The sequence below is a fragment of the Melampsora larici-populina genome (genome assembly GCF_000204055.1).
Source record: "Melampsora larici-populina 98AG31 unplaced genomic scaffold MELLAscaffold_55, whole genome shotgun sequence".
NCBI lineage: Eukaryota > Fungi > Basidiomycota > Pucciniomycetes > Pucciniales > Melampsoraceae > Melampsora > Melampsora laricis-populina.
In genome coordinates this window covers 170,139-313,167 of record NW_006768819.1, presented here as the reverse complement: position 1 = coordinate 313,167, position 143,029 = coordinate 170,139, and the positions used below count along the sequence as shown (strand labels likewise).

The following is a 143,029-nucleotide window of genomic DNA, read 5'->3' as shown; positions in this document are numbered from 1 at the left end:
CAAAATTTGGGATGTGGACTTCCGGGCACATGCCCGGCTACGTGTCCAGAAGTCCAGATCCCAATTTTACAGCCAAAATTTGGGATCTGGACTTGTGGGCACATGCCCGGGCACGTGCCCAGCTTTCTACTTTGTATCCTCTAAAAGACCTTCTTTTGCTTGTCAATAGTCACACTTCTGGCATGCTGGTGCAATGGCATGCAATAGCTCAGCACTGTCACATAGTATATCAACACTACGAGAATTTCATTCAATTGGTGTTTTTTGATCAAACTGACTACATAGCTTTCACACAAGATGCCTGGACCTTGCCTAATCACCACGGATTCTTAGGACTTACTAGCCATTTCATCACCAAAGACTGGAAACTTATGGACGTAGTGATTGGAATGCCACACATTGAGGTGAGGAGTTTTTTTTCTTCGTTCTCTTTCTTTCTTACCTCTTCAAAGTTTGTCTCACAGATTGCTGACTAAAGTCAATATTCTTGTTTCTAGGTGCTCATGATGCCGATGACTTTGCTGAGATCATTATGAAGTATATGTTGGAGAACTCGTGTTCTTGAGGACTGTTTTCAAAACCATCAAGGCTATTCAAGATGTCAAAATTCAAAACAATGTTTCATAATTCTCAAAACTCAATAGATCAAAATCTTCTGGACGAATTGGGTTGTGTTAAAAGCACACAAAGGATTAGAGACGCATGGTGTAGTTAAGAGTGAAGATGTTTGCAGAAGAAAGCTTCCGCATTCGGATTTATTAGGGGTAGTGCTGTTCAGTTGTGTTAGACGAGGTGTTTCCGTATTTGTGTCTGTGCTCATGTTGTTGCTGCTGTTTTCTATCTTATTAATCTCTCTTCCCTCTGCCGAAAGAATCTTTTTCCCCATCGAGGAATAAGATTCTAAAGGTAAGAGTACATTTTTTTCTATCTCTACTATTTACCATTATAAGTCTTTTAAATTGAACCTTGCTGAACTGCGGTGTTCTAATCATCTCAATTTTCTTTTCTATTCACATTCTCTTTTCTATTAGTTTTTCTTTACATCTTCCTCATCAACCTTTATAGGTTAGTCTCGAGCTTAGAGCTCGTAGTTGTTCTTACCCGTGTCTCGTCAACACTTGGTTAAAGGTGTTTGTTTTATACCTTCTTAAAGGTTGTCCACGTTTGTTCGTATCTAGCTTAGAGTCTGGTCGAACCCATTTTCTTACATGGTAGCGGGAGTACGATTGTCACCTCACCGATTTTTAACGTACTCTGATTTATGTCATCAAGTCTCATCGATAACAATCTCGAGGACTCAGATCTAACTGATACCGAATCAAACACATCCAATCAAACTGCACGACAAGAACTCAGTCTTGAAAACATTTCTGTCGAAAACCCACAATCCACGATTCCTGAGAAGATGTCCTCAGAAGAACCTGTATCAGTCTTCGGTAATGCTCTTCAGCGGTATGGTCAACAACTGACAAATGCGCTTAGCAAATTCAAAGTGACCGATGATCTAGAAGATGGTAATTATGCCAACTGGAATCAGTCTATCTTTGATAATCTAGAAACACTAGAACTACATCATTATGTCAAGGTCAAAGACTATTCTGACACCGAACTGTCTAAAGACAAAGTGATGAAGACCAAGAAAGTTATCGTCAGCTACATCTTAAACCGCTTGGACAAGGCAAATCATAGTCAAGCTATTAATCATCTTACTGATCCTGAGGATCCCAACTCTATCGTCCATGATCCTTACTCTTTGTGGTCTTTCTTAAAAGACCGACATTATCTCATCAATGCCCAACGCTTGGCTTCGATTTCCAAGTCCTTAAGTACAATCACGATCTCGCGAGGTGATAGCTTGTCTGGCTACTTGGACAAATTCGAAAACTTGTTCATTGAATTCACTCGGTATGGAGGAAAAATGGACGACATTCAGTCGGCCATTCGACTTATCGATTCCATTGATCGACTCTCCGAATCGACAGTTGAATTCATTCATTCGACTGTGAAACCTCTTACTCGGAAAGATGTTGTGAAGTATCTGCGCGATTACGACATGCGTCATAACTTTTCAACTGAGGCCACTAGAGAGGCTAGACACACTGAGATGTCCGCCAACGCCGTCAATCGAAGTCGACGTTTTGAATGCACTGAATCGGTGTGTAAAGGACCACACCCAGCCGACAAATGCTGGTCAAAACCCCAAAACTTTAAGGAACGGGATGAGTTCCTTGCTCGAAGACGGGCTAGTCGAAATGGAGGAAATCAAAGATCTACTCAATTCTCTGGAAACCGATCTTCAAATCAACCTGTGAGAGGTATGAGAAAAGTTGGTACTCCTTCAGCAAATTCAGTAACTCAATCTCTAGAAATCCTATCTCTTCATGCAAGTTTCGAAGTCATCTCTCTGGATGATTCTCCCTCTGCAAATCACTCTACCTCTGACTCGTCTGGAACGGTTTGGGCTCTCCATGATACTGGAGCTACGAATCATATGTTCAATTCCCGCTCTCTCTTTGTTGCCAACAGTCTTAAGCCTGTTGATGATCCAAACCGTCGAATCAAACTCGCCGGAGGAGATGCTACTCTAGCTGTAGAAGGCGTGGGAAAGGTTCATCTAAAAGCTGGAGATGGATCAGTTTTCGAACTTACAGATTGTCTCTTAGTCCCTGACCTCAGCAAGAACCTTATCGCCGGAGGAGTGCTTAAGAAGAAAGGAGTTCGAGAATCTTTTGACCCCACTGATCCCACCTGTTTTGCGCTAGTCAAAGATGGTCTGGCACTCTTCAACGGAATCATTCTTGAAAACGGACTCATGAACGTCGTCATTGAACCTGTAAGCCCTCTGGCTGTATCTGTCTCGTCGCCTCAAGAAACTTCAGCTCACTCCTGTTCATCAATTCTGCATCGTCGTCTAGGCCACATAAGCAACTCCTATCTTGATAAAATGGTTCAGCATGGTAGCTTAGACAGAATTGTAACTAAAGTGGAGGATCTGGCTGCGTGTGATGTTTGCTCAATTTCTAAAAATACCAAACTACCTTTCAACCACTCTCGTCCTCGTGCCTCTAAATTTCTTGAAAATGTACACGTAGACATTAGTGGTATTAATCGTGTGAAAGGATTGTCAAATGAATCATATTATATTCTATTCTGTGATGACTACTCAAGTTACAGACACATTTTTGGGCTCGTTGACAGATCAAAATCAGAAGTTTTCCGTATTTTTAAAAATTACATTGCATTGACTGAACGCCAAACTGGCTGTAAGATCAAACAGTTTACTATGGATCGAGGGGGTGAATTCCTCAACAACTTGTTAGGTCCTGAGTTGGAATCTCTCGGCATTACCCTTCACTTAACTGCTGGACATACACCTGAACAGAATGGTGTGGCAGAACGGGGAAACCGTACTATCATCACTAAAGCTAGATGTATGATGCTTGAAAGTAATCTCCCTCAATCCTTCTGGTACTTGGCGTGTTCGGCCGCTGTGTTTCTAACAAACCGTTGCATTACCAAGGCTGTTAAAGATTTTCGCACACCGTTTGAAGTATGGCATTTTCGAAAACCTAGCATAGCTCATCTGAAGATATTTGGTTGTCAAGCATTTAGACTTATCAGAAAAGAACTCCGTCAAACCAAATACACTCCGGTCGCTCATCCCGGTGTACTTGTTGGTTTTGATTCAGATAACTTCAACTTTCATGTCTACGACGTTAAGGACAGAAAGATCTACGTTACTCCTCATGTCACTTTCAATGAAGAAGTGTTTCCTTTTTCCTCAGAGGTGTCAAACGCTAGCCCAGAAGATGGTCGTGTAAGATCATTCTATTTTGATAATGATAATTTGCTTCTTGAACCAGTGGTTGAAACACACCACGATACCGGTCATGATGGCTCTGATGAAATAGAAGATCGAAACATGAATCAAAACTCTGTTGAAAATGATCCTCCTAATCAAATCGACACTGCTGAAAGTAATCCGAACAATCCTTCGGTCTCACCTCAAACGACTAAAACACCAGTAGTTACTCGTAGCTCCACTCGAAATTCCAAACGGGTGGACTACAAAGGAATGTGCAACACCGCAATTCTCGACTCGGCTGAATTTCAATCTTATTTTTTGTGTTTTCCGCGTGAATGCTACGCTGTCTCAAATGCATTGCCTGATCCCAAGTCGTACAAGAAAGCCATGTTGACGGGTGACTCCCTCAACTGGCGAAACGCTTGCGACAAAGAGATGGGCTCTCTTCTTAAGAAGGACGTCTGGACCTTGGTTGACCGACCCACTAATAAATGTATAATCAGAGGAATGTGGATCTTTCGTCAAAAGACCAACGCCGACGGTACTTTGAAGTTCAAAGCAAGATTTGTGGCGCTAGGCAATACTCAAGTAGAAGGCATTGATTATGGCGAAACCTTTGCGCCTACAGGAAAACCCACGTCTTTTCGTCTCCTTGTAGCTATGGCTGCCATTCACGGGTGGGACATCCATCAAATGGATGCTGCTACCGCATTTTTAAATGGGATTCTCGAAGAAGAGATCTATATTGAGCAGCCTGAAGGGTATGTTGTGCCTGGTCAAGAAGACAAAGTTCTTAAACTCAACAAATCACTCTACGGACTCAAACAATCACCAAAGATATGGCAGGATGACGTCCAAGCATATCTTGTTAGCATTGGGTTCATTCAATGTCAGATAGATCACTGCATCTACATCAGATGCGACAAAGCTCTTCAAAAATTCACCGCTGTTTACGTTCATGTTGACGACATGGCTATCACGGGCAATGATGCTCTTCATTTCAAGGAGGAAATATCCGCTAAGTGGGAAATGGAAGATTTAGGTTTGGCTCAAGTTGTTGTTGGAATTGAAATCACTCGTGTCAATTCATATTCATATTCACTCTCTCAAAGAAGATTCGCTGAAACCATCCTTGACCGGTTCAACATGACCGATGTTAAACCTGCATCCACTCCATTAACGCCAAATTTAAAACTGTACCGATCAACAGACGAAGAAGCTGAAAGTTTTTCTGTCATGAATTTGAGCTACCGAAGTGCAGTCGGATCGCTAATGTATCTATCTCAATGTACACGACCTGACTTGGCTCATTCTGTGGGTGTGCTCTCTCAACATCTCGATTGACCTGCAATTCAACACTGGAATGCAGCTCTTCAAGTCTTTAGATATTTGAAAGGAACAGTTGGTCTAGGTATAACTTACAACGGAAAAATATCAACTAGAGTGTCTGGTCAAAAGAGTTTTAGTCTTCCAATCTCTCACTGTGATGCTGATTGGGCCGGGGATAAATCAACTCGACGCTCAACCACAGGCTACATATTCACTCTGGCTGGAGGGGCTCTGTCGTGGAAAAGTCGATTGCAACCAACCGTGGCCTTGTCGTCAACTGAGGCTGAATATCGTGCTGTAACTGAGGCAGGTCAAGAACTGCTCTGGCTTTGTAGGATGATGGAAGCATTTGACTGTCATGATTCAAACCCCACTATTCTTCACAGCGACAATCTAGGAGCTATTCATCTAACTAGTAAATCCACATTTCATGGACGAACAAAGCACATAGAAATCCATCATCATTGGATACGTGAGGTAGTTAAAAGCAATCAAATTAAACTTCAACATTGTTCAACTGATGAGATGGTGGCTGATCTTCTAACAAAAGCTTTAGGAAAACAACAATTCATAAAACTTAGAAGCAAATTAGGTTTAATTTTAACTTAGCCTCAATGGTCTTGAGGGGGTGTGTTGGAGAACTCGTGTTCTTGAGGACTGTTTTCAAAACCATCAAGGCTATTCAAGATGTCAAAATTCAAAACAATGTTTCATAATTCTCAAAACTCAATAGATCAAAATCTTCTGGACGAATTGGGTTGTGTTAAAAGCACACAAAGGATTAGAGACGCATGGTGTAGTTAAGAGTGAAGATGTTTGCAGAAGAAAGCTTCCGCATTCGGATTTATTAGGGGTAGTGCTGTTCAGTTGTGTTAGACGAGGTGTTTCCGTATTTGTGTCTGTGCTCATGTTGTTGCTGCTGTTTTCTATCTTATTAATCTCTCTTCCCTCTGCCAAAAGAATCTTTTTCCCCATCGAGGAATAAGATTCTAAAGGTAAGAGTACATTTTTTTCTATCTCTACTATTTACCATTATAAGTCTTTTAAATTGAACCTTGCTGAACTGCGGTGTTCTAATCATCTCAATTTTCTTTTCTATTAGTTTTTCTTTACATCTTCCTCATCAACCTTTATAGGTTAGTCTCGAGCTTAGAGCTCGTAGTTGTTCTTACCCGTGTCTCGTCAACACTTGGTTAAAGGTGTTTGTTTTATACCTTCTTAAAGGTTAGTCTCGAGCTTAGAGCTCGTAGTTGTTCTTACCCGTGTCTCGTCAACACTTGGTTAAAGGTGTTTGTTTTATACCTTCTTAAAGGTTGTCCACGTTTGTTCGTATCTAGCTTAGAGTCTGGTCGAACCCATTTTCTTACAGTATATACGCCAATTCAATTTGGGCTCGAAGATATCTGGCATGACGGCTGATAATGCCAGTGTCAATGGAAAGATAGCCCAATTACTTTCTCAAGAACCCGACATTTACTTTACCAAAGATCAATTTTTAGGATGCTGTGCGCATGTGATCAATTCGGCCGCCAAGCAAGGTCTCAAACTGTTTGGAGACGACATGTTTGAAGACTCCAAACCCCTACCTCCACTGTTAATTGATCTTGTGGACTCTCCTGACAATGCTTCTCTTAATTTGAAAACGATCTATGGCCGCATACACGGTCTGGCTATGTACACTCAAAAAACTCCTCAACACAGTCAGAACTTTGCCAATATAATAGCTCTAGTTTGTGATCTTCATGAAAACAAGCCAAAGGCGAAAACGAGATAAACCTTGAAGATCAGGAAAAAAACAATGAAGATATAGAATCAAAATTATACAAGGATGCTTACAATTTCTTCCAACATCGCACACCTTGCAACTCCAATGAGGAAGCCCCCAGTGGATTTCAAAGTGCTAACCCTAATTGTGTCAACAGGCTGATGGTTGATGTTCCAACCCATTGGAACTCCTTATACTACATGCTTAAGCAAGTGCTTTGCCTGAAAGAAGCCTGTGTGCAGTATTCTGAACGTCAAACCCCAAAGTTTTCTCTCTTGAATTTAGAATGGGGCTATGCAGAGCAGATGTGTGATTTTCTCAAACCACTCAGAAAATCTACTGATATGTTATGTCAGAGGAAATATCCTACTATGCACGAGGTTATTCCTATTTACACAGTGGTTATTGGGGGTTTGATGACGGTACAGTGATTTCTTTATCATCCATCAATCAATACAGATAATATTTTAAACTGACAATTATTCATTATTTCTAACTGCAGGTCAAGGAGAAGTATGACCACAATCAGCTTATACCAGCTGTGAATGATATGTTGACTAAGCTGGAAGACTACTTCAAACTAGCGCTAAGGAAACCAGCACCCGTTTGTGCCATGATTTTGGACCCTTGCCTCAAGATGAAGTTCTTTGAGGTAAGCAGTCCTTTTCTTAACCTATCTTTTTTGATTCTCATTGAAGTTCTTTATCTGCATACCTAGGATCATTCAGATTTTTCTTCAAACTATGGATTCACTCCTCACAACTTCAAGCAACACTTTATCAACATGGCACCATCATTTTCCTGTGATCCTCCAACCTTTGACTTCAAACAAAAGAAGTCAAAACCAAATTGCTTTGCCAAAGCAATATATGGAAGCGACAAACATAACACTTATGCCATGATTGAAAGTGAAATGAATCGCTATTTGGGTGATTGTGACCGTCATCAAGGGGATGTATTATCTTATTGGAAAGGTAAGGAGGACTTGTTACCAGGTCTTGCTAAAATGGCAAGGATGTACCTTGCAATTCCAGCTACAAGCACTCCATCTGATGGAGCGTTTAGTAAGACAAAGTCTATCATTAGTCATCAATGAGCTTCTCTTAATCCTATGAGCATTGAGATTCTTTTGTGCCTTAAGGAGTGGTATTGCCTCTTTGGGCCTATGTATTTCCCCAATAAACCTAAAACTTCAGTTTCTTCGGGAAATCAAATTGTCATTGATGATGAAAGTGATTAAATGTCATACTGTGTTTCAACTTCTCTTTGTATCTTTGTTTTGCTTTTCTTTTTTTACTTCTCTTTTTAAACTCTGTCTTTAACGTCATTTCTACTCTTTTTTTTACTTATTTTGTCACTTCTCTTAAGGATTTGAAATCCATATATTTGGCTCACAAACTGCGGGTAACCCACGGTTTGGGGATTTCAAACCAAGCTCCCCCCGCCCCCGAACCCTACGGGGTCCCCAAAGTATTGGAGGCTTAAAAAGTCTGACCAAACCCGCGCCCCAAGGGTTCGGGGACCAGGAAACCCTCATGGTGTCCAGTTCGGGTCTCAGCCTGAGTCCGGGTCCAGCAGTATGAGGTGATATCTTCTTGTTCCTGGAACTGTTTGTGCATTTCATGTGCCATAGTTTTAACACTTGACCCGGAACCAGTGGTCTGAGAAATCATGTGTGACAATAATGACCATATGTTAGTAAATAATTAACTGCAAACATCAAAACCAAAAAAAGAACACTTATCTAAAAACTAAAAAGATACAATCCCGACCCCGCTCTTCTCGGTACTCCGGATTTGTTCCTCAATTCTTGGTCCGGTCCACCTGGAGGAGATGGAGACCCACCCTATTTATAGTACCTACTGATTGCTTTTCTGTTGTTTCTCTTTTTGTTTGATTGCATTTCCCTCAAATTCCTTTTGTTGGTGGACTTTTCTTCTGTCGTCAATTGATACCAATCATGTCATACACATTCTTTTAGACCATTGGGCAATATTCTTTGTGCTTTTTGCTTTGGCTGCACACATTATGATTACTTTTCCTTTGGCCAACACTCGACTCACAACGAAACACATAAAAGGCTCATGTTTTTTGGAACGGGGTCACACCAACCAATCCCTTTCCAAACTATTTCTCACCACAAGTCCCTGATTAAACTTATTTTGAAAACCACTTCGAGCCAATCTTCAACCTTTGCCGTTGTCCTTTGTCTGGTCACAAATGTAGATGATGCTTTATACACGTTATTCATAATGCACACATATGCTGACACTGCAAAGCAACCATTGATTGTTGAGAAAACGAGGAACTGGCAAACTCATCTTGAAGATGGGAATATAATTTTCTGTAGGAATTTCGATTTCAATTGAAGGTGTGATGTGTTTTTGAAACAGAAATGACACATGAGTCTGCTTTTTAAGGTTTTTTGGTAGGAACACTGAGGCACGAGTTAACTGTAAAACATCAAAAGTAGAGTCATGTAGGAGCCTTCTCGCCCTTGGAACAGGAAGTATGCAATCAGGACTGTCACATGCGCCTGGTCTCAAAGGTTAAGCTTCAACATTTCCAAAAATGTCTTGAAAACCGGATTGACAAAAGAAAGTGTACGGGCAAAGATTGTTCAACTTCTCACTGACTTAAAAGCAGGTGTCCAGTGCTTCCTGAGATTATTCCACTTAGTTAGCACTATTGAGATGGTAAATAAAGTGGGGTAGGTAGTGTGTAATGTGAAATCTGGTTCAACCGTGTGCAAGTCTGGTTTAATGACACGTTACATCTTGTAGTTACTTTACACCAAATCAACTGCACACCATGAGGTGCTTTTGAACTGTTGCGGGCTTGCCCGCATGTTCTCTAGTCTTTTTAAAAAGACCATGCTTAACCAATATGTTTATCGTTGGCTTGGCCAGCCAAGGGCCATGGTGATGCCATACAATCAGTTTGAGAGTGAGGTGAAGGACTTGGTAGTTCCAGTCATTATCAACAAAAGTACCTGCCACCTCAATAAAGGCATGACAGTTGCCCTTTGTGGTCCAGCCGTTGTGTACAAGGTTAAACTTTGACTTGAGAGCCTGAAAAATTACAAAAACAATGTCAGTCACCACGATTACAAACACAAACTGAAAAGTGAAATACTTTTGCACCTTTAATTCAGAAAAAATGTTTGACTTGAGTGATATGTTGACCAGCTTAGCCTTGTCTGCAGCCCAGTGTTGACCATACAAGTGTGTGTCCTTTCAATGGTAGCAAACCATTACTCAAAGTATTGGGTCTTCAATACTATTTCACGGTTGGGCTTGGTGGATGAACCACTTGCACACCATTTGGTTGAGTGTAAGGTTGGAGCATATGGCAGCAGGATTGGAAACTACAAAGGGGTCCATTGAGCCCTTTGACTTGGCAAGTGCCTTATGATATCTGTCCACAGAAGGGAGAGCAAGGGAATAATCTTGCTCTCAAGCTTTGATTTGACCAGGGCAGCCAACATCAGATTGACCATCTTGGGTTCATTCATTGCAATGGACTGGTAGATTTCCAGTGAGGTTGCTCAAACTAACTCCAACTGGATTGTATTTGTTTCTTTTGCAGAAACGGGCCGGTTACAACAGAGGGGCCTTGGTTGGATCCTACAAACAGGTCCATACCATATCAACACTGAAGATAAAATGAAAGAGAGAAGACACATAGAGTGGAACTCACATTGTGCTTGTCTTTATTGTCATATCCGTGGAATGGGTTGCCAAAGTAAGCCTTGAGTTTGGCAATTTTTCTTTGGGGATTTTCAATCTTTCATTTCTTCGCTTCAATCTTCTGATTGTCTTGGTCTGAGTCCGCTTGCAGCATCTCTCTTGTGACATTCCCTGGAAAGTGCTATTGGTCAAACAAAGAAATGATATTTGCAGGTGGTTTGAGCTGATTAATGCCATTCAAAAAGAAAACACTAACCACATTGTGTTTATATTTTGATACTTTCTTCTTGCCTTTGCCTTCATTTTGCTTTTTGATGACTGGAGATGAACCAAATCTTGCTTCAGATTTGGATGGATTTGCTTTACCACCAGCCTCAGATTTGTCATTGGGGGGGATCACAGTGACCGTAGAACCGGTCTCATTCTTCTTTTGTTTGTCCTGAGACTTTGCTAGAATGATAACTTTGATTGAAACTCAACAGTGCGAACCTGGACTTGGGACAATCATGCCAGGTGTGGTGGTCTGTTTGCAAGAGTGGACCGGGTGTTCAGATGTTACAGATTACATAGTACTAGTATGCTGTTGATTTATGGGGTAGATGAATGGAATAAGGAGTGATATGGATAAGTAAGCAGGTGAAGTAGGATTTAGATACAATGGAGAATAAGATGAGAGAATTGAGTGAGATAAGAAAATACTGATGTTATTTTTTTACTTGCCTTGATGATCATCAAATAGATTTGACTTCCAGTTCAAGAACACAGTGTATGTGTTGCCATTGAGTCCCTGGCCCAACACCGCAAGTGCAACACAACACAATGGATTTTGAGCTTTTTCCATTGCATTGTACCTTTAGTGCAATAAAAAGCACCACAACCACTCCACAAAGGGGTTTCTTCTTTCCATCTTATGGTTGCAGAGCGTCAGGAGTGCAATATTTGTGCACTATTGCCGCAATTTTGTACGCTGCGCAATATTGCAACAATATTGTGGAAACATCACGGAAACTGTGCAATATGTGCCATCTATGTGCAATATTGCACCAAATAACGTGAAAGTTCTCATTGTAAGTAGCACTTATAAAGGAAATTAGTTTTGATTCTGATTCACTTGTGATGTATGGTGGTGAAGGTGGGTGGATATCAAAGAGAAGTTGAGCTGTACAAGGTTGTACAGCTCTCCTGGGTACAAGGGGTCTCACTCTGCAATATAGTGGTATATTGGGGTTAAGCCGCAATTGTGGTGTGGTCTTTCCAAGAACTGGGTCTCTTGAGGCCGGGTTGCAGTGTGCTGGAACCGCAATAAGTTGTGGTGCAATTGCAGCGCCCAAAACCACTACGCAACCGCACCACAACCACAATATAGTGTGGTGTGCTTGCGGTATTGCCTGGCCTGTGTACTAGGCCGTATACATTGTTTTGGCATCCAGATAGAGGTATATAGTGTTTGTGATTGTTTAGTGGTGTATAGAAGTGCCAGATTAGGATATACAGTCATGTAACTCCGTGATTCATACCAGATTGGTGATTGGGGATTTTGAACCCGGCACACAGCTAAGCCGGGTAACGGTGCTACTAGTGCCTGAGGCATATCTCCCATAAAAAAAGGTCTTTTCCCCAGGTCCTGTCGCTCTGCTGTGTACTTATAGAAAGAGCTATGCTCCCAGAAGAGCACAGCGCATGATAAAAACTGCTGCGCACAGCTGTGCCTCAGCTATTTCTAGCTCAGCTGACCCAGCGTTGATTTCAGCCAAAGAGACTGTTTCAAGTAGACGGAAAATTGATTTTTGTCAGTAGTTCAAGGGGACATAGGGCAAGCAACTCCTAGCAATTCATGTTCAAAACACCTGAGCTATGTTTAGGCCAAGGCAAATAGCTCCAAAAGGGAGATATCAGAGCTAACACCTAGCACTTCTGGTTACTTTCTACAGGACTTCACTGTACCCCAACATGTTTTATTACTTAGTTATTGGTAGATCCTCTTTATGTTGATGTATGATCATTTACTGATCCATGCCATGTAGCTACACACATGTGACTACATCACACTGAACTGGTCCTATCCCAGTTCATACTCTCTGTACACATATATACAGTTGCATGGCTATCACATCTGGTACCAAAATGGATAGCCTACACCCCGGGCAAACAGGTGACGCTACATATGTAGCGTCGCGCTGACGCCACGGGGCCGGGCTTCGAGCGTCACCTGTTACAGATGACAGCGTCACCTGTCTTTCTGCGGCGTCACCTGGATTCTTGTAGCGTCAGCTACCCACGCCATCCTCCCAATGAATCACTAGTCATTGATTCCTCGCTCAGGGTCTAGTTCCTTTTCAATCGGAAAATCCCAAGTACAGCACCCCTGAACGTCACCATCGAGCTCAATTGGTCCAACATCAATCTTCTGACGTGTATCTACCTCTACGCTGCTCAGCACCTTTGTCAAGGATGATCTTCCGAAGAAAGGGCGAAGGATCAACCAATGATCCTAAATATATTTCGAATATATTTCAAATCATCTTCATTCTTGATCGCAAAGGAATTTATATACGGTCCCTCTTCTATAACATCCCACAATCTTTCATTGACTCTATTGATTTCATCTTCGAAAATACCTGTAGTCGCATCTTTGACAACATGGATCCTCCCATTGATACCCCCGCTAGTCAACAATTGATGCTTCCTCCCGTCGGTCCTGCCGCCAATGAACAATTGACGATTCCTCCCGGCGAACCTCCCACCAATCAACCGTTGATAATTCCTCCCGCGAATCCTATAGATCTCCAATTGATATCTAGACAACTGGCAGCTCAGCATGAACTAATTCAAAAGATGCAGAATGACGCTTCCGCCCGCGACGAAGAATACGACCTCCTCAGCAAAAAGTTTGACAAGATCTCGGTCAAGAAGTCATCTACAAAGTCAACAAAAGCTAAGCCCAGGGCCTCTACTAGCGCTATCCCAAGCGACACAAACCTCTGAGAAGAAGTCTAGAAGACATTCATCTGTAACAACAAAGATCAAGCCCGCAAGCTCTGGTGCTCGAAAATCAAAGGTCTCTCCTACTAAGACCCCCAAAAGACCTTCGACTTCTGCCAAATCGACCCCAAAATCAACATCGAAAACCTCCAGACGTGCCTCTGCACCACCTCCAAAGTCATCCCCAGTAAAACGAGATCCCAATCAATTAGATACACTTGAGGTTCCTGAAGGGTTTCAAAAAACCAAGGTGAGTTTCTATCTATCTCTCTTCCTACAATCAAAGTCATACTGAACTTTATTTGTTAGGATTGTTTTTATGCTTTTATTCGAATCTTATGGAACATGATGGAAAAAGGCTCGATTCCCGTGGTACCTGACCCAGAACGTTTGGCCGAATTCAACGCTCGATTCACCGAGGCTGCTCAGATCACAGAGGTCGCTGACAGCTCTACAGAACAGGACCTTATCCCTCACAACGAGATCGTGACACTTGCTGACGCTCGATCTGGACGCATCAAGATCGGCCGTGGAATTGTGCACGTTCAGGACTTTTTTCTTTGTTACTCTCTAGCTATGCTGGCCAAGCTTGGAATCCGCCGCTGGTGTCCTGACCTCACAGATGCACCCGATTCCCTCTGGAACGAGGCATGTCGTATTAGTGCTATCCGGATCTTTCGAATGTGGGTCACTGGGAAAGCGTTTCCAAACGCTAGCGGCCAGTACCTCAACAATATCCTTTTACTTGAGCGAACCTACAACCATTATGTTCATTACTGGATCGCTTCGAAATTCAAGAGGGAGACAAAAGAAAACGGTAGTATTCAAAAAGAAGAGGAAAGAAAAGCGGTTCAACGGGCTCGTCAACGCATGAGAACGTTTTTCCCCTCTTTTATTCAACATTGGCTTACTATTGCTTCATACCTGCAGCTTCGTGATGCTCGGTTTGCTCATGCAGTCGCACACAAGTTTCCTAAGCGCTATCAGGAGATGTTGGCTATGGTCGAGGCTCATAGCAACGATGAATATCGCCCCAAGTGTGGTGCTTACGTAGTCAAGACCCCAGGATACTGATCCGAAGCTGCTGGTATTTTCATCCGACGTGTTGATGAGCATATGGCTAGGGATGACGAGCTCAAAGGCAAACGAGTGCAAAGACGCAAGCGATTCTGACCGAAAAACCCAATTCAATCAATGTTTACAAAACCTCCAAAGGGCCTACTGCTGGACTTTTACCACCCCGATTGGTACAACAACATCTTGTCAATGTCACAGCGAAAGGATATGGCGGATGCCTTCAAAGTTATGTTTCTCCCAGATCCTTCTCTGTCTCTTCTTGGTAACACACATCCCGATGAGAAACTTGGCGACAAAAAATTCACCGAAAAACATTGGGCTAGGGCAACCAAACATTATAATCTCAAACATGAGGAGGATCCTGGCTCAGAGGATGAAGAATCATCTGATGACGACGATGAAACTTACGCTGGAACTAGCGAAGATCTTGACGACACCAATGGAGAAGATGATGATGAAGAGGAGGAAGACGATTATGAAGAGGAAGAGGAGGAGGATGATGATGATGAAGAGGAAGAGCCTCTTGTGGTCGGAAAAGGAAAACAGAGGGCTGAAACAAAAGAAAGTGCAGCGAAAGGGAGAGGTGAATACTATGTTGAAGATGAGGACATGGAGGCAGATGAAGACGATGCTCGGGCAAAAAGGTGGGATGCTTGGAAAAATGCTTGAGTGAGGATGATGATTTCTTGGCTTCTGTCTTAACTGATTTGTTTCTTGTCTGTCCCTACCGTGTCTGATTCTTATTTTTTTCTGTCTGTCTTTACCGTCGTTTTTTTGTTACATTCTCTCAATCCTCTCTGTTTCTATGTGTCAATGTGTCTCGAATTTTATTTTCCATTCTGTCTTTACCGAGGTGTCTGTTTAATGATTGTTGTTTCATTTTCCTCTGTGTTTCTCTTCTCAAAAAAAACAAAAAAATACTCTTTCGTATGTATATAGTTGCAATGTGAATAGTTTCGAAAAAACTTGAGCGAGCTAAATGGTGAGAGACATGAAGTATGAGTTTTACAAAAAAAAAGTGAACCCTTCCTGCGAGAACAAATTTGGACATTGATGGATTGGAATTGAAACGAAACATCCCTTGGAAACCATCCGCCAATTCGGAAGTTCTTCCCACGACCATTGGTGGTACGTAAAGGGTCTCCTGAGTCCTATAATATATATAAACATGTTGATTGCCCCTCAGCTTGCCAACTATCACCCAAAAAAACAAATCATCCAAGATAAAAATTTGACTTGTATAAACTTTACGGACTTCATCAGTTACACCTTACCTTCATGTCTTTTTCCGGTAACATACATGATTCGCTCAATTGGTCCACTTTACCAGAACACATCTTGGAAAACATCTTTTCAAAGCTACCACGTTTCCCGGAAGGCACTCAAAACGTTCATCTTACACGAGTGTGCAAGAGCTGGCACGAAGCTGGTAAACAGATGTGAGTGAGAGTTTCACACATTCATCAGAGCTCTACCAGACTAACAAGTGTGAATCCAGGTTCTGGAGCGACATCAGAGTTAGTGGAATGGTGGCGTTGGTTACACTTCACATAATGGCCGTAGAGTTTCCCGAGCGTGCGGTCAAGACCAAGACCCTGTGGATACATGATACCAACTTTATAAAAGACTTTGGCCGTACCAAATGGGCCGCTCTCTCAGACGAAGAGAAAGGTTGGGCGAAAGATTATGTCTGGCCAAGCTTTTGGGCCTACCCATGGCTTCCCAAGGCGTCTGTTTATCTCATCTCATAGTCAGACTTGTATTTCTTTTCCGTCTCTTTCACATTTGTTGTTTCCAGTTATATCTCTCTATCTCTCTCTTGTCGATGTTTGGAAATAAATTTCTTGATAAATCATTACCACCAACTATGTTACAGTACAAATCTTTTCAAAGACACTCCCATCTTACAAAACGAGGCTTAACACAAATAATTTGGAAACATACATAGCTTCAAATCATGGAGGGGTCAGTATTGATATCCATCGCATCTCCATTACCTACTGTGGAAGAATAAACCACATCCATATCCCTAACCACAGGTTCGTCCTCTGCTGCCTCTGCTCCTCCGCCAATTCCTAAAATCAAGATACTTGGACTGTTAAGACCCATCGACCAAGCAGGGAGATTGCGATGGGGCATTGGTGAAACTATGTATTTGGTAGATATGATTTTTTTCTTGAACGTCTGTATGACGCGAGTTATGCCTAACTGGCCAAACACTGACCCCAGCATTTCCTCTTCGACCTCTGAGAGTGTTTCTACCAATGCGACCATATCGGAAGGGTTGTCCAATTTCAAGATATGAAGCAGCTTTGCCCAACCCACCTTACCGTCCACCTCTAGTTTGACGATGTTATTTGGGCTCTTTTTGCTATATCGAATCCCAGTTTTACCTTCAAGACCCATAATTTCCCGCACAAAAGGTCCTAAAACCTGGGCATCAACTGGGTACGGTGGTTTTCGGTAATCCGTCCAAGATTCATCTTCATTTTGATAGTAGTTTAAAAGGAGATCGTAAGTCATGTTGTCCACTTCGAAAGCCGGCCCCACGTTTCGTGTTTGCTTTTTCAAGTGGATGTGATCTTCTGGGGGAGCTCGGCCTAGCAATCGCTGAAGGTGACAAAAGTGTCGCATTATTGTTTGCGCCATTTCCTCTAGAGGAGCAAAAAACACGTTAATTATGAAATTTGAAATGATAAATCAATCCAGCTTGGTGACTCACCAACTTTCCCGTTTGTGTTAAGCTTCTGTAAAAACCCGCATAGTAGTTTTCCTGCAAATTCAGCCACACCTAACATTGGACCCCACCAATCCATCTGAGCTGCCATATGAATAGCATAGTGATGGTTCGATCTGATGTTGAGTCCCGGCTGAATCTCCTCCGACGTGACCGTATACTTGAAGTAAGCTTTCTTGTACCAATCCGAGTCGCCACTGCTAACCGCTCTCGAACCCACAATATGTGTACACTCTACAAGAGCACACAAGTTTTGTAATAATCTTGAAAGATGTCGATTTGATTTGCCTTCAATGAAAGCATCATATTCGCCGACAAAGATATTGACCGCCGCTAATGGGAGATGAATAGCAAATAAAGCGTGCCATTCACTGGCCTTCAACTTCCCATTGGCGGCAGTTCCGACGCCTTTTGGAACTCGAGTTACACCTACGGGGACCAGAACTTCACGTAGATTCCTGAGGATGGCGACAATCAGATCCCTGGAAAGCCATCCTGTACCTTCTTCAATCTCGTCTAGGTCGACCTCCGCTTGATCCAACACAGCTTGTGCCAACTCCTTCTTGACCTCAAAAGCCCATTGAACGCGAAAATGGTGTGCCAGGACGCCCTCGAACCAATTATGCATAATCCCAAGTCCTACATTCTTAACTGGGTACCAATACGGCAGCCTGTTAAGTTCGGACCATCGCACACCAGTCGTTTGACTCGAGTCTTACGTTCTTCAATCGAATCGCACGTTTTCCAGACGTGTGCTGCATCCAGGACGTTTCTTCTAGTTCGCTTTTGTCCGATCGTCATCTGTTGGATTTTCTTATGGGGGCAAAGACACCAAGAGCAGAAGAATGTACCTGAATGTGATGTAAACCCAGCCACCTTATGGTTTGCAACCATATCTCCAACAAGTATTGTGAGCCGGACAATCACTTTGCGTCCTTCGGGATGGCGATTCGTTCGGATTTTGACAGTGCGATTGAGTGCCAACAATTGATCGATGTGAGGTGATAAGATGTGACTGGTTGTAGTCATGTCCGGTTGGTTTGGAGCCGGGACCACTCCAGCAAGAAACGTATTACGGATCAGATGACGGGCTTGAGGTGGTAGGTTCAAACAGTGAAGAGCAAGGATACCCAGGGATGTTTGGCGACCCGATATCTTGTTACCCAGAGGATTGAACCAATCAACAAACAGAGAGAAAGCTAAGTGTAATGTGGAGCCTGTCGCTGACGATTCTTTGTTGAGACCAGGATAGAGCGCTTTCCAAGCTGATGACTGGAGGTAATCAGTAACCTCAGGTGAATCCTTGTTGCATTCATCCGCCCAACTATCAATGGCGTCTTCAATGTCGGGTAGCGATAAGAACCAAGTAAGCCAATTGTGAAAGTCTTGCAGCATGAAAGTTGAGACCGGTTTACTTGACTTGATGTTTTGATTGACACGAGGGGGTTTTTGATTCTTGGGGATGATTGACGGAATTTCCGGTATTTTGTGTGATAGCAGGAGTTCGGCTCCACACGGATCAGACGACGTAACTTCTCGATAACCACATTCGTTTGGGGCCGTTTCAATTGAGTATAATGAAAAGCACTTGAGGCAACAAACGTAGCGCTCGACTATTGGTTCAAGATTCAACCTTTTGGTTGTAGTTTGCACGTCATTTGGTATAGAACCAACCCAGCGATGGACAAGCTGAACCCGAGACGCCAAGTCCATAATCCTCACGACGTAGTCTCTAGCGAGAGAACATTTGACGTGTGTCATACCGCACACCAGGTATAGCCAAGCAACAAAGTATGTCACAAGGTCTAGATTCAAAAGTTATCAAAGGTCAGCTTTACGATAGGAATGAGTTGAAAAAATGGCTTCGACACGCACAAACCAGGTCTTCAAAACTTCCATCTGACGATTTGACCGAATCCGATGATTCAGATGATGAGCTTGTGGGTTCTGGGGTGTTTGGTCCCTTCATTTTGCTGAATTTCTCGGCCAACTGTGCCATAAAGTCGTCTTCGTTTGCTTCAGAATATCGAGTGAGGTGTTTGCTTCAAGTCGAAGGATGGACCATTTGACCGCGAACTTCGGTTCCATGCTCGTCGGTAAAGGTTTGCTTGCTACAGTGGGAGCAGGTACAATGAATTATTGAATCTTGCATGTTGTATAGAACACAGTAACGAAAAAGGGAGAGAGATATTGTTGTGAGAGGGGTGATTATATATGATGATTGTGTAGCTGACGCTACAAGAATCCAGGTGACGCCGCAGAAAGACAGGTGACGCTGTCATCTGTAACAGGTGACGCTCGAAGCCCGGCCCCGTGGCGTCAGCGCGACGCTACATATGTAGCGTCACCTGTTTGCCCGGGGTGCTAGCTGTGGTAAAGGCAACACTCTAGCATGTGTCTCAGCTAATACTGAGGTCCCAGGTTCAAATCCTGGTCTAGTGACTTTCTTTTCTTACCCGTAACTCTAACACTCTACCCTTATGACATTTTTAGTCACCAAGGCACAAGCTATCACTTTGTACCCGCAATAACTTCAGACAATTGTTTTGTTATAAATAGAAGGAACTATTACTTGGTTATAGGTTCCTCAGCTACGCATATCTGTTATCATCTTTTCAGTTCATCTTACTTGTGATCATTTACACTTCTGCTTCATATTTTCCTTTCACTTTGTTTACGTACACAATTGGATATATTTGAATATGTTGAACATTTACTTGTTGCCTGACCAAGTCCCTTGTAAACGCTCCTGTACACATCAAACTGCCATCCTCTGAATTGCCTAAACCTAAGATCTTCAAGAAGACCTTAGCACTTGTTTGTTTTCTGAACGTTCTGAGTAAGTTTTGGATGTTGATTGATCTTGAAACATAGTGACAGAGGCACCACTGTTAAGCAAGTTCAAGACCTTGTCCACTCCTTTTGTACAGCCGCTAGCAGGAAGAAAGTTATTGCTGGTGGTACGGCAGGAGCAGAGAAGTCATTGCAAGGAGAGAGAGAAGTGGCGGGAGAAGCAGATATGCTAGAAGCGGCAATGTTAGTGGTAGCCTGACATTTCTTGTTCTTAAGGTGTGTGAGGGTTGGGTATTCAAAAGTATACTCAAGGCTCACTAAAAATGGCTAGGTGGGTTTTATAAGTTTAAATAATTATATGTATATTTCAAAATATAGTGTAATTACAATAAATTTATAAAGAGGAAAGATAGAGGAGAAGAGGACTGGCTTGTTTGGGCAATTCCAAACAGGCTACAATTGAATGTCTCCTGAATGAGAGATTATGATTATAAAATATTATATTATGAAAGCTGGATCCAGGGCTCTCCTTCAATCTTCAAGGTAACTGATTGAAGAGTGATGTATAGGTCACAAATATGGTTGTTTAATAAGTCACCAACTTGTAGTTGTTCAAGAGGTCACTAACCTGGAGTTGATGTAGGTCACCAACCTATAGTTGTTCTGAAGGTTACTAACCTGAAGTTGTTCAAGGTCACCAACCTGTAGTTGTTCAGAAGGTGACTTACCTGAAGTTTATTTGAAGGTCATTAACCTGAGGAAGAGTCCTACTTGGGGGAGGTAGAGGATCCAAAGAAAGAGGAAGAATGAGATTACTTTATCTGTTAGTCAGGAACTTCCTTAAAGATATGAAGTGAATCACTAGTCTTATTTATTATAAGACTGTTGATTATGTACTTAAATTTGAACTTTAAAGGGTTCTTTAAAAGAGGAGTGTAAAAAATTGGTTGGGGGATTATCTGAAGGCTGAGAGAGGAGGGGTTTATATACTCTACTCTCTAGACCTAACTGTAGTCATATTTGTTATTATCACTACATTGGTTCAGGTTTAATCATCACTATGTGTTAATGATTATTATTAACAGTGTTTGATTACATATACATGTTATGTGTAATATGTAATACAAGCATTTTAACTCTTGACACTGACACCGCGGGAATGATCAAGTTCAAAACCCGATTGAGCGAAGTTGCGGTGTCCGAGTCCGCAACTTTGCTCAATCGCCAATCTGGTTCACATCTCGTTCACATCTCGTTCACAGGTTTCCCTTGAGCTGTACTCTCCCTTGTACACGATCAAATTTCAATTTGTCCGTACGGAGCTCCTTTCTTTGTTGATCAATCATCTGGATCACAACAAAAGGTCATATTTTCCATCACACCTTCCACCAATTCCCTGTCCGTATCTCAAAAGGTCCACCAACTTCATTGTTGTTTAGCATTAGCGGTGAGCGACCTAAGTAACGGTGTCGGGACAATGCTTCTTGCAGCGTGACAAAAGCACTGCAATGAAACCTGGAAAGTAATACCAGAATACATAGTAGCAAGGAGGATGCCTGATGACTCGCAAGGGATTCTATGTATGTACTACATATGACCACGTGTCGAGAATAGAATGAGTTTGGTGTAGCAGAGGATAGCTCGAGGGAAACCTGTGAACGAGATGTGAACGAGATGCGAACGAAATCCGTGATTGAGCAAAGTTGCGGACTCGGACACCGCAACTTCGCTCAATCGGGTTTTGAACTTAATCATTCCCGCGGTGTGAGTTATGAGGTGTAAATGGTGTTTTATTACATATTACATGCTGTTTTAAGTGTACATGTATATGTATTAAGTGTTTTGGTACATTGTATTTCATGCTACATACCGTCTAAGCTCAGTATGTACATGTAATTAATTTTATACATAATGTTTTTAATGTTACAAGTTAGTTTGGGGTACATGTATGTGTACTCAGGGCTGACAAGGTGTGGATGAAGCTGAAAGCATTCTGTGGAAGTATGCACTGTTTTGGGATTGTGATTTACTTTTGGGCAAATGGGATAAGAAGGAAAATTGTGTTGATCAGTGTAGGCACCGCCAACAAATTTACCTTGACTGGAAAAATCCAAGGTATCCTTGAATTTCAAACCTTGGACAGAAGCTTCCCAAGGTTTTGATCTGAGGTATAGAGAATACCTTGGATAGAAACCTTGGACAAGGTCTGTTCAAGGATTTGCCTCCGATGATGTCTTGGATTTCTCAAGCCAAGGCATCTATGTTGGCAGTGAGGCAGATGAAGATGAGGACAGATTGTCTGGAACCTTTTTATCATCAACGTGCTGTTGGATGTGATTAATGACAGAGTTGACAGAAATTTTTTTGTCAATTAGTTCTGCACCATGAGATATCATGGCTTCAAGATGGTAGTACTCTTCAGGAAGCAAGTTAAGTTTTAAATGGGCCATCATTTCATTGTTGGCTTTAACACCGGTAGCTGATAAGTGATTGAGGGTTTTTTGAACTGAAGTGGTCACTCCTTGAAGGGTGGATCCATTGCATGATAAAGTAAATTGTTGAGAAAACACTCTACCTTGATTGTGAGCTTTAGTTGAGACAAAGTGACCAACTATGGTCTTCCAGAGTTTGATGGGATTCTTTTTGTTAGATTTATTGACTAATAATTCAGAGAAACAGTCACTTAAATCACACCGCCAACATAGATGCCTTGAATTGAAAAATCCAAGGCATCATTGGATATAAAACCTCGGACAGATCTTGTCTGAGGTGTTCATACAAGGTATTTTTTGGTGCAAAAAGATACCTTGGATCAAAACCTTGGAAAGATTCTGTCTGAGGTTTTCAATCAGACGATGCCTCAGATTTTTCAATCTGAGGCATCTATGTTGGCTGTGTTAGAGCAAAGAAGTCCAGCAAGAAATTTGCATCTCATGTTGTAAGAGATTAGAAGGGCAGAATTAGTAGGCATGGATTTGGTACCATCAATTATGCTGCCAAATGTTTCATCATCATAAAAGATTTGATTTTCTGGTGCCATGCAGAATAGTTGTCCTCTGTAAGCACAGGTACGCTGGAGTGGGAGTCAACAGTAAGACTAATTTCAGGGTTGAAAGTGATGTTGGTAGTCATTGTTGGAGTTACTGATCTCAAGTTAGATTCAGATTCAGATGTAAGGTGATTGGGTTGATCTTCAGTGTCAAACAGTGATTTGGGGATTGAGAAACCCTAAAAAGGCTGACCGCAACTTGGCAACCATGTTGTTTGTGTTTCTCTTCTTGAACCACCCTATTATACTAAGAGCATCAAAAGTTAATTATCTCAATAATTACTAGCCACTGAATTGGATTGCCACACAGTCTTAATGGACAGAAATTTTGGTGTGCTGTGCAGAGGCTTGTGTCTTGACACCACACTCAGTTATCCAACATCACAACTTATCAAAGTGTTTCTTCTAAAACACGTCCCTGGAAATTCTCAACCAAAAGATTGAGGAATCAAAACTCAAACAAGATTTCAAATGAGCTATGGCTTTTGAGAGCATCAGGCCATTGCAGGATTTTGTCCTATAGAATATTAGGTTATAGCCACCTCACTTTTTGTTAGGAGGACACACTTTACAAGAATGTCTATAGTACATCTTGACGGACTAATAAACAAGCTTCAGAAGTGAAGAGATGTTGAGAAGATAACATCAGTTGGTTTAAATGGTTTTCCAGAAATTATGCTGATCCCTTCTGAAACCATTTTTTTTCATCCTTGTTTCATCCTTTATGTCACATAGCCATATACAGTCGTTTTCCAAAAGCTTGTCCAAATTTGTTCGCAAAGCACCAACAATTTGGCAGTGAATTTGTGACAAGCTTTTTGAAAACGATGGTACATTGATAGAATAAATGACATACGCAGAGTAAGAATTAAGGTTTGTACAACCAAATGGAAACCTAGTGTGTAGATCAGGATTTCAAAATACTTTATAGTCATGGGGATGAAGAATGGACAAGTGACACCATGAACATTATAATGAGATTAATCATCACAGTTCAACATGGCGCGATCCCACCCGTAAAATTCCTTGATAATGTATATTTGTACATGTCAGCGGACAGGCTCTCTCTCTCCTCACTCACTCCAATTCACGAGACCAATGAGCCATCACATTTAAAACATTTAAGCAACATCTTCAGCTTGTAAACAAAACGGACCAACCATTCAAGATTCATTACACAATCAACTTCTAGAATTAATTAAATGAACTCATTTCAGAAAATGAATTACAGCAGAGATCAAAGAATCCTTTTATAAAAATAAGAAATCTCTAGAATCATTCTTTCAAAATGAATGGAATGGAGAATCAATTCAAAGAAAAAACAAGACTGTATCTTTAAAAAAGAAAAAACTATCCATAGGAATTTGAATTTCGTCTTCTTAGGATATTCACATGTCTAATCTATTTTTTCTTCATCATTCCCTTTGTCTATCATAAAATGAAAACCCCAACCCACCAATATATGCAACAAACAAAGAAACACAACATGTATTATTAAGTGATTATATAACTACATTGTATTCGATCACCTAACCCCCAATTATATAAGCACAAGTAAGGTAAATTAAACCCGAATCATAATGAAAAGGCAGTACAACAGATTACGAAACGAGGGAGGCGTCTTTTAATCTTCTTCCTCAAAATCAAAGTTTGAGGAATCAGATTCTTTATTTTTGGAAAATGATTCGTATTGATCAGATACAAGAGACTGGTGATTATCATCATGTTGTGATGCGGTGTCACTCGCTGGAGTATGATCCGAAGATTTAATATTAGAAGAAGGTTGGATATTTTGATGATGTTGATGATCTGGATAGTTATTTGACACAGTTGTTTCATTCCCAATATCGTTCGACAATCTATCAGTTCTATGAAAATTGTTTGAAATATTTTGTTCTCTTGGAGTATTTGCTTGATATAATCCATTCCCGAGCTGTTGCTGTACATTGCAATTACTTCCAAAGTGAGGGCTCAAATTGGAGAAACCATTGCCCGGGCGCGATTGGCCTACGTTACTGCTTGGCGAGTCCGATTTCGTAGAAGGGGGAGGACCCATCGAACCACAGGATTGAGGGGTAGGTTGTTGATTCATCGATGGTAAGTTATATCCTCGACGGTTGGGTGTTCCCGGAGTTCTTGATGGCGCGTGAGATAAACCTTCCGTATCTGTAGGCTCGGTTGATTCTTTACTAGTATAATTGTGATTACCACTTGACCTACCACGCGCGGAATCAGGTGGGCGTGCATAAGGATGAAAACTATGACCATTCAGGCTGGAGCTCAACATTCCCGATGTCGAGAAACGACGCTCATGCCCCCCTCGTTCACGTTCGGGTTCAGCTTGCCAGGTGGTAAGCGGTGGGAGAGTGGGACCCCATGTGGTTGAACCTCCTGAGCTATGCAATCGTCCGTAGCCTCCGTTTCGAGGATCTGTAACACTACCAACCACTCCGCTCGGATTGATCCAATCTGTTGGGGGTTGATATGTTTGCCATCGGCCGCTGCGGTCGTTGAAGGACGGACTACTGTCAATGATGCCATGAGAGATGGGGTAGATGGCCGGAACAAAGTTCGAAGGTGAGTACTTGGGCTGGCTCATGTAGATCTTAGCGTCTGGCGTTGCGCGATGAGTGCTGGATTCGGGTAATGAGCCTATGTGACTGAAGCTGAAATCGCTCAGCGGCATTGATGTGGCAGTAGAAGTAGGCGTGATGGGCTGCATTCGGCCGGCTGCGTCAATCGAGGAGGTCGTCGATTCCACCGAAGTGGCCGATGGAACGGACTCAAGTAAGCTCGCATTTGAGTGACGCGCCAACAGACTCATTCTTTGTCGCTCCCGTACTGAATCATCTTCTACGCCGCTTGTTGCCCGATGATCTGGATAGATTCCAGGTGGGATGACCATCTCGCTTAGCCTGGAGTCCAGAGTCGGAGTGGGTAAGGTACCAGAATCTAGGGCAGCTTTAGAATAATAAGCAATGAGATGAAGCTTATCGCCTTCCAAGGTTGTTGATGAAAACGACTGCTTTAATAGAGGGTCGCTACTTGTTTGCGAGTCGCGGGAAGAAGCTGAGAGAAGCTCCGAGTAGATCAAAAACGCCCCCGAGACGCGCGAAGCTGCCAGCATGAAAACCGAATTCACAAAGCATGATTATGAGCATGTCAGATCGATTCAAATCTCTTCAATAAGCACGATAACTCTGTGCTTCTATTCCGAGTGATGGGTAAAGACTCATAAGGAGACGCAGCCGCCGCATACATGAACAAAAAAACTACTACAAGGAAGATGGTAGAGAGACTAAGGGAGACAGAGAGAAATGCTGCATAGGATGACGAGTAACTCACGACTCCATCTGACATGATCTGTCCAACGCTTGATCCCCGCCTCCTTCTCCTCCCACACAAAAACTGCACCTGGTCTAATGATCTGGCTTCGCTCCATATCAGTGAGCCGACGTGTTATTCTATATAACTTTCCGACTCGACATGCTTCCAGCAAAAGATAAGCATCTCTTGGAGTTTGTACAAGTCCATACCAGGTCTCAGACATCATGGTGAATTGTTGCGGCTGAAAGATGAGATATAATATCAGTGAGAGCTGATAGCATTGAACATGGACCAATCAGTTGAAAAGGATGGATGGTATGAGGGCATGACATAAACAAATAGAATAGGTATCTATGTCTGCTGAATGTCTCTGGAAGCAGTTTTTACGTGTATAAAGGATAAAGAAAGGTACAAAAAAAGTGGGATAAAAAAGAAAAAAACTGAAGGAAAAAACTGACAAGGGGTGTAAGTTGGTGGTGACGGTGTTCAGAGGTTGATTGGCTTTGGATACCCCGCTGCTCGGAACCCACGCCGTCTGCGGTTTCTTGAGAGTCAACAGCTGGAGTAAAAAACCGATTTTGATGACGCTGTACGGTATAAACCGGTGGTAAAGACGGGGTCAAGGCGGAGTGTGGTGAACTGGATTGTAGGTGAGGTGAACCAGAAGAGGGCCCAGATGGAAGGCATGATGTGGTGAGTGAGAGTGGCTTTGACTCAGAGCTGTGATCAGGATCGGGGTAAGGGTGGTGTGTGTTGTTGCTTATGCTGGGTTGTGTGACATGTTGAGGGACAACGGAGCAGGCCCAACTCGTTCGATCTCGTCGATCCTGGAATTCTCTCATCTTCGAAAGATGACGGAGAAAGAAACCAGTTTGAAGCTGAAGCTGATAAGATAATTGGATTGAATTGATCCCTGTGCATCATCAAAGGGGATTGTAAGTGAGAATTGCAGATTGTTGAGGGAGTTTGCAAATAAGATAGGGTGGAGAGGGAGATAGCGAGACGCGATGAAAAAAGGAAATAGGAAGACCCGGTGACCGCAAGAACGTAAGAACCAACAAGTCAGTCAAAAGCTTCACTCGGAGAATATTTCTTCAACTCCAATTTGAAAATCAAAAAAGAATGAACAAGAAAGAAAGAAAAACAGTGCCAAACCTTTCCCATCCCCTCTGGCCAGGAAGAAAAAAGGTGCAACAGAGGAGGTAGAGTGAAGTACAAGTGTTCAATAAAGGGATTGTTTGGGTTCATTAAACTTTATTCTAGAGCCTCAAAGCCTTCTCCATAGAAGAAGACCGAAACTGAGAAAGAAATAGCAGGAAATAGCTCATCGGATCCTGTTCGTGCTTTTACCTAAACAGTTTTTGGTCGTCTGCTACCAAACCAATGAGCGACATTCGAGTGGACAAAAGTCAAAAAAACACTTGAAGCTAGGATTCGTAATTTCTTAATCATGGATAGGATCCTGAAGTGTTTGAGGAAGGAAAACGTGTAGAACAGGTTCGGATTGCGGATAATTTTGGGACGTGTTTGCGTTCACAAGTCACACCATCAAAGATTTTCAAACGGAGTGCTCGACGGGAACTTCAACCCAGACACTCCGGATTTTACGACATGTTTTTTTCCGGATTGGTTTAATACGGCCTGTGACCTCTTTTTTGTTTTAGTTGCGGAGGTCAGTCACCTTCATCCTCATCGTAAAGATTCTGTCAATCTCATTCTTTCTTCTTTCAAACTCGCGGCCTGACTAGATATTAGGCTCGAAGTGGCAGCTTGACTGGAAGATTATTTATATAGGCGAAAATATAGTTTGATGTATCGATAGCATCACAAATTGGTCATCTTCGAAAAGCCTCAACACAGGGCTCCATTGAACACATGATTCAGCTGGAACACAGTACGTTCTCTTCAGCTCTTTTGAATTCCGTACGCCACGGCCTCTCATTAATGAGGAATATCCACTGCGATCTTGACGGTCCTCAGAGTATGGATGCACCAACATTTATCCGATCGTAATCGCTGATGATTGGTTATCACAAACGTAAAGCACACTCCTGAAGCAAAGGGGAACAGGTAGGTGATACCATGTTCAAAAAATATGACCAAGCGCACCCAAAAAAAGGGGCAAATTACGTAGAATCAACTATAAACTTTGTTGATAGTTCAGAAGACTGAAGAACGCGCTCGAAGACAAGCGGCGACCATTGCCCACACCGGTGATTGCCCAGAGGAAATATATTATTTCATAGGAATATGTAGTTTGCCCTTCAAATCCCTTGAATTCACGTGGCATTCAATTGTCCGATGGGTTTTGCGAGCAATGAAAAGAGAAGGCGAAAAAGTGAAACTAGCGACAAGTGACACGTCATGTCATAGTCCGCCGATGGTCTTCGCCACCAGATTATATATGGGTTGGATGACTAAGAGCACAATTCTTGAATCAACCATTTAAGACGTGGGTTGCTCGCCGGCCTTATTTTTCATCATGTCGAGGAGGTGACGAAAAAAAGAGAGAAGAGAGAACATAGAGGACGGAAACTATTGAAAAGTGAATAGGCAGGCACGAATATTACTTACGAGGGCCAGTACTGCACAATTTCCAAAACGAGGCTAATGACCACTAGTGTCCGTCCAAAAGCAATGATCCTGTCTTACGAGTAGTGAAAACCGGAAGCCTTTGGCATCAGACCCGAATTCACCTGCTTGACAAAAAATATCAATATCGCACTTGGGACACCTTCCGACGACAAATTTGATTAAGGTCGACGAAGACGAAGTTCAAGGCGGTCAACACCGCTATCGACGCAATGAAGTATCAAAGGGTATCGTTCGACAGAGATCAAGGTGAGCCGTGAAGGATCAGATGACGGATAGTCTGAAAAACAAGCATTGGTCAATGTTTCTTTTCTGATTCTCTTTCGGATCAGGTAGAATATAGAATTTATGACCAACAATTTAGTATCTCTTGTTAGGAGGAAATTTAAGGTGTTTGATCAGGTTTGATTGTCTGTTTGTCGAATGGAAAATGAAGGTCAGTCCACTGAAGATTAAATCATGAACGGTTGTGTTTGAATAAAGAATGAGGTGGGAGATAACGATCAAGATGTGGCTACTCGTTCAACGAGCTGCTAGATCTTTCGATATTTGTATTTATGAATAATTCAAACAGGATACAAAACCCCGACGAGATAACAAAAACTAGTTCCAGAGGGCAATATCTTGAGTTATAATTATTTTGGATATGCGAAAGCCAGCTTCGAAAGTCCTTGCAGAAAAAACGCTTGAGCTCGGCGGAAGTATTGCCCTTTTGTTGAAGGCGGTCCGATTCCCACTCAATGCTTATGGGACAGATTCTAGACGAAAGAGCTCAAGTCCAACAGAGCGTTCGAGGGTCCAATAGTTATGATGACCGGTGAATAAAATTACTTTGAGCCATATGGCAACCCGCCGACGACCGATGATATGATACGCTCACAATCCACAGTGCGTCACTTTGGAAAAGAAGTAAAAGCATGAGCGAAACAAACGTGTTGAGCTCGCAACCCATATCGACACGTGAGACCTGAATTGGGACACGTTGTCCCTTAGGTAGTGAAGATGGCATCCTGGAAGAAATAGGACCTCGCTCAACGACTGATAGAAAGTCGGTTCATAAGATCAAATCCGGATTTCTTCACCAAGTAAGGAGTCTGAAGTAGTAAGATTGAGCTTGACTTGTAAGGAGGTGAGATAATTAAGAAATCCAAGAAATCCCACCGCTATAGAAGTTCATCTTTGAGGTGTTCAAGAAAATGAAGCCAAGATGAAGGGATTATTGTCAATCAGGACGAGAGTTTCAGTCAGAAAACAAACTGGAAATGTCAATCACCCCCCTGGGCCTCACGATGAACCGGTGAGGATCTCGGCAATTGAGAAGATGCTTCTCACTTCATGACATCCGACGTGTTAAGAATTTGAGTTTTTCAAAACCAATCTAATATTTGAAAGGTATCTTCACTTTATTTAACTCTGCCATGTATGAATTATGACTTCGAAGGAATAAGGAGGCAGAAAAAGAAAAAAAAAGAAAATTTACATTCGAAATAAAGATTCACTCACACTTTCAAAGAATCGAATGAAATCAATCAAAAAAGAAGGTTATCTCGAAAAGCGTTGATATTACCCCGGAAGAACTTGAATCGATGATCGCTGCTTGAGTTTATTGAGTTTATTTTGTAAAGTAAATCAAAACAAAACAAAGGCTGCTAAGCTTAATAATAATAGGTAAGACAGTCAAATGGGAATCAAAAGATCAGAAAGTAGTTTTTGAGAAAGGAAATCAAAGATTAAGGATGATGAAGTTAGTTTGAGTTTATTAATGATTATGTAAAGATGAGCTTATAATATGATGACGGCTTTGAGAGTTAAAGTGAAATTCAAGAAGAATTAGTAAGAGTGATACATACTAATGTTATTATTGACTTTCGGAGAAATAGACAAGGATTAAAGATTTCAAACCACTGCGGTCAGACTAACTGAAATCATTCAGAATGTTCAATGGTGTGAGTTGATAGTTTGATGTTCAGACAAGACTCTGACTTTAAAATTGATTGATTGATTGATTTCAATTCGGCGAGACTTACTTAATTGATTTCAATCACAGAAGGAAGGTTCAAGGAAGAATGAAAAGAATATTTTAAGTGACGTCGAACTTGAAGTACAACAAGGAAGACACTTTCTAATTTAACATGAACTCAACTTACTTCGTACACTTTGAAAATGTACCATATCCTATCATATCCTTAAGTCTCTCAGCTTTCAGGTTTAGAAAACGATTCCCAACGATTCACAAAAGAAATCAGTCCAGAGACGGACATTATCTTATTAAACACTCAGATTGGAGATCCATGATCCTTAAGCAATCCGTTGAGGTCATTCCAGCAAGATATAATCGACCATACATAATGTTTCTTTACACTCAATTGTAACCTTTGATTTGCGAGGCTGTCAATGCATCCGTGCGAATAGTGGTGGTAAGTTGAAGGCTGACAGTTGATGACCTCCTTTGCTTGAGACGAAGTTGAATTGAGGATCATCTACTGCTCAAGTTGGATTCACCATTCTTACCAAGATTGTTACGAAGACTCAACCATCGTATTGGTAAGCCATCTTCATCAGCTGAAGATTTTTCTCCCTCTCTCCCTCCATTGTGGTACCTCATACATTGTATTGGCTTAGGTTGTGATTTGAAATATATCGTGAAATCACTCTAATCTCTAGCTGAAGACCAATGTGGGAGAAGTCATTCGACTCAATCCAGTTGAGTGGAATAATTGGCAATTGATTGCGCAATCATGCCGCTCGGCCACGTATGAATTCGCGTCATTTGTCTGAGTGGTTCGGCATCGGTCAACATTCAGTGTTCTGCCGAGCGAAGGATAGTGTTGATTTAGGTTGGATCGGCTGAATAATACAAGCCGGGTGATCAGTCTGTGGGAGACAGCTGGCCAATGGTAAGCGGTATGGGCCATGGGCTGTACTGATCGAAAAAGAAATGATGAAGCCAGGAAATTTCATGAGATCAAAGACGTCGCATCAGATCACAATATGCCGCGGTTTGGTAAACAGGCGCGTGGTCATTAACAGGCGCAGGAGAGACTTTGAGTCCATCATCTGACCCAATAAATAATGATCCTGCACGAGAATCTGTTCGAGATTTAAGCTCAGCTATGAGTGAAATCAGCTGCATGGAAAAGAGATATCAATTGACTGTTCATCATCGAAGTACTCATCCAAACAGTTTGTAGGATGTGCGGCAGGAATCAAATCAAAAAAAGAAAAGGATACAGTAACACAGGAATGACGACTCGGTCCATTGTATGTACCTTTGGAACCGAATGCGAGTACAGTCGATTTCAGAAAGCTTGGAAACTTTTGCCCGCCAAACTTGAGCAAATTGGCGCGGAATGCTTTCCAAGCTTTGTGAAATTGACTGTAACAAAATCAGAAATCAGGTGAACAAAGAGCCTTCTCAGAAAGCCCTGTCGGATTAGAAAGTGCTGATTATTTTCACAACACTCCAACTTTGAATATGATCCAGTCAGTTACCTTCGCATATACTCATGTCACGAAAGTCACATAGTCTCTCGTACCCAAAATGCTCAAGTTGCGCCAAATTTTATTGATTGGCAAAAGAACCAGAAAATCAAACTGATGATACGAAAGGTACAACGAACATAAAATACATGAGTACATACATAACGATTAACGATCAAATCCACAGGCATATGGTGAGGGGAAAAAATCATCTGATATAAACGGTAGTAGAGATTTATAAGAATCACGAATTGGCATGCTCATGTAACTTTGAATCACAGTTCAAAGGGAATCCAAGAGGCAGGAAAAACACGGCACCCAACCTACTTGGAAGATCATTACGATACATTCAATATGGCACGAGTGATGTTGATGACATCGAATTGATTTGGAAAGTTGAAAGTTCTGCAGCCCGTTCAGCTCCTAAACAAGGTCCGCGGCCCTCTCGTTCCATATCTAAAAGGCGAAAAAATCCACAATTTTTACCCTGGTTTTGTAGGCTTCCTTGACAATGCCAAAAGAACAGTAGTTTATAGTCTGACTGTGTCTGCTGATCAGTCGATTTGCCTTGTGAAGGTGCAGAGAAAGATTTGGATTTCAGAGAGTTGATTGATGCTTTTCCTTTTTGATCAGCCCGTAAGATAGTTGGGATGCCACAGTGACATCTAGGAGTCCCCAGGTTTTCATCGGGGGTGGCCTCATTGACTCGAGAAGGTCGAAAGTCTGGTCGATAGAAGCGAAAGGTTATATTAATCCGTTCTATATAGCTTTCAGTATTCGATAGCGGTTTGAAAACATCAATCGAGGATTGCTTTGGGATGCAATGTTTGTAGCGTTCCTGACAGCTTCCATGCATGATCAGAAGAGAGTTGTGGGGCAAGAAGATGCTATACGTGCGAGGTGGTGGGGCAAGAGGGTCATTCAGGTTGCGCACAGCTCGTAACCTGAATTGTCGGCCAGTTCCCAGGGATAGAGAGGCAATAGTGGGATACGGACCTAAGTAGGTAAGCTGTTGCAGCTCATTCATTCATGTCAATAAAAGGCTACTCGAGGGCTAAGACAGGCGCAGCTTCCAAAGTCCGCACCTGGTCTGCATGCCAGCCAACTGATTCCTGACTTCCACGGTATGAGTTTGAAGCAGCTACATTAGCTCTCCAGTCACCATTCCACTCGTCAGAAAAACGTTCCACAGGATTCGTGACAAGACTTCGTTGAGCCATCTCAATCATTTTGGGATCATTTCGAAGGAGTCCATTGACTATTGGTTCAATCAATCGTTTTGCGTCTTCCATTTCAGAAAGGAAATATCGCGGTTTCGCATCGGCCTCCAAAGCTTTCCCCGCGTACCAATATTGTGCTGACTGAGGATAATTGATAATAAAGTATCAGAAAACAATCAACCCGGATGAACAAAGCCTCTGAATTAGATAAGATCAATGGCTACTCACTTCAGCATAATCCACTGAACAGTCATCGCCATCTCCCTGAAGATTAGATACAAAAAAAGCTGTTGAATGTGGGCTTTCTACTTCACGGTCATTTAACCACCAACGATTTTTTGTCCAAGGTATCTTGTCTTTGCCATCACCTTGACTATCTGCCACCATGCTGAGGTAGAGTCGTATGGCCAAGTCTTTCGGTAATACATTATAGATCAAACTGCAACAAGGAAGGCGAGCGGAAACGTCTTTGGGGGTCGAAAGGAAGAGGGGTGGTAGGGATCGAGGGGTTCTTAGCTCCTTCGATAGGTCGGGTGGGCCTAAGACATCATTGATAGAGCGAAGCGGCTGGGATCCCATTGCTCCATGATGTGTACTCTTCCCCATCTGATCGCCATAGGACGGAGGTTTGGCGACTTGTTCAACGATACCCGAATCTGTGCCCGAAGACTGATTTCTTGCAGGATTGGGCGACCTCAACCACGAGTCAACAGTGACCAATTTCGTTTTCTTTGGACGATTCGGAGCCTGTTGACCCGAGCAGGTAGATGTACTTGTTGCCGGCGACTCACAAGGCCGTTTCTTAGAATTTGCTACTTGAATGAGTCGTTCGATGGCTAGTTCTGCATCGCCGCCAGTAGCTTTCAATGCATCGACAAGCTCGTCAATATCAGATTCTTCGAAAATTGATGCAAGCAAGGCGACCGACGCATCATGGTTCATTGGTGAGATTGAAGTGAACGAGAGATATGAATGAGTATTGGGCAGTGCGCGTCCACAAAGATTTCAAACGTTGAAGAAATAATCCATCGCGCTCATGGATGTTCAATTTCCGATTAACTCGGGTCGGGCCGGTCAAGGGATATGAACGCAAGGTCTTCAAGACCACGCAGTCTGACACAGAGTCCATCTTGTGACGATAAATATCACTTCCATGGCGTACATGTTCTTGTAAGCAGAACGAGACGAAGTAAGAGATAATATAAATGAATATTTCAATGCGTGGAAGGATTTCTCTAAGTCTGCTTGGTCTCCGCTGACGGCACAAATCATACATATTTTGCTTTGCCTATGTTGACTTTCATCAATTAAGAGAATCGGAGTGGTAGCGTGGTTCAGTATGTAGCACAAGGCGCAACTTGAAGCCATCTGAAATCCAATGAGTTGGTCGATTCTGCTCAGGAGTCCATCAAAGAAACAACAACGAAGGCAAGCAACAATCTCTCCTTGCGGAAGAACGCATCCAGCTTACGGTTTTTTGCTTTTGACAGCTTTTGTTTAAAAAAAGGTGTCATGTCGATCAGCTTGACAAATTACCCACAGAGGTTCTCTCTAGCTTTAGCTTTCGGATGCCATGTTGGGTTCTCAGCTTCATACAAACTAGCAGGAGCCCAAGAGTTACGCCAAGCCAGGTGGCCAGCCGCCCCTCGGAACACTTGCACTCTTTTGGGTCAGAAGTAAGAGAGAATTACTTCTTACAAGATTCCATTTGATTTTTACTGTTTACTAGTTCGTTGAATAAAATCGAGACTGAAAGGACTATCAAAAGTTTTCAAGAACAATGAAAAAGAAGAAAAGCTGCAGGACTACTAATTACACTACTATGAAATAGATTTCAACAATTTCCCTCAGAATGTCTATCCTCTTACAACGTCAGATCACCCCATCCCTGTGCTTCTACAGGTTGCTACATCATTCTCTTATTAGTTATGTTTGACTACTGTCGGAATTTCTGTGTTGGACGGCACAATCTTTTCAGGCTACAATGACGACATATGATGATAAAGCACCGTCCTTATCCTGAACCCTCACAGCAAATGCGACGCGCAAGCAAATTGAGCGGGCAAAATTTCCGAACAAGATTAGTACAATTCTCTCAATTATGCTCCTTATACAGTCAGAAGGGCTCACCACTAGTGGGGTAAGCTGTTAAGTCAAGTACCAGAAGACAGAGAATGTGGTAGAGTCGATATAATTTTGATGCACATCAGCTTCCTCCTGTTCTCTACCGTGTCTTTATTGAATGAATAGCTGGCATATAATCAAGATGGACGACATACATGCACTTTGCCTATTTCAAGTTCACGTCGCAAAATTGTCAAATCGAGTCAGCTCAAATTACCTTCAAATCGAAAGAATTCTTGTAAATCTCGATGCACTCACTAGATATCGGATTCTGGGAGGGCACGGTATCCGAGCTCCCGGTGCTAACAGAAAGAAACGCATCGCCCGCCACGACAGCAAAGGGTCAGATCAGTGGGCGTCAGATACCGGTAGATCTAACTCACTTGGGCGTGGGGTTAACAAATCCTCCCAGACTACAGGTACATGAGACTCCTTCTCCCCTGGATACAAAGGAAGCAGTTCAGCTCTTACTGTCAAGTAATGTACTTCTTAATCACGAAAGAGGTATGAAACAAAAACGGGGTTTGAGGTACCTGTTGATCGCTTGAAGGATCTTGGATCGCAGGATTTGCGTGATCTTCGGCGTGGATCCGTTAACAAGGTCTGTGATCTTCATTTTTGATAGTGCAAACATACTGGCATCATACTCTGCGTTTGTTCTGATGCCTGAGGTCCAGAAAAGACCCAATAGATTATCTATTAATAAGGATTCCTACATTCACAAGTCACGGAAATATGAGTATAGATAGGCCGCGTACCTAGATGCATCAAGGCACCTCGGGAGGCAGATACAATACTCAGGGATGGACGACTGAACACGATTGCCTGAAAAAGAATGGTAAAGTCAATGGCAATGGCCGAGACTGGATTGAAGCGTTCGTCAAGTGGCACCAATCAACCAGTGTTACTCAACGTTAGGGTAAGTCGTCTCTACCACTGGCGTATGCGATTTCGAAGATGTCATTTTCTGATCCTGCTCTACTGCGAGCTTCGGATCATCTAGATCCGGAGATCTCTTTGACACTGTCGTATGATTTGACTTGCGGTTGAGAGAAGCGATCCAGGCTGCTGACAGTCTCCTGACAGTTTCGACCGGCTCGTGGATAGAAACAGCAATCCCCTTTTCCACTGATTCCGTAGGGCTCAGGTTTTGTTGAGTTCCTGCAAAATCCTGCTTGTAATCTGTCTGCCTTGCTAGCGATTCGGATGACTTGAAGTTGTGAAACAATGGCGATTCACATATTAATGTCTGCGAGACCAGAGCTGGGCGCTTCTTCAGTGAATATAGTGGGTTGTCGATCTTGGATAAGAAGCTCATCAAATCAGGCGACTGAAGATCTGAAGTAACGTTCTGGAAGAGCGCACACCCGTAGGTCAACATCCTACGCATTGTGAGATGATATGCGAATCTCATCCGATGCTAAACGCTCACCACTTGTCCTACTAGCAGAACTGTCCATATGGTAGCGCATGATCGACAAATACAGGGGATCAATAACGATAAATAGGTGAGTACTCGTTGATGGGTACTTGTTGCGGGTCCGCTCTAGTAGATCATGGATGTCAAGTGGCGACTTGCAACTTACACGTAGATCGCCCTCGAAGGTCAACCATAGGGGTGATGTCCAATAAACAATAGAATGGGGTCCCGTCTCGTCGATAGCTGAGGATCAATTCAGTATGCGGACGAAGGCAATCCATAGCGCTCTTGATTCGTTGCACCGCGCTGGTAGAAGTCCCCGGTCCCTGTTGCCAGAAAGAAAGCATCTGAGCCACTAGGTCGGGCATTACGTGTGAGACAAAATGACGGACGTAGAGAAAACGGAAATTCCGGCCAAGGCACCTATTTGTCGCAAATCCCTGCCATTCAACGTAATCAGCTCCCAAACTCGAATGGACAAAAAAGGATTGAGGCGACATACCGACATTGTGCTGATATGATAGACGAACACGGATGGTATAAAAAGGACAACATCGTTGTCTCGGATCACTCAGCATGAAGCTCTACCAGAATATCGCGGGAACACCTGTACAAGGGACTCTGATGACGGACATACCTGAACCCGAGAGAAGCCCTCACGATCGGATTGTCGCTACAGCCATAAACGGAGGTATCCAATTCATCAGTCTGATGCCGTCTCATCGGAAATGCTACATAGGCATCCCAAGATGAAAATGATGGTGGGTGACCTGTCTCAGATTTACCTCGCTTCTGGATTGGTCAATAAGAAAGCTTCACCCAGTCCACCCAAATCACCAGAGACGTTTTCTTTCAGTCTGGCAGCTGTTAGCCTTACCAGTTTACTCGTCACAAAGCGCTGAAGAGGTAAAAGGAAAAACAGATAGGCTGGATGTCAGCGCGCTCGCTTTATGGTTATCGCGTCAATAACCTACCTGGAACTCGTCTGCGTACAAGGACTGCAGAAGCCAAGACCGACTAGAAGCCAAATCTGCCCGTAGGTTGATCAGGTCTAACAAGCCCTGGGAGCTGGACCGATGAACTTGATCAGGCATTCCGTCTGCGAGTCTTACTTTTGGAGGAGAACTGTAATAGAGAACTTTGGGATTGTCCAAGAGTCGCCCGATGATTCATTCAGGCCACGGTCAGCATTGTCTGATCACAAGAAACCGGCAGCTCAGATCTTGTAATGAGGGATCGGACATACGATGAACCCATTCACTCTGTTGTCTGAGCTGCTGGAGTAGAGCTTCGGTGTCTAGCTCTGGTGTAAAGAATAGAATGGCCCTGTGGTTGAGCTAAAACTAAACATGTAACAGAGGAAGCACAATTGAGGCTGAGGTTGCTGACCATCTTTCCATCGATCTAGCTTAACCAAGCTAGCTCTTTTTCCTCTGGGTCCGACCTCCACGCAGTTCTGATTAGACTGGATCCATGTCCTGAAAATGTCTAGACCTTCACTATCCCCGATGAACGACTCAAACGCATTGATATGGAGAACTGGTGTCATAAAAAGTCTTGAATCCGGGTTCCGATTTGAAGAGAGTCTTTCGTGTGAGCGATGTGAGCCACCCCTGAAGAAACTAGAGGGTGACTCAGGCGATTGAGTGAGTGCACTGCTTGACTTATGCGTGGTCACTGAGTGTAAGCTGATTCCACGCTTGCGCGGTGTCGTGCGAGCCTGTGACAGAGACTGACTCGAGCTGCGCATACCAGGAATTAAATATGATATTGGATGTCGTGATAGAGTTAGGGTGGATTTTGCGCTTCGATCTGGGTTCATGTCTGTGATCATATCTTCTGATTTAGAGCATCTCCAATGCTCCCGAATCTGAATGACTAAATGTTACGTTTCTGTCAGAAACGTAACCTGTATTGGAGTTATTCAGACAAACCTCATCCAACGCCGAGGTCGTGTTCCCACATGGAACCTCCCGTGTGAACTCGTTTTTTCGGAAATGACACGTTCCCAGGCTCAGGTCAGCAAATTTGCTGACCTGGCCGAATAATCTGAATCCCAGTATCCCAAAGACTATTGGGCCAAAAATAAAGAAATTCATACATCCGTGGACTACCTTTCTCTTTCTTTACGTGAGGTGAGCGCAATCGATCACATGTATTGTGTGGAACGCGATAGGTGCGATCGACCAATTACGTAGATGAAGACATATGGTGACGGGGGTTCAACCTCAAATGAACCCTATGAGGAATTGGGAAAGAAGTTCAGTTGTGCGTTGCAGGGCGCTGTCACCTGAAAAAAATTACAGCTGTCCAGCCGAGGGAAATACTGAGCTGTACATCTATTCGGATTCAGCCACATTGGAGATGCTCTTATGAGGGCAAGAAGCACCGAATTAGGGAATCCGCAAGATACAAATTTGCATCTCCTTTGACTAGCTTTGACCCCGATATGCCTGTATTTGAATGACTGACGCGAGATCGTTTTTCCAGGTGTTATATCCCAGTCCCACGCTGCTTTTCGCACGCTTCGAGCGCAGCGAGGGACCAACGAGGCACGCTTCTGCCCACCTCGGGACTCTGTATAAGACCACTTGAAGTGGAGTAAAAAGTGTACATTTGGGCCACTATCAGTGGCCTGTCTCGTATCTCGAATCATCTCAACCATCTCGCCATCTCTCGGTCCTCAACTTTACACTGACCCGAGAGATTTTTTGAAATTCATAACATACAACTTAGCTGTTTAAGGCTTAAGAAACAATATCCTAAGTATGTCAATGTTACTACACAGCCTACATACGTGCATAAGTTAAAACCCCTCCACCACTTGAATACATCATCATCACACCGGCACCCTCACTTCATCTTTCGATCTTCATCATTGCTCTCATCTCCACGCCTACCCAATTCAATTCTCAACTACTGCTCTCACCATGGGCAAACATCATCATTCTGGTTTTAATGCTGATATGTTTGGCCATGGAAACAAACGATCCCGAAGAGCCAAGAAATTACCTTCATCTGCCACTATGACTCGCGACGAAGCTTTGAAGATCAATCAATCCCTTGGTTTACTTAAGATTCCACAAGATTTGAACTCACCCTATCTCGAACAAGACAATCAGGACGAGTTAAACTGGGAAGATGTAGATGATGGAGTCGGTGTTGGTATTGAAATCAGGCCAGACTCTCCGGGAGATTGTTATGCTCGCCATCAGAAGTCGCTTCGCCGTGTGGAAGCCCGAGCCAGGATCCAGGAAAGGTGGAAGGCCCTTGAATCTCGACTCACTGCCTCATATCTTTACCTTCAACACTACACTCGCAATTGGACCTCGCAGGCATTCGACTCATATCTTTCTGACGAGATTCAATGTCAGTGTTCGCCTGAAAACCTTCGAAAACGGCATGTTGATTTGATTGACCTTTTGAGTAAGTAAAATACATATCTTATTTGCCTTTAAGATCGATGAGACTAATGCCTTACATCTTCACCTAGGTCACACCAGCAAACACCTGGTCACATTCTGTGAGTGCACCCCTGATGTCCTCCGCCTGCTTCATATCGGGTACATTGCCGGCTCGCCTCAACATCCTCGCACCGCCTTCTCCGTTTGGCTTGTGCGATTCCATCATCACTTCTGGAACAACACGGTTGCATCAACTTCAGGATTCATTGACGCACTCATGGCGTTTCTGGATGAACAATGCGAATCAAGATTGAAACCTCAACAAGTCAAAAAGGCTTCCACCAAGAACATCAATCGCAGTCTGAGACATCCTTTCACTCAATCAATCGACATCTATCGCCGAATTCTCTTGGGCGAGCAAGTTCTGTATGAAGATGGCCTTGAACTCACTCCACTCGATATCTCTGCCAATCGATGTTGTCGTTGTTTTGGTCCAGCAGAAGGGGAAGTGAAGCTGTCACCTGAAGAACCGGACTTTATAATTGCGATGGATGGAAACTTCCAACATTGCCATCAATCCCACGCCAGTAAGGATTGTCCTCAAGAAGATCAATATCCGCACACCTTCATTCGACCTAGCAAGCTTGAAAAAGAGGTTGTTGCTTGCCAACGAACAGATGCCCAAGCCCATAACATCAAGGCATGTATACTCTATCATTTATCTCCATTTCTTTTCGTTAATCATCACTAATTCTGAGCTTATTCCTCTCAACTCTAGACCTCATGTTCTGATTCTCACACCGCTGCGAATGATGTTCGCAATAGTTCCTCATGGGACAGGTGTGATGATACAGGTCTGTTTGCAGCTGCCTGTCGTCATGATACACCCCTCCACTTCGTCAATATCTATCAGAGCGGTGAAAAGTGAGCTTTTCATATATTTTTCTATCGAGTAATGAAAAAAACTAAACACTGACGCTTTTCATATTTAGATTTTATTATCCTGTAGCAATTCTCAAGCAGCTTCGAGAGTTGTACCCTGACAAATTCATAGGCATACTCTACGACATAGGTTGTCATTTAGATGAACATATAGCAAAAGTGAGTTTCTTTCCATTATCTCGTATAGCTCCACAGCTACTAATCACTCAGTTGAATCTACAATACAGCGTGGCCTCTTTCCACCTGACGATCTGCGTATGAGGTTCGGTACTTCGGTTTTCCACGCATATGTCCATCAGTGGGCCTGTCAGATCAAATATCATCCTTGCTTCAACAAATATTGGGGGCTTTCAGATGGCGAGGGCCTTGAAAGGCTGTGGTCCTTTTTATCGGCCCTCGTAGCTTGCCTGCGAATATCAACTCGACTTCATCGGCTACTCTCAATCCATTGGCGCACGGTCTTTTATGCTACTAAGGTCAATGAAGGATGTGGTGAGTCGGTCTCTGGGTTATTCATCACATATATACCAAAAACTGACATGTGTTCAATCTTGTACGTCAGTGGCTTTGGAAACGATTTCGAAATGCGATGAAAGTTCTGAGAGAAGCTGAAGCCGTTGTAACATCACTGTGTGCGTTGGCCAACCCAGCCAACCCCGGAGAAAACTATTCAGCCGATTTTTTCCGCGGACAATGGACTGTGGAGCGCGAAGCGTATTCAAGCAAGCAGGCTATCCTTCTGAAGCAAAAGTTGGAACTTGGACGACTATTATGCTTAAAAGACGAGTTGGACCACGCTTGGTAAGTGGATGTGAAATTCTATGATTAATCAATTTATATAGAATCTCTGATCATCATCAATGTTCTCTTCAAAGGTCTCGGCCGGTGCTTACAACCGAACAGGCTATAGCCCGACTTCAGACAACAACTGAACTTGAAGAGAAGATTCGTAAGCAGGCGGCGAAAGTAGGCACTACAGACATCTCGAACTTAGATAAAGAACAAGAAGCCTTCTTGAAACTTTGGTACAGTAAGCACGAAGTGGGGCTGAAGTTCATCGCCATCTGCGAGGAGAAGCGACCCCTTCAACAAAGTCGATCTGATGGTCACCAATCCAATTTAGGTCCGCCCTTTTTTTGGCACCCATTCCTTTGGAATCTCACTAACGCTAACTGTCTCTGCTATTTAATCGTAGGTCATAAGGGCAAGACCAATCTTATGGTTGCGCTCCGAAGGCACACAGCCCAACTTAAGAAGCTGGTCGAAACGTACCGCACTCTTCGGGCGGAATATCATGCTGAATATCCTGAACACCAGCTCCCTGAAGATATCACTTATAACGATCTACTTGAAATACAAGCGGATCACCCCTTCTGGAACGACTCCCTATTCACGGAAATTGAAGCTCCTTGGGCTGTTGATCCCAACACAAGGCATGGGATGCAGCAAATCGCATACGTTGATCGAGGAAACGAGGAGCTCAGGCGCCTTGGCTGGGAGGTTCGCCGAGCTATGCGTTGGGCCACTACCAGCCACGACCACATCTGGAGCCGACTGATATCTCTATCATCCGAACCGACTCCAGAACCCAACCTACTAACTCCACTCCTTACTCACCCGACTCTTATATATTTACCACCTTCAGCTCGTCGCGATGCAGCTGCCGTGATCATGAAGAATCAGTATATTAAGATTACAAACTTACAGCTCACGTGGCACGAAGGTCTACACGAAGTTTTCACTCAGTCACAATATCAAATTGGTGATGAAGACCTCAAGCGAAAATGGGACAGCCAGCTACATCATATCAGAGCGCTACACACAGCAGGTATGTCTATGATTCCTGGTGTTTTAGACAACATGATAGCTAGTGCTGTGTTAGACACACCGATAGTACCCGCTGTCGAAGAACAGGTGGTAGTCTTTATCGAAGACGACGAAAGTGATCTCAGTAGTTTAGATGGAGATGATGATGATGTAGTTTCTGGGCTTGTACATCGCCTCGATTTAGTGGATATCCAGGCTGCCCTTGACCCAGCAACATTGGATATATAGTTCTTTTTATGTTCTTGTTATATCATGCAATACATATTAATACAAACTGAGTTGTTGATTTTGAGACGATTTGTGATATCTTTGAACTTGAAAGTAATTCAAACAAGTGTTTATCGATCTTCTGTTAGAAGACATGATAGTGAGTAAGATCAGTCAATCCCCCACATGGACCCGACGCTACACTTCACTTACCACAACTTCAGACTCATGTCTTACCATAAGGTCTGTGAAGTAATAGCCTCACTCGATCAATCCAGCTGATCAAGCTCGCGTGCTTGATGCACTTGACGCTACACTGCTTATCACAACTTCAGACTCATGTCTTACATGTCTGTGACCTAATAGCCCCATAGCACGCTTGATCGATCTCGCGTGCTTGATGATGGATTTGACGCTACACATCTCTCTTCTGGATGGAGTACAATTCTTACAAAACATTACATCTACCAACACCATCATCTTATCTTTGAATAAGTTCGAGTTCACAATTGTGTCGAGATGAGTAATTGAGAAACAGGTATTGTGAAGGCCATCAAATGAGCATACCTCGCTCATTTTTTGCCCTACGTTGATGGTTCAATAATCAAAGTTGTTGGCAGACAAAATCCAAGGTGAGTTCAATAAGACCATTCATGTGAAATCCTACTTCTGGATGCTCATGTACAAGATTTGGTGAGTCGTGAACACCTCAAAATGAGCATAACTCGCCCATTCTTTGCCAAACCTTGATGGTACAATAACAAAAGTTGATGCAAACAAAATTAAATTGATAGTTTGATAGCACCATTTCAGTCAAATCCTGCTGCCTCATGGACATATAGAGGTTAGATGATCTGTTGTTGTGTTGCAAATCCCTCAAAATGCGCATACCTCACTCAATATGGGCCCTAGCTCAATGTTCTAATAATGAAACTTGTTCCAAATGAAATTCCATGGATAGTTTATTATCAACATTTTGGCAAAATCTTACTTCTTGATAGTCATGCAGAGGTTTTGCTGAATTTCTGGGGAATTGTAAATGTCACAAAATGGCCATATCTGGCTCAATTTTGGTCCAAACTTAATATTGCAATAATGAAAGTTGTTTGAAATTAAATTTCATTTTCCATTCAATAAGAACTTTCTCTGAAAAAATGCCTCCTTGTTCCTCTTTTGGGCAATTGAATTTTTCAGACACTTTTTTACATGACTATATCTCAGCCAATATTAGACTTTTGGAAATTTGGTTTGTTCCAATGAATTCCTGAGGTTTTTTTAGGGGGGGTTTATTAAGGAAGTTTTGGTCTCAAGTGACTTTGAAATTTCATCAAAATATGAGCTCAAGATTGCACATATTTGTGTCATTCTTGAGCGTCAAAGAGACAACTTTTTTCACAGTGTTCTCAAATTTCATCCAAAATGCTTCTATAAGGGCTCATTTTTTCCGCCTATGTTATATCTTTCCGATGGATCATTTATTTTACCCCTATGACATGTGTGGGAACCTCTACGGCCCCATATATGACCACCCTACAGCGTGTTTTGGTTCTTATGACTCACTGGGACATATTCCTTCATAACTTTTCCAAAATTGGTCCAAATTGCACCAGTAAGGGCTCATTCTCTACGCAAATGTGATATCTTTCTGATGGCATGCTGAATATACCTCCATGTTGTGTAGGGGTGCCTGTACAACCCCATATGTTCACCCGTTCAGCGTAGTGATGACCAAGGACACAATCCTCAATAACTTTTTCAAGTTTGGTCCAGATTGCTTCAGTAAGGGCTCTTTTTTCTGGCCAATGTGATCTGTTTTGGATATTCTAAGAAGAACATTCCCAATACGTATGTGGGAACCTCTACAACTCCATAAGTGGTACGACCTGTTCCAGGTCATACCACTCAAGAACAAGAATTGTCAATATGTTTTCCAATTCTGTTTCAATATGCCTCAGTAAGCGCTCAATATTTCAGCCAATTGAACTCTATTGAGCTGTTTGTGAGAACTTCTATAACACCAAATATCTCTGGCCACAATCCACATAGCCGGAGAACTGTACAAGGACATCACCCTCAATTTCTTTTTCATTTTGGGTCTCATGAAGTTGTTTACTGAGCCATTTTTAATTTCAAATTTGAATATTTGTGATGATAACATCACTTTACTACTATGACACCTGTGGGCAACTATATTGCCCCTTGCATATCTGCCGTTCAGTTCAGCATAGTAGCTACAAGGTCCCATTTCTCAATAAATTTTTGAATCTTAACCTAAATCCTCATTGTTGGATAACAAATTAAAACAATTATTGATCTATTGTAATTTACCCGCATCCCATGTATAATAACTGTTGCATTTCTTACCCTTGTACATTTCTTGGTCAGCGTAGTATAGTAGCATGCTGGGACCCAATCCTTGCTGATCATTATGATTGCAATTCAATCATTTTTCCCTCATCAATGGTTCATGTTCTGTGCAAAAATCAGCGCTTTTACTTGGGCCTCATCATTGTATTTGAGGTGCTGATCAAGTGTGCATAACTCTTGATTTTGTCTTGCCTACTAAATGGTTATGTTTTGTGACTTGATTATGAAATCAAGTGAGCTTATTTGGTTGTCAGCCTAGCTTTCTATCTGTGCGCAGATGGGCAGAGATAGTTGCAGTTGACAAAGAGTAACCAAAGGTATCAGGGTTTATCTATGCTTTTACTTTATCAGGGTTGAGATATAAGTGTTTACCAAAATGTTTAACATTTGGTTAGTTTGGCTTCCACAACGTGCAATTTTAATCAGTCTCAGCCAAATGTGATAAGGGACTTTGTTAAGGGACTCAGCCAAGTTCATTTGGCCAGAAACTTGTCATTATACCAATTTCCAATGGTAAAAACCTTTCTGAGCACTGTTTCTGACATGCATTACTCCGCTGAACCTTAATTATCATCACCAAAGTAAAATCAATTCTAAATCATCCAGCACCTTCTCCTTGCACACAACAACTCCATAATGAATGAGAATCCGTATCACTCTGGAATCCCTGCTCACACCAACTTGGCCACATCACAAGCACAAGGTTCTGGTCAGCAGGTTACTCAGCACCAACCCAATCAATCAAATTTCCATCACCAACAAATTCAGAATCACGGACATATTCATGATCATGGTCACAATCACTTTCTTCAGCAAAATCAAACCCAGCAAGTTCAACATGATATGTATAGCTACTATCACGATTCTCGTGATAACTATGATAATAACCATACTAACTATGATCATTCTCAGCGCCATGGTAATTCTCGCTATCCCCCTGGCTTGACTCCTAACAGCCAGCAAATTCAAATTCAAACTCCACACTCAAACTCTCTTCAGACCTCCGAACAAATTCAAGCTCACCATCCACACGAGGCAAACACTCTTACCGCCGCCGGCACAAACAATTTAACCGGCATAGTCTTTCCTGGAGTGAATCCACGCGTCGCTTCGGTTCGTGCACTGGAGTTGCATCCATCCGTTATTAGACAAATGAATCAAAGTGTGGAAGTACCACTTCCTGGTCAGGCCAGCGGAACTACTTGTCCTGAAAACCACCCACCTAGAGTGACTCAGAAACGCAACACCGGCCGCCGTCGTCAAGATCCACCACGATCCGCACCCACAACTGCACCTACCAGCACAACTACACCGACTTCAACTCAGACACCGGCATCTACATCTACAAGAGCCATTGTCAATTTATTTCTCCCTAAATCGCTCAGAGGAGAACGAGATAGTGAGAAATCACCATCAATAAATCTTCCAACAGCGGAAGATATGATGAAGAGATCTTCTGTCGAACTGCGAGCACTCGCTTCCAAGCACGCTAAGGGGTCTTCTGTACCACCAGCCTTGACCGATCTCTTCATGCGTTTGCACGATGAGTTTGATAAGGTACTGGCAATAAACTGTATAAATAATCAAGTTGCGGTTCCGGCGGTACATAAACTATGGTAAGTAGAGTTTTTATCTTTCAATCTAGTATCATACAAATATCCTGACAAACATAGATTATTACAGGGGTGTCAAAGAATCACGGAAAGGGGCGCACAAATACCAACGGTTTACTCAAAGCGAGGAGGTCCGAGAAATGTATCGAAATGGTTAGTGACTCAGGTTTACTCAAAGCGAGGAGGTCCGAGAAATGCATCGATATGTATAACAAGTTGCAATCAGTTGATTGTTTTTATTTCAGCGTCAGGTGTAGCAACCGGAGAAGGCTCAAAATTAGCTTTGACTAGATGGCGTGGAATGTCACAAGCTGAGCAAGACTCTTACAAAGTCGAGAATCAACCCATTAACGAACCCGTGAATGTAGCATCCAGCTCCATTGAATCTGTACCCGATGTCGAATCCAATAATACTCGAGGCAAGAATCAATCTATGGCAAGCGCGCGTGTTGCTGTAAATAATTTTATGATAAAGTGGCAAATCGAGGTGTGTTTTCTTCATTTACAAGTTACAAAAGCTCTTCATACTGACTATATTGTGCTTTCAGGCGAACAATATGTCTGCGACATACATGGGCGACTTCGTCATGATGGGTGTATCGAACCACTTAGGCAACGATGCCTACCAGGTTGTCCGAGCTACACCACGCGCTCTCAAATGGGTGGAGCACGACAAGTTATGCGACCCCCAAAAACACGTAGCCGCACAATTACAAGCATTTGTTACTGGCACTGAGGCTGGGCTACTCAACTTGAGTAAACTCAAAGTCGATGGTAAGTTAAGTTGTGATATTGTATATGCTTTCATTGTCAAAAATCAAAAATTGTTGTCCACCGACTGACATGTCTGGCTCACACAGAAAGAGCAAGATGTCGAGAAGCCCTATCGAATCTGATCAGTAAGGCTGTCTCACAAATCTCCCTTTGATGTTTGACTTATGTATGTACGTAGCTGACCTCTTGATGACTTGTCTTAGGCTTAAAGACAGAGGGTACTACAAACAAATGGCTGTGGAAAGGATGCGAGGAAAAGCTTGCCATCGAAGGCTACTACGTTCACTTTGCCCCAGACTCCAAGTCTCAAGCCAGCGATATCATGCAAGATAGCAATAAGCTGACCCCAACACAGGCTCGTAATGTGTTAGCGGATCTTGAACACAACAGGATCCTTATTCTAGAAACTGAAGCTGGGCCCACTCGAAAGACCAAACAAAAACGTCCCCATCATGACACACCTACAACTCCTCCGGTTGATAACACACCTCCAGCAGAGGCGATACCTAACGCTAGCAACACACCTCCCGCCGAACACTCATCCATTGAAACTTAAGATTAGATATAGCCTCTCATTTCATGATATCGAGTTCAATGGTTTTTTTATTTATATTGTTTTCCCTATAAAAGACTCAATTGTTCATGTATATAGCCGTGTTCACTTTGCTCAATTCTTTCTTTGTTTGCAAATATACATGAAATTTACATCAATTCATATGTGAAGCGGTATTATTGACTTCAATCATTACTTATATTGTTTTGCTTGAACTAAAGATTTAATGTTTTGAATATCTTCTTCACTTGAACAAAGATAACATTTGCATTTTTTGGTTTCTCCTGGTGGCCTTTCATCATCAGCCTTAACTCAGGTATCATGATTCATGAGTTATCCCATCGTCACTCGTGCTCAGGTTAACTACAAGTTATGTAACATGTGCTTACATTCATCTGAATTGCGTTTCAAATACCAAATGGCTACAAACAACAAAAGAATAACGAAAAGGAAAATCGATTGAAGTGAAAATCGATAAAAAAAGTCATCATCTTACTTCGAACCGTCTATAAGACACCTTCAAGTTCAAGTGATGCAGGTCCACTGATGCTTGATGCATTAATCAAATGAAGTCAATTGTTTGGTAACATTTAATAATGTTCTCATATACTATTATCAAATGAGTCATCAAGAAAAATTGGAGTCAGTGTACGAAGAGAACAGCTCTGATCAAACACCCATTGAAATCACTTACCAATTTGAATTCTCGGACTCCAACTTGATCACGTTTTCTGACTATGAATTCTCAATACATTCAACTTCATCTCTAGCATAGAGACTTCGGATTGTTCTTCAACTCGAATTGCTAAATCATGTTCAAAGCTATATTCACCTTCTAGTAACTCGATTCCAATCGCTGGAATAAATTGAATATGATGAAATGAAACTTCACCGTAATATTTCAAGTTTCTTTTAAATACTGATTGATGATTGGTCATATCTGGTGACCTAGATTCCGTTCAAGTTATGATTAATTTGTAGTTTGATTGATGATTATAATCTGGTGACCTTTGTAGTTTGGGTGAGTTTCTGCTATGGACCGGGGACCACGAGGCTCAAGGTAGTAACGTTGACATACATAGGTTATTTTTTCTTAAGCCTTAAACGGCCAAGTTGTATGTTATGAATTTCAAAAAATCTCTCGGGTCAGTGTAAAGTTGAGGACCGAGAGATGGCGAGATGGTTGAGATGATTCGAGATACGAGACAGGCCACTGATAGTGGCCCAATTGTACACTTTTTACTCCACTTCAAGTGGTCTTATACAGAGTCCCGAGGTGCTTCTGCCTGTGAGGGGAATCAAGTTTGGCTGGAGATATTTTCATTCCTGAAACAAAAACCTTTACCCATCTGTGGATATTCCGAACCGTGGATACTGGTCATTCAAACGCTTCCTTCTACATATCAAAAAAATTCTCAAGGAAACCGAGGAACACTACCTCTCTTTCCTTCAGCAGTTTGAGGTTTTGGTTGAATTTGTAGTGATCACATGATCTTGTCACGGCTGTCATGTGGTGGGCGCGATATTCCAAAAAAGACGCGCCCGGTCGCGCCCAAGGGGGGTCGGGCGCGAGAGGGCGCAAGAGGCGCGAAGAACAACAATGAAATCACATCCGGTTGATTGCTGTTGATTGTCTTATTATATCAATAATAATTAGTGGCTCTCAAACCTGACCCAGTTTCAAAAAACCCGGTTGCCCCAGTGGAGTTTTTGGCTGGGAGCTGTCAACAAATGTCAACTTGATACACAAAGTTACTGCCAAAAAACAACTGGGTCAACTGGGTTTTTTGAAAACCGGGGCAGGTTTGAGAGCCAGTACAAGATTTACATTTACAAACATCATTTGCAACCAATATTTGCTCATCAACATCAATTTCAGCTTGGAATTGCAAAGTTTCACAAGAGTTACAATCTGTTTTATGGCAGACATTCCGGGCTGGGTGAAATGTTGACCAACTGGACACTGCTTTACATTCAGTTATAGTGAATATTTGTTTGAATGCTTTTAACCCATGAGTGATTAGGGGTTTTAATCCAGCCCTTCAGTGCCTGGATTTTAGTCTTTTGGTCAGGTTATTGCTGTGGTATAGGTCAAAAGTCATGTTTTATACTCTGGAGTATGTGGGGTGCGCCCACCCCCAAATCCAAGAGAAAGGCTGTGCCCACCACATGACACGGCTGTAGCACAGACTATATATCCCATGCTGCAGTCTCAACAAGACCAAATATGTTTTTGACTCTTCCACATCAATGTGGTGCTCAAAGTTGACCCGGTTTCAAAAAACCTGGTTGACCCAGTTGGCTTTATGGCTGTGAGCTAGTGTGAGCTGGCAACAAAAGTCAACTTGATACACAAAGTTACTGCTAAAAGCAACTGGGTCAACTGGTTTTACTGTGAGCATCACAATTTTGTGGAATCTAATCTATCTTTTGTTTCCTGAGCTTATGGGTATCATGTAACTTTGTTCTTGCTTTACAGTAGGTTATTAGCAACACAGCCACTATACTATACTATACCAAGTAAATCTCTTGACTATACTTTTTTTTGTAAAAGTATAGTATAGTTGATAATTTACTATACTAAACCAAGTATTTTTTTTTCTTTTTTCAAAGTGGTTTTAAAGTATTGAAATTAATTTTTGGTACCATCATTCACAACATTTTTGAACATAAAGTACATACTGTATATAATACATGCTTTAAAACATGAGATTACCAGAGCAATTTCTATCAGACTATGAATGAGATCCTTGATAAGCTGCATTGTCAGAAAGACATGCATTCAAAACCTTGATTGCTTGCTCAAATTCCTCTTCCAAAGGAGGTAGATGAGATATCTACATGTGGCTTCTCCCACAACATTCCATAGTGCAAGGGATCATACCACCACAGTTACCACCACACACAGCAGCAGCAGCAGAAAAAGTGTGTTTGACTGCACAAGATGAAGCACTGCAGGCCGGATAATCTTGTGCCAAGGATGTGAGGGCTGGGAATTCTGTCTGATGAGCCTACAAAGAAAATGTGTCAGTTACCATATAACTGAAGTGTCATAAATAATTCATTGCCTTCCAGCATGCCAGAGCAAGGTGTGGATGGTTTTGCATTTCCTTTGATGGTGCTGGAGTTTGATCATAATTGTTCAATTTGGTCCTTGATGAGATGATTGGACCAGACTGTCACTGATGAAGGGCATCCTTTTCATCACTTCCTGATGATTTGTGTGATGAACACGGGAGATTGCTGGGTTGACTGATTTCCAGTTTGTTTTTTTGTTTACAAAACATGCTAGAAAGCATTTTGGTCACTTCCTTAAGTTCAACAAGTCCAATCCAAATGTGGTTTCAAAGAAAGCAATATGCCAGCTAGGATGTAAGATGGTTGCCGTCACTAGAGTCTCACATTTGAGTGCTCGTGATAAAAATTCTTCAGCTTGTGTCAACATAGCACAGTGCATTGGGTAGGAGAGGTCTTGATTGGCTCTGTTGCGGTGAGCAGGATCTCTATTTAAGCAAAAAAAATCAAAAATCATGTAAAAAGATTGTGTTTTAGTTAAAATCAAATTTATTATTGAAGTTCTTAGTCATCAAGGGTCTCAAAGTTGATTATAAATCATCAGTTCATTATCATCATATATACTAATCTAAAAAGCAACATTTGAAAAAAAGTGCCACACGGACCCATTTCTTGACACACCAGCCTAAGAAACCCACGCCGTCAAGGTACACATTGTGACACATGCTAAATAGTGCGAACAAGTAAGACCTACAGTAACTACCCTATTTCACATTGTTGTATGGTCTTTGCTGAATCCGGTGATCACAGCCGGCTTGTACAATTGTGTGATCAACACAGCATTTGTCAAGCAAGCCACATTCAATGATGTGATTGTATCCCATGGGGTAAAGTGATTGCAAGATCCAACATTTGGTGCAATGACTATGATGTGGGACCCGCCAAAAGGTACAAGCTCCCTCATGACTTGCAAGGTTCCGCATGGTCCCACTGGCACAGCAGGGTGTAGTGGTGAACACATGCTGTCCTGTGACCACTACCTGATGCATTAATTAGTGGTTTCATCTGACTATGCTCATTACCACCAAGACACCTTGGAGCTTTCACCTCCAAGTCTAGGCTAGAGTAAGTAGGGATAAGTTAACAAGGCGGCTGGCCGCCCAGGGTTTAGTTTTAATCATATATTAAACACATCATTTGATAAAATCAATTACAAGAAGAGAAAATTTCAAAACAATTATAAAAATAGTAAAAGAGTGAAGATAAATTAAAAATAAATTAAAAATGACTGGTATGAGAGGAATTGATGAAGAAGGACATTTACTTGGTACAAGCAAGAATGTAAACTCTTATGAAAAGAACAAAATCAGAAGGATAAAATTAAAGAAGTTGGAGAAAAACTCAAAAATATAGGTACAAGAGTTGAAAAATGGGTTTCAAGTTAATATTAATTGTTTTGAGGGTTCAAGAAGGTTATATCATGAAAGAGAATATAATATTATTCAGCAAAAACTATAATTTTGGATATTGACAAGGGAGGAGTGAAATTATTCAAGAAAGAAGAAAATTCAAGGATGGTAAACAAGGGTACTATATATGGAATAAATTCCTGTGTAATTATGTCATTGAGGGATTTATGGTGCCAAGAGTTTTTCAGATTGGCTTTGTGGCTATGCTTATGATTGGATTGATTTAGGATGATCTTCTGATAGAAGAGAAGTCAATATTAGACATGAAAATGATTAAAAATCATCAAAATTGGAGGTTTTCAATTAATTCCAATAGCTCAATCAACACAGAATGTTCCATGTCATAATGTACAGCCTTCAAAATTATAGTCACAGAGGATTAGTGAGGAAGTTATAAGGAAACAAGAAAATGGTGTGAATTTTGAATTTGGCGCTTACATACACATGTAAAGCAACATTTACATGTATTTTATCAATCTCTACAACTCAATAACTTATTCATCACACATTGGAAGTAGGTCATATTGGGGAAATAAAAGATCAGAATCTATAAAATGAGCTATAGTAATCCAGGGTTGGACAACTCAACAAAAAATCTGTAATTTCAAAAATGGGTTTCAGCTATGAATATTACAAAGAAATCACCTGTATTCATCATAAGAAGATCTGTTCACCATTGATAAACATCAATTGATCAGTTTCACAGCTTAAATTACACCATAAGGGTATATCTTTGAGGTTTTTGATGTTTGTGAGGGTTTTTGTTGAGTTTTGATGGTTTTTGGAGCTTGTTCACCATTGTTGGAAGGTTTTAGGAGTGTTATATACTATTGATTGTGACTTTATGGGCTCCGTTCCCCGTTGTTCTTGTCTTATACTTTTGTTAGAGTGCTTTTAATCATTATTGAAATACTTTATCAGTACTAAGCTCACTAAATAGCACCTTTATATCAAAAGAGAACTTTCTTTATGTGTGATAAGGCTACAAGTCTTCCTTGGAACAACAATATAATTGATTGTTGGTGGTTCAGTAATTAAAATTGTGTTTTTGTCGTGCTCAAATTGGAATAACACTATAGCAGTGTTGAGTTTTTCTTTGATTCAAAATTCACGGGAACAATACTTGGATCAAGTATTGATAAATCATTTCTCTGGTGCCTTATCCCAAAGAAGTGAACAAATCCCTGTGTTGGTTATGTCAAAGAGTCAGGCTTAGGCACCTTCTAATTGTTAGTTATATTAGTAGATTATCCCTCTTTAAGCTCTGTAAAGCTCTTGTTGAGCTTTAAGTCATACAGTGTCTTCTTCAATCTTCTTCTTGAGTTTTTGTTGCAAAAAAATATTGAGATATGTACATTGATCCAGTTGGACCATCACCCTCCATCCTTTGTGTAAGCAAAATGAAAGGCCACAGATCAAATCAGCCTGATGAATATTGGGATTTGTAAATTCAAGTTATTCGAGTTTATGATTGATGTACCTAGTTCATCAACAAGGAGTTTGATCAATCTCCAATCCTCTGTACTGAATTTGATTCCGTTCATGGTTCCTCTCTTGTGGTCTCGGAATAAGTCTATAGAGTCAGAGCTGCGAGTTTGCTTTTTCTTCTGCTTTTTCAAGACTTGGTCTTCTTCAAGGACCTCGCCTATGACCTGTGTTTAAGAATGGATGTATGTAGTAAGTATATATTGTATTTCAAAAGAATGACAATACAAAAGATATTATGTACATTAGTCACTGCATTGTATCTGAGCCTGTCATGCAACAGCAGACAAATTCAATCTGGAAAGGATCCAGGTTGATTCAGCTCTATTCAGCTATTCCAATCATCTCAAGATTGCGGAAAGCAGAATATATACCTTTTTTGTGAGATCATTAAGTCAAGTGTTTGGGATACCAGCTGTTGATTTGGGTGCCTGTTATGGCTTTGGTAATTGACACCCTTTTCCATTATCACCTGTAGTATCATCATCTAAGTTGAGATCATCAAAATCTTTCTCCTCATTAAAATCTTTCTTGGTCTCATTTTCCCATTCATTGTGTTGTATCCAGTTTTCCAACTCTTTGCGGATGATATTGTCATCTGATGCTTCTTCTTCTTCTGGTGGAATTGTAGCAAGGGTCTCATGAATTGGAAATGAGCCAAGGTTGTTTTTTTAGTCAATTTTGATTTGGGTGGAGTGATTTTGATTGCTTTGAGTCCCAAGTTGACAATGAGTGCAATCTGATGACACATACATTAGATGTGCATTGTTTTGGCCTTCCACTTGAAGTCATCACCAGCCTCAAGTGCAACCTGGGACAGCCTTGTTTCCATCACTCTGGCCATGGTAAAGATATCGCCGCCTGAATCTGTTGTCTGAGCCAGCATGTGTGATCCTCCACTGTAAACATCATTCAACTTCCCCAATTTGGCAGAGGAAAATGATTAATAGTACAGTTTTTCATAAAAGAATCTAATACTGCACACCTGGGCCATTTCACCCACACTACATATGTGCAGCAAGCTAAGTCAATAGTTGTCTATCATGTACATACAGGTCTGCTCAGTTTTTTGCCCATCAGAATAAATAAATCACATGTTATACCACATGTAACTTTTTCGACTTTGAAATTTTTTTCCCAAAAATTCACTACATATAATTCTGTAGCTGCTCAGGCAATATTGTTGAAGCTATGTCTTAGTAACAGAAAGTGTGTTACATGCAGTTGAGTTGATGAGATCACACCAAAACATTGAGTCAGTGTATGTAGTCAATCTTTTGGAAGCTTTTTTCAATCTGAAAGAAGTTACAGCATGTATTACATATGAATAACTTGTCCTGATGAGCAGATAACTGAGCAGAACTGTATGTACATGATAACCACATATTCACTGAGCCTGCTACACATATGTAGTGTGGGTGTTATGGCTCAGGTGTGGAGTGATAGACCATTTTATGACAAATCATACTCCCAATCATTTTTCCCTGCCCACTTGGGGAACCCGAATAATGTCTGCAGTGCTCAATGAAATCAAAGTCAGCTAGTGAAATAGGTTGAAATTACAACATGAAAACGATCAACTTATCTTGGAGTAGAGCTTATGCTTCTCTAGAAGATTGATTAACGGCTTGGCAAGCCACTTGCTGTTGCAATACTATGCAATGAGTTTAAAACCAAGATGTTGTGAAATTTACTCCCAGTTTTTATTGATATAGGTTATTGAGTAACTTGAAAATCTGAATCAGCTTCCCTTGCTGGTCCAGGCATCTTGTATGATTGTGAATTTATTTGTCATTTTCTAGAGCAGTGTTTGAATGTTAATATGAGTAGATTGAGGCTTAAAGTTATAGGTTTTTAACTCAAAGAAAGAGAATCAAGCAGTGCTTTCTTCAATGAGACATAAAGCGAATTACCTTGTGTAGCAAACCAAATTTGTCCGTGAACTTCAGCCTCAATGTTAGCATATCTGAAAGCAGCTTGTAAGATTTGATTCTCAGCATGCCTCCAGGGTAGTGCTTTATTAATCATCCATAAAACTAAGATATGATTGAAAGTCTTATTGTTGAATTGCCCAACCTTCTGAGCTAACACTACATCTATCTTCTCATCATCAATTACCTTGTTGTCCCAAGTTTCAATACCAGTTGGCGGAAGTTGAGTGCCAGCAGCAATAGTGTTGATGTGCCTGCTACATCCTGGTTTACCTGACTTTCCACCCTGAGTCACAGGGGCAAAAATTGATGCTCACAACTATGTGAGCGTTGAAATTTTCCTGTTTTGTTCCCATTTGTTTCCCATTTGTTTCCAATTTGTTTCCCATTTGTTTCCCATTTGTTTCCCATTTGTTTCCCTTTTCCTTCTGTTTGTCAGCTGATTACGTGATCATCAGGAACTGAGCAGACAAACTAAGCCTTCCTCAGCATTTATTCCTGAGCAAAGAAGTCTGAGGAAGGGCTGATCCTGAGCGGCATTCCCTGGTTCAGTAAGCTCCAAGGGATGCCACCAATGTATAGCTTAGGGGCTGAGCTGAACTGAGTATTCCCTTAGCTAAGTCTCTGAAGTATCCCCCAGATGGATCACAGAGCGCCAAGCTTGCCTCAAGCTTGATGGCTCCGGAATGAAGCCTGAGGCCCGTCTGCTCGTTCAACTGAGCTGCTCAGTTATTCCTCAGGGGCATCCCTGAGATCAGGAGGATCCGGAGGATTTCCCGTCTGCTCGTTCAACTGAGCTGCTCAGTTATTCCTCAGGGGCATCCCTGAGATCAGGAGGATCCGGAGGATTTCACTGCTCATTGGATGAGGGGCTGCTCAGTTATTCCTCAGGGGCATCCCTGAGATCAGGAGGATCCAGAGGATTTCACTGCTCATTGGATGAGGGGCTGCTCAGTTATTCCTCAGGGGCATCCCTGAGATCAGGAGGATCCGGAGGATTTCACTGCTCATTGGATGAGGGCCTGCTCAGCTAGTCCTCAGGGGCATTCCTGGCCGTATCAGAAGGATCCAAAGGATGTCACTGAGTATTGGCTGAGGGGCTGCTCAGTTGATCTCAGCCCCTCAGTGTGAAAAACTTTATCCGGGGATATCACTGAGGATTAGCTGAGCAATGAGCAGATGGGATGACGCTTTTATCAGGCTTCATTCCTTAGCAAGGAAGTCTGAGAAAAGTCCGGCCCATCAGTGATACAGTCAGGGGATGCTACTGAGTATTTTCTGAGCAGCTCAAATGGGACGCCCCTGGGCAGGCTTCTTCACTGAAAAATGAAGCCTCAGGAAGGTATAGTTCATGTGCTCATCTTCATTTTGAACAAATTGCTGAGTATTCAGTGCCTCATGAGCTGATCCTGAGTACTCATCGGAAATCAGTTATTGCTCATCCAAGATGGAAATGAGCCTTCTCAATAAATGTCAAGTAAAATATGATAACCACAGGATGATCACCTGAACACAAACAAGATTGTGAATTGAATCAATCTGAAAGAAAATGAATCTTTTTTGGAGAATTCCAAAAAGTCTACAACGCTCACATGTATGTGAGTATCTATTTTGGCCCCTGTGAGTAGAACTATCCCAATGTGCCAATAAGCTGGTTTCTGGGTTTAGTACACCACAAACAGCCTTTGGTGTATCATCAGCTCCTGTACATCATTTACAAGGAAAGGAGTTACCACACCGGGTAGGATCCTACATTAAATCAGAAAGATTCTTCAGAAGATAAGCCATTAAGAACTTCAATCAATCTTTTGGGAGATACTCACATCCTCATCACCATGGAGAGGGGTCCAAAGTAAAGATAGATGTCATCAAAGGTGGGTTGTGAAGTGCTGGAATTGGGTTGAACTTTTGAGTTTTCTTTGTCAGAATCTTGACAAAGATCGATATCATTAGGCCGGAGAATTGATTCATGAATTGGCCTTGCCTGTATTGGAAGAATCAAATCAGGTAGATCAGTAAATTTTGGATGACTTAACTTCAAGAATTACTTCTCACCTGAGTTGCCTCCTTAGCTTGTTTGGGACCTATTGTCTACTGACTTGCTTCTTTACCAATTTTTTGTTCTAACCCTTTGAAGTATGTTGACCATCTACCTTATCATTGCTCAATACAGAAGCTGATCTTCTCCTCAATTCAATCCTTGTAGGCTGTGAGTTTGGTAAAGTATTTGGTGTGCCTTCAGGTGGATCAAGTGTTGAGGCTTGGATCAAGCCAATTTGTGATGAATGCCAACGCAAGAGAGTGGGGTGTGGGTTAGGTTCCACTTGTTCTCCAGGAGGATCAGAGGATGGCATTGGTAAAGGATTGTGTATTTGGTGATAATGAAGGAGTCTAGTATATTAAATTTGGTACCAATACTCTGATACTGGTAAATTGGTGATATACTGTAGTACTATACGGTAGTTTTTAATACTATACTTACTCAAGTATAGTCTATCAAAACTGGTCCAATACTATACTTCCTCAAGTATAGTCTATCAAAACTGGTCCAATACTATACTACAGTATCACAATACTGTGTAGTATAGTAGCCGTGTGTAAGGTGTTACACACTTACTACATTACATATCACACGTGTGACAGGGGTATACATTGACTCAGTACATTAGAACTCTAGCTGTTATCAAATTCCCTTTTCCTCATCTATTCTTTTCGTTGTTTGTCGTTAGTGGTCTTTCATTGTACCAGGTTGTTCTTGATCTGATGTTTTTATGAGCTAGGCCTAGCTTTCCGCAATCTAGATTGGTTATAGATACTCTTGGCTCTCGCCATCGTGCCTTTCCAGTGTTGTTCCTATTAGGAACTTCCACTTTTTTTATCTATTTCAAAATACCGATCGAACTCAGAAAAACCGATTCAGAAACCGATTTTTTTTTCTCACAAACCGAGTTTTTCGAAACCTTGCTTGCGCCGCCGAATTGAACTTGAATCGCTGAGATCTGAATTGAATTGCAATACACTTGAACAACCTGACTGCGCTTGAAACCACTGATCACAACACCGGATTGAATTACTGCATGTTGATTGAATTGATTACCGATACACCTTCTTTTCATGCCAAACACTAGAAAAAATCACGACGTCCTGGAAGAGCGTGTTGACAACCCTGACCAAATACTTTCGAGTCGGAATCAAAAACCGGGATTGCTTCCTTCTCCATCGCCGTTGGCTAATAGTTCAACGAGTGTGACTCAGCCGCCGGCCTTGTTCACGCGCCTGGCTGATACTCTTACCTACCCACCGCTTCGACAGGGAGAACGTATACTGAGTGCTTCAAAATCTGTTGCTGAGCTTTACAAATTGAATTCTGTGCCGTTAGATACACTGTCACCAAATACCTCGGCGTTATTAACTGATATACTGCACCGACCAACTGGGTCGACGAGACGCCACTCTTTCTTACCTGGAGCCTTACCTGATTCTTCTGGTATCTCGTTGGACACCGTTCATCCGATGGATCAGACCTCCTCTTTCTCTGGTGAAGGACAACCGCTGTCTGACAACCATGCTCACAATGCTGCAAATAATAGTACCGATTTCGAGTCTGTGCTGCGCCAAGTGCGTGAGGAAAGTGCGGACAATGCTGCTCGAATGGCGGCTGATAATGATGACCTGCGTGCTGAGCTGGCCGATATCAAGGCAATGATCAAAGCTATGGCTGGCCTTCGTCCTCCAACCACGCCACCATCAACTCATGCGCCTATTGCTACATCCACGCCCGCTCAGACCACTGCTACTGCGATACCACCGCCTTGTCCCGATTCCACTGTACGACACCAGCCTGTTGAGGCCACGCCTCCTTCAACGGTTCAACATGATTCATCTGGGAATCAACCGCCCTTTGCTGCTTATCAATCCCCGACTGGCCCAGCTGGGGGGTTCAACCGAGAACTTCCGGCGAATTATACTATGTCTCAGCCTATGCCACCTTATTGGGCTTATCCGATGGTACCAGCAGAACGAGAGGTTCTTGCCAGACACCTCAAAGACAGTGAGATCCCTCTTTATACGTGCGATTATGGTGATGTAACAGGGTTTAGGTTGTGGAGATACAGAATTGAAGCGAAATTTAAAGTGAAAGGATTGAATAGTGATGAAGAGCGACTGAAAGTTTTACCGGCAGCCCTTGCAATCCCTCACGCTGTTCAATGGCACAGAACTCACGAGGCAGAATTGGAAGGTAAATCATGGGTGGAAGCTATGGAGATGTTTGAATCAGGGGTGTTACCGTCAGGGTGGCTCAGAGACGCTAAGCAAGCACTTCGCGAATTAACTCAAAAATCTGGTGAAGACATGCAAACTTACTTAAGTAGGGCTCAACGTCTGCAGGATACTGTTTCTGTCGCCACTTGTGATGATAAGGAACTCGCTGAGAGGATTATTGGGGGGACTAACGCTTTATTCCGCGAGACGGCTGCAAAGGATGACTTAATCGAGAATGCCATTGATCTGCGCACAGGCATGTGGTCCTTTTCCCTTTTTGAAAAGCGAGCCTTGGACACGGCGCGATTTCTGCAAGCCTTCGAAATAACTCACACTCGCACGGGGTCTCGACAACCAAACCAAGGTGGTAGGGCGGCACAATCAAACGTAGCGCCATCAACTGGGGGGTCTACTGTCTCACGACATCCTCTACCGCCTATTGATCAGCAGGCAAGAAGTGAAAGATGGGCGGCGTTTATGCGTTCGACTGGAAGGTGCCCTAGGTGCAAAACTCAGTGCTCCAAATGGCTGGGAGGATGTGATGCGGCGCCGAACATGATGTACATACCCTTCCCGCCAGATTTCCCACGCAGACCGCCTTATCCTGCGCCAAATCCAGCTGCTCACGCACCGGTTCAAGCATCGTCATCGACTTCTCGACCAGGCGCACCCAGGAGGGGACCTGTTATTCCGGTGGCCAGTGTACAAGTTGCAACGCCTACTAAATCAGTCAATGAGTTTCCGGAATTGGGGAAGGCTGATCTCGCAGCTTATGGGGATTTGGTAGCGGCATTGGCAACTCATGATGAGGGGTACAATGGACATGCATTCTCTTCCGAACTATCTTCCCCACCATTGATCCTGGAACTAATGATTAATGGGGTTGCGGTGCGCGCATTAATTGATACAGCCGCGGGGACGAACTTAATGTCGAATCGGTTGGCAACAAAAACTGAAAGTGGTGCGGCGTAAATTGTTGAAACCCACTACTGTACGTTTGGCAATCGATACCAACAGTGCAGATATACATCTGACTGAGTTTGCTATAGCCACCGTCAAAAGCTCGGATTCGGTCTTTGGTGCGACGTTTTTTAAGCTCAGTAATCTCCATGACGAACTATACGATGTCATTCTGGGACACCGTTTCTAAAGAAGTATGAATTGGATGTGTCACTTTCAAGAAGATGTGTGGTTCAGACGAAGAAGGGGAAGGTGTGGTTTGATGCAGCAGAGAAAGAGAAGAGACGGGGAACAGAAAAAGAGATGAAAGAAAAAAAGTTTTTAACACAAGCTAGGGAAGATCTTGTGAATGCGGTGTTTGATAATCTAGATTCTATTAACGAGGCTGCGGAGTTATCGGTTCGTGAAATGCAAATGTTAAAAAGTTTTGAGTGCCTTTTTCCCGACGATCTACCTAGTGTGGATTTGTTGGATGATGTGGAGTTTTTCCCACCTGAATTACAACATCCGAGTTCAAAGATAAGACACAAAATTGTGCTGACGGATCGAAATGTTATCATCAATGAAAAACCATATGGGAACCCGCCAAAGTATATGGATGCGTGGAAACAGTTGATTGATTCACATGTAGCCGCGGGAAGGTTGAGACGATCAGATAGTCCATATGCCTCGCCATGTTTGATAATCCCAAAAGCTGATCCTAAGGCTTTGCCTCGATGGGTGTGTGATTATTGACGTTTAAACAAATTCACTGTAAAGGACCGCTCTCCACTGCCAAATGTGGATGAATGTATTAGGATTGTTGGGACTGGGAAAGTATATTCCATTCTGGACCAGGTCAACGCTTTTTTTCAAACCCTAATGCGAGAGGAGGATATACCCTTGACAGCGGTGAAGACTCCGTGGGGGCTATATGAGTGGGTGGTAATGCCAATGGGATTGACCAACGCGTCTGCAACCCATCAGAGGAGATGTGAGGAAGCTTTGGGAGATTTAGTCAATAAGATTTGTGTGGTATACATTGATGACATAGTGGTGTTTTCACAGACAGTAGAGGAGCATGAGGAGCATCTTAAGTTGGTAATGGAGAGATTGAAAGCTGCTAAGCTGTTTTGTTCTATAAAGAAGACTAAGTTATTTCGTCGACGCATGAAGTTTTTAGGGCACGAAATCAGTGCTGAAGGGATTTACCCTGATGAAGCCAAGGTTGAGAAAGTCGCAGCATGGAAGACGCCGAAGTCAGCAAAGCAATTAAAAGAGTTTCTGGGCACCGTACAATGGATGAAAAAATTTATTGACGGGTTGGCTCAGTATGCAGGACATTTGACACCTCTAACAAGTAGTAAGAAGGCGAGTGGTACATTCACTTGGAAAGAAAAAGAACAGGCTGTGTTTGATAACATCAAAAGAATTATTACCACGCTACCAGCCTTGAAGAACATGGATTTTGATTCTAATGATCCGGTGTGGCTCTTCAGCGATGCGAGTGGGCATGCCTTAGGTGCTGCGTTGTTTCAAGGGGCTGATTGGGAGACGTCATCACCAATTGCATATGAGAGCAGGCAAATGACACCAGCGGAACGCAATTATCCGGTGCATGAACAAGAGTTGCTCGCAGTTATAAACGCGTTGAACAAATGGAAGATGCTTCTGTTGGGGATGAAAGTTAATGTGATGACCGATCACCATTCGTTGACCCATTTGCTAACTCAAAGGAATTTAAGTAGGAGGCAGGCGCGATGGTTGGAAACTCTCTCTCAGTTTGATCTCAACTTCAAATATATTAAGGGTCTGGATAACAGCGTTGCGGATGCCCTATCACGCATTGAAGACGTTGCTACGGTGCACGTTCAATCTCATCTTTCGCCTGGATTACGTCAACGAATCAAAGAGGGTTATGAAAATGATGCATTCTGTAAGCGACTGAGCACGGTGCTACCTTTACGACAGAACTGTCTCTGGAAAGATGGTATGATGTTCATGGACAACCGTCTTGTTATACCGTCGACAGAGGGACTGCAATTGGAACTCATCCACTTGGCCCATGAAGCAGTCGGACACTTGGGGTCATTGAAGACGGCGGAGCGGCTGCGTGAGGAATTTTACTGGCCTCGTCTTGCCCAAGATGTGGACAATTTTGTTAAGCGGTGTGACAGCTGTCAGCGCAACAAGGCTCGCACAACACGGCTGCCGGGACGTCTCCAAAGCACTGACGTTCCCAAACGACCGATGTCAGATATCGCTTTAGACTTCGTTGGACCGTTTCCGAAAGTGCAACAATATGATATGCTCCTTACTTGCACATGCAGACTGACTGGATTCACTAGATTGATCCCCACGTGCTCGACTGATACGGCGGAACGAACAGCACGAAGACTTTACGGCAGCTGGCTGACCATCTTTGGTGCCCCGACGTCTATGATAGGGGATCGCGACAAGATATGGACCTCTAGGTTTTGGCAAGAACTGCAATGTCTTCTAGGAGTCAGGGTGCAGCTAACAACCGCTTATCATCCGCAAGCTGACGGCCGCGCCGAACGCACCAATAACACTGTGGGACAAATATTACGTCACGCGGTGAATGGCAAGCATGGGAAGTGGCTGCAGGCATTGCCGACCGTTGAGTACGCCATAAACTCCGCGGTTACACTGCCACCGGGGTGTCACCGATGAAATTTGTGCTTGGATACTCGCCTGCCTTATTTCCGATAGAAGGGTCGCCAGTAGGAATGTGTGATGATGTTAAGAAGTGGATTGAGTGTAGACAGGGAGAGTGGGCAACATGGCGAGATAAGTTGTGGGGTGCTCGAGTCAATCAAGCTGTTGCTTATAATGCGCGACGAGGGGCTGATATGACATTGGAAGTGGGAGATTGGGTGTTAATTGACGCAAAGGATAGACAACAATTGGTGAAAGGCCCAGTGGCGAAGTTGAGAGCGCGGTACGAAGGACCTTATGAGGTGTTAGAGGTTTTGAATGAAGGACGAGATGTGAGAGTGCGGTTAGACAAGGGCGACAAGACATATGATACCTTTCATCAATCCAAGTTGCGACGATATTGCTCTGATGAGCTGGACGAGGATGTTTGAGGGAAAGGAGGGGTTAGTACTCCTTGGCACAGAAGTACGTTTTTCTCCTTCGTATGCACCGCCCAGTGGGATTCTACCATATGTATATAAGCAAAACCTCGGCCACGCTGTGAGCACAACTTTGGTTCGGCTTGTTATTTCAGGTTCAATGCGACATATACGGCGAGTCCCGACGACATGGAGTTTCCGTTTTTTCTTCTCTTCTTCCTTTTTTTTTCTTTTCTCGTATTTTCTTTTGTGTTTCTTTTCAAAAAATTTTTTTTTTTCTTTGATTATCTGTTTGTTGTTTGATTTAAGGGGGGATTTTTCTTTTTAGGTGGGGAGGGTGTAAGGTGTTACACACTTACTACATTACATATCACACGTGTGACAGGGGTATACATTGACTCAGTACATTAGAACTCTAGCTGTTATCAAATTCCCTTTTCCTCATCTATTCTTTTCGTTGTTTGTCGTTAGTGGTCTTTCATTGTACCAGGTTGTTCTTGATCTGATGTTTTCATGAGCTAGGCCTAGCTTTCCGCAATCTAGATTGGTTATAGATACTCTTGGCTCTCGCCATCGTGCCTTTCCAGTGTTGTTCCTATTAGGAACTTCCACCGTGTTGATTATACAAACACATCAATTGCAAATGATTGAGAGCATTCAAATTCTTGACCAATTCACAGGAATGAGATATGATCTCCCTCAAAGGATCAAAAGTATATAATCAAGATGTTAATTGATTTCTACCTAAGATCAACCAAATTTTTTGACCCAAATTGTGAAGATTGAAACATGACTTGGTTGAAAATACTGATAAAAACCAACCCTGGAACTGTTGTTGGATCTTTGAAATTTTAATATGCAAAGTCATTGATCAATCATTTGTGAAGATCTAAAAAGGTTTGGCCAAAAAATGGCAAACACCTGGGGTAATCAGGTGATAAAGTGAGTGCACTGGCAACAAGCCTAAAAGCTTCAACAAGCTGAGAAAACACACCTGTGCGTAAAAGCCACAGGGTACGTGGGCAGAATAGATGTTGAGAAGATTGTAAGTAAAAAGAAACTAAAAGATACATGACAGGCTATTGTATATATGTGAGCATCTCAGTAATAACACGTAAAAATTGAAAAACTCAGGTCACAAGACCTATTCCCAAAACAATCATAAAAGGAAAAACAAACTTCAAATAACCCAAACCATCTTCATCATATCTTCTTCCATATCTTTCTTACCACACACAATTAACTCTTGATCTCCTGAAGGCCTTGACACAAAACAGCTCCTGATGTATTTGATAATACTTGAATCAGGGCTTTTACATACTCAGATGTACAAGATGTTGTGTATCACAACATCATTATGTGATTTCTATTCTCCATTGCAAGGGCATCAATGCTGAGTTCAGGAATGTCCAAATTTGAGATTAACCAATGTATTGGTCGGCAGGCGGTACATGACCATCAGCACTACATGCAAAGTGCTGAACCTGCGGATGCAGGGTTGCGGTGACACTGCACAAAACCCAAGGGGGGGTCGATCCAGGATCAGTGCAACCCCGCACCCGCAGTGTAGTGCAGACCAGGTAATGATATGGGTTTACACTGGCTAAAGTCTATGTAGGAAAATGTTGTACATAGTGTGCCTTGATAAAGACCTCTCCGGGGTCCAGGGTATGGGAGTCAACAGGAGGATTTGTGGCCCAAATCACTCTTGGGCCCACAATGATAAGTTTAGGTCCACAACCACAACCACAAGGACATGGTGTTAGTCCTAGGACGTGATGAAAAAGTTTTCATCTCTAGAACACCTCCCTTGATCACTTTCACCGACTTGTCTGACAAACCCAGATACATATTTCAGCCACCAAAGTGGGACACAAGCAAATACTACCAGTGCAGAAAGCCTGAAGCCCCCAGGCCACTACATAACTGCTTTGCAAGGTTAACCTTGACAGAGTCATTTATCTTAACCACTATTTTCAGGGCATATGACTTTGAATTTGTAACTTGTTACTCCTCTGTTTCAAAAAGCTGGCTCATCAAACTTAACTAAGTCCCTTTCTGACCTGTACTGGCCAGCTCAAACAAGGGACTTACGCCCAATGTCAAAAAGTTGGCATGAAGGTTGTTGGGGCATTTTCCAGATCTACCTGCCTTACAAAACTTTTTTTTACCATTCTAAACTTTCCTGAGCCAAGAATGAAAAATGCGCGCCTCACTCTTGGCTACAACCCAACGCTTTCAGAATCCTGATAGGTGGAATGGGTCTGCAAATAGATAGGAAAGTTGGTGTTTCAAGTCTGCACCAAAATTCCAAATTCAGCCTTGGATCAGGCAAGATTACCCAATTTTTGGTTTCAAGCTGTGAAAAACTTATATAAATATGTACACAACCAGTCACACTATTAAGAAGCCAAGAGTACCAGGTTATAAAGAATTTCAAGAGGTACAATTTTTGTTCTGGGGCTAGGGAAATTTGAAAATGTAAAAAAAAGTTTCATAAGGCAAGTAGATTTTGGGAAAATGCCCCAACGACCTTCATGCCAACTTTTTGACATTGGGTGTAAGTCCCTCTTTTGAGCCGGCCAGTACAGGTCAGAGACGGACTTAGTTAAGTTTGCTGGCTCATGTGAGTGCCAACCAGGGAGTGGTAAAAGATTTACAATCTAACTCATCTTCAATCTCATCTTTAGACAATCGCCAGAAAACCTTCAAGATACTCAAATGTCTCCATCAAAGTTTCCCTCAAATGAAGATCACCATATGTTGGTGCCCTGGGCACAAAGGTATACCAGGGAGCAAATCAGCTGACAAACTCGCTAACTCGCTAGCAAAAAAGTCCCTCCCAGAAAACTTCACTAACACGCCCAACACAGCAGCCTTCATTGCAGCCATCAAAGAATGGAAAACTGAACAAACTGAGCTATTCGACAACAAAGAGAAAAAACAACTAGGACACAAACCCCAACTGAAGAAACACCTCGACGGACTTTTGAGATTACTCAAACACAAAATTGCAACAATCACACAACTAAGAACAGGCCACGTACCACTTAACGCATATTTAAGCCGATTTGGCCAATCAACTGACTCACTCTGTGAATGCCAACAGGGAATAGAGGATGTAGATCACTTTCTGTTTGTCTGCCAGACACACAAAAGGTACTGAAACAAGCTTGAATGAGAACTCCAAGAATTCACCGCCAAGATGGACAAACGCATCCTTTCCAACCCCAACACCTTCAAACTGATTGCCAACTATTGCAACTCCACATGGAGATTTGCAAACCGATGGATCTGGGCAAAAGCCACAGACCAACACCTCCCGCCAAACTGAAGACAACCCCAAGACTCCCAATAGCTTTATCTTATTTGCTTCCCCCCCTACTTCATCACCTTCTCTCCATTGTACCTATGACACATGTAAACTAGATGAAACAGCCAACAGCAACCCTTTCCCCTGACACAGCCAGAGGGGTTTTACCAGTGCTGGACATATTACAAGTGTTTGATAGCCTAGCGGCTACATAAATACTTAAACAATAAAAAAAAGAGGGACCGTACATAATTGGCATGGGCAAAAGCTCCTTTCTGAAGTGAATGCCTTCAAACATATGGATCAGCTCCAGGATCATGAACAAAGCCTGTTCTGTAGCAAAATGCTATTTTACGATGTAACATATATCACATACCATATATTTTGTAGGAGGACTCATTACCACTGCAAATTTTTGGCTCACTTGACAAGTTAAACCCTGAAAAGTACTTTCAATCTTGATTAGACAAGAATGGAAAAATATATACATATCATGTTTAAACTCCATCAACATTGCTCCTTCATAAGAACCAATCTTGTATCCTCAGATCATCTCAAATCAGGCAACCTAAACTCTTACTCTCCTTCACCTGATCCATCTTCACCATCTTGTCCATCGGGCTGATCACCAGCGTTATGGACTTTATCTGTAATGGTCCACCTGCAAAAGTAGCAAGAGTTCAGTTGTGTTCAACTCTCTGGCTTTCAACAAATTGGTCTTGATTTTTGCCCAGTAATGTTTGGAGAATATGATGGAGACATACCGGCAAACTCCAGTTCCTACAAGGCCTCCTTCTGTAGTTGCATTGTATGAGCATGGACTATTGATGTCTATGAGGGTTGGAGGCGAGGCGCAGGTCTTTTCGTGTACGATTACACTGATGGATTTGATTCGGGTCATAGTTCTCAGCAGTTGAAGAACTGGATTGGCTAAGGAGTGAACTTGAAGACACTGACCTGAAATACAATTCACCTGAAAAAACTATCGTGTTCCAACCTGTGATCCATGTATTATCGACCGGTATAGGATCGCTATAGCAAGCTCTGTGGAATGCATTAGAACATCTGCTGATCTGCCTTGCAATCGTTTCGAAGTCGGAAAGGTATCTATCACCAGACTTACTGTTGACCGGCGCCGTATACGGTGGTCAATGTGCGCATTGTGCCATTCGACTCCACCTCATTCTTCGTTGGCCCACAGTGCCATGCAGTTCTGTAAAAAAAATCCTACATGAGCTACATGCCGATCAATTATCCAGATCTGGTTGGACCCGAAGATCACAAGGTACTGTGACAAACACGCTACTATTCAAGACTAAGTTTCCAGTCATGGCCAAGGAGTAATTCATCTTCCCTACTTCCTGATGAAAATCCTGCCCGCTGTAGTTTTCGAATATCAGAAAGCGAGTGTCATCAGTGATGATGGTCCTTATACCAGGTGAAGGGGAGAAAATGCGCAACTTGAGATCTTTGATAGTGGGGATGACAGCTTCAATTGTAGAGACCCCTTCACATCGTTCTGGCTTCACATCTCGAGGATCGCCTCCATCCTGGCACAAAGCGCCAGTGGCCAAGCCGAGCATGACCACCAAGGTTGTCTTTGTTGTCCGTGAGCAGATCATGGTTTCCTTGCGGAAATATTGGATTCGATGCAAGTGGGGCTGTGAAAGTTTAGTGAACGTGCTGTAAGTCGAAGAAGGCTTGTCTAAACAGCGGTTCTTCAAAGGGTGCCAGATGTCGGAATCTCAATTCAAGAGTTGATGTACGGTCAAACGAATGTGGTAAATGCCAAGGAGTATGGAAATTTGAGTCAGAAAAGAATGAATCGCGGTGGAGTGAGCGAAGAGCCAGGGTATGCCTGTTTAATATTGGGAAGGAAGCAGGAGCGCAGTCAAGAAGGTCTGCGTGGAAAGAATTCCATCCCTCAAATTTGGTGTAAGCGAATGGAGTGGGAAGCGTACCGCCCTTGAGACGTGTCGAGAGAAGCTTCGCCTCCGTACGAACGACTGTCTACTCTAAATTCCTGGATATTGGATGAGGAGTTTCATCGTGGGCTTCAGACTAAAGTCTGACAATCTGCGGCGTGATGCCCTGCACTGCATCAGCTCATCGACATTGCTACTTAAACGACATTCTCCTTGTTGTGACAACAGCATTGCAGATCTCTACCGGAAGGCCTTGACTGGGTTGTCGTTTATCAAGCCTTCTGCTCGAGAATGCTCATAAAATTTTAAGAACCTTGATTATGCTTCCTCCCGTTGAGTGCTTCAACATCCAACAACTCCCAGCTCCGAAACTCTCGAGTTCCCGAGCATTAGGGCTTTTTCTGACAAGGGGACACTTGTGACCACTAATTGTCTCGACTGATGTAATGATATGCTGTAGCTGCCACTCTCAGAAAAGACTGATATGATCATAATTAAAGATGCAAGCAGCGAAATGCATAGCCAAAGTCTCAAATTTGAGTACATATGCTGCGAGCATTTTGTCTCCCTTGCCTGTTTACCCTGTGCCATTGTTTATCATAGTTCCGAGGGTATGTAATTGACTGTGAGTATATAACAGTTTAGTACGACACCGCATTGCTCACTTGCTCGATATATACGGCCTCAACTCCAAATTACTCTAGGCAAGAGTGTGGACCTGTGTAGACGTATATGACAAACCAATTGAACTAAGAGGTGACATTGACATTACAGGCAAAGCAGGACACTACAGATATGTCTCGCAAAGTCATGCAATCAACCGCATCTCATCGACGTGGTGAGCGTCACTTTTTGTAGACAAGTAAACGAAAATTATCAGCATGTAGATATCTAACTGGTCTATCACCACAAAGCGCGGGACTGATGCGGCATTGTGTTAGCTCAGTAATCCCCGGGCTCCTCCTCGTCAGCTCCATCCAATCCAACCTCTTCGTAATCTTTCTCCAAAGCCGCAAGATCCTCACGAGCCTCGGAGAATTCACCCTCCTCCATACCTTCTCCAACATACCTGAATATCCAAAAACATGAGAATGAGCAAGATACAGAGCCCATCATGAACTAAGTGAACAACTGACCAGTGCACAAATGCACGCTTGCTGTAGAGAAGATCGAACTTGAGGTCAAGTCTGCTCCACGCTGCCGCGATAGCGGTAGTGTTACTAAGCATGCACAAACTGCGCGAGACCTTGGCAGTGTCACCTCCTGGGATATTAGCAGGAGGTTCGTTACAGATCCCAAGCTTGAATCCAGTTGGACACCAGTCGACGAACTGAATGGTACGCTTGGTCTTGATCGTGGCGACAGCCGCATTCGCATCACGCGGAACGACGTCACCTCGATAGAGAAGTGCACAGGACATGTATTTGCCTTGGCGGGGATCGCATTTGACCATTTGGTTGGTGGGTTCGAAACAAGTCATGGTCATCTCGGCTACACTGTTGCTCTCGTGGAAAGCCTTGTCGGCACTGATGATCGGGGCGTAAGAAGCGAGCGGGAAATGGATACGAGGGAATGGCACCAAGTTGGTTTGGAACTCGTTAAGATCGACATTGAGACTACCATCAAAACGCAAGGACGCCGTGACGGAGGAGACGACTTGAGCAATCAAACGGTTCAAGTTGGTAAAACCGGGCGATTGAACTCCGAGGTTCTTGCGGCAGATCTCGTAAATTGCTTCGTTGTCAACTATAGAAGTTTGAATCCCGTCAACAAGCATTCCACGACCAGTGGAAAGGGAAGGCAAAGGACGACCTACCCATAAAACTACAATCGACTAGTGATCGCATTTGAATATAGAATCATAGCACAAGTGGGTCAGTTTCGATAGGCACGCGTGGTGGCATAGGTAGTTGCACAGACTCACCATGCTCAAGGGTGGTGTGAGTCGTCAATACGGAGTTGTACGGCTCCACAACCGAATTAGACATCTTTGGGGACGGATATACCACAAATTCAAGCTTGGCCTTCTTGCCGTAGTCACCACTTAGGCGCTCGAGAAGTAAGGCACCAAAACCGGAACCAGTACCACCACCGAAGGAGTGAAAGACGAAGAAACCTTGGAGACCAGAACAGTTGTCGGCGAGTTTACGGATTCGGTCCATAACCACGTCAATCTAGAATACCGTTCTGTATCAATTCCTACTTGATCAAAAGTTCAAAAACATGTAAAACTTACCTGTTCTTTTCCGACAGTGTAATGTCCACGAGCATCTAAGGAGATAGCACACAAATGTTAGTCAGGTGAGCCGGTGCAGATCATGGAACATGAGCGAAAATATTTTGTTGGGAAAGGGTTGACTAACAATTGTTGGCTGCGTCCTCTTTACCAGTGACCATGGTCTCTGGGTGGAACAGAGATCTGTAGGTTCCAGTACGGACCTGATGAACCTTTCAGCATGTGTGTCATATTGACAGACTTAATACCTCACTAACCTCATCGATCACATTGGGCTCCAAATCGACATAGATACTTCTAGGTACGTATTTACCACTACCAGTCTCAGAGAAAAAAGTACTGAAACCCTGCAGTTGTGGTACAGTATCGATCAGTCATCTTTGAATGGGATATGAAAGGATAATGAACTAACCTCTTCACGTTTAGAAGACGACTCGTCTAAGATTCGACCATCTGGACTCAAGCCTGGAACAAACCGAAGGGTCAGACGCGGTGGTGTACTTGAAACACCTCAAGAGGGACTTACCATGCTCGAGAGTGTAAAGCTCCCAACAAGCGTTACCGATTTGTACACCGGCTTGTCCAGCGTGGAGAGAGATGATTTCACTATGAAAGCAATTGGAATATAACTCAGTCAGACAACGGGGACCAGATTGGGGCAAGTCAATAGAAGAATGACAAAATAGGACATACCGCATGATCGAGTAAGTCTATTTTTTAATGGAATGTAGAGAGATGATAGAGATGTAAACAATGGGCTCAATCGACTTCGCTCTGAGTTACGCAAGCGATGAAGACGAGCAAGAGGATAGTAGCTGAAACACAACTTAGTTGAGGTGCTCTAATAGATAGAATGACGAGAGGTAAGCGGAAGCAACTCAAGAGAAGTTCAAGCACACGATTTATATATCCCCACTTATCAGCATATTCCACCAAGCCCTTGTTCACGGTAGTACATATGCCTATACATGGAATGATCGCACCCCAAAATGACAATCGTCGTCAATGGTCCGTTCACCAGGTCCGTGCCCCACACGATTACATACGGTGGCTATTACTCGAATCTGTCTAAACCCATGTCAAAAGAAAACAACTCAGCAGTGTTTGAGTGAAAATGCATTACATAGTTGGACTCAAGAGGAGATATGGGGACCACGTTGTGGGCACAAATGGGTGTGTTTCTAAGACCGAAAGGCATTCAAACGGAGGCCATACACTTTTGAACTCTTGAAGGAAGCAAGTTACATAGCAGTTGAATACGTAGTTTGGCTACTCATACAACGTCATCTTGCAGTAGTCACATTTTTGAAAGGTCTGCAATGGAATCTCAATCTTGAGATATGTATCAATATGCCTACCCAGTAAGAGGACTGCATTATCTGGTGGGTCACACGCCTTGCCAGCAAGTTCTGAGGCTCTCATACAATATGGCTCACCACGTGCCAGGACATGATACATCATGAATTCTCAGGGAAAAAACGCACTCCATCATGGTCAGAATCACAGGCTATACTGTAGACTCTAAGAGGGTATCTTCATCAAACACATACGCTGGGAAGCCTACGTGCTTTTCATACCCTGAAAATAGAGTTTAGAGACTGTAACTCTCAGAGGTTCAACTTTTGTTTATAGTGAACATGTGGGTTCCCCCAAATCCAACAAGACTGGTGATTGTGACATATGCATACCCAGATATACATACAAAGGGAAGAATGGAAAAAATTGATTTTGTACAAAGACACTGGACCTCAAAAATGATAGAAATATCACTGAAGTCTTCTAATGTTAAGAGATCTAGAATTTCGCCGGGATACAAAATATACGGAAAGGGAAGCCACCAGTACTTCAACTTCATCATCTAGGATGTAGAAAGGGCGAGTTAGATAATGAAAAACGACGGGGAAAACTGATGGTAAAATAATATCAAATACTTTTAACACAGGAAAAGGACACAGGAGATTGTGTGATTTGTAACCTGAAGGCTGCCAAAGCACGCGCGCCAAGTAAATCATAAAATTGTTGTCTTAGTCCCCGCGCTAGTTAAATTCAAAACACAAAGGAAGAAGACCTTCGCCGACCGCCGGAATATTCTTCGTCCAGCTTTGGAAGCATCAATGCGCGATTAATCTCATTGTGTAAAATTCGATCGTGATAGTCACAATGGAAATCATAGTCTAATAGACCAGAATAAAGGCTTCTACCATTTTCACCACCGATTCGGTCGTAATTGGAGATACTGGAAGCACATGAACTTGTTGGATAGTGACGAGCTTTCTGATGGCTATCAGAATGGCTCCGTTTGAGCTGGATAGGCTGGGTACAGTTATTATCTTTGGCAAATGATTGGTTCCTGCTCGGACTCTTCTGCCTTTGTCCACCTGACCAATCTTGGTCAAAGCCTGATTGTTGCTTATGTCCAGATTGCATTACGTTCTCGCCGATGGGGTTTTGGAAGCGCATGTTTTGGTCATCACCCTTCTGCATGTTCTGCTGACCCATTGATTGCTTATTTTCCTGCTGAGAGCTTATGTGACCTCCATTTTTTTGATAGCTCATTTGCTGAGTATTACCGTGTTGCATGTTCTTGGGTGGAGAGCCTGATTTTTGCATGCTAAGTTGTTGGAAATTCATTTGTTGATTGTTTCCTGATTTTTGCATGCTAGGTTGTTGGAAGTTCATTTGTTGGTTGTTTCCTGATTTTTGATTGTTGTTTTGTTGGCCCATTTTTTGCATGTTGTTATGTTGGCCCATTTGCTGCATATTGCTTTGCTGGCCCATTTTCTGCATATTGTTTTGTTGGCCCATGTTCTGCATATTGTTTTGTTGGCTTGTTTGTTGCATGTTCTTTTGTTGACCCATTTGTTGCATGTTCTTTTGTTGACCCATCTGTTGCATATTGTTTTGTTGGCCGCTTGTTTGCATGTTATTTTGTTGGCCGTTTTTTTGCATATTGTTTTGTTGGCCCATCTTCTGCATGTTGTTCTGTGGAGAATTCATCTGTTGTTTGTTCCCTTGCTGAAACCCCGTGATCTTTAAGTTGCTTCCTTGCAATGGGTTACCCGACTTCATAGGATTTGCCCCGTGTATAGCACATGGGGCTCCGCGTGTACTGCTTACAGAAGCACTACAGGAAGGATGATGATGGAAAGCACTGAATTAGAGACCGATAAATCCATCATCATCATCAGCAATATCCCTTGATAGAAATTTTTGTGCAACACCTACCCAATTGCTAGAGGGAACACACTGTGCGCCCCGCCAACAAGGCCCAATTCTCTTCGAAGTCTCGACTCCCGAAGACGCTCAATTCTCATCAGATTTGCTGCATGTTCTTGGTTTGCTCGTTCTTCAGCCTTCTGTAACTGATAGCTGCCATTCCGCTCGTCCGCCGCGGGATACCAGGTCCGTGCACCTAACATGCGGTTGTTCCGAAAGAGAAAAAACTGGTTGTTTCCCTGACTTGATCTATCACAGATAGATCACTGTAGACTAGCTAGAATGGATGGAATGTTCAGTGCAATAAAGAGCAAAAACGCAAGACAGAAGGTACAAAGTTAAAGCTATTGTGGTTTGTTTGTTCTGATGTGGCAAAAATATGTGACAAAAATCTAACTTGGAAGAGGACTCTGCTCACTCGGAGATCACTCGTTTATCAAAGCTGTCCGCAGCCCATTCCACATACCTTGTACCAAGTGAAACCTGCAATGGTATGTACGTAATTCTGTTCTTTATCTCTTCCATGATCGTAGAAAATCGGGCTAAATCGGGTGAACGGTCCCGTGATACTGTGACTGGATCCAAGATCGCGTCATCCGTGGAGCAAAAGACAATGCAACATGTGTGGGGCGTCGTCATTCACCATGAAACACGCCGCTCTCTTTGAGACTCTCGATGGTCACATGTGTGAATTGTCAAAAAGCAAGTTCGTCGGAAAACTTGATAGTTTTGGTCAACGTGATCTCTATGACTGTAGCATGATAATCGCAGCTCGTTATCAGATTCATTCCGTTTAACGATGTGATACGGGTTGGTTTAGCTCACAGCTTGATGACCCCGGCAAGTTCTCGCGCAGCGCTATCACCAGCGCCATGAATTCACTACCTGAGTATACTGTATTGATATTACTTCTTCAGATGCTCAGACACTCACTGCGGCGCCGACTTCCGGCCGAGTCCTTTCGGAATTTGCTAAGATGTTCGTCATTGGACACAGTAAAGGTTGTACTTATACATGGGAAAAATGCGGGTTCACTGCTTTCTCGCTTGAAATCTCCGCTCGCTTTGCGGGGCGGCTACGTTAAGTATTTAACTTGTTTCGCAACACTCAATCAAAGTCTATCCGACCTCATCCGACTCTATCAAAGTCGGGTCAACCTAACGTGGTCTTGTAAGTCCCTCAATAGCGGCGCCCTCGGCGCCTGCCGAGCGGGCTGTTGCATCAGAGAAATATTTCTGGTGTATATTTCTGGGAGGAGACACAGCTCGAAATAGCATTTTGCTACAATACGGGCTTTGTTCATGATCCTGGAGCTAATCCGTATGTTTGAAGGCATTCACATCGGAGAGGAGCTTTTGTCCATGTGAATTATGTATGGTCCCTCTTGGCACTCACGTGAGCCAACTTTCTGAAGCAGAGGAGTTAAGAATTCAAAGTGATACGACCTGAAAATAGTTGTTAAGATAGATGACTCTGTCAAGGTCAACCTCGGGAAGCAGTTATGTAGCGGCCTGTGAGCTTCAGGCTTTCCGCGCTGGTAGAATTTGCTTGTGTCCCACTTTGGTGGCTGAAATGAATGCATCCGGTTTTGACAGACAAGTTGGTGAAAGTGATCAGCAGCTGGTTTTTGGTCAATTTGTGAGAAATTCTGTGGAATCATCACCTGGGATACATGTGTGTCCCGGCTGGTCCAATACTAATAGGCATACCAATCTCATACCTTGCAAGCTGAACTATTCGAAAAAAGTTGCGTATAGACTTTCCTGGCATACATAATTGCGAGGGCTCCTGAGGCTGTGTTGCCGGGACGAGAGCCAACGGTGGATAAAAAAACAATCAGGATATTCGATTGAAAGTCAACAAGCCAAAGCTACGTCAAGGGTGCACTGGTAAAGCTCATGGACATTGCGGAAAACAATAACGCATTACTAATTAGTCGTTGGATGGAGCAGTACGAAAACCGAATGAATCGTCTAGAAGCAACTTCTTTCAATCTGTTGATTCTGACAGCAGATTGCAATTTGTGGGAGTAAAATCCAAATCGCAGATCCGCGACACTCGCGCGAGGGGGATACTGTGTCTTGGCAGGCCCACAGCGAGGAGCATGCGATTGAGGTGAGGCGGCATCACGACGCACCTTTATTCTTTGTCCAGTCTCCACCACATCTGAGTGCTTGTCATGTGCGGTGACATACGACAAAGACAAATGTACTTTATTGAATTTTATCAACAGGGACGGAAATACAAATTCCAAGTCTTGAGCCAGTTGTCATCTATGACCGTTGACAAAGTCTGCTCAGTAACGCGATTAAGCACTCGAATTGATGAATATGAGGATTCGGTATCCATGGTGGATTAGGACCACATTGGACGATCTTCAGAGAGTGTGATCGAAGAGCTTTACACCAGTTGCTGAAATTGTAGGTCGACCTTCGACTACAGAGGTTGCCGAGTTAAAAGCAAGATATCTTTGACACTTTCGAAAATCATAATAAATTGTCTCGTTCCAAATCTCCGTCCTTCCTTCGTTTCAGACTTTCTTTATCTCAGTTCTTTATCTCCATTTGCCTTGCTTCCTTGTTACTTCTTATCAGTCGTCAGTCTGCCAGTGCTGAGTTCTTTTCCCTGGTCATTTCCTGCAATCATCCAGGCAGGCCCGTTTTTATTCAGCTGGTCCCCGTCGCCGTAAGTGTGGATTGCGTGCATTTTTATCATTATTCCTTGGCAAACACCGTAGAGCTCCACATCTCTGCGCACTAGGCCAGGAGGGCTACCGCCAGCCCCATATTCAACGTCCTTGATTGTTTTTCTTTAATCTTGACCTCTCCTTAATCGTTCTAGCGTCGCCGGTCGATTTTCTCCTTTGAGCTGTTGCTCGGTATTGACGAGAGGCCTTTGTCTGGCTGGACCTCAAGATTTTTTTGCCCTCTTCACACCTACAGCCACACCACTCACTATCGGTACTTGGCCACCTAAAACGCCATCTTAATCCTTCGACTAATCCACTGACGCTCAGAGACGTTCATCGCTCAAGCAACTTGTCATAATATCATGAAGCTTTCAACCTCGGCCATTGTTGTGTCGTCTTTGTATCATATCGCCCGTGGATCGCAGCTTTCTCCGCGTCAACAGCAAGTCTCTTTACCTCCGGCTGGAACGCAAGGAATCGGCGCTACTGTGACCGCTGCCAACAACGGGGGCACGACACCTGTACGTTGCCTATCCTGATTTCTACTTGCCAAACACCCTGCTCTCAAGCTAAATGCAAAACATTGTCTCACAGGCTAGACCGCCCGCAGGTGATATCAACCTAACCGTGCTCAACTTTGCTCTGACTCTGGAAAACCTAGAAGCGCAACTCTACCAGGAGGCGTTGGCAATTTTTCCGCCGGCAGTCATGCAGAAAGCTGGATTGAGTGCCTTTCAAGTGTGTTCCGAGTTTCGCCTAACAATTTGACTCGATCACTGACAAGGCTTTGTTTTTTTACAAGGCAACTGCCATCACTCAACAAATCCAAAGACAGCTAACTGACGAGCAAACCCATGTACAGACGCTTCAAGCTGCTATCCAGGCTGCTGGTGGGACGCCCTTCGCTGGCTGCCAATTCAACTTTCGTTCCGTCCTTACCGACCCAATCACTTTCATATCTAGCGCACGATCCATTGAAGCCGCTGGTGTGAGTGCCTACATCGGAGCGGCCTCTCTGATCACCAATGCAGGCGTTCTTGGGGCTGCTGCCACCATTCTTCCCATTGAGAGTCGACATTCTACGCTTCTAAACCTCTTCGCTGGAGGTAGCGGGACGCCTCAGGCTTTCGATATTCCATTGGCACCCCCTCAAGTACTAGCGATCGTTGGTGGTCTCCTTCAAAATTGTCAAGCGAGCGACTTGGGTCTCACTGCAAACCAGCCGCTCAGTGTGATTGACGGTGTCACTCAGGTAAAACATATATCGCTTCTTTGGTATCGCACACAAACTGAGTCTTGCGTTTAGAGTACATTATTTTCAGCGGGATCTATCCTTCAGTTTCAGACGTCCGCTCAAATTCAAAACCTTGCAGCTAACACCCTCTCATGCCAGTTACTTATTGGTGGAGCAGCAACCGCATTGGTTATGCCAGCTTCCTCATGCATATTACCTTCACAGGCTTCAGGAAGTCCCCTCAATGGGCCTGTGATGATCTTTCTCACCACTAATGCAACACCTTTGACATCAAATCTTGCAACTCAGTCACAAAATGTGGTCGCAGGACCAGCAATCATCTTTGTGGACTCAAATCAACAAGAAGTTTTTCCACAGGTTTGTTTGTTTGATCTGTCTTGTGACAACACGGTGATATACTGACTTCTTTCAATAGGTGTTCACGGTGAAATCTTTGAACATCCGAGCGCTACCGACTGCCAATATTGCGTCAGCCGCTCTGCAAACAGCAAATGGACGAAATGCCACAGGTCCAACACCGGGCAAGGCCACAAAAAGGAGTTTTTTAACACAGCCACCTCCAGAATTTTCCACTGGAATGAATAATCTTGGTATGAATCCCGCCTTCATGGACTTAAGCTGGGGTGCTGTTCCCAAAAGTGTGATCCAGACGCCAACTCAAGTCCAAGAAAAAGAGGTGATTCGTCTTAGTATCATTGTTTGCTAGAGACATAATCGAATCTCATTTTTTTTTGGCAACATTTCATCTAGGTCACGCCGGAGAGTTCTACTGCAAGAAGTATTGGAGACGAAATCTTTTCTATATTTAACCGACAGAAAACTCTTACCCGAAGAGAGCTCTTTTGAAACACGCATTCGCTGGTTCTTCCTCATAAACCTCAACGTCTCGACCATTCTATGATGAAATTAACTCCATCACCACACATCCTGTGTCGGTTTCGTTTTCACCTATAAACTTTATCACTTTGAGAGTCATTACGTTCCTTGAACGAGTAGGATCTCATTATTTTAATATTAGGGAAGGACACCATGATTGATCTATGCAATCAAATGTGACACTGGTACACTGGAAAGTATCATCTCCTTGCCCTTCTCTAATACCCCGTCACCCTCCTCTTTTCAACCGAGGCATCTTCAGTTCCAAGGACATAAGGAACTTTTTCTAGGACATTTTAGCTTGATGCCTCAACGCTATCCCATTGTGATGTATGGTCTTTGTGCTGTATAGGCTGTGTTCTATAGACAACTTGTACTTAGATTGATGCATTGGATTTTACGTGTACGAAGGGTTTTTTTATGGTCAACATCTTACTTTTTATTGTAAAAACAAAATAATGTCGCTAAAAACATCGAAATAATAACTCTTCCTCAAGCTGTCGCGTGCGAGAAATGCGAGTGAGAGTTGTTAGTCTCACAGAAGGCAGCTCTTGTAGATAAGAGTAATCACAACATGAGTGGATGTGATTCCTTCTGAAGTACAACTAGAAGGAGACACCCACTCTACTTATTCCAACGATCTTGACGTTTCACAGCGCCAAGCTCAAGAGACGGAGGCTCGCTTAAGTTGTCCACGGTCGTCATGTTTGATGATTTCGTGTGGTATAGAAGTTATTGCAGATGAAGTTGAGGAAGGAGGACCTCTCAGTCTCTAGTGGCACTGGCAGAGTTGTCATCAAGAAGAAAGAAAGGAGGTCACTCGAATTTCACCTCTCGTGATAGGTTGTTTTCATGCTTGTACAGTGTTGTTTAGTTTCAATAGCTTTATAGCGCGTTGTCGGGATCTTATCTGTCGATTCCAACCTCGCGTGTTGTATAGAAACTATCTCGAATCGCTGCTTCAACTTGCTTTTCATTCACTCACAATATATTCATACCTTGATTGAACCTACCATTCAAAATGCCAGCTGCTAAGAAGGGTACTACCATCAAAGTCAGTCAAGGATTTCTCTCGGTTTCAAAATCATACACCATCATCGGTTCTGAACGAGTCTACATCCTTTCATCTCACTATAGGTCAAAGTTAAAGGTCGCCCACCTCGAGCCGCGCTCAAGCCATTGAACGCAGCGGATGAAGAGGTCAGTTCTGGTGGTCAGTTTGTATCTCACCTACCTAAAATCTATTTATCAGTTCCGTAAGCTGAACCATACGGTTTCCTTTAATTCGTTAGATGATCTCATCTTACAAAAACCTCATCAAGTCACGAAAGAAAATCATGTCTCCAACAAAGCTGGAAAACGCGTTCAGTGTGGAAACTCATCAGAAGTGGAAACAAGTATGATCAGATTCATGTACAATCTTCGGCATGTTTTCATGTTATCGACTGATTCTTTTATTATCAACAACAGCTGCCGGAAAAGCTCGAGCGAAAAAGCCTAGACACCAGTCCTCCTTAACTCCTCTATCTGATGAAGCAATGTCAAGCGAGCACCTAAAACCAATGAATATCGGAGGTGGTAGTCAATGCGACGGAAATCATCATCCCCGGCCAGCAACAGCAGAACTTAGTCAAAAGGTCTCCAGGTTACTCTCACAAGAGCCTGCTTCCGGGCCTGTTGGGTTAACGTACCAACCCTACAATCTGAAATTAGACTTGGCTCCTCCCGAACATCAGATTGTGGCCGTGAAAGATAAGGAAATTGCGATACTCGAAGAAAAGTTGAAAAGATTACAGAAGGATGTCACGCAGGTAAGGAGGAAAATCGTCGTTTCGTACCTATCCTGCCAGCATTGACCGGCTTTCAACTCCACTCCTATGTCCTATCTGTTCTTCGAGCTAAGTTGCAATTTGATTTCCCTTCGATGGTTACTTCCAGCTTCGTGACGCGAATGAGGCGAAAGATAAATTGTTTGATGAATATCGACAAGTTCGAGAGACTGAAGCGGAAGTTCAGCTGAAACGTTACAAAGCGCAAGTGGATGTCACTCTTGCAGGTGAGTTTTGATGCTATTGCTGATTTTATAAGCCGTACTAATCTACTTGTTGCTACGGTAGCCAAGGCTAAGATCACTGCACTACAGGAAGCTGAGTTGACCAAGAGTCATCGGGCGGTCAGTGATCTGCATCTCAAATTGACTTCTATCTCAAATGGAGAGGCAGACCGGATAAGGGAGCGATTGGAAGACGAAAAGCAAGACCTTTTGCGCACGAATGAGGAGCTGCGTTCCAATTACGATACGCAGCGGAGGAGGCGTAAAGATGTTGAAAGAGAACTCAAGCATGCCCGATCGGCTGCTCGAGAGGAGGTTCAGGATCGTTTGAAAGAATTAGAGACAGAACGTAAGTCAAGTAGACAAGAAGGCGGACTGCCTTGTTTTCAAACCCGTGCTAAAGGCTAATGGTCGTTTTCTTCTCATCATTAGAGGAGACCCTACGAAAGGAGTTGGCAGCGGAAACGGAGAATTCCAAGAATCTCATTGCCCAATTAAATCAAGTGCGTAGTGTGAATGGTCAAAGTGGACGAGTGGGCGGCCCCACAACCGGCCATGCATCCACAAATGTCTCGACTTCACGCGCAACATCGTCAAATGGTGACCTTGTCGACGAGCTCAAAGCTAGATTGGCTATCATCGGGGATTTCACTGGGTTTACAATATTAGGCGGGGGAAAGGACGCCAAAGGGAAGATGTACGATTGCATTGTCACAGATCTCAAAGGTCGTGGATACGGTACGCTCAGTTCTCCCAGCTGACTCGATGATCTGTAGCTAACCTTGTTTTCTTCTTGGATCTTGATGCCACTTACCTGTATCATAAGCTATATCATTCAAACTACAGTTTCATACGGATGGCACCTGCTCTTTTGATCCTTTCCTTGACGAGAAACGGGATGCTAAGACAATGGCAATCTTACCAGATAGTTTCAAGCATTATATAAGATTTGACGAGGATGCCGGAGCCTTTTTTTATAGGACACTCTTTGAAGCTTTCAATTCGTCATCTACATCATAAGCAATCTCTTGTTTCTTCTTTTTATACTTTTTTTCGGTAGGTGTTCATGTAACACGGGGGAGGGGAGTGAACTTGAATTTTAAGGGAATGAGGTAGTAAACTTTTTTTATTGTTAGTCACTTTGTGGCATCATCCAAGTATTGCTGTCTGTCTAAACAAGTGTTAATATCATTGTAATTGTTACAAAAAAAGATGTTTGACGGCTTTGGTACTACTTGCTGAATCAGTTTTGTCATCGACTTTCTTCCCCACTGGTGTGCCCAAGGGACTCGCCAGGATGTTCAACAGAGTTATGTTTTCTTCAAGTGCGTACATCAGTCTTGCGGCCTTGTCATATGTAGATCGGCTTTACCAAATCATTTTTTCAAAGCAACTCTGTGATACTCTCAGACTCTTCCTACCTATCCCACTGTTCTCGACCGGTGTCTTCTAAACTACATATCATAGTAGTTTGTTTTGCTACAACCGCAGGGTCTTTCTTTGGAAGCGCCTGCAAGTCACAACGAGAATGTTGAAAAACATGACCTGAAAGTTTGTATTTGGAGCTTCGTAAGCTGGGTCGGGTCAGTCAGGTCTTCGATACTTTCTGTGATGGCATTGGTCAAATATGAGATACAGTGAATCCAGAAAAGCTTGTCACAAATTCTCCGCCAATTTGCTGTAGTTTTTCGGGCAACTTTGGTCAAGCTTTTTGTAAGCCACTCGGAAATTGGAATACATACAGCAAGACCTTCTCTGAAATAAGTTCGGAGCGGAGGAAACCAAAAACTTAAAAGCGGACTTGTCAGCTTTGCTGTGAAAACGACATCGGATGGACTTTGATGATGATCTGACTGAACTTTTCACTTTGAGTGAGACAAAGCTGTGAAATTGTACCATGAAGATGGACATTTATGGTAAATGCTGTTCAAAACTTCATCATCATCTTCTGCACTGGTCGTCCCTTCTTGTTAGTCCTTGAACAGCACAACTTATTTCGTAAAATGTTATAAAGCGTTCATCAGTCGGATTTTCTGGTTTCCTTAGTTTACCTTTTTTATAACCATCACATCCTCATATCTTTTATCGAAGTATTAAATTTATCTCAACTCAACTTGTTTTATTTGACAGATCTTTGCTTTTATCTCTTCTCTGTTGAAGATTCTTGAAACAAACTATGTCGACCGATGATATACTCGATGTTGGACAGTGTAGCACTCCGGACGTTGTTCGTCGTAAGTTACGATTTTCATATAGATATCGAGAAATAAACCGGGGTCTTATTGATACTGATGGGGGCGATTGTGTATCATATTGTTCGATATTACCGTGATGCGTTCTAATCGAATGATGTCAGGTGTCCAAGATGAACTTTTGAATAAGCCTCGGATACTTCGATCTAACTCAGACCAACCTTCCTCTGTCCACGAGGGGCGATCTGAATCGGTTGAAAGAGAAAGAAAAGATGAATTTTTGATGATCAGTGATTTGGCTCGTCGAGCCGCTACAGAAGATTCTCGTTTATTGCAAACCGCCTTTGTTAGAGCTGTCGAGACTTTCAGAGCCACTATGGCGGCTGATGGCGAGAGAGAAGTAAAACGCGCGTCGAGTGCTCCAACCAACCCTTATAGTCTGGGATATGTGGATGCCAAAAAGCTTTCTGAAGAAGTGACTGAAAATTCTAAGAGGCTTCATAAACGTATCATTGTCTGTTGTGATGGTACGCAAATTCACCTTGTCTGGTCTCACTTTATGGATATCCAAGCTCACAACTGATCTTTTCACTGATCCGTTTTTGTCTTTCTAATAGGTACGTGGCAAAACGGACTAAACGCGAATGATCCTCGTCAAGCTACAAACGTCCTCAGATTAGGTAAGGAGAACCCTTCGTTGCTCATTTCTGCGCCAACAAATACCTCCGCGATCATTTATTCTTAAGTTGAGTCTTTGACTACTTGACATGAATTGTATTTCCTTCCAGCTCGATCAATATTTCCTGAAGACCGTAGAACCTTCCCTCCGATTCCTCAAGTTGTACATTACCAAACTGGACTAGGTACGTTGAAATGGATTTTGCTCATCACGTGCCACTAGATTATTATTCTTCTCCTCATAAATAATCAGATTCTGATTTGATGCTCTACTCTTGTTTTTTTTCTGTTATCGCCATCTACCATTCTTCTAATCATTGGCTGAGGTCGTTTAGGCACGACTGGTGATCCTGCAGTAAGTCTTGGAATTTTATTTCCATGATTTCCGCAATAGTTGATCATTCCTCTGTTTAGTTGAATGTGGCAGAGGGTGCGACTGGATTAGGGATTTCTGCCAAGATCAGAGAAGCGTATGCATTCATCGCTCAGAATTATATACCAGGAGACGAGCTTTTGTGAGCACGTTTTCAACTCAAGTTTTGTGTGCCTACTCCTTTACTCATCTCTCTTTCATTTTTATCATTTTATCATTCTTGTCTTTTCTCAACACCGGTATGACCAGACTATTTGGGTTTTCCCGTGGTGCTTTCACAGCACGCACGATTGTTTCTTTGATCTCAGATATTGGAATTCTTACCAATCAAGGTATGGAAGATTTTTACAAGATCTTTGCTGCCTATCAAGCTCGCGCAAATCCGGAATGTCAAAAGGGTATAGGAGAACTCGAGCGCTTCTTAGATGATTATCGAGAAGGTGGGGCAAAAAGTGCGAGAAAAATGCCACCTGGCACTCTCAAGTGTGTAGGTGTTTGGGATACGGTGGGAGCTTTAGGGATACGTAAGCAGTTTACTTCTTTGATCATCATGTATGAGGGGTATTCATGATTGTTTTTCTGAATCACAGCTAAATTATTCAAAAAGACCGAATCTCCTAAACTGCTTGGATTTCAAGACACCAACTTGTCTCCTCACGTCCAATACGCTTTTCACGCAATTGGTTAGTAAAATTGATTAGCGTAATAGATTCAACTTCGATCCTTGTCATAATCTAATCGTTTGCCGTGACATTGTTCGCACTCACACAGCACTTAATGAGACCCGTGAAGATTTTGTTCCTACTAAATGGATTCAAACTGATGATGGACGGACTTATCTCGGAAAACACAACAAAAAGAAACAAATTTTGAAGCAAGTCTGGTTCGCAGGTGCTCACAGTGATGTGGGAGGAGGAAATCCTGTGCGCGATCTTGCGGACGTCTCTCTTGTTTGGATGGTTGTACGTATCTTTATGGTTTACGATATCGAGTCATTGAATTTGCGAGCTGCTACCTGGCTATACCGAGTCGCTTACAATTTGTGGTTCCTTCTACAGGCTAACTTGCTTCATCACGAGCTGTTAGCAATTGATAGTGATTATCTTGCAACACTTCTACACCCGCAGTTTGATTGGGGTGAACAAAGCCCAATAGAGTAAGTGACTTTCAAGATTCTGTCCCTGGTTCGATTCTTCCAAAAGGTTTTCATGAAGCTAAACCCGACTGACACTGCTTCCAGTCCACGTACGGGAATCATGATACTGAGTCGCGACACAGTACGGGAACCACCCAAAACGTGGAACCCTGCCACACAAGAGACTATACACGCCTCTGTCGAAAATCAACACGAAATACCACCAGATCTACAAGATATTTTTGAAAATGTCCATCGACGAAGCACATTAGTTGAAACTCTTTTACCATTTGAGATTGAAATGAAAGAAAGATGGAATTCTTTAACGACTCGACTCGAACGTCGCATAGATAAGGGTAAAGAAGTTGGTATCAATGTGATTGGAGAAGTCAGAAGAACTGTCTTAGATATCTTGGGAGAATTCTTTCATTTTAATCGTGATAGGTTATGGGTAAATTCTTATCTTAAGGATAGTGAAGATTTAGCTCAACACGCACTTGAATCTTCTGATCCTAATAACCCCATTAGATAAATTTGGCGTTGGACTTTAGATACATCTGATATTTTCTATTTTTTTTTTAGAAAAAATACACTGATATGAAGTCCAGTCAAACGGGAGACGCATTTTTTCGTTTTCTCGATTTTTTTTGGACTATAATTTTGATTGAGATCTCAGCGATGACTGTTTCCATGTAATAATAGGTTGTATACCTTCAATGTATTTCTATGCTCAGAATGGAATATGGACATTTCCTTCCGATCCTCAATGATATTTATCAAAAGTGTGCCCAGTCGAAGTTGAACATGTAACAAGTATTCTTCGAGGTCGTGAACCAAGCAAAGATTTATGAAGGTTTCTTTTTGGTGAGATATTTGCTTTAACAAGACATAAAGTCCACAAGCTCATAAGAACCAAAGCCTTTGACTGACGTTAAAGGATTGGCTGTAAAATGACTGCGAAGGAACCTTGAGTCTTTGGTTTTCATAGTAGGATCTCATGTCGTAGTTTCGAAAAGATCAGTTGATGGCGCTTTGCGGTTCTTGATCAAGTGTCAGTGAAGATTGAAAGATGATGTTGGCTATGTATGTATAAGCATATTCAAATGTCATATCGAATCCAGAGATGCTTAAAGTGAATTGAAGGTGCTGGTACCGGGTATGAATTGATTACCGAGAGTTGATTATGAATGATCAAGTTTGAGTTGAGGATCGATTCGGTAACTTGAGATTACCGTGAAACCGAATTGATCGATCGAAGTTGGTCAACAGCTTTTCAAGAGAAATTAATCCAATCTGAATCCAAAGAAATGAGTAATCGATGGCAAAGTACTTATTCAACTTCAATAAGAGATCAACCAATTCATACTCAACTTACTCAATCTCCTCATTACCAACCATCTCAACCATCTCAACCACCACCATCACATACCTTCATTCATCAATCACCTCAATCACCTCTCATTCTTCATCATTCAAACTCAAATCAAATCAATCTTGATCACTCTGATATCCCAGTTCATCCTGACCTTCTTCGTCGTCGTTCAAAATCTCCTAATCATGGAGAACTTTCCGAATCTCGCCATTCCATTGACTCTCGATCGGCTCTCCCAGACTCTGTTCAGTCTATCAACTCACCTGGTACCAAACGTGGCTCATGCTCACAGGATGATCGTTCACGAAAGCAACAAAAGACTACCTCTGAGACTTTTCCACAAACGAGCTCCGCAAACCAGGTCCCGCCTGAACCAATACCCGCCCTCCAAACTGCTACATCCAGCCTTGCCAAGTCTGATACCCCGCTAAAGCCAAAGTCCACCAGAGGATCTAGGGCGTGTACAGTATGTAGACGACTGAAAATGCGTTGCGTGGACGCGGAAAATGGCCCTCCCTGTAAACGTTGTCGACTAGGCAATCATCAGTGTATCTTTGAAGAAAGTCAGAGAGGCAAGAAAGGTACCAAAAGAACGGATCTCTTGGCTAAAAACCTACAGACTGTGGTGAGTAATTATCAGCCCAGGTCTTGGTCCTTTCCACAGGGAAGATTCTTCATCATAAACTAATCCGAACTTCTTCATGTTTTTGATAATGCTAGGAGCAAAAATTGGACGCGGTGATGTCGAAAATCCAGACTCAAGCTGCTAATTCTTTTGCTAGTCCACCAAGCGGAACCACTGGGATACCATTTGATGTCTCGCAAACTCATCAGATATGTCCAAACACCACGAATCGAGTGGTCGGTTCAGGCAATGATCATCAATTCCCTTCTACATCCCAACTTCATTCGGATCGAGAAACCAGCCTACGCAATGACATAACCAATCACCAGCTCTTCACGCAAGGAATTCCCCATCTGGGAGTCTCCCTTGGTAAACCATCTGCAACGAGGACTCGAGGCTCAACTGACGGCTCCTCTGGTCCCGTCTCATCGTCTTCCACCCCGCTGGCACCAAACTCGGCTGGACTCAACCAATTCTCTTCCGATGGTCGACAACCTCATCCGCGCATGTCGAATGGCCATCCCACAACACTTACCAATGAGAACCTGGATTCAACCCGTTTCGCTGCTCTTCCAGACTTTAGTCGGCCCTCGAGCCCAAGGCTACACTCTTTACCGGATAACACTTTGAATCCCCTGGGCCTCTTGGCGGAGTAAGGCGACTGTCATTGTCTCTTTCTTGAGAAACACTCGGGTATAAGTTACTGATCAACCGCGTACTTCTATTCATGACTTGCAGAGCATCCCTGCGTAATAGACACGATCGGCATAGATCTGATCGTAGTTCGAGCGGGTCTCACAGACGTACATCGTCGGTGCGGTCTATGCCACCTGATCAACGCACTCTATCAGCCCTCGACGAGCACGACGGGTCACGACATCATATTGCCGAAGAGTCAGAACCAATGGGACAACATGATGACAATTCGTCTCAATGTTCTTCGACTTCGAGTCTACAGGAGCCGACATCTGCTGTGGTTGATGAGTCTAATACAAATCATCATCATAGTAACAAGACTCATAAGCGCAAGGTCGGAGTCGCAAACCAATCATATTTTCAACCTGCTCCAAGACATACCTTGCCACTCCGACGAATCGTCATTGAACAACGTACTCCCCCTGCTTTACTGACAGACAAGATATTGACTAATGAGGAAGCTATTGAATTATTTCAGATCTTTTTTGACAAATGCAACCCACAGTATGTCTTCAATAAATCTCTTGCAGATTTCACGACGCTATCTCTTAGTCAATTCCTCATCTTAGGGCGAACTTTCTAATCTTCCCTCTATAATTGTTATAGCTGCTGTATCCTCGAGCGTGACTTTCACACATCCACAATAGTCGGATCTCGCTCACCGTTCTTGTTCACCGTCATCTGTGCTGTGGCATCTCGATACTATGAAAAACGTCAAAAGCTATATCTGGATTGTCTCCAGGCTGCAAAGCGCATTGCTTTTGATGTGATGGTCAAAGGCTATAAGTCTGTGGAAGTCGTTCAAGCATTCTTATTATTGACCCTTTGGAACCAACCCGCAGAAAGGTTTGAAGAGGACCGTACATGTGAGTTTTTGGCACAATACCCCGACGCTCAAAACTATTAACGCCTTTGATCACGCACAGGGGCCTTTTCTGGCATCGCCATCCGCATGGCAGTGGATCTGAATCTCCACAGGAAAAGCACCGCGCAATTGCCATTTGCAGATTCTCAATTGCAAAAACCTATTCCAGACGATTCATCGATACAACAAGAACACTACGAGAAGGAGATTCTAAACCGGGAAAGGACCTGGCTTTATTGCTTTATTCTTGATCGTTCGTTATCAGCCCAGATGGGAAAACCATACACAATTCGAGAAGATTTTATCATTAGGTCTTCAAAAAGTTGGCATAAACATCGTGCCTCAGTACCAGACGACTCTGGGATCACAGCTATGGTGGATCTACATCGCATACACGTACGTAGCTTAGAATGTTCATATCAAATTATCGATAATTGAACATTCAAATGTTTCCAGTCAAGATCATTGGATTTGCTATATTCTCATACTGGCACACCCTCAGGCTTGAACGCCAATCTGGATTACTCTTTATTGATGAAGACATTTTCTCAGTAAGTCGCTCCTTGAGTCTTGATAGTGTCTAGTCAATCAAACGGCTCAAGTTCGATCATACCCATCCCGATAGGTCGCTAGATCAATGGATGACCGAGGTGATACAAAATTGTCCTCGTTAGATTTCATTCTCGACTGAAAGTACCTCTGTCTGTTTATTAGTGCACCATTCGTACCCTTGACAATGAGCTTGATCGCCCGGGTGGATACAGACATAGTATGAAGGAGTTTTATTATAATTACTATAGGTGATGTCGATTCAAAGTCAGCTAGTTGTTTTATCGTCGCAAGCTAACTGTGCCTTCTTGATACTGCTCGTTACAGATTATTCACCATGAGCTTTATGCTACAACATACATTGGAAAACCCTGACAAACAAATCGAGCTTCCGCAGTGCGTTTGACGACGCCTTTGTTCGATATATATATCATGTGATATAGACTCACAGTTCGTCTAATTGATTATACAGTGTCTACCTCACATGTTACGACGCTGCAACACGAGTGATCACCATTGCACGGGATCATTTGGGACCTTTAGGCGCTTTGCGATACGCGCCCGACAGCCAATTTGTATACATCGCTTATGCTGCAGTGTTCTTACTGAAGGTACGAGGGCTTGTGAGGCTTAATCCAGGCACTCGACTGCTGATACCATATCTCTGGATGATTACAGCTTATACGGCCACAATTCAGCTCTACGTGTGACCCGTTGGCAGTCACCAGCTTAGTCCATGATTGTACAGTACTATTAGAAGAGGTTTCGGTGGACGAGAAGCACACGCCAGCCCTCTATGCGGCCTTTTTGAAAGTGTTGTTGAATAGCAAGACAGGATCTTCACCATCTCCCAAAGACACAGATCAATCACAACCATCCACGTCCACGCCTCTTGATCCGGGTGGATATAAGGACCCCAGTACTAATTCACCTTTGAGAAAGACAGTTGATAGGGGCTTAGATTGTGCTGTGCAATCTGACCAGCCCACGGTCGCCACACAGCGCGGAGGTATATCACTCAATACTGTTCCGGACAGAGTTGATCATATACCAGGTGTCCCATTTCCGCCTGGAAACCAATTGGACTCTACTTTTGGATCGTCATCTGAGCTTCCATCTAGTGTTAATTGTCCAATACTGCCATTTGACCTACAACCATTTGAGGGTTTCGTTGCGGAGAACGATCAACCACAAATGAACGATTGTTTTGTTGATTCGTTATTGGAAGATGGTGGATTTTGGGATTCGATGTTAATGCGTTAGTGAAATGCTTCTTTTCTTTAACCTTGAAGAAATTCCTTCATAAGAAAGCTTGGAAAATTGATTTATATGCATGAACATCTTGTGATTTATTCTTTTATTTAGCTGGATATTCTGGACCATTAGATGCACTTTCAGGTGGAGTTGGATTAGTTTCACAATTTAATTCACATGATCAAATCGGATTTGGATTTACACCTACTGGATCTGGTAGAGTTACACCTAATCATCTTTTGAATCATATACAACATCATGGAAATGGAAATGGAAATGGAAATGGGAATGGACCTGGGAATGAACATGTTTAAAAAGAACACCATGGTGATACAGTAATTCTATTATCAAATTGTTATGTGTATTAATTTTTTTTTTGGTTTGAAGCATTTATAATGTATTTATTTTGTTACAATAAAACATCAAATGAGATCAAGTATGAAAAAACGTTGATGTATGATGATGTTTTATGATACAAGATATCATGTCATCAAGCAATTACAGCTGATTCAAGAACTATCGGTAATTTTTCAATCTCATGTGTTGTGTTGGGTTTTAATCCAAATCTGGCAAAAACTCAAAAAACTCAATTTTCACCAATTGTACCGTGAGATAAAACCATCTCGATTGACATTTCCCTGACCCGACTACTCACTTGGCTCTCACACGCTTGTTGCAGTTTGAAAAAAAAAATTGGTATGTATTGAAACCATTCATACTCATACACCTCTCGTCCTCTCGCCCTCTCGCCCTCTTTCTGTCATCGTCTAACCCCGTATCTCTCTTTTTTGAATCCGAAATCCTTTCAATCCTCATTCTCACAATTTACGGTACTCAAAGCAACTATGTACGCGTACATAGTTTTACGGCACCGACATCAAGCTGCTCGTTGTACGGATGGTCTTACAAGGAAAGACGTTTCCCGAGATCGTACGGTCCACCGGAATCGACCTCTCGCTTACCACGGTCCGTCCTTGGTTCGAGCTTTATCGCACCACGCGAGCTGTGGTGTCCAATCCTTTGGATCACATGCAAACTGGGGCGCCTTCAATTTTAGGAGAAGCCGAGAAACAATTCATATTGCAAGCCCTTGAACTGGATCCCACTCTGTATCTTGATGAACTCCAAGTCAAGATTCAAGAAACCTTGGGAAGAACAGTCTCGATGGGAACTCTGTGCACAGAACTTCGAAGTCGCCTGTGTTGGACTCGAAAAAAACCCCGGACAGTCCATCCGAACCAGTCTGCAACAGCGCGTGGTGCTTACATTGAGGAGATCTCTGGCATTGATCCGCGATGCCTCGTGTTCGTTGGTAAGTTGAGGTTTTCCTTTTTCTTGTTCCGTATGATTTACCACACCTGGATTGACATGTTACACTACGCAGATGAGACTGCCATCTCGAAACGGCGATTGTATCGCACTCACGCGCGGGCACCTTGTGGACAACGTACACCACGCCTCCAGCGGCCAACACAGGCCTTCCGATGGTCAGCGTTGCCTGCCATATCCATGGATGGCCTCGTAGCTGTGTCTGTCCAAGCAGGCGGCTACTCCAGGATTGATTTTGAGTCTTATCTCGAAAACGATCTGGTAAGTGCTTATATTTATCTGTTGGTTATATTTCTTTCCGCTCTGTGCTAATCGTTGGCTTTCTTCTGTTTCAGCTCCCGGCCATGAATCCTTTCCCGGCGCGAGACAGTGTTTTGGTGTTAGATAACGCTCCCATCCATCATGGCGGGAGAATAGAGGATCTTTGTGCTGCGCGAGGAGTGCGATTGGTTTATCTACCCGCCTATAGTCCAGATTTCAACCCGATCGAAAAAGGGTTTTCGGTCCTGAAATCCAGACTTAGGCGTTCTCAAGCTTTGCAACAGGCTATGAATGGGGATGATGAGAGGGCAAGCATTTTCATTGCTTGTATGGAGTTGTTTACAGAAGACACATGCCAAGGTTTCTACCGAGGGAGTGGATATTTATAAGGTAATGTAATTTTACGACTTATACATTCAAGTGTTAGGTACAGTGTTGTGATTCATATTTAGGTTGACATGGTTTCTCTTTACATCTTACAACTTGATTCAAAGTAGCCGGACAAGTCTTTAGTTACAAATCAAGGGATCATATTTACCTTTAAAATATTTCACTTTTATGTCTTTCACTTTTATGTCTTGATTTTTTTCAACTGATTCACTTGGTGGTATAAGCACTAATGTGAAAGATTCAAAGTAACCGTACAAGTTGTAGTTATCATAGCTTTCCACCACTTATAAATTCACAAAGGAGATTATGAAATAAAAGGCAAAGAAAATATTTTTCACATCGGGTTAAAATCCTCGATCAAGTGATGGATTCAATGAATCCATCATTTCTTTGGATCCATTTGAGCAAAGTGGACCCGTTATGTGAGACGTCTGCTTAATGTGGGGTTTGACCTCGCTGAACAATGAAGGAAATACTTGTGGAAAAAAATTTAGGCAATGAGATCATGACTCGAGTACCTTGAAAGCTGGCTGAGCTTTCAGTGTTTGAATTTCTTTGGATAAAGTTGGACTTCTAATTTGAGTCCAAGTTGAGTAAGAATCAAGGGCATGTACCCACTAGGATGCTTGATTCGAAAGAATCAGAGCATCCCTTTTAGATCAAGACAATCATTTGATAACTCTCACATATCTGAGGGTCAGAGGTTCTAAGTTGTGTGATGTTCGCTCTCTAAGATCATCAAAGATACGAGACAACTATCACCTTAGTGGCAAGTCAAAACTATGAGTTGGTTATTTCGCATCAAACAATTCGGCAGTGCAACAATGAAAGCAATTCGGGAACAATCGTCAAGACAAATGTATCATTTGGATATATCGCAACATAAAACAAATTGGGAGCTCAACAATAAAGTTTGTAGGGGGAAATCGGGAGCGCAACAGAACATCAGGAAGTTTTAGGGGGTGGCAAGTCAGATCAATCAAAAAGGCTTAATACCTGAGTAAGTAGTCAGGGTAAAGATTTGTATTGTAAGGTTTTGATCTCAAACTTTAGGGAGTATAAAAGAGGATGGAACAATAAAAAACATTGCAGGGTTTAATCAAAATTTGTGTGGGGTTAATATTCTGATGGACAACTGAGAAACATGTGAAAGCGATATCTCTCGGTGTACACATAAAGGAGGGGTGAATGAGATCAAACATCAAGCGCTTCTTGTTCATATTTGAGCTCATCGTCTTCATCTTGGATGGAATCGATTTCTTCCTTGAGATTGTTGACTCGTTCCAAAGCTTCAGAGAGGAGATAAGAGGCGAGACTGGGGTGCATGCCTCGCGTAGTTAGAGAGGATTCCGTAAATTGCACGCTGGGAATGAGGTCGGTCCAAGACTTCACGCCGGCACGCTTAAGGATGGTTCGGGTCATCTCGTCGTCTTTGGGAACATTGCAATGATGCAAAAAGCTTTCTAAAGCCTTGGCGTGAGCTCTGACCGGGTCTTCTGAGTCGGCCGGAGCAAGGTCCAAAGTTTCACCTGGAAACAACAAGGTTGAACAGGAGGGCAAAAATTCAGTGTGGTGTTAGTAGTGAGCCAGGACAACGTGGATGTCGAAAGTGGGGACATGTACCTGGTTCGATCTTGACATCTTGAGTCAAAGATACACCGTCGGAACCGGCATTGTTCTTCTCATCTTGGGAAGAGCGTATCTCATCACGCCAGGAGGAATCGGAGGACAGTTCAATTGGCATGCCCTTGCTGTCACCAAACCGGGCCGGCGAGTCTACAAAAAGGAGTTACATGTGAAGAAAAATCAATGAGACACACAAAGATAGGTTGTTGTGAGCAATCGCTCCTCAAAACATGAGCATGTAATGAAGAAACTTACGGGGTTCCACTTTAATGATGGGAGACGGGGGATCAGAAGACAACACAATTGTAACGCTTCGGCCTACAATTGTGAAACATGGAAATTCAGTGATGATCAAGCCATGATCAAGACTGGCGAAGCGGGATGTGGTAAGTAGAGTACTTACTGGGTTCTATGCGAGACTCTTTCTTCACAACTGCAGAGGGTAAGCCTACGAAGATAAGTTGTAATTAGTTTTGAAGGGCAGAGATATATCCAAAGAAATCGAACTTACCGGGTTCGATCTTGATTTTTTTCTGATCATCTTCCGAGATAGAGAAGCTCGCAGCTCTCTTTGACCCACTAGGTTGGGGTTTTTGAAACAATAGCTTAGCTGGTGATTTGAAGAATGACTCATGAGAACCGCCGGATTTGTGAAAGGTCGGAGACAGGTCCAGTTTCAAATCGGCGCTGCGCAACTTGACTCAATCTTCTACCTGCATTGCCTTGTGAAATACTCGCAACTTCTTCATGATGGCGAGGTACTCATATGTTCGAGGGGGGATCTCGCGGGTGGCCATGCCCGATTGCTGAAATCAAAAGAGGTGAAAGGTGAAATCGTGAGATGAAAATCAAAAAGAGAAAATAGTCTTCGACCAATGGAGGTAGAAAGAGATTGAAGAATCTGGATGGGAGGGAGGGAGAAAGTACGAAAGAGAGAAAGATAACAAATGAAGGAGGGAAAAACCCACCACTGCTTTTGCCCACACCCAAGCCCCGTTCCAAGTGAGGCGGTACAGAATCTTGGGATCCCAAGGGCAAACCAAGATAACGCCATCACCGGAGTTGCCTTTCTGAGCATGTTCATGGAACAGCTGTGCAGTAAGTTCATGGAGGGCAATCCGCTTTTGGGCATCCTGTCATAAACAGAGTTAGATGAGGATATCAGAAGTCTTACAAAGAAAATAATCAACATAGCCAAATAAATACACGCACCTCTAACTCTTTGGTAAGTACTTGAACCTGCCCTTCCGCTGCCGTTGGGCCGCTGGCTGATGCAATCAGCTCTTTTGCAGCGCAAGCCTAAGAGCACAGACCATTTTCAGATAAAGTATTCAAGAGAAAATAAAATTGTACAAAATTTACCCACCTGCGCAACTTTCTTCGCTTTTTCCTTCTCACTTTCACTAAAGATTGTCATCACACCTTTGTGTTTAGTTGCTTTGGAAAGTAATTCAACAAATGCTTGCCAAGTTTGATAATCGACAAGAAACACTTTTGAGCGTCCAACCTGGCCCATCCATCTCAAGCGTGGAGCCAGATCGCTGTTGAGAATCATGTGGCGCATGCCAGGTTGATACACCTCGCAGATGTCAGCGCACATACCTCTGAAGTCATTTAAAGACTTGCCAAAGAGGCACTTCACGAGTTCAATGATGTTGCCATCATTGAACATCTTGGAATCGATCACATTGGAAGTCACCGCAGAAGGAGCAGCAGCCTTGCAAGCTCGGCTAGCAACCTTGAGCGAAGTTCCCTGGTCGGCTTCGACTTCCTTCTCCGCATGAATCTTGAATTTGACTTGAACTGTCATCTCGTTTCGTTTATCAAATTGCATGCGAGGTGCAGTTCCAATGCGGTGGAGCGGGTCTTGATGACTACACGTGGCTGGGCCGTCGTCGCCGGTTTTAGTGGATGGCAACTCAAAAACTGAAAAAATAAAAATAATCCAAACAAAAAAATTAAGTTCTACAAAAGGAATAGTGAAAAATATGACTTGACTTACGTGCATTCATATGCCCTTCAACAGCGGGAACATCTGAGGGTTTGGTGGTGGTGGTATGAGATTGGAGGCTAGACATGTTGTTATTTGGTTGTTGGTTTTGGTCAAGCTGATGATCAAGATTGGATACAAAAAAAGAGCCAAATAAAATTCAAAAAAGGTATCAGAAAAAGATAACCGAACTCAAAACAAACGCACTGTTAACAAGACAGTGGTGTAAGTGTTGCAAAAAAACTAAAGCTGGTGACACGAGTTGAAAACCTGTAATGTCGTGAAGGACCGATTGGTCAGAAGGAAATTCAGAAGAAGCTGGCGAAAGAAAAGAAAAAATCAAGGTATGTTTTTCAATCTTACTGACTGATTGCGCTGAGTTTGCTGAGAAGGACATACATCAATAGAGGCAAACATCACGGGTATTTATAACATTTGAGCGTGAGCGTGACCCAAACCAAACCAATCCCTGATTTCCAAAACCGATCCCCGTTTTCCGTCTAGATATCATATGAGGTCATACCTGGCCGTCATTTGATGCATTAGGGGTTAAAGTTGAGCCAGACCCAAACTGAATAACATGATTGAATAAATCATTTCCAAAAAGAAAACACGCAATCAACTTCTAGCTCGAATTCATCAAATTACGACGGACGACGGACACATACCATAGAAGCATGAATGAGTGATGAGTGTTGTTAGTTTATTTCTTGGCAAGATTGAAATCTTTTGCTTCAGTGAATGTTCGATTGGCCGTATTACACTTGGAATAAATTGTTTCAAAAAACAAATCACACAATCAACTTCTTATTCGAAATCATTGAATTGCGACAGACACATACCATTGAAGCATTAATGAATGATGAGTGTCGTATTTCATTCTTGGCAGGATTGAAATCTTTTGCTTCAGAGAATGTCGAATGGCCAAATTGCACTTTGTTCGATAGATTCTTTCGTTAGACTCTTCTTTAGATGCATCTTTCGTTAAATGCGCACTGTTCATTGACACACAATGATTGAGAATGTTGTTCAAGGTCAGGATCCGTTTTCCAATATTGATAGAAGCTCAACTGAATGACGAGTTTGAAAGCAAGGAAAATAAGAATTTACGTATACGTACCAGGATGCAATAACCTGAATGTGAGAGTCTCAAAGTGGCCGGTCGAGAGTCGAGGCTGCTTGAGGAGAATGAGGACCGGAGGTCCTACTGGTGTTGGAAATGAGGCCGCGCCAACACGTTCAGGCCATCTACATAAACGTCCTTGAATGACATTCTGTCAGCTATGATGGATAAAGTTCATCGGATGCAAATCAAGGTTTGGCCTGGGAACTTGGTCAAAAACTGAGTTCTGGATAGGCCCTCGCCCCGTCCCCGAATGATTCGGGGATCCCCGAAGTTACCCCTAGGGGACGGGGGGCGATCCCCGTCCCCTATTTAGGGGACGGGGATCGGGGAATGCCGTGGATTCCCCGAATGGATCATGAAGAATCGTAGTCAGATGAGTATTTGAAGTTCAAATGACTCCTAAAGGATCATGAACTCGGCACGTGGTGGTGAATTTGAATCAGATCGATCAAAGCTTAGAAGATCTCAAAGCACAACTATCAAAACTAGAACTGATCAGTTCACTTCAATCTCATTTCCAAAACAAAAGAATCACTTCAATCTCATTTCCAAAACAAAAGAATCACTTCAATCTCATTTCCACATCAAAAGAATCACATCGATCAAAGTTTAGGAGATCTTGAAGTAAAGCTATCAAAACTTGATATAATGTATTCCTTCATAATTGGATTGCATTTCAAGAAGTTAGAACAACAAAAAAAAAACAAATCGGCAAGGTTGAATCACTACTCGATGAATTTTGTCTTTTGAGTCAGTATGATGATTTTTGAAGTGAATACAGTCGGATGAATTTAAATATCTGGGTAAAGGAATCTAAAAGTGAACGGATGATGAAATCCAAAAGAATTAGCTCAAAACGTTCAAAAATGATGATTCGATGAATCAATCATGATAGAGATTGGATTACTAATTTACAACCTACCTTTTTTGACATGCTTCTATTTTGAATATTTTTTTTGATTGGTTTTTGAAGAATGTGAGGATCTAATGATCCTTTCCACTTGATCTTGTTTGAGGTTAGATGATATCGGTGAAGGTATCTTGTTGGGTAATGGACGATCGTTTGTTTTTTGTTCTGGGAAAATGCTCTATTCCCCGAAATTCCCCGATTGATCCCCGATTTCGGGGGCGGGGATCATTCCCCGACCCCTAATTCGGGGAATGATCCCCGTCCCCGGTTTCGGGGACGGGGATTGACCGGGGCGAGGGCCTAGAACTTCTGGACCACAGATTAAACCTCAGTTAAATCTGTGCGGCACATTTTTTTTTTTTTTTTTTTTTTTTTCAAAGTGCTTTGGGCTTTATTGCATATAACACTAACTGAACAAGTTAATACAGTAAGGACTAGTATACCTTAGGGAGGTCGGCCATCTAGTCGGAGCAGAGAAAGTAGTTGTCGGTTGATGTTCTGTGCGACACACAAGACCTCAAAAGTTACCGATAGTTCTTGAATCAGCTGTAATGTCGCCAAAGTGCAAATTTACTGATGAATCAGAATAGTAAGATGTCAAAAGGTCTTTCTAAAGCAGAAAAGGTTGGAAATGTAAATAAAATGGTTGCATATCCTCGAATGTAAGGTCTATTAATGAGGATGATACCCAGCAGAGAGGCCATCATAAAGTTTGATATTCTCAATCTTATATGGCTTTATCACCAGAACAAACATGGTGTCTAGAGTCACTCTTTTGCTTTCATAAGTTACTGGTGTTCAATAGTTGAACAAAAAATCTTTTTCGAGTTAAAAGACATTCAAAGAAGACTTTACACTTTTTTAGGGTGTTTTAGTTTTGTTCAAACTTAAACCTGTACTATGGTTTGATGATGTGGTGATATGAATTTGGTTTTGATTTCAACTTTGAGGTTCCAGTTGATCGGAGTTTGAATTTGGCTTTAAATGATTCATCCATTTCCTTCTCACCATCAACAACTAAACAACAAATCATCATTTCTCTTTCCTCGTCACTATTCAACTAAACCTCCAATCGCACCCCAACGACGAGCTGCACCATCACCTTTAATCTTCATTGCGATCTTTGGCTCAGCTTGCGCTACTTTTGCATACATCACTCTTCAACGTTCTTCAGATTCAACCGATCCAAGATTACGAGCAAAAGCTTTTCCTAGTTTTGGTGGATCTCCAGTTGTTTCATCATCAAAGGATTCAAGTAACAAAAAAGAAAGTTAAAGAACTCATAAAAAATGGCACCATGTTTTGATAAACAAAAGATATCAGTAATCTTTGTACTTGGTGGACCTGGAGCCGGAAAAGGTACACAATGTGATCGATTAGTTAAAGATTATCAATTTGTACATCTTTCAGCCGGTGATTTATTAAGAGCCGAACAACAAAGAGAAGGATCTGATTATGGAAAGATGATTAAAGAATATATTACAGAAGGTCAAATCGTTCCTATGGAAGTGACGATCAAATTACTTGAGAATTCGATTGGTGAAGCTCTTAAGAATGGAAATCATCGGTTTTTGGTTGATGGGTTTCCTAGGAAAATGGATCAGGCAATCAAATTTGATGAAGATGTGAGTGATTGATCTGATCCCATTCGATTCGATTCTCTTTTTTCTTGTTATCAAATCTCACAAGTTGATTGACTTTGATTGATTGGTCGATCGATTTAGGTTTGTGAATCATCTTTTGTGTTGTTCTTGACTTGTCCTGAACAAACTTTGTTGGATCGATTACTCGAACGTGGTAAAACTAGTGGAAGAGATGATGATAATGAAGAAAGTATTTCAAAACGGTTTAGTTAGTCTTTCAAGTTGATCTCAAGATCCGATTCGTCATTTAACTGAGTGTGTCTTTCTATCGGTTCAATTCTCATCTTCGAATCGCTCTCTTGGTGTTCAAATTCAATAGAGACCTTTATCGCTACTTCAATGCCAGTAGTAGATTATTATCGTGAAAAAGGAAAAGTAGTCGAAGTTGAGTTTAATGCAATTACACAAAAATCATACAAACTTACCATTCTGATTGATTCATTTTAAAACTTTGATAGATTGATTCATCTGTACCTATTGATGAAGTATATCAACATATCAAATCTGCCATCGATACTCGTCTAGACTTTTAAAAAGAACATTTGGTTATCTATACACTTTCTTTTATTTGAACTGTGAACGTAATTCATAGATAGATTCCAAATTATCATCATCAACAGCAACAACAAGTGTGTGTACCTTTTCATCTTATCCTTTGTCTATCAAGAATTGCAAATAACTCAAAAGAAACAACACTTGATTGAGTGCCATGAAAAGAGATGAATTTATTCCCTTGGACCATCAACAAATGATACTCTCACAGGAGTAAGATAGCTGTAGTGGACAAGCCTTGACTGCCCTCATGAACTGATTGATCTTTTCATAGATTGGTCAAACATTCTTGGCTTTTGTCATCTTGATCTGCATACTAATGAGAATCAGGTCATGGGTGTACATACTCATATTTTCTTGAGCTTTGTTTGGCTTTCTATGCCGTGCACCTAAAACATACCATCAGTCAAGAAAGCTTGTGTTTCAATGTTTTATGGGTTGAAGAAAGCATATCAATTGATCTACCTCAGATAAAACCACATCCATATTGAGATCTTGATCATGAAGGGGTGTGGTCAAAAATGTTGTAAAATTTCATATATTTTGGCCTACTTACCACACAGGTACAACAAAGCTTGTGTCAATCATCATACTCTTTAGCACAGGGGCAAAAGTGGATGCTCACATAGGTGTGAGCGTTGAAATTTTTGTTTTTTCTTCAATGTTTGTTCAATTTTGCTTTCCTTTTCTTTCCCTTTTCTTTCCAATTTCTTTCTGCTTGTCATCTGATTATGTGATCAACAGGAACTGAGCAGACAAACTAAGCCTTCCTCAGGCCTTATTCCTCAGCAAAGAAGTCTGAGGAAGGGCTGAACCATCTGCTCAGTTTATCTCAGCTGCTCAGCTGATCCTGAGCGGCATTCCCTGGTTTAGTAGGCTCCAAGGGACACCACTTATGAATAGCTTAGGGGCTGAGCTGACCTGAGTATCCTCTTGACTAATTCTCCGCAGCATCCCTTGGATGGATCACATAGGGCCAGCCTTTCCTCAGGCTTCATGGCTCCAGAATGAAGCCTGATGCCCATCTGCTCAGCTATCCCTCAGTGGCATTCCTTGATCAGAAGGATCCAAAGGATTTCACTGCTCATTGGCTGAGGGGCTGCTCATATAGTCATCAGGGGCATTCCTGGGAGAAGGATCCTGTCAGCCCTGAGTACATATACATGTACCCAAAACTAACCTGTAACAATCAAAACCCTATGTATAAAATCAATTACATGCTACATACTGAATATAAACTGTATGTAACATGTAATACAATGTACCAAAACCTTTATTACATATACATGAACCTGTAAAACAACATGTAATATGTAATAAATCACCATTTACACCTCATAACTCAGTGTAAAGAGTTAAATGCTTATATTACATATCACACATAACATGTATATGTAACTAAGCATCACTAGTAACAATCATTACTATATGTTAATGACTAACCCTGAACCAATGTAGTGATAATAACAAAATATCACTACAGTTAGGTTTAGAGAGGAGAGTATATAAACCCCTCCTCTCTCAGCCTTCAGAAAACCCCAAGCAATTATTACACACTACTTTTAAGAACAATTAAAGTTCTACTGAAGTAACATCAAGAGTCTTATAAATATAAGACTAGTGATAACTTCATTACTTTAATCAGTTCCTTGATTAAAAGTAAGTAATACCTTCACCCTTTCTGGATCCTCTACTTCCCCCAAGTAGGAACTCTTTTAGGTTGGTGACCTTCCAACAACCCAAGGCTAGTGACCTACATATAATTACTTTCAGGCTGGTGACCTTAAGAACAACCATAAGTTGGTGACTTTAAGAACAACCAGTGTAGTGACCTTTATTTCACTCTTTAATCTGTTAATTAGAAGATTAAAGGAAGGACATTTGGGACCCATACTTCATTAATTATAACATTTATTTATTATAATTAAAAACCTCCTTTTTAGGAGTCATTTAACTGTAGTCTGTCTGGGTTTATCCAAACAGACCAGTTCCCCCCCTTTTTCCCTCTTTCTCTATCTTTCTTATATTTCTGTTGTAATTACCATATAATTGAAATATAAAAATAGACTATTGAAACAGTTGCTACTATCCAGTACCCACTTAGTGAGCCTTGAGTCCTCTGTAGAGTACCCAACCCTCACAGATCCAAAGGATGTCACTGAGTATTGGCTGAGGGGCTGCTCAGCTGCTCAGCTAGTCCTCAGGGGCATTCCTGGGATCAGAAGGATCCAAAGGATGTCACAGAGGACTAGCTGAGGGGCTGCTCAGTTGATCTCAGCCCCTCAGTGTGAGCAGCTTTATCCAGGGGACATCACTTAGGATTAGCTGAGCGGCTGAGATAAACTGAGCAGGGGGATGGCTCTTTCACGAGGTTTCATTCCTTAGCATGGAAGTCTGGCCCATCAATGACCCAGCCAGGGGATGATACTGAGTATTTCCTGAGCATCTCAAATGGGACAGCCCCTGTGCAGGCCTTCACTAAGGAATGAAGCCTGAGGAAGGTGTAGTTCATGTGCTCATTGTAATTTTGACCAAATTGCTGAGTATTCAGTGACTCATGAGCTGATCCTGAGTACTCATCTGGACTCAGTTATTGCTCATCCAAGATGGAAATGAGCCTTCTCAAGAAATGTCGAGCAAAATGTGAGCAAAACAGGCTGATCACCTGAACACAACCAAAATTGTGAATTGAATGAATCTGAAAGAAAATGAATCTTTTTTGGAGACTTCAAAAAAGTCTACAACGCTCACATACATGTGAGCATCAATTTTGGCCCCTGTGTAGCTTGGCACCAAGATAGAGTTGCTTTTTGAGTCATGAATTATTGAAGATTTCTCTAGCCCACCTCCAATTGATGTTGCTACAATGCAAAGACATGAAATGTAAAAAAGTGACTCTCACTGCATGGCGGATCTTTGATTTGACTGGTTACTTTTTAACAATGGTTGGTGGACCACAGGAAGGAAATATAGTTGAAAAAGGAGTATCAAAACTATTTTTAGAGAGTTTTGCAGGAAGGAACTTATCAGCATATCTCTACTCTCCAAATTCAAGTTGCAATGTATCAAGCAGAACTTATCATACAATTAAACAATTTTTATCAAAGAAGAAATTCTTGAAAAAAGTTTTGCTTTAAATTCCAGTTGCAATGTATCAAACAGAACTTATCATACAATTAAACAATTTTTATCAAAGAAGAAATTCTTGAAAAAAGTTTTGCTTTGGGCTTTTTGTACATTCTTTTTTTGAGTGTGTTATAAACTGTTTTCTATTCTAAGATTGAGGAATACCTGTTTGATATTTGAAAAAATTGATTGGAGTAAGAGATCTAATAAGTGAGTTTTCATATCCATGATATCAACTTGAAATGGAAGTTATCATCACTCTGGCTCCAGGAAGTCTACCATTGAAATTCAAGTTCATTTGACAAGACTTCACAATATTAGATCAATGGTAACTGTGTGGCCTCAATTCTTTATCATGATCCTCTATTCTCATAATCAGGCTGGGGTTGCATCCTTTTTTAAAAGGTGCACCAGCACCCCTTCCTTGTGTTAGGACTGTGCCCAGGTGCCACTGGGCGTGTTTGGTGTGATTTTGCGGAAAAGAAAAACTTTTCCCTCCAGAGGGGTTGTCTATTGCAAGAATTTTGGGTTTTGGAGGGCAAACCCCATTTGATCATCAACTTCTTGATCCTGCTTCTCCCAGATTTTGACTTGGGTTGTATGCTTGATCTTTGGCATTCTTGATTGGATAAAGGGTGCAATTTTTGATTAGCCTATGTTGTGACCTACTTAACCCTTAGTCACTTATGTACTTAGTCATTCTTATTATACTTGCTGCCTTGCAGGACCTTGTATCTGCCCTTAGCAATCTAACTACATTACTAGATCACCTTCAGAGTCTGTCTCTTGCATCTCAACACCCACAGTCCTAAAGGCTAACAACCTAATCATGAAATTTATCTGACCAGGAAACACTCAAAACTACAATATAAGTACCTTTGGGAGCACTTTTTGGCATTTTTGTCAGACACACCCCCAGTCAGGTGGTGGGTGTGAATTTGAAAAGGAGGTGTTCCCAGGCCCAAAATCCTTTGTCCCAGACATCCCTGGATAGGAGGGGGCATATGGGCATGCCAATTGAAGCAAAAAAGAAAAGAAAAGAAAAAAGAAAAAATCCACAGCAGCAAGCAGCAAGCAATGCTGTGATCCAGACACAAACTTGAATTTTGAAATCATATTTTTTAATTAAGACTGGGAGAGAAAATTTGATCAAACAATATTTTCAGGGTTGCACATCACGTGGTGGGCGCGTGTTTTGAATTTGGGGCAGGCCTGGGGGCGTATTTTGATCTTTCCAAAGGCACACCTATAGTGGGGGTGCTTAGGCGTGCCTCTAAGGTGTTAAAATCCCCCAAAAAAGCAAAGTAGGTGGAAAAAACACTCAAACAACATCAGACATAGCATACATAATTATTTCATGACAGTACTCATGTACATCTCATCAACAGTCATGAAAATGAACAATCAAAAAGATCATCCTCATCCCAATCCTCGTTCTCAGACCCCTATTTAAAACAATAGTAGCTGATAGTGGCTTGGATATTAGGGATGTGTTGTAAGTAGAGCACTTTGAGGTGTGATTTAAAAATATTCTTGATGTTAAGCAAAAATTCCCACACATAATCACACAGTTACTGGACGGAATACACTTAAACCAGCCTGAACCTAACAAGGGCACACCTACCCCAAAATCAAGCCCAAAAGGCCTGCCCAGGGCCTGCCTCAAAGGCATGCCTGTGAGGGTTGGTGCTCTTTGAAGAGGACTCTAAGCTCACTAATTGGGCGATTGGGAGGTTTGATTTCAGGAATTTCAATTCTTTATTTCATATATGTAGTATCTACAAGTGAAATAAAGAAAGGAAAGGGAAGAGGGGAAATAGAACAAGTAGTCTGTTTGGACAAACCCAGACAGACTACAGTTAAGTGACTCCTTAAAAGGAGATTATAAATAATAGCTAGTATTATTTTTAATGGATGAGGGTTGGATCCAAGACCCTCCTTTAATCTTTTGTTAACTGATTTAAAGGGTGACATAAAGATCACCAAACTGGTTGTTCTTATGGTCACCAACCTTGGGTGATTCTTATGGTCACCAACCTGAAAGTTCTTCTTAAGGTCACTAACCTGGGACTGTTAGAGGTCACCAACCTAGTTTGATTTCTACTTGGGGGAAGCAGAGGATCCAGAGGGATGTGAAGGAATGTATTACTTACTTTTAATCAGGAAGCTGAGAAGCTTATCACTAGTCTTATCTTGGTAAGACTCTTGATATTTACTTCTGTAGAACTTTAATATTGTTCTTCAAAAGTGTAGTGTAATAATTTCTTGAGGGGAATCTCTGAAGGCTGAGAGAGGAGGGGTTTATATACTCTCCTCTCTAAACCTAACTGTAGTGATATTTGTTATTATCACTACATTGGTTCAGGGTTAATCATTACTATATGTTAATGATTATTACTAGTAATGCTTAATTACATATACATGTTATGTGTGATATGTAATATAAGCATTTAAATCTTGACACTGAGCTATGAGGTGTAAATGATGTTTTATTACATATTACATGTTGTTTTACAAGCTCATGTACAGTCAAAACTCCCTAAAGCCATACCATTCCGTGGAACCCAGTGGCTATGGGTTTGGGGAGTTTTAGCCTATCTATGGTTTTGCTCGAAAAACCCTCTAATACCATAGCAGTATGGCTTCTTTAGAAACACCCTCTAATGCCATAGATGTATGGTTTTAAAAAAAAGAAAACTCTAATCATACCATGATGATCATGGATTTAGAGGGTTGAGGAAAGTGTAACGATCGTTCACAAAAGCAAAAAGAAGTAAGACTTCTAAATAGTTATGAGCACACATAGATGTTTAGTTCGAGGGTAGGGGAGGACAACTAAAGAAATCAGTGATGCTAGACTGCTGAGCAGTGAACATCAATTTATAACGGACTTGTGCTGAGTACTTTGCTAGTAGACTATCTAATGCATCAGCCATCACACTATCATCAATCTCAAGGTACAGCATCAAGTGGCTTATATGATTCAGTGCTTCCTTTGTTGTCGGTCTTACAACATCCACTGCGTTTGAGGTCGGTTCGGAGTTTGCCTCTTCGATCTCGGCAGCAGCACTCGATTCAGCATCCTCCTGACTTTGGAGGAAGATTTCTTCCGCTGTCCAAAGTTCCCATTGATTGTGGAGCTCGTCTTGAGGGTTGATGATTTCCTCAATCGACATCCGGTTCATGCGAGAGACCGCACCGATATCTTCAAGATGCTGTATATCAGCAGCTAGATCTGTTTCTGCTTCACCACCGATTGGATCTAGAGTGATACCCAAGGAAGGTCTGAATTAAATAGAAACACAAGGAAAAGAGTTAATTGCTGTGAAGCTGAGAGAGATGAAACGAGTAATAAATACAACAAGAAAAGTGAGGATTTACCCTTTGTTGTGAGATTTGATGATCCCAGTATGAAGCCAACAGTGACGGATTGTTTGGCTGGTCACAGCTTTCCATGATTTGACAATGAGGCGCATAGCGGTGAGTTGATCGATTTCGTAGACCTTGCTGGTGACCGTGGTGCCAGTATCAAATAGCCTGATAGCTCGATTGAGGTATCGATGTTTGTAGTTTGTCTTTAAACTCTTGATGATACCAGCGTCGAGAGGCTGAACATGTGGGGTGAGGTTAGGGGAAAAGAATTCCACTCGAACATGTGTTAGACCTTCATCAGGAATGGTATGACCAGCAAAGTTGTCTACCCAAAGGAGAACTTTTCAATTTTGTGAGGCAAAGGTGTTGTTGAGGTCTAAGAGGTACTGATGAAAGATGAAGTGGTTCATCCAAGCCTTCTTGTTGTAAAAGTATATAAATCCGTGTTCAGCTCCACTTCGCCGCTCAAAACATCGTGGCTTTGCAGCATGACCGATAAAAAGAGGTTCAAGAGCCTCTGAACCGTCAGCATTGACTGTTAATGCGAGTGTTAGCCGGTTCTTTTTGGACTTCAAACCATGTGCTGAGCCAGTTGATAAGCCTCGATCCGGTGGCATCCTACACAAGAAAGATATGAGCCAACCTGAGAGAGAGAAAAAGAGTTAGAACAAGACACGTACGCATAAAAAAGACCGGTCTCGTCCATATTGAAAATGTTCTTCAAAGCAAATTCTTGATTGATCTCTAAAACCCGAGCGACCTCAGCAGCAATTGTCTGGGGATCAGCAGCAGCTCCTTCGCCATGCCGGACAGATGCTTGAAGACCATGCCGTTGCTTGAATCGGCCCAGCCATCCATTAGATAACTTGAGCCACTCGGAACTAGCAACTTGATGGAGGCGGGCAAATTCTTTCCACTTCTCTCAAATAACATCACCATCAATAACAACACCAGCCAAGATTGCCTGACTAACCCAATCACCTAAGTCTTTCTCAATTGCCGGATATTGAATCTCACGACCACGCTTCATTGAGGGGTGCTTATCGCCACCTTGCTTCCGAATACTTCCTTCAGACTTCACCCAAGCCGAGACAAGTGGTTGTGTCATTCGGAGATGGGGAAAGACTTTGCTGAAGTGTCTTGCAGTGAGAGATTGATTTTCTCCGTGCGAGTGGTACCAGATAAGAACAGTGATCTTCTCAGCAATTGTTGCTTGAACCTTTCCAGTAAGTCCACGAGATTTCACCGCAGCGAGAGCATCTTGTTTTTTAGGCCGACCTTTCTTAAGTTTTGGAACTGCTGGTGGAGAATTGGGTGTTGTGGTGAGATTTTTTTCCAAGGATATCGGTTCTATTTCTTTTGACACAGCAGTAATTTGAGAGACTTGAAATGGATTGGTTCCTGCTGGAGTAACATGATTTGCTGCCTTGTTTCCCGCACCAACGAGTTTCCAGATTGTCAAGAACATATTCTTTGTGATCTCACTGGGAATATCAGGATCAAGAGTAATAAGATGATTGAGAGTCATTGCCTCGTCAATACTGTTGCCTTCATTGTTGAGCCATGTTTCTTCTTCTTCGGTCAACTGTTCAACACATCTCTTGTCTTCAAGAGCCTTAATTTTGAATTTTAATTCGGTGTTGATGAATTCCAGGCCACGCTCAGCTAGATCTAATGCAAACTCTTTGTAAAGCAGACGAAAGAAATCTTCAGATGTTTTCACGTCGGTGGTGGTTGAGGTGATGTACATAATGTTCCCATGTTGAAGTAGATAGGGAGGCATGGTGAGCCCAGGGAATGTGGTAGAGCTTGATGATAGTGTCTCTCGAGTCAATTTTTTTTGTATTGTGGTGGAATGCTCTGGGCTGCTCTGTGGTAAGGTATGGGTTTAGCGGGGATAAAAACCGTTTTTTCCAACTATTTTGGTATGGGTTAAGGGGCTAGGGGGTTTAATCCAAATTTTGGCCTGCACCGCAAATGTGGAAACCATACCCTATGGCTTTGGGGGGTCTATGGCTTTAGCGAGTTAAGGTTTTGGAGAGTTTTGACTGTATACACAATGTCATTTTACTAGTCACTGGCAGGCCAGTGAGTTCCATTCACCTCAATACAATCTCAATTCAATGTCAGTTCAATATCAGTTTGACCTCCAATGATGTTTGAGTGGGGGATATTCATGGGCTGCATAATCACACAAACCTTCCAGACATTCTGACACCTTCATGTGTGGACATGCAACCAAACTTTATTCCAGTTCATTCTGGAAGGTTGTTTGTCTGTTACTCTAGGCCAAACATTGAGATTGGATTGATATTGAACTGACATGGATTTGAGATTGGATTGAGATTGGATTGAGCTGGACGTACTCACTGGCCTGCCAGTGAGTAGTAAAATGACACTGTGATATGTAATAAAGGTTTTGATACAATGTATTACAGGTTACATACAATCTATGCTCAGTATGTAACATGTAATTAATTTTATACATGGTGTTTTTACTGTTACAGGTTAGTTTTGGGTACATGTATATCAACGCCGAGCCAGTTACGCTCCGGATAGCGCTAACGTAGTGATAACGTAGCTTTATGTGTTAAAGTATCCGATAGCGTACCTGGCCTCAAAATAGTCACGCTTGCAAATACCCGTAGTGGAATTTTTAGACAAGTTACGTTATCCGTACGGGATAACGGGGCTTTTTTAAAAACCCTACGCAACAGATCCAGCCCCGCTAATGTAGATAGGATAGCGCATAGTGTTACACAGGGGTCTGTACCAATTGAGCACGCCACACTGGACCACTCGACAATCCGAATCTAGCAGCTCTAGATCCACATCTAGACCTCAAACCAGCAATGACGACCCTTTTTGGGATATCATCATGGCCCAAAAGGATACCTTCATACTGCATCACGCAAGGGGCCTTACTGATCTTGATTCGAAATCAGAAGGTGAGTGACCTTTTGCTGATTTTCTTTCTTCTCCTTTTCGTTTCACTGACTCTCATTTCATTCTTCCCATCCTATCCCTTATACTTCTCACTTTCACTTTGATTTCTTAGCCTATCAAACACATTTTTGTTCCCACAATTTTGAACTATTTTATAAAATCGATCACAGTTATACATCAGTCGCAATGATTCACCCATCTCAGCTTTTCTTCTTTTCAATCTTTATACATTTAATTCAATATCTATACTTTTACCTATCTGTCATGCCAATGCCAGAAGGCTCCAAGTTGCAAAACAATCCAATGTCATCACAAATCCAAGCCACGCCTGGTTCCAGTCGCTCTCAACGCATACGTCAACCAACTTCGAACCCTGGAATGGTTTCCCCCGTCACCTGATGGTCGCCGAAGGGTTTCGGTCGAACCCCCGTCTTCTTTTACGCACAAGACAAAAAACTTGGGAAACAAACAATCTTACACGGCTACAAAGAAGAAAATCACGACTGGAAAGAAGCAAGCGATGGTCATTGATTCTTCTCAAGATGAACAAGACGATGGTGATGTTCCTGATGTCGAAGTTGTTCGACAGAGAAAGAGAAAACCAAAGCAAAAAGACCTACCAGTAAGTAAACTTCATCATTCATACAATGTGCTCAAGCTGATGAGTAAGTTCTAAATCTTGATTGTTTTGTTAAAAGGACTATTCATCCAAACACGTTACTGAATAAACGATCAGAGCCGACTCAGACAAAGAAAACAACACAGTTCGGAAACGTCAATGTATCACTATTGAAGACAGTGACAAGAACGATGCCCTCTTGGCTTACTTTGGAGAACCTCAGTATCGTCCAAAAGATGTAAGTGCCATTTTGCTACTGCTGTTGGTTGTCATCTTTTTCTCCTGATCATCAACTGCTTTGAATCCTTCAGGACAAATCCAAGCGACCACTAGGTTACCCGTGTTTGTGGTGCAGCCAAGACACATCTAACCCGGTTCGGATCAGCTACACCAACCCCACAGGTAATCTCAAAGCTCACCACGATGGTTTGACTCAGGAAGGACAATCAGCAGTGGGCTGCCCTGGCCGACGTAGAGCTCGGGAAGCTGGCATATTGGTTCCACCCTCAGTTGCTGAAGTTCGCACCCGTGAGGAAGCTGAATGTAAGAAGAATAACGGGCCACTCGACTCCTACGTAACAAGCACAAAGGTTTTGAAATTCGAGAATCTCACATTCAACCAAGGCATGGCAGTCTGGCTGGTCCGTCAGTCTTTACCGTGGTCACGACTTGCGGATCTGTGGCTCCGTGCTTGTGTTCAATACCTCAGACCTGAAGCTAAGCTTTATGGCCGGCATTGGGCTGCACTTGAAGCCAAGCGTCTAAACCTCTCCATGAAGGAGCAAGTAATAAACGAGCTCAAGGTTTGATATATACACTTCTTCCCACTTGCTTTGTTCCCCTTTCCTTCCTTTCCTTGAAAGTACTGACAATCTGGTTGTCAAATTCACAGGGCCTCGACTCTAAGTTTTGTATGCAGCACGACATGTGGACTTCAAAAGGAAACCGGCACGGTTTTATCGGCGCATCGGTCAATTATATTGATCCCTCCTGGAAGTATGTTTCTCAGCATCTCACGCTGAAGGTAGTGGCATGGGAGCACAGAGGTGTTTGGTTGGCTGAACCGTTGGCAAATGTACTCATCAAGAACAATCTTGCTGAAAAGATAAGTTTAATCTACTTATCTATTTCCATTAGTACATAGACTGATGTTGTTTATGGTTGCGGACCTCACTTGCTTAGCCAAACAACTGACTTGGGTTCAAACAATAAAACTATGGCCAATGAAATGCATCGGCAATTCATTGGCCATTATGGTACTGACTCATCCTACCAATGGAATCCCAAAACGATGCACGTGTTTTGTTTCTGCCACAAGCTTGCGCTTGTGGTAGGTGCCGGATTGGCAGCCCTAGGTCTGAAGACACCTCCACCTTGCCGTGTAAAGACAGCCGTTGGTGGACGGTTTCCAGCCGTTTGTACCACTTTACTTGAAGAGGACGAGCCGCCGGAAGACCCCCGTTCGGGTGATGGACCGGTTCTCGAGGTACCTTATATTCCTACTTCACCCACGGAGGATGATCAAGCTTCCGATGTCGAACACGACCTTCAAGAATTAGATGAAGATGATTTGGACACCAACATTATGGAACATTTGGAGGCTTCCATGGCAGAGAAAGAGGTAGACGATGAGGAGGATTGGGATGCAGCGGATGCTGAGGATGCTGAAAATCCTTTGTTGATGCTTAATGACACAGTGGCTCCAACTCACAGGAGGGAGGCAAACAAGTTAGATTACATTTTGCAAAAGGTATGTCTCAGGATGCCTTTTCCTTGCTCACTATTTTACACCAATCATGATTGACACCATCCACTTACACCAATCATGTTTGACACCATCCACAGCTCGACTTTGTCATTAGGAGGATCACTCGATCCTCATCTTGGCGTAATGAATTTAAAAGGATCATGAAAGCTCGTGGGCTATCTCTGGGATCGTTGATTGCAGCAACACTTGGACCTCAGCGTGTTGAAAACGGCGTACGGCACGGCACGGTGTGGTGAGCAAGATCTCTACTTAAGCAAAAAATTTAAAAATTATGTGAAAATTCGAGTTTTTGGTCAAAGGCAATATTATTATTGAATTTATTAGTCATCAAGGCTGTCAAAGTTGATTCATTATCTTCATTTCATTATCTTTCAAATCATATATTTACATAAGCAATTGATAAGGACATTTAAGAGTAAAGAAAAATTCGAAAAGATCAATAAAAATAGTATAAGAGTGAAAATTAAATTAAGAGAATTAGTAAGAAGAGATTGGAGGAAGAAGAACATTTAGTTTGGATCTTTGGAAATGGAAACTGTTATGAAAAGAATGAAAGAAGAAGAAGAATATTAAGAAAGTTGAAGAAAAATTCGAAAATATGGGTATGAAAGCTTGGAAAGTGGTTTTTAGCTTATTATTAGAAGAGATATTGGTTCAGGAAGGTTTTATTGTGAAAGAGAAACATTGTTTTAGTCAGTAACAACTTTGATCATGAGGATTGATAAGGGAGGTGTGAAGTTATTCAAGAAAAGGGAAATTTTGAAGAAGGGTACTGTGGTATTAATTCCTGTGTAGTGATGTCATTGATGGATTGATTGCGCCAAGAGTTTTTCAGAATGATTTTAATGCTGTGTGATTGATTGGAGTGCTGTGGAATGATCTTTTGATAGAAGGAAAATCATTATTAGACGTGAAAATAGTCAAAATTCATCAAAAATGGAAGTTTTCAGTTAATTACATGTGGTAAAACTTGTCAGAATTGGGTGTGTGATAGTTCATTCTACGCAGAATCATTGGTTTCATAATTTACAACCTTTAAATCATTAGTAGCGTAGGAGTAGTGAAAAAGTTATAAGGCAACAAAGAAACTGGAGTGAATTTCGAATTTGGAGGTTACATGTGACATTTACATGACAAAACTTTATTTTTGCAATCTTTACAACTCAATAACTTATTCATCACACATCAGAAATAGGTGATATAGGGGTTATAAATGATCAGAATCACGAGGGCTATCAAATGAGCTATAGTAATCCAAAATTGAACAACTTTACAAAAAAATTCGTAATTCCAAAAATTGATTTCAGCTATGAATATTAGGAAAAAATCACCTGTATTCATCATAAGAAGATCTGTTCAACATTCATTCAAATCAATTGATTAAATTCACGCCTTAAATCATTACAAATAATACTATTCATGACATCATATGATTACATTGGAGGAAATTCTGTTGATTTTGACGGTTTTTGAGGTTTTTTGGAGGTTGTTGACCATTGTTGAAGGGAGTTGGAAGGTTATATACTATTGTTAAGGATTTTACGGGCTTTTGTTCCCCTTTTTACTCATCTTATACTTTTGTTAGAGTGTTTTTAATCATCATTAAATTACTTTAGCAGTACTAAGTTCACTAAATTGCCCCTTTACATCAAAGGAGAGATTTCTTTACGTGTGATAAGACTACAAGTCTTCATTGGAATAACAATCAAACTGATTGTTGCTTTTGCTAGTAATTAAAGTTGTGTTTTTGTTGTGTTCAGATTGGAATAAAACTACAATAGTGTTGAGATTTCTCTATTTCTAAAAATCACGGGAATAATACTTGAATTAAGTATTGAGACATATTTCTCTGGTGCCTTATCCCAAAGAATTCAGCAAAACCCCGTGTTGATTCTTTCAAAGAGGCAGTCTTAGGCAAATTCTACTAGTTAGTTATATTAGTAGATTATCCCTCTTTAAGCTCTGTAAAGCTCTTGTTGAGCTTTAAGTTCTACAACGGCCTGCACCGTAGCGCAATGACCCGTTCAGAATTACGGTAGGACCGTACCGTAACCACGGGATGGGTAAGTATGGTTACGGTTGACATTACGTTTACGGCGTAACTTGACTACGGTCACCGTGCCAAAAACCGTAGTTATTACGGTTTGACTACGGGTAATAACCTGGGGGGTAAAACCGCGGGCCCATGCGTCGAGCTCGTCACTGGATCACCATTACCACACCCTCTATGGATCACAACACAAGGGACCTGATTGTCCTGATTTGGACTGCAACTCCCTGCAGTCCATACGCAGGGAAAGGACGGCTCGTGATCTGCTGCTGGTATTAGTAAGTCATTCCAAGTTTCAATCGTCCCCTCTTGTTCATAACCTCTTCGTTCCCCTCCAATTCACCATTTCCTTTTACGTTTTCATTCTCATTCCACTGACCACTGAAACTTGCTATACTTTCCTTTACTGGTCAGGAAATCTTGGCATTTCACCTGATGAAAAACCTTTGGACTGGTGGAGGGTAAGTCTCTCTGTATTTTCACCCGTTTCATCATGTGATTGAAAACTGATATCAATTTGGGACTTTTTCAGAGACACGAGAAGTCCTTCCCGGTACTTGCTTCTATTGCAAGGGACTACTTGTCCATATCGGAACTACTTGCTGTTGTGAGCGTTCGTTTTCCTCGGCTGCAGATGTTGCTGCGCCGGGACAAGGTTCTATACTTCCAAATACGATCACTCGAAAGGTGGGATGTAGAGAGTGGATCAAGTCTGGAATTGTACCCACAGATAAGTTTGAAGATGCAGTGAAGTACCTCACAGAATACGAGGCACAACTGAAGAAGAAGGGACAGACCAAGAAGTAGTTTGACATTGTATCTTTTTCAATATTGTTTTACTTTCTTTTTTCTTTCATCTATTTACAACAAGTTCTTTTATTTTGTTATCTCTTTTCTTTCAATTTCTTGTCTCTCCTTCAATTATTTGATTTTTTTAAAAATTCAACTGTAATTGACCAATACCAAAGCCAAAAAAGCCGATTGCGGTAAGGTACGTTACGGTCCCACCGTTCCGGAATGTACTTTGGGAAACGGTTGTCTGACCATAACGGTATGGCACGGTGGGTACTTAGAACGGTCTGCCGTAGCGTTTTGGATTATCCATAACGCTACGGTAGGTTACGCTGAGGTCCGAGCGTTGATTGCAGGGTATGGAATTCGATGGAACATCAAGTACATCAGCAGGCATAAAGCATGGCTGGCACGTGAGGTAAGCTTTCAATCTATTTACAAAGAACCTCGTTTACTCAAACTGACATATTATTATGATAGGTGATTGACCAACTTTTGAAGGAAGACCTTGCACGTGTCCATTCAAAGACTCGCCGACCTCGCAAAAACGGGAAACCTTATGGTTACTTCCACGAGATTTCAATACACTGCAAACATTGTTCAACTTCCCCAAGTGGGCAGGAAAAGGTGACTGGGAGTATGATTTGTCATAAAATGATCTATCACTCCACACCTGAGTTGTAAGACCCACACTACATATGTGTAGCAGGCTTAGTGAATATGTGGTTATCATGTACATACCATTCTGCTCAGCTATCTGCTCATCAAGATGAGTTATTCATATGTAATACATGCTGTAACTTTTTTGAGATCAAAAAACAAATTCAAAAGATTGACTACATACACTGACTCAATGTTTTGATGTAATCTCATCAACTCAACTGCATGTAAGACTCTTTCTGTTACTAAGAAATAGCTTCAACAATATTGCCTGAGCAGCTACAGACTTATATGTAGTGAATTTTTGGGACAATTTTCTCAAAGTCAAAAAAGTTACATGTGGTATAACATGTGGTTTATTTATTCTGATGGGCACAAAACTGAGCAGACCTGTATGTACATGATAGACAACTATTGACTTAGCTTGCTGCACATATGTAGTGTGGGTGAAATGGCTGAGGTGTGCAGTATTAGATTCTTTTATGACAAACTGTACTATTAATCATTTTCCTCTTCCAAATTGAGGGAGTTGAATGATGTTTACAGTGAATAAGTCCTTCAGAATGGGCCTCAATTCAAGAACTGAACTTGGAGCTTGAGGTATTTTGTCTTTTTCTTTCGATTTTTCATTGAATTGACTTTTGAATCCTTTCTTTCTATTCTTCTATTACATACAGCCGTTTTTGTCTGTCACAAAACAAATGGAAGGTAACATGCCCACTGGGGCTTTAGTTATTCCTAAATATGTTGAAATACAAGGTCGGTTGCAGGAACGAGAGATTGACTTACCAATCAGGGATGCACATTACCCTATGATTGCCGCAATGCTTGCCAAGTTGCAAGCCTATCTGGACAAGGCCCTTGCATGCAAAACGTTGGTAACGGCAACAATTCTACACCCTGCTTTCTGACTCAAATTCTTCGAGAAATTCTTTGAGAAAACATCAACTACATACATCAATGCCAAATCAACCTTCAACCGGATCTTTCATGAATATCAGCTGCAAACAACAACAAAGAAGACCTCAAAAGCTCCTTTGTCAGAACTTTCAGCAGACCAATCATGCCCTTCAACTTCAGCTATATATGACTTGTATAGTGATGATGATGATGGTGTTGAGGACTTTGGCAACAATTCACAAATGAAAGAGTACTTTCATGCTTCCGTTCGGATGAGAGAACCTGAGTATGACCTGGCCAATCCTAACAAAGCTCTTCGCTGGTGGGCGGTAGGTTTGCTGTCACTTTAATCAACTGCAATCAATCTGTACTAACTCGTTTCTTTACTCCCTTGGTAGACAAATTACGCTTGGTTCCCCATTATTTCTATAATGTCTTGTGATTATCTGGCTTGTTTGGGGTCTTTGGCTGGACCTGAATGCACATTCTCAGCAGCAGCTGATGTGTGTTCAGCTTCTCGAGGAGGTTTAAGTCCTATAAACATCGAGAGATCGGTTTCAACTCACCTGTGGCTTGTTGAGGGTGTACCTTTGGGCGAAGAGTTTGGCAAGGTTATTGAGTGCATCAGGGTGAACAATTTCATGTAGTTTCCTATTTGTTATTTTTCTTTTGTGCTTTTTTCTGTTTTATCAACAGTGGCAATTTCAAAACACTGTTACCGAGTTAATGTAGAGTTAACGTAAGCGGTCAACGCTTGTAAAATCTACGCTAAGCGCTACATCGTAGCTCTAGACGGTACGTTAGCCATTTGTGAAATATCCCGATAACGGGTACAGCTACCCTACGTGTTATCTGCTATTTAGCGTAGAGTAGCGTAGCTGTCTCGGCGTTGTGTATATGTACTCAGGGCTGACAATGCCCCTGAGGCAGGCCAATCGCGCCGCGTCCAGCATGTGAGTTGCACAGCTTTGATTCTGAAGAATGATTGATAGCAATATTATTGTGAATCAGGGGCCCATCCACACGGCTGTCTCTGTCTCAAGCAAAAAGATTATCCATATGACCCTTCTCTAGCCCAGGATTATGCGCAAGAAGACTTTCCAGCCTTCAGAGATTGGAGTCTTGCATATTGGCCTGCTACCCCCTATTCTAAGAATTGTTTGATGTGGCCATCCAAATGTGCCGTACCTACCACCTGATCCCCCAGCCTAACTCCTGCCAATTATTTGGTATTGATGTGGCACAGATCAGGCAATGTTTGCAGCCTAATAGGAAGGGCAGTTTTAAAAAAGGCTGTACCAAAAGAACTGTAGAAAGACACTATGTTTTTATATGTATAGAATTTTACTCAAAAATATTGGCTTTCAGAAGATCAGACCTCCCTCTTGAAGGCGTAGAAGAAGTAGGGTGAATTTGCAGTACAAAAGCTACTTTACAAGACTTTCTTTATGAGATTTAAGAGTGTTACTTTTCTCTTTTGATACTTATCATGTACTCCCTCAACAAAGGCATTTTTGTTGTTGGTTTTTGAAGAGCAGCCCTTAAAAAGCTTCTATTGGTAGTTTTTACTAGTAAATTATCCTTTTCACACTCTATTGCAATCTTGCACCTATGTTGATGTTGGTATCTTGAACCGTTAATACTGATGATAGGGATTTCAAGGACGGATGAGGTTCTCTCTTTGGAATTCCTTTCATGTTCCACTCTTTTGATCTTTTCTCAACTCACTTCTTGTATCTTTTCCCGCATACCATGTCACGACATATGAACGCTTTTGATTCTGCGAGCAACAAGAAAATAAAAACAAAAGATAAAATAAAATAAATTCACTACAACTTCTAAATCCTTACCTTCCTCAAGAAGAGGGAGGAGAAGAGCTAGAAGAACCAGGACAAAACGAAGGATTCCTAGAGTTGATCATCGAAGATTTCTTATACCGAGGATGATATTGATGTGGGTGAGCTCCAAGTAAAAGTAATTGGATCCCCAGCGCACCATGTGGTCCTGTATTCTGATAATGGGATCGTAGACTATATATACTAATGGTAGAATTCAAGACGAATAAGTGTCTATCTTGGATTCTCGTTCTTCTTCACTCTTTTGATATGATATATTCTGAACTCACTTCTTGTATCTTTTCCCGCATACAATGTCATGGCATATGAACGGTTTTGATTCTGCGTCGGCTGTTAGGATGGTCTGTCACAGCAGTAGGGTCCGGAGTAAAGAAATAGAAAAGTCAATATTTTGGAATAGGGAGTGGGAAGGTGCAAATCAATTAAATACTCTACCTGAGAAGGATGTCCATGTGTTTTGTGATATTTCAATCCGCTCTGCTGTTTATAAGCTTTCTCACATCCCGGTACCGAACACTTGAAAGGTTTTTCTGAAACCGGTGTCCAAGGGCGTGGTAATCGACCAGTAGGAGTCAAACCTGTCACCGGGTCCACATTTGGTCTCCTTCTACGTCTCTGCTGTTGTTGATGTTTTAAAAGTTGCTCTGGATCAAGTTTGAGATGATCAGGAATATCATCATCACCAAGTGAATCTCTGATTCCATCAGCTCCTTCAAATGGGCGACTTTCGAGTACTAGAGCTGGATCAATTGCTCCTCCTTCCATTCTATCATTTCTTCCATTCGACTCGGTTGGTGCCACTTCAATTCGCCCAAAATAACCAGCTGTTTTCCCATTATCATGTCTCAAATGTCTTGAACTTTGAAGAGGATCATGTCGATTTCCACGCGCTTTAGATCTGAAACTTGCGATTAAATCTGAAAGTACTCGATCGGCTGCTGAAGCTCCATCGTCATGAGATTCGGAAAGTGAACCAGACCGAGAACGTGAATTTGAGGAATTACGAGATCGATCGATGGTGATCGGATTAGGTCGTAGAGTTCCAAGTGTTTCCCTTAATGTCTTTCCTAATCGAGTCATTGTATCCTCTTCAACTTCTGGACCGATTTGCATCTCTGAATGCGATTGGAGAGGGGACCTGTAGACATGAGCCGGTGAACCACTTCTAGTACTGGTATCATGTCCTGAGCTCGATTCTTCTTCATCCTCAAATCTCAGCTCATGTAACGTGTGTGAGAAAGATGCGGCGCGCGGATTGACTGAAACTGATGGCGAACGACCACAGTGACGAGCATTGGGATCGGAGTTATTGTTCTGAGAGGCGTTGCCAGGATCAAGACCGAACTCGGCGGAGAAACCAACCCCTGCTGCCATTTGGTCTAGTGTAAGACCCTCGAAGCCATCGAATTCGGCGATATCACCGGCCTGACAATGAGCTTGTTCAAAGTGTTCAAGTAAATCATGTAGATCGCGTAAAGGGATCGCGCAACAGACGAAGTTTTGACCAAAGGCTGACTCCATGCGGGCCAGATGAGAGGCACCGAATAAACCAGGACCGGTAAAGGAAGCCGGATGAAAGCCCGCAGGTGATAAAGAGAAACCAGCTTCGAGGGAGAATGATATTTAAAGCGTTCGATGGTTTAAATCACAGATTGAGGACCAGATGGAGAGCTAGAATGAGTACAGTTGCTAAAGCCTGATTGCAACTGTGTACCCCTCGCCTGCAAAATCAAAACTTCAACTTTGACTACACCACGGAGTGGTTTCTGAGCAGAAATATCGTCGGTGGAGTCTGAGCGTCGTCGGGGTCGTGAAATGGCCGGAGAATCGCCTGAAAATGGCCGGTAAGAGCATCCACAACGGTCCACCTACTTTGCGAGCCCTGGAACAGACCCCCGATCCTGATTTTGTGGATGTAGGGGGTCAAAAAAACAGGTGTCCACAGCGGTGCACTTGAAGTCAGGGGCCAGAACTCGATTGAGTGATATGGTATGCTTGTACCATATCATCTTGTTTCGAGTGCGGTTTGAGACGTGACTATATCGGTCACGTGGAAGCAGTGGCACGTGATATTGGGAGCCCCTATAGACCTCGCAGATGTGGGGGGTCCGGATGGAAATCTGGAGGCCCCCGACGTCTCACCCCCGATTGTGCGAGCTCCGTTGGAGCGTTTTTTTGCGTTTTGACCCCCTACATCGCTGGGGGCCCGCAAAGTAGGTGGACCGTTGTGGATGCTCTAAAAGGCCTGAAAATGGTCGGTGAGAGCGGGCTACATACCGGCTACAGTCCGATTGAGTACCGCTGGTAGTCGGACTGCAGCCGGTCTGCGTAGTTAATTTGCAAAAGGGCGGGCGAGCGTCTGTTAGGTGGCTGCCGCCCGCCTTGAAACCGCCTTGATTCCGCCCGCAGGCGAGCATCAGTCGAGCTGGCGATTTGATCGCCGGTCCGGCTTTAACCAAATCCGCCACCACAAATCGATATTACCACTTCTGTTTTTGATCGCACGGCCGCGGAATTCAACAATCAACATCGATTTCGACGTCAAAACAATACAATTGCATTAATCAATTGTTTATTATCTAACAATTGGATTCATCAATAGTTCCAAATCAAACATCAGTTTGTTTTTGGCTAACAAATAGAGGAATCTTGTCAGTTCTTTCTTCCTTCTTTGTTTGTTAAAGCATCAAAAGCTTTGCTAACTTTAATGGGCTGTTTCTTTTGATAAATATTAATCTTATATTACAATCTTTCAAATCAAATTATATAATCTGAAGAAGGGTTAGATAGATTGTAGTGTCAAATTTAATAAAGACTTATATTACAATAGTATTAATATTCTATATCAAATTATATTTCCTGAATAAAAGAAAAAGTGTATTTTCAAAATTGGAAAAAGATAAATCAGAATCAAAGATTGTTACATTTGAAAAACTGAAAATCAAAGACTCAATAAGTTAATGTGAGATTCAAGATAAGATAGAATAAAATACATCATCCAAGAAGAGAGTAATTTATTCATAGAATTTGGAATTTGTTGATAAAGCTGGTTATTTGTTGTAAAGCAATGGCTGGAAATAATCAGCAGCTACCACGTTGTAAGTTATTTGAACTTTCTCATTTCCATCAACCCATCACTGATTATGAATCCATATTGTAGTTTTTGAATCAATATCCACAAATCCAGCTGTACCACTCTACAAGTGTAATGCATGTCGCAGCCAAAATATAGTCAATTATGAACGGCATTCCAATTCTTTACCACATAAAAGAAATGTTGAGAGATTAGTAGCCGAAGAGGATGATAATGAAGAACTACTTGCTCCACTTTCACGTGCACCAGCTCTGTCTTCTTCAAACAACCAATGGCCTGAAGATGCTATGGACACGGATGACGAATCAGATCAGCTTGGTGATTCAATTTTAGACGTTTTAGACCTTTTAGGACCGATCCTGTCCGATGATGACGATTCCTCAAACTCTGGGTCCGAAACTGAACAAAGACAGTTATTATTTCAAGCGCTTGAGATGTTGGATAAAGAAGACTTGGATGGAGATGATGATGACACTGATTATGAAGCAATGCTTGATGCTGAGCTAGCCAATGCAAAGAAAGAAGAGGGTAAAGGTTGGTTTCCTTTCAAAAAGAAAGAGGTAAGTGAACTTAATTTCTTTCTCCAAAAACTATTAGTTTTTCTATCTAATTTTTTTCCGCTTTTCATTCCAGCATTTCATTGCAATTCTTATCATTGGAACAACACGAAACCTATTGTCCCGGTCACAGTATCACCACATTCGTTCAATTTTGAAAATTTGCTCTGTCTACCTCCCCGAATGGGGGGTGCTTCGAGCCTTGAAAAAACGTTTGAAAGAAAGATTTGGTTTATCAGTTGTTCAGCGCCGAAGTCCGTTGGGTACTCCGCTCTTTGGACTTAAAATTGAAGATATAATCAGACGAGTGAGTTTCTTTTATAATCATTTGTAAATTCATTACAAACTAATTCAAGAATATCATTCTTTTCAGGATTTGGCAAACCCGTTTATCAGCCCGCATATTGTCACCATACCCGAACAGACCACTGGCACTAGTATTCCAATCACATGTCTCTCCCAATCATCCAAGTGGCTTAAAGAATTCAACCAGGAAATTCGAGCTCAAATGGTTGAATCTCCAATTGGTCATATTTATCTATGAAATTTATCAGCTAGAATCTGCGCATTTGGTGGTTCCAACTCACTTCTTTCAACAAGACGGAAAACTCTTTGCTAAATGTCTTCAAGCCAAGATAATTCCTCAAGACAATAATTTCAATGAGGTTGCAGTTCATATTCCCGAGGAGCCTGATTTTGATTCACCTTTATTACACACCATTGACATAAGTTTATTATCAAAACGCTCTGATAAGATCGTGATAGAAGGATTAGGTTTACTAAAAGATTTTCTTAAAGATAAATTCATACGTCAGTATAATACGTTTATCATTGATTTAGATCCTTTTTGCTAACACAGTCTTTTCACATTGACAGAGTCCAAAGGCGAAAACTTTATTACCCTGCCCTTAATCAACCCTTGGCGATCTAAAGCCAATGGGAAGATAATCAAACATATTCCACTTACTTTATACTCCGATGATACGTCCGGAAATGTATCAAAGAAATGGAATAAACATATGAGCTTATTTTTCACTTTGTCGGGTTTACCGCCGGAAATGACAAATCAAGAATATAATATTCATTTTTTAGAGACGTCAAATAGGGCAAGTGCACTCGAACTTTTTGATAATGTGGTGGATGAATTGAAGTAAGTTCTCTAAGTGATTTGTAAAATTCAAAAGCTGACTTTGTGATTTATAGCCATCTTAGTGAAGTCGGATTTGACGCCTTTGACTACGCATCCGGGAAGGAGGTGATAGCTATGGTTGTAGTTCTTTGTCATCTAGGAGACTCGCCTATGCATGCGGAAATCTGTAATACTACGAACCCAGCAATCACTCTCACACCATGTCGAATTTGTCCGCTTCAAGTTGATACCATGGTAGAAAAGAAGACAGTAGAATTTATACGTCAATTTGTTGGACTGGATTCAAATTTTGAACATGTGAGTGGGCTCAGATCTTATTTGTGAATAATTGAATCTGATTTTTGTGTCTTTGATTTGATGTTTGCAGAGTGTTTCTCCCAAGCGTGACTGGGATGAGACACGGTCAAGAACTGTTCAGATCTGGAAAGCTGCGCAAAAGCCAAACTCAAAGACGACTGTGGAACAGATGGGTCGGAAGTTTGGTATTCGTGATTCAACATGTGATCATTTCATAAAACAAGTTCAAGTAGCTTATCAATCAAAACCTCGTCATGAGGTTGAGGAAATATGCCGGAAACTCGATGAAGAACTTGGAGATCACCTTTTTAATCCGATGCTTCGTCTCAAAGGTAAGTACAATTTTCATTCATTCTTCAATATTTTTGATAACCACACTAAAATTCAATTGGACGGACAGGTTTTGACGGTCATGCTGATACCCCAGTTGAGATCCTTCATGTGGTTTTACTTGGAATTGCAAAATACCTGTTTGGTGATACAATGAAAGAGTTAGGTGCGATGAAGCCTGGTTCCGCAAAATATAACGAATTCTCAGCACGCTGGAATGCTTTCAACACTAAAGGTCTCAATATCCCTCCAATCCAACCTAACACATTGATCCAGTATTCTCAAAGTCTTGTGGGTAAAGAATTTCAGACTGTTTTACAGACTGTTCCTTTTGTCTTGTTCGGCCATCTTTCTCCGCAAAAACAACATCTTTGGACATCACTTTGCCTTCTTTCGTCTTACGTATTTCAAGCAAAAATCACCAATATGGCCTCGTATCTTGACGAATTACAATCTCATATTGATATTTTTCTACATAAATTGATCAGAATTACCGCACAATGGGTGAACAAACCAAAATTTCACATGCTGACGCACTTACCTGGATCAATTCAACGTCTTGGAGCCGCACCTTTATTTGCAACCCAAAAATTCGAATCTTTCAATGGAGTTCTACGATATGCTTCAATTCATTCTAATCATCAAAGTCCTGGAAATGATATAGCCAATACTTTCAACAACTGGGAACTATTGAAAACTTTGACATCAAGAAGCCCGTTTTATGATCGAGATCTTGATGAGTTGGTCACCGCGGAACGGCGTTGAATTCAATATTTCCCGATCACTCTGAGGTTCAACACGCACTGGGGCGGGATGTAACCTTGAATCACCGTTTAGATTTCATTGCTGGTAGTGAGTCTATATCTCATATTCTAAATCAATGGATTTCTTTACCCGGACTGACATAACAATCTGTAATCAGATAAAGTGCAACACAACTCCACCGCTTCTATTCCATCTTATTTATCAAACTTACAAACCAAACACTTGTGGCAAGAAATTGAAAGTCTGACTTTACTCAACAAACAAAAAGTTGAACAGAGTGACTTTGTCCTGGTACGTTCTTCCATAGACTATCGAAGATGTACAGCTTTATGATCTGAACTGAGATTAAAATATAGATCAAGAATAGTCTAAATATTGGCCGAGTTCAATCGATTTGGAAACCGGAAAACCAAGCGGCTTCAAAAAGTTTATTCTTGGTCAAAAAGTGCAGCCGAAATCGAGTTATCCCATTCTACGGAATGAGAGAAATTGTCATTAAAGAAGATCTGGTATGGATCAAAGCAGCGGTAAGCTCTTTTTCATTTAGTCTTCAATACACGCAGCTGATATTTCTCCGTCTTTATACACTATCCAGGATATTGATTGTATTCTCAACGTACAACACAACTGCCACGAGGCTTCATGTTCGGTGACTGATAGCCACCAGAAAAAAGTCGAGAGAATCCTGGTTTCACAATCAAACTACTATATCAATCATAATCAACTCAATTCTTATATCATCAATGCAGGTGCGTTATACTCAGCCGAAGCCCATCGAAAGGCGTCCGCACTTACCATCTCACAGGTGACTCCGGAACAGTGGAAAGAGGCCATTCAGAAGGGCTTGGAAGTTTGGAAATCTGCTCCCGCTCCACCCGCCAAAAGCAGGAAGAAAAAAACCACAACTTAAACCAACTGACAATCTTAAAAAAATTGATCATGCATGAGTTGGCGGTGTAGAATCATTTGTTATTTACCAAAATCTGAGGACGCCTCGGATTTTTGCCCCAAGCCAAAGATGCTGGCTGTTGTAACTTTACTTCTGAACAAGACTTTTTGCAATGCTTCTGCACTTCAACAGTTTATAACCTAGTGGTTAGCTGGTCAGCTCGTCTGCCCACTACTGGTACTGGTTGTAGGTTCAAACCATGTTGTGGGCAGAGATAACTGGAGATGGCTTCCAAATGTGGGACATTACATCTCCGTAGTCTTGGCTATCAGGGTTGCTTCGTCGTGCCTTGATGACTTTTTAGTTGTGATAGGATGTTGGCAAAGCTGAAACTTCAAACATGTGCCTTTAGGATAGCACCAAAAACCACATAGGCGCAAAAGCAGTCTTGGTTGGGTGCTTTTTACCAATTTTCACAAAAATGTATTGATCAAAGCAAGGCAGTTTTGATCTCAATTGACTGGCTTATTTGTCTTCTTTTGCAATGTTATTTCCTGAAGTCTTTTTTTTATCATCATATCATTGTGAATGAAGAACATCACATGTGATCTGATGTTTGATCTCAAGTGGAGTGCCTTTCAAACTCAAGTGATCATATCATAAGTTGAGTATGGCCGGGTCAAGTCAAGGCCATGAGGAGGGCTTCCAAATGGCCTCAACTCGGGCAAATAAAACAGCTTCAGAGCATCCACTATCGTTGCAGTAAATTTTCAGTAAATTTACTGTACGTGTCTGTAAAGTACAGTGTCCGTACGTACAGAAACGCACAATTCCACTATCGTTGCAGTATATATATTCTGTACAGTACGTACTGTACAGAATGGACTCTGTTCCACTATCGTGTGCTCTGTGAACAGTCTGCAAATCTCAACTCAAAACATCGAGTTTTGACATTTACATAGTTGTTGCTCAGTATGGGTTGAGTTTCAAAAGCATCGTTTTCATAGTGATTGCTCCAAAATAATCGATTGGAGAATCATCAATTTGAGAACAATTGATTGAAAAAACCTCAAGATTGGAAAATGATCGATTGGAAAGCAATCGATTTGAAAACAAACGATTTGAAAGAAAGACTTGAAAACACATGATTTGAAAGAAAGACTTGAAAACACATGATTTGAAAACAGGGGGACTTCATAGAACTGATGATGAGCAGTAACAAGATATGATAGGTATGCAAGGAAAGAGGTCCTCCAATGCTCATGTTGAGAGTCAGAATGAGAAGTTTGGTGTGTGTATGCGGATCGAGAGCATAAAAAGTGAAGTGTAGTCGGACTTTGAATTTTGGGAGTGATGGTGTGGTGTGCGGCTCGGTAAAAGTCCAGTGCTTTTGCAGATACCGATTCGGTAGAGGTCCAGCAAATTTGCTTGACCTCTACCGATTTTTGAGTGATTCTGTAGGTACAGATCTGTATGTTGGACACGATTGGGGATTTCGAGGCTCGGTATGGTAAATTTCAGCAAAATTTACCGTACCGAGGCCATTTACAGAGACGATAGTGGATGCTCTCAGAATTCACGATTTCTGGAGCTGTTTTCCCAAACTCTTCCACTTTGATTCAACATGCCTCCTCATCACAAAACGCCAAACACAAGAACATCTTCCCAATTAACCCAAAAACCTTCCCAATTAACTGAAAACCCTTCAAAATCAACCAAAACCGCTTCGAAATCAACCAAAACCGCTTTGAAATCTGATCCTAGCCTGACCCAAAGGTCCCTTGAAACCATCAACAAGCCTTTGATTTCTCACACAGCAGCCCTCGACAACATCCATTCAAAAGACACTATCAAATTCAAATCAAATCCTATCAGCAAACCTCAAAAACAATCTTGATCTCAAACAGAATCTTTTGTATTGTGATGATGAAAACAATGAAGTCGAAAACAAGAATGAAAATGAAGAAGATGAAAATGAAGAAGATGTAAACGAAGAAGATGTAAACGAAGAAGATGAAAACGAAGAAGATGAAAACGAAGAAGACTTAGAATACATTGAAAAGACTTTTGAAGATAATGATGATGAGAATGACATTTCGAGATCACATCAACATGATCGATCAGCCAGCGCATTCACCCAGGCAGCTGATAGCATGCCTGGAATCGATCAAAGCCACATTGACATGGCAAGAGCTTTGTCATATGTAAGTTCTTTTTTATCGATTTGATTATAGGTTTTGATGATTGATTTCTTCCAATATACAGATTGGTGATACAAATCAACATGCGATCCATAATGGCTTGTTTCTCTCCAAATTACATCAAGATATCCTTGATGGTCAAATCAGTATCCGTAACGAACTCTTGGATCGAATCGACTCAATCAAAGATGAGATTTCAAACGAGGTTATTGAAAAGGTTCAAGAACAGTTGACCTCTGGTGAGGTACCAACTGACTCAGCAACTTCTCATTCTCATCGTGTGTCTGGCTCAAACTTGAGTTTGCCTTGGAAACCCAACAAGCCACTCAAGGAAAGTTTTTCTCATTTATTACACACTCTTAAACTGTTGCAATCTTATCCACTGACTTTTTCGTTTTATTTCCATCAAACAGAAATTAACCTATCAATTTGCCTGTCAACATGTAATCAAATCAAATATCGAAGCTTACACCGCTCTTGTCAGGAAGCCGAACAAGAAAACCATTGAGAACTCTCTTTTTAGAAAGATCAAGGTGAGTTCTGAAGCTTTCTTTGCAAAATTTTACTGATTATATCTTTTTTCCCAATACAGAAGTCACTCTTTCAACAAGGGCTTCCGTGGTGTAACGAACAACTTCCACCAAAGCCTAATGGACTTACTCTCACAGCCAACACTCAGACTTTGGTAACTATGATCAAGGAAAAGGCAAAGCATGCCCGAGAAAACTTACACACTGTAGTGAGTGATTTTCCTCATCCTTTCCATCTTTCATTGAATTGAATGTTGCTCATTTGTTTTGAAATCAATGCCCTTGGACAGCTATTGACAGGTATTAAACCTGATCGTGGCTGTCAGGAATGTACCAGATCAATACCGGACCTTCAAACTCTTGTTGGCTTGGTCAGGATATTTGTATCATTATAAACACAAGAAAGAAAACACTGACTTCATTCAATTTCAGATCATTCAACTCGGTAAGGAGGAAATCGAGTCAAAATTAGAAGGTGACATCTGGAAAGACACTGACATGCTATCGCGCACCTGTTTTGCCTATCTTGTAAGTTTTTTATTTGTAGGCTTAAGTTGTTATGACACTCACATCTTTCATCTTTAACTTACAGCGGCGTGAATGCCTGCGACTATACTTTCCAGATAAAGCTACTTCCACAATATGGATAGTAGTAGACAATCAATTGAGCTACTTACTTTCAAAAGGGCGCCCATATACAACTTGGTGAGTTTTTTTTATATTGTCTTAGTAGTAAATCAGATTTAATGAAGATTATTAATTTACGAAATTACATTAGCTTTTATAATCTGATCTATCAACAAGACCGCAAGAAATTCGACAGTGGATCAGTGATGTATGATGACATCCCAATAGCTGAATGATCATTCAAGCTGCCTTCAGACGACGAAGTCCAGGCTGAGATACCTAATTTACAATCACACAGACCAAATAAAAAGGCAAACAAAAATCCAAGCAAGAAGCCAATGAACAAAAAATAATGACTTTATCTTCCAATCTTTCATTATACATAAGTTTTATCATTACACTATATTTCAATTTTGTATCATTTCATCTCTTTTTTGTATCTTTTGATCAAGATTTCGTTGATGTCAATGTATTTGGATCATTTGAATGGCATGATACAAATTAAAACAAGAGTTTCACGCCCGTGAGCCACCTCATTGGCCCTTTTCTGAGTCGTCACCCTGTCTACGAGTGGTCATGAAAACATCTCAGACGGTTTTTTGACCCTCCTCACTCCATTTTGAGACCGTATGCAGACGGCCTTTCAAATACTGCCTGTAGTCTGCCCGTTGCATCTCGTCTGCAGTCGACTCGCAGGCAGGCTGCAGGTGGTATTTGAAAGGCCGTCTGCATACGGTGGGACCAGCGCCTACCTGCAGACGGTCCGTGACTATATAAAAAAAGGCCCGTCTGCAGATGGGCCGGACCACTCCGTGGTGTAGGTGCTGCCCTGACTCAAAATTACACTACACCACTCACAAGGACATATGGGCTGAATGAACTTGTTCCAAAAATGTGAAAAAAATTAGAATTTTGGGCGGTTGAAAGTTGGATACAGCAAAATTTGTGTCTTGTCCCAAAGCTTTTTTTACTACCTTTGCTAAAAAGGTTGACCGGGTCGACCGCACAAGAGAAGACAAGAAAGGCCAAATTTCGCCGCAGCCTGCTGCGAAGCCGCTGCGCAGCTTGCAGAATCCAAAATCCACCCGATCACAAATCTTCATACGATCGACATGAACTGCCACTTTCTGGCTTTGTAATGTCTTGGGATTGATCATAAAGCACATATATCTAGCTCATTATGTTGAAATCAAGCATACAGTCAGTTTTTCTAACTTCACCTGAGCTGTGAACGGAATAGATACTCGTTTTAATCGCAGCACAATAAGAACGTTCGGTCGAACGGCATGAAACAGCTGCATTGTGGACTGAAAAGGTTGGCCTGCATGGGTTCGAGGCTGACTCGTACTCTCTCTTTTGCTGAAATTTTGAAATGAGATCAAGTTTTTGATCTTCGATGTGTCAGTGCAATCATTATCCTATGATAACCTCATTTGAGCTCTTGACTGAGCGAGAAAAATGAAAGTGTTTTTTTTCAAAAAAAGACTTGTCCTTTTTTCTATGATTTGGCCAAAATGTAAAAGCACAAAAGGACACACAGGCTCGAACACACTACCAGCGCTTATCACCACTTGAATGTCAATAGCCCACGTGTGCCATGTCAACCACTACACTAGGAAGACTATGGGGAAAGACGGGAATGTGCATAATCAATCTCACTGAACTAAAGCTGGGCTCGGCTGTACGGTCAATCTGGTCATGCCAAGCTCTACATTTTTCGTAGATATAGTTTGCATGAGTCTCAAGACATTACAAAGCCAGAAAGCGGCAGTTCATGTCGATCGTATGAAGATTTGTGATCGGGTGGATTTTGGATTCTGCGAGCTGCGCAGCGGCTTCGCAGCAGGCTGCGGCGAAATTTAGCCTTTCTTGTCTTCTCTTGTGCGGTCAACCCGGTCAACCTTTTTAGCAAAGGTAGTACACATGTAAAGATTTGCAATAAAATGAAGTGAATACAGCTCTGTATAGCTCATGTAGATAGCTGCGCATTAGGGTTATCTGCCCTGCCAAGACCCCGGAAATCACGTGGTGGGCGCGGGTTTTGGATTTGGCGCAGGCCCGATCGCAGATTTTGAACTTTCCAAAGGCATGCCGATGTTGGGAGCGCTGATATGTGCCCCTGAGGTGTTGAAATCACCCTAAAAAGCAAAAAAGGTAAAAAAAGATACTCAACAACATCAGAAATAGCATCTTTTGTAAGGGCTCAGGTGTACAGTAGACAAGACCATGTCTTGTCTACTTATGTTTTATGAGTGAGGAAAACTACTTTATTGATTCGATAAGGAAAAGGAAACATAACTAAGTATACACAAACATATTTATACAAAACAACCATATGTAACATCTAACAACATTATTCGTAACTATTCAAATTTGTATTTTGTTATCCTTTCTTCCATAACAACAGAATCTAAAACAATATTTGATAAAAGTATTTCAATTCATTACAATAATAATTTCCGTCCAGGGTCAAAATTTTTCTTATTTTTCTTTAAAATGGTAACACAGCTTGATAACCTGATTCATAACGCTCCCAAGAGATATTTTTCGGAGCTGGAAATTGGGGATATCGATGATGAAAAGTGAGAATAAACAGATCTAAATCTGATGAAATATCAGGTAGTTGAATCCAAGTATCATCTGTTATCGGTCTCCCTGCCCATCTAATCAGATATTCCGGTGCCGCATTCCCTTTCTTTCTATAATCCACAATTGCCGAGACCTGACGCCAATCCCTAATTGGTGTTACCTGCGGAGAAGACACAAGTTCGTGAGTAGCTGCAGGCCGTCCTCCCATAGATGGATTATAATAAGGTGAGATCAAAGAAATGTTAAAAACAGGGTGAAGACGAGAGTATGAACGCCCCAAATTTAATTTCACCGCATTCTTCCCAACCATTTCTTCCACTCAAAACGGCCCAATTCGTCTATAATCCAATTTTCTAGAAGGCCTCGTACTTGTGATGTTCTGTCTAGACAACCAAACCAAGTCACCTTTAGAGTACTCCTGACCCAATCTTTTATGAGAATTATAGTACTTAGCTTGTTGCTCTTTCGCGTGTTTCAGAGAAACCAACAGATTTAATTGAGTTGCCTCCAAGAGTTTGACGAATTGGTCCGCATGAGGTACTTTCAAAAGTTCCGTAAAACTGTTAGCTCTCGGGTGAAAACCTTGCCAAGAAAAAAATGGAGAAAGCTTAGTCGACGAAGAAGGAGTGTTGTTAAAGCAGAACTCTGCCATTGGCAACCATTCACACCAATCCTCCTGTCGATAAGTAATAAAGTGACGTAGATAAGACTCCAAAGCTTGATTGGTTCTTTCCGTCTGACCATTGGTTTGCGGATGAAACGCTGTTGAAGGTGCAGGATGAATCCGCAATTGCATTTGAACCGCCTTCCAAAAGGTCGAGACGAACGTCGCACCCCTATCCGAGACTATTTTGTCAGGGTAGCCATGGTATCTAAAAAACTGAGATATAAAAAGGGAAGCAAGCTGGGGAGCGCTCATCGACTCCTTACATGGTATAAAGTGGGCCCCTTTTGAAAAGTGGTCAGTAATGACTAATATAGAGTCAAAACCTGCTGAAATCGGCAACTTGACGATGAAGTCCATACCAATCATGCTCCATGGCCAATCTGGTATAGCCAAAGGAATCAAGGTTCCCTGCTGAGCCTGGGTCGATCTCTTCACCCGTTGACACGACTCGCAGCTTTTCACAAAATTGATGACGTCTTCCCGAATAGACTTCCATCCAAATGTTCGAGTGATCATACTAAGCATATGTGATATGCCAGGATGTCCCATTGAAGGATCATCATGAAAAGATGAAAGAATTTGTAGTCTCAGAGGTTTGGGTACATATAACCTGTCTCTAAACCACCACAGCCCACCACGAAAAGAAAATAAAGGAGGTGGCTTAACAAACTCCGAAACACCGTCATAAGATTTGGTGAGAAGTTCCCTCGTCTCATTGGACGGAATAGAAAACGTGGTGTCTATAGAACACACAGTGACCCCCTCTTTAATCATATATGGTTTGAGGAGGGTCATCCTGGAAGACTCCGAAGAAAAATCTTCATAGTCCGGTCGCCGAGAGAGAGGATCCGCGGGATTAATTTTACCCGGTGTATGAAGAATCTGAAAATTAAACTGAGTCAAATAAGATGCCCATCTTGCTTGTCGAGGTGAAATCTTCTGTGAAGTCATGAAATATCGAAGGTTTGCGTGATCCGAAAAGACAGTAACCGGTTGTTCAGTCCCAGTCAACCACGCGCGCCACTCCCCAAAAGACTCAACAATCACTCCAAGCTCCTGGTCATGCACTTGCCAGTTTCGCTCAGAAGGAGTCAGTTTTCGAGAAAAGAAGGATACCGGAAGCAAATTGCCTTCAGAATCTGGTTGGGAAAGAATAGCAGCCATAGCAAAGCCCGAGCAGTCCACCTGTAATGCCCTAGGTCTATCAAAATCAAAATGAGAGAGAAGGGGAGCAGTAGTAAAAGCTTTCAATAAATGATGAAACGCAGAAATACACTCAGACGATGTTAAGCCATCCACGACATTAACTCCTTTCCGTGTCAACACTGTCAACGGAGCAGATATAGAAGAGAAATGATAAATGAAACGCCTATAAAAATTGGTAAAGCCTAAAAAACAATAGAGCTGCTTGGAATTAGTGGGATAAGGCCAGTCAGTTATTGTGCTCAGTTTCTTAGGGTCCATTTTTAATCCTTCAACTGAAATAACAAAACCTAAAAAGGTTACTTCTGTTGCATAGAAGAGACACTTATCAGGAGAAACAACCAAATTGGAATCTTGAAGACATTGCAAAACTTGAGAAACATGGAGTGTATGATCTTCATAAGTCTTGGAAAAAATTAGGATGTCATCGATGTAAACAAAGCATGATACACCCAAGAACTCAGATAAAACAGACTGAATAAACCGTTGAAAACAAGCTGGGCCATTTGCAAGACCAAAAGGCATAACCATACACTCATACAACCCCCACGGCGTCCTAAAAGCCGTTTTCCATTCATCCCCTTCTTTGATACGTATAAAATTGAAAGCTGATTTAAGGTCGAGTTTAGTGAAATATCTACAACCGGTGATCCTTGTTAATAGATCCCCCATAAGCGGAATGGGAAAACTATCTCGAACAGTGATCAAATTTAAAGACCAATAATCGACACAAGGTCGATTCTTCTTTCCAGGAACCTTGACAAAAAAAATAGGTGACGCCGCCGAAGAAGAGGAAGGTCGGATATTGCCCTGTGCCAATTGCTCATCGATGTAAGTCTTCAGTTCAACCTGTTCTTGGCTTCCCAACAGATAAGACCCACCAAATGTCGGCACCGCCCCCGGCTTCAGATTAATGGCCATGTCAAACCCTTCTCGATGGGGTGGTAACAGAGATGCCGCCTGTTTTTTGAAAACATTAGCGAATTTCTCAAACTGAGGCGGAATGACAAAAGGTGGAGGTGAAAGAGTAGAAGGAGTGGAAGATAAAGTCGCCGAAGAGTTCTGAAATCGATTTTTCACAGGAGAAGTCGAGGAAAAAATAGGTGAAAAAGGGAGTGGTGGACATTTACCAAGCACTTCTTTTCCCATCACATCGATAGGTTTATCCAGACGTAGCGAAGGAATCGTACCACCAACCCATCCATCATGGATTCGCAACCAATCCAAGCCTAAAATGACGTCATAACCGCCTAGCGTCGTTACGTTGAGCAAAACATTGGACTTGAACGCATGTTCTTCATGTAAACCTTGCAAAAAAAGATGACCATCCCATTCACAAGTAACCAATCCATCTTTACTGCTTGCACCATCAAAAGTCACACAGGAGATAGGAATTGGCCGGGGCTTCGTCTTCAGATGATGTCGGAGAACAAATCCTCGGTCCAAGAAACTACGGGAAGCGCCTGAGTCAATCAAAGCTCTAGCTGGATAGAACTTAGTGCCACAGCTTAACAACACTGATAAAATAAGACGTGAATCAACTCCTTCCTCGCCTTTAAAATCAATCGCCGAAACATGCTCTGTCAAATGAACTTCGTTGTCCACATAACCAAACAAAGGTTGAGAAGACAAAAATTCTGAGGCATCATCAGAATCAGGAATATTGAGATTGTGGAATTTGTGAAACATAGCGGATACATCATGAACATGATGTGCAGGCTGACCACTTGAAGAGGCGACGTGCCCTTGTGAAGCAACGTCTGCAGAAGGAGGGAAAGCCGACAGCATACCGCGCAACTGAGGCGGGGCCTGGTCAAAACCGATGTTCGTTCGAGGAAGAGGCTGATGTGACGCTGAAGGATGAAATGAAAGTTGAGAAGTTGAACGAGGAACCCCTAATCGCGGGTTGTTCATAGTCGAACGTTGAACCCTATTCGGAGCAGGAGCTGTCGGTGCTTGAGATGATACCGCCGAGATCGGTTGGGAAGACCTGGGAGCCGCATTCTGGCATTCTAAAACAAAAGCGTCCATCTCTGCCGACGATGCGCCTGGATTAGTACAAGAAAAGGTTCTGCCATCCGGTCCGCGATGTGATCCGTCGAATGCCTTCAAACACCTATAACACCGAGTGTTACGTTGGCACAGTCGTCGATAGAATCCAATGCCACATCGTGTGGGTGTCTCATGAGTCGAAGGTCGAGGATTAGAAGGTGGATTGGCTTGATATGCGTTGACATCTACTTGCATAGCAGTGGGGTCAAAGGGAACAATGACTGCAGGTCGCGGCGGAGGTGGAGGAGGACGACTGGCTGGCCTAGACTGAGAGTTGGACTGATTGGAAAAAGAAGGAACCATCCCCAAATCCGTCACCTGTTTTGAAGCCAGCACAGCCAATGATTGAAGATCCTTAAGAGTGACCACATTAACCCAGTCCGGATGTTGAATCGAACGTCTTAAAATATCAGGATCTAACGCTTTTTGATAGTAATCCCTTAAAATGATATTATCAAGAGTGAGTTGATAAGCTAATGAATCGAACTTGGCGTTAAAGTGTACCAGTGAAAGCCTTCCTTGCTTCAAAGACTGAAGTTCCTTAAGGATCGTCATAGAAGAGTATTTGTCACCAAAGTGATCCGCCATGTGGTTGAAAAAAGCATCCAATGACAAAAGATTCGGAATGATAAAAGGAAGATTAGACGAGTTATGATTAAAAGGGACCTTATGTTCTCTAGAGTTTTCGCGAAGAAGACTGATCCACCACTCTTGAGGTGAGGTGTTCGGCTTAAAATGCCTAGCTACCCATCTGATGCGTCGAGAATCATCCACAAAGCAAGAGTCATTGGAAATAACGGAATCTCTAATAGAAGTGATAAACCAATCGACATGACGCGCTTCACCATCAAAAGAAAGGGTACCAGGAGGTGGTTCAACACGAGATATTTGAAGAGAAGCACGAGAAGCATCCAACTGGTCGTTCAGCTGAGAAACTACATCATCATGAGCTGCCTTCGATTCTTGACGAAGCGTGGCTGTAGTGGCACCAGCCTCCGCACGCATCAAAGATAGCGCATCCGAGATACGATGACCCACACGGTGATCAAAATCACTGATCCGCACACAATCTTGAAACACCCCTGATAACGACGAGAAAGAAGTAGAAAGCTGAGATATCTCGTCTTGAAGAGCAGCGATTTCTCCTCTTAACAGAGTGATAGTATCCAATGAGGAACGGTCAAGACGTTCTTCCAGAGTTGTTTGAAGAGCACAAAGAGTAGGTACTACATAACGATCCGCAAAAGATTGTTCATCCTGCGAGAGCGCAACAGGCCCATCACCTGAAACAGTGGAACGTCGAGATGCCATGACCGTGAGACAAATCAATTGAAGACCAAAATGTCGAAGTATCAATTGAACGAAGAAGCCTTTAAGAATCCATTGAAATAACGACCAAGAGATAAGAGAACGGATTGAAGACGATAAACCACGAATGACGTCACGAAAATACCCCAACGTGGAAAGCTTTTGAGTATAACCAAAAAACCGAGATGATCCACCACATACGCGACCAAATATGAAAACATATAACATCAAAAAACAGGAACCTAGAAAACATAACAAACATGAAACTACACCATATAAAACATAGAAATAATAAAACACAACACGACTGCCTAACCAAAAACGGAAAAAAGTGTATCTATGTCAAAACGTAAAAGCTTAAAAGAAGAAAAATGATAGACCAATAAACCAACATGCGAAAAAAATTCTACAGAGATAATATAACATATACAGATGAAAAAAATAATATGCAATATAAACAAATGTAACGATGATTCACAGAGCACATGGAAAATAAACGAAAAAACCCCAAAGGAAATAACAAAGACTAGGCAAAAGAAAGTCAATAAAAATGAGACTTGCGAAAAAATTGATAATGATTGAATCAAACTGTAAGGGCTCAGGTGTACAGTAGACAAGACCATGTCTTGTCTACTTATGTTTTATGAGTGAGGAAAACTACTTTATTGATTTGATAAGGAAAAGGAAACATAACTAAGTATACACAAACATATTTATACAAAACAACCATATGTAACATCTAACAACATTATTCGTAACTATTCAAATTTGTATTTTGTTATCCTTTCTTCCATAACAACAGAATCTAAAACAATATTTGATAAAAGTATTTCAATCCATTACATCTTTGGTATTTCACAACAGTACTGCTGTACATCTCATCAACAGTCATTCAAGTTCATCATCAAAAAGCACATCCTCATCCCAATCCTTGTTCTCAGACTCCTCATCTAAAACAATGGTGGCTGACAGTGGCTTTGAGATTGGGGATGTGTTTCAAGTTGAGCACTTTGGGGTCTGATTTGAAAAATTTATTGATGCTGAACAAAAATTTTGACCCAAAACCACACTGTAACACTACACAAAATATAATATTTTCTGGGCAGAAAATTAAATTATTGATACACAAAAATATTGAGAGGCCAGGAGAAGGGCAAAAAATAAATAAAAATATGCATCTTGTTCCCTGCGGTGAGAGCTTCACTCTCCATATTTTTCCATATTTTTACAGTCCATATTGATAAGTGTACTAACAATAAACCTTCATAATCATCCAATTACAACCTGTAACAAGCACTGAAATTTGGCTCATTAGTGTTTAGAGAAACTTTTGATTTCTGAAAACACCTATAGCTTTCTCAAATCCGCCTCAAAACACTCAATTTTAAGTGCATTAGAAAGCTGAACTCTTCCTCTCGAACTTTCATAAGATCAAGAACTATGTAGCTAGTATGACAATCATTCTATGGATCTGTATGTACAAATGTATAAAAAAGATGATATCTTTTTTAGCAGACCAGCATGCTGTGTGGTCCCATTATGAACTATTTGGAGGACAATTCCAGCTTACCAATGCACCCAAAATCGAGCGTTTTGGACCGGAATTGAAAAAGTTATGAGTATTTTCAGAAATCAAAAGTTTCTCTAAACACTAATGAGCCAAATTTCAGTGCTTGTTACAGGTTGTAATTGGATGATTGTGAAGGTTTATTGTTAGTACACTTATCAATATGGACTGTAAAAATACGGAAAAATATGCAGAGTGAAGTTCTCAACGCAGGGAACAAGATGCATATTTTTATTCATTTTTTGCTCTCCTCCTGGCCTCTCAATATTTTTGTGTATCAATAATTTAATTTTCTGCCCAGAAAATATTATCTTTCTTGTAGTGTAACCGGGTGGAATCAACCTAAACCTAACATGGGCACGCCACCTAAAAACCAAGCCCAAAAGGCCTGCCCAGGGCCTGCCCCAAAGGTGTGCCCTGGGGGCAGGCCGATTGCACCCCACCCATTATGTGACCCAGAAAGCTCTTATGGAACCATCTACATGGCGTGGGATATGGCAAATAATATTGGTGTGAGACCTTGCAATAGTCCTTGCAAGTGAGACTTTGGCAGGTGAATTCAACACCCTGTTTGTTGCCTTCTGCCAATGCAAGAATAGGATTCAAACATCTGCAGCTTTGGCCAAAGCTGCCACAAGGTGTGCTACAACAATCAAACCGGTTGCCCCTGCAAAGGTCCCAGTCTCCTGCGAGGGCGCCATACTGCTCAAAGAACGCGCCAAAGCCAGCAAGAATGCTTTGAAACTAGCGCGGGAACAGGAGAAAGCAGATAACTTGGTTACCAAACCAGTGGAAAAACAATGGTGTGCACAAGAAAAGCTCAAGGCGCAATCACACTTGAGCAGGTTCTATGTACAGACCAAATACCAAAGTGCTTCAACAGCCACAGACAACACAGTTGCAACAGCTTCCATACCTTGTCAGCTGGACACCAGTGTAACATATGACACCTATTGCTTGCCTCAACCTGCAACTGATGTTCCACCTGCAAAGCGGCTAGTCAATGACGTGCTGCAACCAGGCCCTTCTCATGACAGGGGATATTCTCTGGTAAGCAAATCAATGTGCCAGTGTTTTCTATGTAAGGTAATAGAGAACAAATACCCACCGCAATTGATTTATTACTTCAATTTCTCCAAGGGACTCAATCCTCAAGAGGATTGGCGACCTCATCATTGGAACCCAAAGTTAACACGGCCACCACACCCCATCACAACCAAGAAGATTGACCTGCAGCTCTGTCTGCCTGGACAATCTTGACCATGTTACGCAGGCCTACCCGCCAAACATTGGCAACTGCCTCCTTGCTGAGGGTTGTACTCACTTCACCAAATGTTTGCAACACATAGGTGAGGAAGGTTTCCATTGTTAGAATACATATAGATTATCAAACTCGTCAAACACATTACATCAAAATCATATTTACATACAGTACTCAAACCTAGTTTATATCAAACTTAAACCTAATTTAAATTTGTATCACATTTAAATAGTACCGCTCATCCACAATCGCCACTTTCTCCTCATCAGTTCACTGAGGAACAAAGTGGCGTGTAAGTGGTTTCATAGTCTGTATTCTTTCAATCCGGATAGATCAATTGTTAATCTCTTTCTCCATTTCTCTTCAGACTTTGTTGTTTTCTTTCACCCTTAATAGGTGTGATTCTTTATCTTTGTCTTCGGTGTTCAGAACCGTAAAGACTGACGCCCGTTTACTGGCATCCTAAGGTTAGACACTATTAACTATATGAAATATTATGATCAGTTCACTGAGGAACAAAGTGGCGTACTTTGTTGTTTTCTTTCACCCTTAATAGGTGTGATTCTTTATCTTTGTCTTCGGTGTTCAGAACCGTAAAGACTGACGCCCGTTTACTGGCATCCTAAGGTGTGATTCTTTATCTTTGTCTTCGGTGTTCAGAACCGTAAAGACTGACGCCCGTTTACTGGCATCCTAAGTTACCATTCTGGTGACTCGAGTTTCTTTAGATTCTTGCATGGTAGCGAAGCAGATGTAATGGTGTGGAGGTTAGGCTGGTGAACAATTTTATGCCCTGCTTCCAGCTTGATCAACTGCATTAACCTATGCAACTGGTCACATTGAGGTCATTGAATAAGTTTGTCATACATTTGTTTGTGTGTGGAAAGTGATGCAATGAACAATTGGCGCCCTTACCATTGCAATTAAGTTAGATATCCAATATGTGAGCTGGTGGATGTCCGTTCCACGTCCCTGATGCATGATTGCAAAGTTATAGTAAGCAACTTTGACTGCATTCAGCACAACAGAATTGTGAAGAAACAACTCACAGTTGAATCATAATGATTCTTGAGTCAACATATGTGAACTGCCATATATTTTTCAATAGGTAACCACTGGTTGTGGCCCTCATTGACTGGTATTGATAGAGAGTGCTTGATGGCGCACGCCAAAGCCTTAGGCACATCTTGTTCCAACAACATCACAATACATGGTATATGCTGGCTGTAGTGTGGCAGGCCAGGGAGGCCCTGTGCCATGACAGACCACCATTTCCACATGGATATTAAGTGACCTATATCACACACGCGGGTGGCCTCTTGGGCCTTGACCACAGTGGCAGAATCCCGTAGTTGCATTTGCAGGTTGTACATGGCATGGTAACCACTCCCTTGGGCCAATTCAATGGCTGAAGCATCAAAATATGTCTTCCAAATGCATTGTAATAG

The 143,029-nt window shown here is 42.1% G+C and overlaps 22 protein-coding genes across 22 annotated transcripts; 11 read left to right on the top strand and 11 right to left on the bottom strand.

The window, feature by feature from the left end:
- Positions 1–13,228: 13,228 nt before the first annotated feature.
- On the top strand, positions 13,229–14,644 carry MELLADRAFT_67596 (uncharacterized protein; the record flags this gene model as incomplete). The annotated part of the gene is made up of 3 exons (XM_007415967.1): positions 13,229–13,512; positions 13,586–13,820; positions 13,880–14,644. The coding sequence occupies 3 exons, from the start codon at positions 13,229–13,231 to the stop codon at positions 14,642–14,644; spliced, it is 1,284 nt and encodes a 427-aa protein (XP_007416029.1).
- A 1,953-nt stretch (positions 14,645–16,597) lies between these two features.
- On the bottom strand, positions 16,598–17,170 carry MELLADRAFT_67595 (uncharacterized protein; the record flags this gene model as incomplete). Its single annotated transcript, XM_007415920.1, has 1 exon — positions 16,598–17,170. The coding sequence occupies one exon, from the start codon at positions 17,168–17,170 to the stop codon at positions 16,598–16,600; it is 573 nt and encodes a 190-aa protein (XP_007415982.1).
- A 7,680-nt stretch (positions 17,171–24,850) lies between these two features.
- On the bottom strand, positions 24,851–27,395 carry MELLADRAFT_93042 (uncharacterized protein; the record flags this gene model as incomplete). The annotated part of the gene is made up of 3 exons (XM_007415919.1): positions 24,851–26,343; positions 26,572–26,794; positions 27,012–27,395. The coding sequence occupies 3 exons, from the start codon at positions 27,393–27,395 to the stop codon at positions 24,851–24,853; spliced, it is 2,100 nt and encodes a 699-aa protein (XP_007415981.1).
- A 5,579-nt stretch (positions 27,396–32,974) lies between these two features.
- Positions 32,975–34,787, bottom strand: MELLADRAFT_93041 (uncharacterized protein; the record flags this gene model as incomplete). Its single annotated transcript, XM_007415918.1, has 3 exons — positions 32,975–33,643; positions 33,711–33,986; positions 34,074–34,787. 3 exons carry the CDS (start codon positions 34,785–34,787, stop codon positions 32,975–32,977), a joined length of 1,659 nt encoding a protein of 552 aa, XP_007415980.1.
- Positions 34,788–35,550: 763 nt separating this feature from the next.
- On the bottom strand, positions 35,551–39,173 carry MELLADRAFT_117979 (uncharacterized protein; the record flags this gene model as incomplete). The annotated part of the gene is made up of 15 exons (XM_007415917.1): positions 35,551–35,864; positions 35,976–35,990; positions 36,125–36,135; positions 36,228–36,271; positions 36,353–36,409; positions 36,503–36,635; positions 36,728–36,794; positions 36,883–37,179; positions 37,402–37,421; positions 37,556–37,812; positions 38,027–38,062; positions 38,175–38,287; positions 38,364–38,527; positions 38,636–38,692; positions 38,779–39,173. 15 exons carry the CDS (start codon positions 39,137–39,139, stop codon positions 35,820–35,822), a joined length of 1,677 nt encoding a protein of 558 aa, XP_007415979.1.
- A 1,146-nt stretch (positions 39,174–40,319) lies between these two features.
- Positions 40,320–43,937, top strand: MELLADRAFT_111589 (uncharacterized protein; the record flags this gene model as incomplete). The annotated part of the gene is made up of 9 exons (XM_007415968.1): positions 40,320–40,648; positions 40,883–40,912; positions 41,103–41,497; positions 41,803–41,894; positions 42,298–42,367; positions 42,442–42,536; positions 42,639–42,765; positions 42,931–43,497; positions 43,885–43,937. The coding sequence occupies 9 exons, from the start codon at positions 40,320–40,322 to the stop codon at positions 43,935–43,937; spliced, it is 1,758 nt and encodes a 585-aa protein (XP_007416030.1).
- Positions 43,938–46,772: 2,835 nt separating this feature from the next.
- Positions 46,773–49,079, top strand: MELLADRAFT_93037 (uncharacterized protein; the record flags this gene model as incomplete). Its single annotated transcript, XM_007415969.1, has 6 exons — positions 46,773–47,752; positions 47,820–47,902; positions 47,995–48,236; positions 48,298–48,523; positions 48,610–48,648; positions 48,727–49,079. 6 exons carry the CDS (start codon positions 46,773–46,775, stop codon positions 49,077–49,079), a joined length of 1,923 nt encoding a protein of 640 aa, XP_007416031.1.
- Positions 49,080–58,795: 9,716 nt separating this feature from the next.
- On the bottom strand, positions 58,796–59,330 carry MELLADRAFT_111588 (uncharacterized protein; the record flags this gene model as incomplete). Its single annotated transcript, XM_007415916.1, has 2 exons — positions 58,796–58,960; positions 59,130–59,330. 2 exons carry the CDS (start codon positions 59,328–59,330, stop codon positions 58,796–58,798), a joined length of 366 nt encoding a protein of 121 aa, XP_007415978.1.
- Positions 59,331–69,165: 9,835 nt separating this feature from the next.
- On the bottom strand, positions 69,166–70,211 carry MELLADRAFT_124075 (uncharacterized protein; the record flags this gene model as incomplete). The annotated part of the gene is made up of 6 exons (XM_007415915.1): positions 69,166–69,250; positions 69,354–69,467; positions 69,547–69,633; positions 69,713–69,802; positions 69,889–69,969; positions 70,051–70,211. The coding sequence occupies 6 exons, from the start codon at positions 70,209–70,211 to the stop codon at positions 69,166–69,168; spliced, it is 618 nt and encodes a 205-aa protein (XP_007415977.1).
- Positions 70,212–71,192: 981 nt separating this feature from the next.
- Positions 71,193–73,620, bottom strand: MELLADRAFT_73137 (uncharacterized protein; the record flags this gene model as incomplete). The annotated part of the gene is made up of 10 exons (XM_007415914.1): positions 71,193–71,583; positions 71,651–72,260; positions 72,331–72,348; positions 72,439–72,688; positions 72,751–72,785; positions 72,878–72,953; positions 73,008–73,097; positions 73,163–73,215; positions 73,277–73,356; positions 73,444–73,620. The coding sequence occupies 10 exons, from the start codon at positions 73,446–73,448 to the stop codon at positions 71,457–71,459; spliced, it is 1,344 nt and encodes a 447-aa protein (XP_007415976.1).
- Positions 73,621–74,796: 1,176 nt separating this feature from the next.
- Positions 74,797–75,726, bottom strand: MELLADRAFT_67586 (uncharacterized protein; the record flags this gene model as incomplete). The annotated part of the gene is made up of 1 exon (XM_007415913.1): positions 74,797–75,726. The coding sequence occupies one exon, from the start codon at positions 75,724–75,726 to the stop codon at positions 74,797–74,799; it is 930 nt and encodes a 309-aa protein (XP_007415975.1).
- Positions 75,727–79,279: 3,553 nt separating this feature from the next.
- On the top strand, positions 79,280–79,844 carry MELLADRAFT_27905 (uncharacterized protein; the record flags this gene model as incomplete). The annotated part of the gene is made up of 2 exons (XM_007415970.1): positions 79,280–79,393; positions 79,491–79,844. Coding segments are annotated over 2 exons (468 nt in total), but the record flags the coding sequence as incomplete, so codon positions are not given.
- Positions 79,845–81,807: 1,963 nt separating this feature from the next.
- On the top strand, positions 81,808–83,859 carry MELLADRAFT_67584 (uncharacterized protein; the record flags this gene model as incomplete). The annotated part of the gene is made up of 8 exons (XM_007415971.1): positions 81,808–81,840; positions 81,924–81,986; positions 82,039–82,183; positions 82,257–82,597; positions 82,725–82,842; positions 82,904–83,188; positions 83,272–83,577; positions 83,666–83,859. The coding sequence occupies 8 exons, from the start codon at positions 81,808–81,810 to the stop codon at positions 83,857–83,859; spliced, it is 1,485 nt and encodes a 494-aa protein (XP_007416033.1).
- A 1,156-nt stretch (positions 83,860–85,015) lies between these two features.
- MELLADRAFT_93032 (uncharacterized protein) lies at positions 85,016–87,749 on the top strand (the record flags this gene model as incomplete). The annotated part of the gene is made up of 10 exons (XM_007415972.1): positions 85,016–85,073; positions 85,196–85,558; positions 85,649–85,711; positions 85,820–85,894; positions 86,036–86,064; positions 86,124–86,224; positions 86,332–86,606; positions 86,673–86,765; positions 86,854–87,238; positions 87,350–87,749. 10 exons carry the CDS (start codon positions 85,016–85,018, stop codon positions 87,747–87,749), a joined length of 1,842 nt encoding a protein of 613 aa, XP_007416034.1.
- A 700-nt stretch (positions 87,750–88,449) lies between these two features.
- MELLADRAFT_117977 (uncharacterized protein) lies at positions 88,450–93,019 on the top strand (the record flags this gene model as incomplete). The annotated part of the gene is made up of 9 exons (XM_007415973.1): positions 88,450–89,214; positions 89,310–89,454; positions 90,558–90,776; positions 90,837–91,171; positions 91,232–91,326; positions 91,652–91,720; positions 91,797–91,935; positions 92,003–92,582; positions 92,690–93,019. The coding sequence occupies 9 exons, from the start codon at positions 88,525–88,527 to the stop codon at positions 92,890–92,892; spliced, it is 2,475 nt and encodes an 824-aa protein (XP_007416035.1).
- A 2,304-nt stretch (positions 93,020–95,323) lies between these two features.
- Positions 95,324–98,262, bottom strand: MELLADRAFT_117976 (uncharacterized protein; the record flags this gene model as incomplete). The annotated part of the gene is made up of 6 exons (XM_007415912.1): positions 95,324–96,087; positions 96,182–96,334; positions 96,440–96,502; positions 96,588–96,632; positions 96,696–96,794; positions 98,187–98,262. 6 exons carry the CDS (start codon positions 98,260–98,262, stop codon positions 95,753–95,755), a joined length of 771 nt encoding a protein of 256 aa, XP_007415974.1.
- Positions 98,263–101,169: 2,907 nt separating this feature from the next.
- On the top strand, positions 101,170–102,386 carry MELLADRAFT_117975 (uncharacterized protein; the record flags this gene model as incomplete). The annotated part of the gene is made up of 4 exons (XM_007415974.1): positions 101,170–101,835; positions 101,935–102,061; positions 102,173–102,237; positions 102,312–102,386. 4 exons carry the CDS (start codon positions 101,500–101,502, stop codon positions 102,384–102,386), a joined length of 603 nt encoding a protein of 200 aa, XP_007416036.1.
- Positions 102,387–120,392: 18,006 nt separating this feature from the next.
- MELLADRAFT_117974 (uncharacterized protein) lies at positions 120,393–122,219 on the bottom strand (the record flags this gene model as incomplete). Its single annotated transcript, XM_007415911.1, has 3 exons — positions 120,393–120,677; positions 120,764–120,837; positions 120,930–122,219. 3 exons carry the CDS (start codon positions 122,013–122,015, stop codon positions 120,494–120,496), a joined length of 1,344 nt encoding a protein of 447 aa, XP_007415973.1.
- Positions 122,220–123,561: 1,342 nt separating this feature from the next.
- MELLADRAFT_67577 (uncharacterized protein) lies at positions 123,562–124,084 on the top strand (the record flags this gene model as incomplete). The annotated part of the gene is made up of 3 exons (XM_007415975.1): positions 123,562–123,592; positions 123,655–123,979; positions 124,075–124,084. 3 exons carry the CDS (start codon positions 123,562–123,564, stop codon positions 124,082–124,084), a joined length of 366 nt encoding a protein of 121 aa, XP_007416037.1.
- A 5,098-nt stretch (positions 124,085–129,182) lies between these two features.
- On the top strand, positions 129,183–129,975 carry MELLADRAFT_75728 (uncharacterized protein; the record flags this gene model as incomplete). Its single annotated transcript, XM_007415976.1, has 2 exons — positions 129,183–129,780; positions 129,842–129,975. One exon carries the CDS (start codon positions 129,201–129,203, stop codon positions 129,471–129,473), a length of 273 nt encoding a protein of 90 aa, XP_007416038.1.
- Positions 129,976–130,187: 212 nt separating this feature from the next.
- MELLADRAFT_73133 (uncharacterized protein) lies at positions 130,188–131,456 on the top strand (the record flags this gene model as incomplete). The annotated part of the gene is made up of 5 exons (XM_007415977.1): positions 130,188–130,516; positions 130,598–130,678; positions 130,740–130,835; positions 130,900–131,012; positions 131,086–131,456. The coding sequence occupies 5 exons, from the start codon at positions 130,469–130,471 to the stop codon at positions 131,168–131,170; spliced, it is 423 nt and encodes a 140-aa protein (XP_007416039.1).
- A 5,498-nt stretch (positions 131,457–136,954) lies between these two features.
- On the bottom strand, positions 136,955–137,640 carry MELLADRAFT_111575 (uncharacterized protein; the record flags this gene model as incomplete). Its single annotated transcript, XM_007415910.1, has 2 exons — positions 136,955–137,030; positions 137,081–137,640. 2 exons carry the CDS (start codon positions 137,638–137,640, stop codon positions 136,955–136,957), a joined length of 636 nt encoding a protein of 211 aa, XP_007415972.1.
- Between the last annotated feature and the right edge of the window lie 5,389 nt (positions 137,641–143,029).